This window comes from Semicossyphus pulcher, unplaced genomic scaffold (assembly GCF_022749685.1).
Source record: "Semicossyphus pulcher isolate SPU_LCO1_2020_fin unplaced genomic scaffold, fSemPul1.0.p SCAF_10, whole genome shotgun sequence".
Lineage (NCBI taxonomy): Eukaryota > Metazoa > Chordata > Actinopteri > Labriformes > Labridae > Semicossyphus > Semicossyphus pulcher.
In genome coordinates, this window is record NW_027211604.1 from 778,060 (window position 1) to 920,352 (window position 142,293).

The following is a 142,293-nucleotide window of genomic DNA, read 5'->3' on the forward strand; positions in this document are numbered from 1 at the left end:
CTAACTCATACACACACACACACACACACACACACCCTTCTCTCCCCCCTCCTGGTTCCTTTGGTTCGTCGCTCCATAACACCCGACATAAGCCTTAACTGAACATATTCTATTATTCTGTAAATCAAGACGTTAAAAAGATAAAAAAGGAAAAGACAAACTAACGGAGAAGAAAAGGAAATGTGTACTGTAGCTGTTAAATTTTTAGTCCCTCTGTTTATTATTTTCTGCTGTTTTTTCTTAATATTTCTAATCTGATGTCTGAGCGTGACGAGGTGTCGGCCATGAACACATTGTTTTAAAAAAATAAAAGAGGCTGGAGGACGGAGGAGGAGCTGTCGTGTACAAAGTTAGTGGAGAGACTCGGACATCTCTTGTCTTTTAGAAATGTTTTTTATTGTATGTGATTAAAAAAAGAACAATGACAACATGGCGATTTGAAAAGCAGTTTGTGAATAAATTAAGTTTATTGAGAATTATTTTACAAAGAAAGAGGAAAACTGGTGTCCTGTGTTTATTGTGGCCACTCCCATCCCCCACACTGAAATAACTGAATGAGTAATGATGCTGTTAAAGGTGTGTTTACAGTTACTTTAGCTGTTTTATTTAAAACAAGATGAACATGTAAAATAAATTGGCAATTCTACTAAAAGAACACATTTTGTAAGAGCTGCAAAATAATGAGAAATAAGTTATGTAAAAATGTACATACAGTTTTATAGGAACAAATAAAGTTTCATTTTTGAGTCCAGTTTACAAAAGTTTTTTTTAAAATAAACTAACAGTAAAAGAAGTAATTTTATGTAAGGATGTTAGAAAATGTGGATGAAGCTAAAATGAATCCTAAAAGTTGAGATTATATGAAGCAGGAGCTGCAAGTTCAAAGGTCAGAAAATTAGCATAAAATCACAATTGTGTGTGGTAATAAGTTTTCATATTACAATAAGTTTTATGAGAAAACAGTCTGGAAGAATAAAGTTGCTTCTAGGTTATAAAACGAGAATAAAGTGGTTGTTTTTTTGTTTTTTTAAATGTCATAATAACATGATATTTCAAGTTGTGATTATTTTAAAAAGAAAGAAGAATAATAACAAACAAGTTTGGATTGATGAGAAAAAGATAAATAGCATAAAAACCATAACTGCATGAGAATAATCATGATGTGAGAGAAAAGCTGCATGTCCGCATGATGTTACTCAGAACTCTATTCATCTCTCTTCAGGGACTTTTCATTCACATGAGAATAAAGCTGTAAAAGTCAAATCATAGGAACACGTTTAGGAGTAAAACGTTTGTGTAATTTCAGGAAACAAACAACAGTTAAAATTAATAAATGTTCATATTTATGATATTTTATATAAAAATTATTTCTTAATTATCTTGTTTCTTTATCTTATCACCCGTCATCACGTGATGGATGTAAAACAAGTTTGACAAACAAATAAATCATAAAGGGTTAGGGTAGAGAATAAGATCAGGAGACGGTTCACTCTGGTTTCATGTCAGTTTGCCCGATGATTGTGGCATGATAAAGTTATAAATAATTACGGAAGGTTTCTCATTATTTCAACCTATTGTGTCATATTTATGAGGAGAACATGCTACAATGCTAACAGTAAAAGTAAATGAAAGAAGCATGTTTATCTACAAACACAAAGAAATAAACCAAACCTGACGGTGACACTTCAAACATCACAGAGAGGTTTATTATAAAGAGTTAAAAATTAAAGTGCAATGAAGAAGCTTCGTGTTCCCTCCGTCCTTCAGATACACCACACTGAATCTACAAAGATGGGTGAATAGATGTGATGGTTCACTCTGTGTGGTTTCAGTTTTTGGCAGCAGGACAGCTTTCTGAGGAGGAGGAGCTGCTCCCCTCCGCCCCCCCTCCGGAGGAAGTGATGGCGGGGGCCGAGGTGACGTTGATGGGGACGACCCTCTCCTTCCCATCATGCACTGGTCTCTCTCGGGGCGCCTGGATCTGCAGTCGGCCCCCCACCAGTGAGCAGGTGACGGCCTCGGGGTCGACGCCGTCGGGCAGGTCGAACTCCTGCCTGAACTCCTGACACCTGTAGGAGTAGGAGCCCTTCTCGTCCTCCTTCTTCTTCTCCGTGCGGCCGCTCACCCTCAGTTTCCTGCCCACCTGTTTGACTGACAGCTCCTGCGGGGAGAACTCCTGAGTGTCAAGGCTGAGGGCAAAGCTGCTCCCGTCCCTTCCCATCTCCTGGAAGGCGATGGGCTTAAAAACCCCCAAAGAGGAGGAGGAGGAGGAGGAGGAGGAGTGGTCGATCTCCTCAAAGATCTTCTGGTGCAGCCGCTCCATGAACTCCATGTTCTGCCTCATCTCCTGCATGTGGCGGATCATCTCTTGCTCCAGCTGGAAGAAGAGCGGCCGAGTCTCGGGCCACAGGCTGCGGACCGGCCACTGCAGGTCCAGGAAGGGAGTCATGGCGACGGGAGACGGCTGGAAGACGCTGGGACACAACATCCTGATTGAGGAGGTGAAGCAGGAGGTGGAGGAGGAGGTTTCAGATCAGCAGCTTCAGTCTGGAGTCTGTTTGTCTGTCTGAGGAGCTGCTGCCTCTCAGCTGCTTATATACACACACACACTCCGCCGGAACCTTCCAGCAGCATTCCAGTGAGTGTGTGTGTGTGTGTGTGGTGTGTGTGTGTGTGTGTGTATGTACGCGCGTGCATGTGTGTGTGCTCACAGTCTAAATGCAGCCCGGTGGTATTCCTGCAGCCGGCTGCCACATGCCGACACATCTCAGCTTTGTTCTATTTCTGCTGCAGGACTCTGTCATGGTCTTTAATAAGCAGGTGAACACACACACACACACACACACACACACACACATATATATATTTCTCACTGAAGCAGCTCGTTATGAGGATCATGATGTCAGATTGTAATTATGACCTTTGACCTTTGTGTTCCAGCTGAAGGTCTGACGGAGCTGTAAGAACATGAGACACTTTCCTCTCCAGCAGTCGTGGTGAACACACGAACGTTTACCGGCTGTGTCTGATGACGAGTGAAAAGAGATCATGTGACTGTGGTTTAACTTCGCTCTCTATGAACACTTAAACGTCAAACATTAAACTAATATGTTCATGCTACGCGAGGCCACAGTGCACTGATGAGGAGTGCAAAGGATGCTGAATAATATGAAACATATATAATGATGTTACAGACGACACGAGGCAGAGCGTTTCAGTGTTTACAGTAACAACAGGGAGCACAGAGTCGTGTCAGATGAGGGATGATAGTTCCATGATTAAAGGTGTGTTCATACAATGAGGTGAGCAGTTTTATTCACAGGTGTGGATGTCGTTCGTTTGACGCTCTGTGACTGTCGTCATCAGAATGACGGACTGTGGGAACAGACTGTTCCTGTGTCTGGATGTTTTGGCGTACAGCGCTCTGTAACGCCTGCCGGAGGGGAGGAGTTCAAACAGTGTGTGTCCGGGGTGGGAGGGGTCTGCAGTGATGTTACCTGCCCGCTTCCTGACCCTGGACCGGTATAAGTCCTGGATGGAGGGCAGGTCTGCTCCAATACATATATATTTATTATATATTTATTTATTGTTTAAACATCATATTGATAAATGAAATTCAAAGTATGAAATCAGCTGGTTACGTAATTGTGAAGATTTAAACAAATATACAGCTAACAATCATTTTGCTCAGTTAGACAGTTGAGCTAGCTGTTAGCTTGTAAATGCCAAACTTAGGTTGCTCCAATGACGATGACGGTCTTTTTAATCTGATATCTGTGGCGGATGTGTTGCCAACAGGTCACATGATCTAAAAAAAATAACGACTGCAACCATTGACTTGTCCTTACTAAAGCAAGCAATACCAACAGGAAGTTAGAAGTCAAAACAGGAAATGGAACAAACTGAAAATGGGGGCTTTAGAGTTGTGAGTGTGAGGAGCTGCTGATTTAAACAACCTATTAAAATATCACACAGGTTTATGTTCTGACAAACACGCTTTACTCTTTACTTGAGCCATGAGCCTCAGCTGTTATTGCCATGGAGAAGTCATTAGTGAATTCAATCAAAAAAAAGATTCAGAATACAAAAAGGTGGAGACAGACCGCTCCTAAACACAGCTAGCATTCATATTTATATATAACTACTTTTTGTACATTATAGATGTTTTACTCGGTGCCCTCGTTGTGAGCTGTTGGTCTATTTCAATCTTTCTTTAAATAGTTCTGTGTGTAACGCTGACCGCAACTTCGCCCTGTGCGGGTCTCGAACCCCGATCTCACGCATGAGTAAGTGCACTACAGAGAATAAAAGCCTGACCATAGAGGACACAAACGACATGATTTTCTGTCTCGTATAGTCGTCAACAAGCCTCTCTGCTGCTATTTTCCTCTCTACTTCATTGAAACAACGTGACTGTAAAACTTTGACAGAATCAACTTTCTTTAGTAAAATCAGTTTTAGATTGATGACAAATGACGTCAGCAGCGAGTCACTGTGAACTGTCAGCCTCCAGGGTTAGCGTGTTAGCAGAGCTCAGTGAGACGTTTCTAGTTTTACATCTCGCTCCTCCCGCCTTTCACTTTTCTGCCAATTAGATCCGACCTTAATCCATTTCAGCCAATCAGACGTTAGCGGCTAGGCGAACAGGACAACAGGTGTGCTTACTTTTTCAAACGATGACTTCACTCATCGTGCTAACTGTAAACATTGACAGCGCTACAGCACAATACATACCGGGGGATTAGCTCGAGAGCGCTCCCTTAGCATGCGAGAGGCAGCGGCATCGATGCCCACATCCTTCAAATGAAGCCTTTTCTGATCCGCTGCTTTCCTACCGGAACAAAACGGCTAATGTCGATCATTTTGAGACATTCATTAACGGCGATGAAAATGTAGGAATCCCCACACAGGCTGTCTGTTTGGACAGAAATGTTCTGGTAATTTTAACTGCTCTGTGTTTGAAGGTGCTTATCGATCCTGTGTGAGTAACAATGTCTGATAGTTTAACAACAGTCTTTAATTTGGGACTCAAAATGCTCAGAAGGGTTTACAGCACTTAGAGTTTTAAATTTACGGTGTCCGCGAACGTATCAATTGTTGGGATTTGGTGTTCATATATGAAACACGTGTCCTCGTGCAATGATTCAAAATACCACTGTCGTTTCCAGCAGACACTCAAACGTTTAACGTAACAAATACAGACAGTCGTATCCTACATGGAGCCTGCTGACCTGTAGTAAAGTAGGTATTTCTCAGGTATCAGCCTACCTATCATCCTACTTATTTTAATACTTTACCTTCATTCTGCTGATAATTCCTACACACCTTCACTGCAGCAAGGTCTGAATGCTGGACTCTGACGTGAGTATTGTGCTTTTTTACTGCAGTGAAGGATTGGAATTCTTCTTCTGGGAAACATTAAGAAAAAAATCAGATTTACCGGAACTTCAAATGTAGTAGTTTCTTCACTCATCAAAGCAGAACACAGTTCAACTTCAGTTGCTTTTAATGTATCCCCCAGCAGGTGGCGCTGCTGGACATTCATATTACTGCACTAAGAGAGTTATTTGAGGGTGTCAGATTTTTAAAAGCGTGATATAAACACCAAAACATGTTCCAGAAGCTTCTGTGTTCTAAAAACTCTTCACAGGCTGAGAAAACCCCTCAACAAAGAGCTGATGAGCAGCTTTCACACACGAAGAAGAAACTTTATTAACGTTATAGTAATTATATATTAAGGAGCCTCCAGTCATTTCTCATTATTTTGGTTAAATATATCAGAAGGTTATAAACAAACATACAAATAGAAACTATGACCTACCTTACTCCCTCAATCATAGGTAATACACCTGGATTATAAACACTCTTTGATGTATTCCATCATCAGTATTATTACTAGTATATTGGTATTATTACTCTGTGATAAGTACGAATGTACTTTCACTAAGATGACGTATTTTAATGCAGCATATTCCTACTCTGTTACTTCAGAGGTAAAAGAAGCGACTACAAACACATCCACTACATTAATTGTTCATGTGCAGTAAGCTACATACAGACATGGACAGGTATGAGGTGCTTTTACTGTAGGCCTACCTGATATTTCAGAAAAAAGAAGAATACTTTCACTGAACTGCAAAGCTGCAGTTTGTTCAAATATCACTTTATTAAATCTACCACGTGCAGTTCAAAGGTCACAGGAGAACATTAAGTAGGCTACTTAAAGTACTTTTACTACTGATACACTGAGCGCTGTAAGTAAACCTGCAGCTGCAGGACGGGCCTGCACCCGCTCTCAGATCAGTCCGACAGGAAAACACCCAAATAAGGCCTGAGGAAGTGATGACGCGGCTGGAAGTTCTCCATGTGACGTAGAGGCCGTGACGTGTCACTGGGGTTTCCGGCCATGGCGGCTGGCTGAGCTGCCTGAGCGCCGTTAACGGCTCCGGTCCGGCCGCCGGGAGGACCCACCGACCCGGACTTAAGTCTGGACTCTACCGGACCCTTCATGCTCCAGAAATCGCGGCACACAGCGCGCGAGAAGCACCAGAGCGTCTGAGTCTGACCGGGCTGCATGCTCACCTCCCGGACCAAATATGGGCTTCCTCCCTGCCATATTTGGGAATCTACGTCACGCAGGAGTCTTTATAAAGCCGGGAATCCTCATTGAAGAAACCTGACAGAACTCAAGTTCAAGGTGTCACCGCGCGCGCTCATGAAAACACAGAGCGGAATCAGATCCTCATGTTTAACTCTGTGTGATGACTTCATCACAAACATCTTAAAGTAACCCTCCGCGGACCTGCGTACCCTCCAGCCTTGGCTTCCTCCGAGCACCACCGGCCCCAGCAGCAGCGTCAGCCCGGCCGGAGCGCCTCTCCGCCGGTTTCAGCAGCTGACACCTGCCCGGTCCCGGTGCAGGAACAGCCCGGTGCTCAGGAGCTGCAGGAGCGGCTGAGCTCTACACCGCCCCCCGCCTCCACCGCCTCCTCCGGACTGATGGCAGCGACCAAAGCGGAGGTGTTCCTGTCCGCCCTACAGATCTCGGATTCCCTGTCCGGCCTCCCGCAGCCTCTGTCCCCGCTGGAGGAGCTGCACATGCTGCTGCAGAACGCCGCGGCGGGAGGCTCGCTGCTGGCCGCCTCTGCTGCAGAGGGAGCCGGGCTGCTGAGCGGGGAGTCCGGGGAGTACGGAGGTGAGGAGCGTTGGTGATTGCGGGGGGGGGGGGGGGGGGGGGTCTGCAGGGTCTGCAGGAAGTTTAGAGGAGGAACAAAATAAATGTAATTATATGTAAAACGCCCTTTAAAGTTTCATCTGCAGAAAAAGTGAAATATGCAGGTTCATGAAACTTTAAATTCTAAAGTTTAATGTTGAAGAGAGAAAAGTGAAGTTTAAGGTGAAGAATTATTCATACAGATTAAAGCTGCTTTAAGGGTCTGTTGAGTTAAACAGGTGATAAAATTACTCTTTCATGGTTGCAGTGATTAAACCTGTGTGTGTGTGTGTGTGTGTGTGTGTGTGTGTGTGTGTGTGTGTGTGTGTGTGTGTGTGTGTGTGATGAGAGGACAAACAACACATCTGAAGAGTTCAGAATAAATGACATGAGAATGAAAAATGAAATTATTGTCAGTGAGTGACAGAATCAGTGCAGCAGTCAGCTGACTCCCTGAGGCCAATCAGATCACAGCAGACTTCCCACAGATGCCTCAGCTGTGACAGTGACAGGTCATGATTGAAGTGATTGATCAGGTGGATGAACAATCTGAGTTTTAAAACATCATGTGATGAGGTGTTTCCTGTCTCTCACCTGCTCTTCTTCTTCTCCTCTTCCTCTCTCAGACTCTCTGTCGGAGCTGCCGGACCTGCAGACCCTCCCCCCTCTCACCCCCCGCCTCACCCCTCTGGCCTACAGCGGACGCTTCTCCTTCGAGCCGTCAGTCTCCAGCAGCGGCGGGGGCAGCAGCCTGTGGGCGGAGCCTCTCCTCAGCCTGTTCACTGGGTTAGTCAGCATGGCAGCTACTCCCTCTCCAGCCTGCAGTCTCTCCTCCGCTTCATCTTCAGTGACATCATCAGCACTGTCCCAGCAGAGCTTCGGCTGCGGTGTGGGTGATGTCGCCTCTGTCTTCTCAACGCCGACATACACCACCGCTGCCGGCTCTGACCTCCTCCCCACCCCCACTGACTTCCAGCCACAGGGCCCCCCTCCCGCCTACCCCTCCTCCTGCTCCAGGCTCCGCCCCCCGCCGCCCCCCCTCGCGGTGCCAATGCTACCGGACTACCTGCTGCCTCAAGCCGGCGAGCTCGACCAGAAACCCGTCCTGACACAGACCCAGCCTCCCCTCACGCCGCTCTCCACCATCAGGGCCTTCTCTTCTCAGATTCAGCCTCAAAGCTCCGCCCACCAGGACCACATCACCAAGTCCAGCCGGAGCAGGAAGTCCCCTGCAGGCCGTCAGTGTAAGACGCCGCCACACGAGCGTCCGTATGCCTGCCCGGCCGACGGCTGTGACCGCCGCTTCTCCCGCTCTGACGAGCTGACGCGTCACGTGCGTGTGCACACGGGTCAGAAGCCGTTCCAGTGTCGTATCTGCATGAGGAGCTTCAGCCGCAGCGACCACCTGACCACGCACATCCGCACGCACACCGGGGAGAAGCCATTCGCCTGCGAACAGTGCGGACGCAAATTCGCCCGCAGCGACGAGCGCAAGAGACACGCCAAGATCCACCAGAGACAACGAGACCGCAAGACCGGCTCCCCCCCTGCCCCCCTCCCCTACTCCTCCCCCACAACCTCCTCCCCCTGCTCCTCCTACTCCTCCCCGGCTCACAGCTCCTCCTCCCCTGCTGCTCCGTTCCTCCCCTCCTCCTCCTCCTCCCCCTGCTTCACCTCCTCCTCTTCTTTGGTCTACTCCTCTTCACTGTCCCCCCACCTCTACTCCTCCTCCTGCTCCTCTCCCCTGGGGAGTCCTCAGTCAGAGACCCCCCATACCTCCAACATCTGCTGACAGACAGGTCCACCTGTAGCAGTGTGACCTTTGACCTCTGAATGAAACTCTCTGAGTCAGAACACAAACTGTAGCTTTTATTTCTGTTTGTCCTGAAGTGACGAGGTCAAAGGTCAATGGAATTAGGAGCAGCACTTCCTGTTCCAGCAAAAAGCTGGAAACTGTTGGGTTCATTTTGAGCCTCTTCAGCCTCCGTAGTCGATGCTCCTCTGACAGCAGGGACTAAAAACTCTCAGGACCAAACCTCATAGAGAAAAGTGCTGGATTAAGCAGACCCTGTTTCATGTGTGGTTGAGTGTAAATAAGAGCACTTTCGTAAGTGGAATGTGTGTACAGAGTGTGTACATGTAGTATAATGTACATAGATGATTGTGTACATGGTATTGTACCTACTGCGTAGGTTCTGGGACGTTTACATGCAGGTCAGTGTTTGTTTTGTACTCGACGTATTTCCTCTTTAAAGAGCTGAAAGAATAAAAAGTCGACTTCCTGTTGGAGCTTTTCTTTCAGTCACACAGCAGTTCATGTGCTGAGTGTGGAGCTCTGCTGCTTCACATGGGTTTCATCATTGTATGTTAACAGATGTTCACACTTAACCTCATTCTACACAAAACATTTTTTATGGTAGCACACAAAAACATGGGCCCTATTTTTATTTATTTATTGACATATTTGAGCTCTAATCGCTCTCTGCAAACACACCAGACTCCATTGATAAAAGCAGTTTTTTTGGCCTGCTTACCTCTGCCTTAGTTAGTTAGTTAGTTTGTGCACTTGTGTTTTAACTCCAAAGTTCAGATTCAACACAATAATTGTGTAGCAAAGAGTAATACAAACCAACTAACTGATGAAGGCAGCAGTGGAGCAGCAGCTCCTGTTCTGTGAGGTTAAATCACTGTTTTTATCAATGGAGTCTGGTGTGTTTGAACAGAGTGATGTAACGTCTGTTTGTGGTTCAAAACAAAACATTATTCTCTTTAACAAATACATCCAACAGCTTCTATTCATAAAAAAAGGTTATAGCAACAACCAATGACATCACAGCATCCAGACTGACACAGATAAACAAGAGTGTTCCAACCAGTTTAAAACAGAAGAAGAAGAATCTGAGATAAAAACAATTAAGTTGTAATAAAGATAAAAGTTAGGTTAAAATAAGAGTTTAAAGGTGCACACACACACACACACACACACACACACACACACACACACACACACACACACACACACACAGGATTTACTGCTGACATCAATGCTAGAGAGGGACTGTGTGTGTGTGTGTGTGAGAGAGAGAGAGAGAGAGAGAGAAACAGCCAATGGGATCAGATCAGACTGGCGGCTCCCTGCAGGAAAAAAACAACTCAGCTTCAGCCCATTTATGGAGTTTCCTGTCTCTGCAGCGGATGTCCTGACGCCCAAATAAGGAACTTCCTGCTCCTGCTGCCGGCCCCTCGACTGGCGGGACGCCCGGACGGTGTGTGTGTGTGTGTGTGTGATGTAACAGCTAGTAGGACAGGGACGGCAGGTTACACTAGAGTATGAATTCGTGTGTATTCGTGTGTGTTTGTTTGTGTGTGTTTGACCAGAGTAAAAGTTTCAGTTTCAGTTTGACTTTAATCTTCATGAATCAGAGCTAAAACACAAACTGATTCAGGTCAGTTTGAAGGAAGAAGAACAGTTTTTATCTGAATGCCGACTGCGGCCATATTGTTCTTCTCCTACATAGGCCTAGTGCATTATATTTAAACGAATCAAAAATATCAACACAATGTTTGCTTTTGCTCTTTTTTTACAAGATGGAAATAAAGGCTTTTTCCTCGTCACAACACTGATATAAAAGTGTAGATTTTTTAAATTCTACCCATGAAAGGTGTTTGTATTCGTTCAGACTTTGGGTAAACCGTGACCTGATGCAGAGAGACTGCGTGTGACATCTAGGGGGAACAAAGGTTAAGGTTTCCCTCTAGTGTTGAAACTCTGTCAATGTTTAATAAACTTTGATTTTAAAGCAGACATCAGACCTTTACATCAGGTTTAAATGATTTAATATGAAACCATTTCTCCAGCTGAAATGGTTTTATCTATTTTAATATTAAGTCAGCTGGTAAGTTTTATTTGGTTTTTATTTTTCTCTCATCTTTAAATGAAGAACAGATATTTGAAAAGTTACTGAACTTTAAACATGTGAAAAGTACTTCTCGTGATTTTCATATAAAGATAATTTGGTGTTTAAACAGCTCACGGTTTAACAAGCTTAGTGCGATAAAACGTAAAATATAAAGTTGCTTTTAAAGTGGAAACACTCAAGCTGAGTACATGTACATGTACCGGAGCACTTGTTAACATCTCCTCTGGTTAAAGAAACCTTAGTAAATCTAAAGACCAATAGGAGCCGCAGGTGACCCTCTTACCTGCACAGAACAACACATGCGCGGTGTCACGTGATAGGACTGCCTCATCAACAATAAACCCCAATTCTTCCTTTGGAAGCTAAAAAAGTTTAGTTCTGACCAATAAATCACATTTTCACTGTCATCACAGTGTGTACATTTACTCTCAGCACATTGCAAAAGGCTGCATGGAACACAAAAGACTGCTGTACAGTCACACTCAGCATGCTGACATTTGACCTATCAGATGGAGCCCCAGCTAGCCGTCAGCTACCTTCAAGCAACAGGTGACTTTGTGTTAGGAAGCAAAATGGCTTAAAGCGGAGCGAAGAACAAGGAACAGGTGGTTGACAAAAACCTTGCTGTGAAGAGAACAGCATTTCTGGTGTTTGGAATGATTCTGATTCGTCTGATTAGAAACATTAAACAAGAACAAGTTAAAAACACTTTTAACAGACACCAGATGTTATCATAGCATCAAGTTATTCAACACATGAGGACTACATATATAACAGTGAACATGTGTTTCTGATTTGTCAGAATGAACTGATATGTATGTGTGATACACAGTAAGTATAAGAGGACTATGAGAACATGCTATACGTTGTCTCAACACAGTGGGCTCTCTTTAACTTTTCCCGTTCATTCTCTATGGTAGTTCTTATCACTACGGATGTAATATATTTTTGGCCACAAGCTGGATTTTGGGGGCGCTGTTTCACCCGTTTGGTAACGGTAAGGAGACCCCGTATTTTCACGTTTGATTGACATAAAGGGCAGCATTGACAGCAGTGGTAAACATAATAGGGTTAGGGTTAGCGAAATATCTCGACTCTGTCAAGAATTCGATTTAATCAAAAGTAAGTCTGCCACTTTTTTTCCCCAATAAGTTAATTAAAAATCCTGTTTAATGACAGTTTGAATTAAGTTTATTGACAGGTTCGTACTGTGTGTTGTGTTAGCTAAGGTAGCAAGCTAGGACATTAAAGATAGGTAACGTTGTTTTTACAGTATGTCAGCCTTAACAGCACTATAAGCTATGTTTTTATCAAGCACATCTGAAAGAGCTGTCAATCAGGTTTTTTTTTAAATTTCTCTCCTGTTGATAGTGAACCGAAATCCTCCTTTCTTTGACTCTTTCACTGTTTTGTCTCTAAAATTCATGTCATGATTGAAGCTTTGTGCCTTTTTCAGTCAATAAATACTGCAGTATATTCCTATTTTATAGCCTGCATGTATGATGGAGTTAAATTGCTAAAATAAATAATAATAAATAATAAATAATAAAATACAGAACAATAGGTGTCACACTAAGACACACGTGTGGAAGTTTCCGATTTTCTCCACTCTAAGATACTTTGAACAATTTTGGTAGCTTTGCTCTTAAACGGTAAATATTACTCTCGCCGTCGGGGAGTCGAACCCCGATCTTCCGCGTGAGGGGTGGTTAATCATGTGATCACACGTCAGCACATCTGTCCAATCAGTGGCTTTGTAGCTTTTGATTGCCAAGTCAACATGTCTTTTCTGTCTAAATGACGAAATCGGTGAGTTATCGGTCTGTGTAAGACTATAAATAACAGTGATTATTTAATAACAAACATACAACAATCCTTTTTAATAATACATGTAGATTCTTAATGTGTTTCAAAAGAAGGAAACTTCCTAAATCCTAATCCTAAATGTATTTACATCATAGACTGTATAAAAAAGATTTATATGTTTAGCCAACAAGGTTCGTCTGGACGTTATTATCTTATCAAACGTATGTTTTTCTCTATAACATTCAGTGGTTAATTTGATTCCAACGATTAAATAAAAGCCAAATAACAAGCAAGAATTTGGCATGCTATGGATATGATCATTCCTAAAAGATACTTCTTAATTAAACCAGACATGTCTTTCCTCTACAGCCACAAGTTCAGGAAGTGTTTGTGTTTCCTAAGCCAGAGGAAGCCGGAGATACTGAATTTTCTTCATCAAATTGTCGTTAAATATTGTTTTAAAGTTCACAGCTCTTACCTGGAGTTCTGATAACGTATGAGGATATAATTGTCCCATTTGCCACTATTAGCCGTAACTTTTCAATTTCAATTTCATCAACATGGTTTACAATTTCGAAGTTTCCCACTAGGATTGATGTGTCGTGTGTAACATCGGCGCCCTCTACTGGGCCACTGCAGACGCACTGCAGGATCGCACTCTATGGCTCCTGTTTTACATTGAACAAAAAAACATCCATGCATTGTGTTGTTTTGGTCATACCATTTTCGTAATAAAAAACATGTTCCTTATATCGTTCCCTTTATTTTGTGGGCAGTGTGTGCGTTTAAAAGTTAGTGGATCAGCTGTTGGTATGTAAAAAGGTGTCTCTGAATTCAGTATCAGATGCTTATTTTTCGGTTTGTTGTTGAGCAGAGGTCCCCGAACTTTCCAAAACACACAATGTATTAAACTAAATTTGGACCTTATTGCTATTTTAAAAATTACACTTATTCTGTTCTAATTAACAACCAAAACTAACTGCGTTTCAATAATACAACATTACTAGTTCATGCCATGTTGGTTCCAAGATATTTGAATTGTTTGAGTGAGTCTCTTCCATACCAGCAGGTGTAGGTCGTCTCAGTTTGGGGTTTGTTGAGCTCAACATGACGAAGCGTGATTATAGCCTCACTGGAAACTAGTCGTGTTACTTAACCAACAGTTAGCGGAATTATTTCTGTTTTAGCAACTTTTCATGACATTTTTTTTCAAAGTGTGGATTTTAGTATTTTTCTCTGTGATATTTTATAACCCACTGATTTTCTGTGTCTGTTTAGCACTTTGGATTCGTTATAATTATTACAAAGCCGACTGTAAGGTGATGTGATGATTTGTGCTTAGTATTTGCAATGCCAGAGCCAGGTTCTTCAAAAGGTTTCATCTAGATAAACCCACTTTTTTCTGTCCAGGATCAGATCATCCATCTTGCTTCTGTCCTGGTTTTGTCAAAGTAAAACTGCCTTTTAAGGATGAACAAATGCAGATTAGATCTCTAAATGTGACAAAGTGCATACAAAAATAAAAAGATCCTGACAGCTGCTTCTATTTTGATATTTCATGTTTGATTTTGAGGCTACGTGGTGTAATATGTTATGGGGATGAAATCCTGCATCTTTTCCACAAGCGTAAAGTCTAAGTTTTCAAACATGTAATCCAGCCTGAATCCTCCCTCTGCTGAGATCAGGATCATCCTGATGTTTGGATCAAAGTTTTCCCGATCCTGCTCAAAAGTCTGAACACAAAACTGGAGGTTGGATCCAGATACAAACCAAGATACGATTACCTGACCTAATCCCACAACAACCTTTTTTCTTTTGAACCCATTTTCATGATTTGATCCAACCCGATAGCTTTAACTCAGATCACCTCTGACCAAATGTTACACTTTCAGATTACTAATATTACTGGTTTGATTTTCGGGCAAAATGAAGCATAACATTGATTTTTGTTGTTCCTGCACATTAAGGACAGGAGTGACTTTAAATAAAGCAAGAACCAAATATGTTAACACTTCCACAATAGACTAAGTCCAGAGTCTACGCATTAGTTAATTTTAAGCAAGCCTTCACACTCTCAGACTCTGATCACAGTTAACAGTAACATTAATCATTAGAAATACACAGATCATTACAAACGAGAATGTTTATTACTAATAAATTGCCAGAGACACTAGCCGAGGAGACTCCAGTGGCCTGAAGTCCGTCCAGAAAAAACTAAGCAGACATTTAAACTTCAGAGCAGTAATTTCTAAAACCAGCGGCACTTCAACACAAACTAAACGAGCATGGAAACTTAACAAAATTATGTATTTTTTTAAAAAAAGTATGGAGAATAAACAGGAAGTCCACAGTTGCGAGTCATCTGATCATTTTCCCTCTTACATCCCACACATGTGTTCGCTCTCAGATGTTAATCTCCCTGCTAACGCCCTGAAGAAAGAAGCTTGAAGACCTTTGCTTCAGTTTTCAGGATTATAACTGCTTAAAATTATCACTTGATTCAACAAAATACCAAACACAGCCATTTGGGGGCATGGAGGATTTAAACTCAACATTTTCATAATTACAGGTGGATTGTGGCTACAAAAAAGGAGAAATCAATGTTTAAATTAAGCTTGAAAACTGAAATTTAATCCTAAAGACATTTTTAATCTCCAACCCCAGAACCTGGACGCATCAGAACAAAAAAAAAAGTTACTGAAAACTGTTTTTATTTGTCAAAAAAAGCTCCTTTACAGCGCCAAGATTTTCAACCTGTAAAGCCAGCAAACATGTAAAATACAAGCCTTACAATACATTAGAATCAAAACAGGTACCAAAAAGTACAGTAAAAATTACACTTCCATCGATGGAAATGTGGAAGGGGAGAAATAATAAAGAGAACACCAAAGGGAAAAGTAAAACCTAAAAATGAATAGGATTAAAAAAAAAAAAAAGGAAAAGTTACATTTCAGATGTTTCTGTACAAATGGTCTTCTGTCATAAAAGAGGTCGAGTCATGCCCAGTGTGTCCGTCCAGCCGTCGGTCTCACTGGAGGTCTGAGGGAGGACACAAAACAGGGTCACCATGAATATAGAGATCATGTATTTGTAGATTATTTTAACAGCCTACTTTAAAGAAAAACCTCTTCTTTCTTATGTTTACAATAAAGGCTAAAAAGGTCTGCAAAGTAAAGCCTCTTTTTTGCAGTTATTAAAACAGGTTTATATAGTTTTTGTAGCACAGGGGGTACAGTGTGACCAAACTAGCATAAAAGGCAAGAAACATTTCCCCTGTTTGGACATAAAACACTTCAAGTTCAGAAAAAATAAAACCCTCACGTGAGACAGATCGTTGCCAAATTAGAGTCGGTAATAGAGATTCAAGCAAAAGAAAAGTCAGCAAGCTATCCCCCTGCCAAGCTTCACTCACAGCTTTCCAGCATGATAGACAAGAGCCTCAGCGACATGACGGCTCCCTAAAAGTGAAGCCAAACCCTCTGTCGCCCCCTGCTGACTGGCTGCAGTATAGCTCATAAAGCCCGCCTCCTCCATGTTAACAGATGGGACATGAGTCAAACTATAAAATCAAAATACACGTCAAATACATTTTTCTCAAACATGGTTTCTGTCATTATAGTTAGTTCTTATCATGCCGATTTATGTCCAAGTGTTCATTTTTCTGACACTTTTAATTAGTTATTGGATGCTATAAAAAGGGGGCGTGGCCTCTGGCCCAGCTCTGTTGACAAATGGGGCTCCTGCAGCGTTCGTTCCCAAGTATTAGAGTAGAGGAGGAACAGCGAGAGGAGACATAACTAACACTACAGTCATTGAACTTTCCATCAGCGTGAATATCAACACAAGAAACTGTTCTGCTGCAGACAGAGCCCACCTGAGGGCTCCAACACGGCAGAGGTAGAGGAAGGGGCGGGACATCAATACTGCGGCTCCACCAGCCGATCTCTACTGCACACAGTCTGGGTACAAAAGAGCCCAAAGGGGGGTTTGGCTCCACTTTATCAGCGTTATTCTTAGGAACGCATGTGTGGAGGAAATATGACCAGTGATGTAAACTTCAACGACAGATAATTAAGATCTGTAGGGACATGGGGCCATATTTCAAGGTAAAACAAGACAGTGGATTAAACGACTCTCGCCAACATTACCTTTCCAATCTGGCTTCAACGTTAGCTGAGGAGAGGGTGAATGCCATCGTCAAGTGTAGCCTAAGTTAATAAATGTTTTTATTCTAAAGTTGGCCTTCTAACTCCTTGTCCTTTTAAGATTCTGATCAGTCTGGACGCGGTGACGAGATAAGAATTTGTCACTCTTCACGTTAATACAATTTAGGAGGCTTCAAAACAATCACTGTCCCTGTCCATGTTTTATATACACAGTCTATGGTTTCTCTACGTGCTCTCTGCATGTTCAGACGGTCTGTGTTTACCATCTGTCAGTGCTTAAAGGTCAGCTATGGCTTCATGTAGTTGGGGTCTAAGTGCCTGTGCTTAAAGGAGGGTAGTTATATAGCCCAGCATACCTTGCACTACCATGTGATCATCAGTATGGCTTGTAGCTGGTCTGGTGTGCCCCCCGTCGTGGGGTTTTACCGTAGCTGGCATTGCCCTGGTCTGTGGGGCAGAGAGGACAGACGGGTCAGACACGCAGACAGGTTTCCACTCAGACAGTCTCTCGGCATGCAGCAAAGACAGCACTACTCAGCGTTAAAGAATTAAACATTCAAGGGGCTGTTATGTTTATTTCTAGGAGTGAGAAATATGTCTGTTAGGTACAGAGTTAGCAGGGCGATAAACCACATCAGGTACTGTGTAATGATCTATATCCACACCTTTCAGGTTATACAATAAGAATGTTAAATCAGGATGTAAAGAGGCAGTGATTTAGGGGTTACCAGCCGAGCCGCAGGTAACGTTTAGGAAATTGTTTCAGTGCCTCCAGGGTTTTTGCAGGTAAAGCCCAATTTCACTGTTGTATTTTAAAAAAGTTGCAATGATTTGAGGCTTATTCTTCTGTGCAACACATCACTCGTTTACTGTGAGCTACTGTGGGACAAATGCTCCAGCAGAGCCATCTATCGGCTGAGCGAGCTGTTTGTCTTCTGACATAATTTCCTGTTGATTTTGTGTCAAGCTGCTGAATAAAGTGTAAATGACAGGTGCTTGTAAAATTGCCATCTGTATGTGCAAAGGAGAATCTACATGTTATTTACTACATCTACACCGTTTACTTCTTATTCCGGCTGCTGCGGCGGCTGTATAAAAACTGTTGATTTGCGTGAATGCAACATCGCACGCCCTGGAGGGACGGATCTATAGTCAAGTGTGACGTTGCTGGATACTGAATGTAAAAGTAGTCAGTTTAAATGTTTTAACCTCAAGTTTGCAAGTGAAAAACTGTAGACCGGCTGTTGCATTTATTTCTGCCGTGTAATTTGGCTGTTGATGCTGAATATCATACATTTAACATCCCTAACAAATCTCATCAAGATCCTGACAGATGATTTATCGCCCAGCCATCAGAGTTAGCATCAAGATGTTAAGTTAGCATGAAGACTAGAAGCAGAAAGGAAATGCGCCTGAATTTAAAGCCGACTTATTGGCATGTTTGCACACAGGGGGAGTGATATACTGCCTAGTATTGATCGTGTCTTAACCCCCACAATTATTTATAATTAAAACCTTTCAAAAGGATGAAGAAGCAGTTCAAGTGTCAGAGGAGCAACAACAATCAAGCTCAATATACTGTACTTACTGTAGTCATATCCGGGACCATATCCATAATAACCAGAAGAGTAGTCGTATTTGCCGTAGCCGCCATATCCTCCGTAGCCGTAGCCTTCGTTGCCGTATCCCTGGTTCCAGTAGTTTCCGTAGCCCTGGTTCCAGCTCTGGCTCTGACCTGAGACACAAAGGGTTCACACGGAGGCTTCAGTCTCAGATGAAATGCAACTTTTATTTTAACATTTGACTTTCGTTTTGGCTTCTAGCCAAAATCCTGAAAAAAAGGTGCATTAAATACAAGATGATTTAAATGCCTTTTCGTTACCTCCCCGGCCCCTTCCTCCCCGGCCTCCATAACCACCGCCGCCACGTCCGCCTCCATACTGCTGCTGCTGGTACACCTCCTTTGGCTGGGCGATCTTCAGCTCACACTGGAGGAGGAGACACAATAACAAACTTAAACACACATCAGACACAGCAGAGATGAAAGAATTCTAATAAAGTAGTGAATATAAATGTTAAAACAGAAGCTAAAATATAAATCGAACAGTGCAGGTAGAAATAACTTAATGAAATAAAGTAATTTAAATGTAATAAAAGGCAGCGGGACAGTTGAGTCTTCAGCCTTTATTTCAAAGAACCGAGTGTTTCAGCAGATCTGCATGTTTCTGGGAGCATAAGAAGTTTGAAAGCAGACCCGTCCTGGACGACCCGAGTGGTCGGGATGGTTCGTACCGAGTCAGTAGATCAAATGTTAAGCGCTTTGTAAGCCAACAGCAGTGTTTTGAAGTCTGTTCTGACAGACAGGGCGCCCGTGTAGCGACCTCAGAGTGATCTACTTCGTCTTACGCCTTATAATAGCAGCAGCGTTCTGAATCTGCAGCAGTTGTCAGACTTAATATTTTCAGTTGTTTTTTTTAATCCTCAAAAGCAACTTAGGTATCGGATACATTCTTGGGAAAGCCAAGACTCAACACTTAGATAATCACTACATTTTCTCGCTGACAGAGCATCATGTTACCTGCAAATACTTAACACCTGGCTGCTTAAAACTCAACAGGTGTAACTCTGGTATTCGTTTTGATAATGTTCTTTCAAAGTACGGATGCAAAAGTGACATATCTGCAGAGAATGATAACATGCCGATAGCATCGTGCTTCCTTATTTCAAAGGGTTATTTGTCTGCCGGTATCACAACCAAACTCTGCTGAAGCTGAAGCCTGTGTGTGTTTTTACCCTGCCGCCCTGGATGCTGTGGAACTTCTTCTCCAGACACTTCTTTACGCTCGCCTCTTCTTTGTATGTGATGAAGATGAAACCCCTCCTCTTCTTTGACTTGGGGTCGATGGGGAGCTCGATGGTTTCGATCTAGTAGGACAAGGAGAGAGGTAAGATGCTTGTTTACAATGTTTGAGCCAACAAAGTATGTATTGAATTAATGGTGTGCCGGACAAAACACAAGATCAGTTACTAGGTTGTCTTTTTTTTAAGTCGGATGCTGATGTAGTAGCACCCTCTTGTTCCTCTTTATGAAGGTTTTTTTGTAATCACTCTTGTGCTGGTCAGGGGGTACTTTGTGTTGATTGATATCCTTACAGACATCTCTGCAGCTTCGCAACACGTCAAAAAAGGTAGGGTGGGTCTAGATTTACACTGACCTCTCCAAAGGCCCCGAAATATTCCCTAATGGTGTCCTCTGTCGCCTCAGGGTTCAAACCCCCGACAAAGATCTTCTTGACAGGCTCCTTCTTCATGGCCATCGCCCTCTTGGGGTCGATTGTACGCCCGTCGAGTCCGTGATCCTTCTGCGCCAGCACCTGGAGATGCACGAGATATATTATAGTTCAAACGGAGTGATAACACAGATCTATAGCCAAGAAATATCCACTTTTATTGTCTGAAATCTCAAATTGTTTAGAGTAACACACGATTACTTAGTATACATAGTACTCCAAACACTCACAAATTGGCAATTAATCACCCGTCAGGCTTTTATTTTTAAAGATGTCCGTGTTTCTGGTTCATGCCAAGGATTAAATTAACAAAATAAGAGTGACAAAGATTTCCGTGTTGATCCGGTTACATTTCTACTCTTGCAGCTTGACGACAGGTAGCTAGCAGAGCCCTCAAATTAAACTTCTTCAACAGACCTTTGGTTGCACATTTCCTCATCTAAATAGGCTGACTCTTCCTTTTCTTTAGGTCACAAATTAAAGAAACAATCGAGCCTTTAGAGTAACACACCTTGTCCACACTGGCGGAGTCTTTGAAGAGAACGAAGCCGAAGCCTCGGGATCGGCCGGTGTTGGAGTCCATCTTGATGGTGCAGTCCAACACCTCGCCGAACTTACTGAAGTAATCCTTCAGGTCCTTTTTACTCGTGTCCCAGCTGAGGCCGCCCACGAACATTTTTCTGCACACACAGGGAGACAATAAGAACTGTTCTTACCCGTCTTATACATTTATCTCAATGTTTAGAGGATGTTTGCATCACCGGCTTTTTGCAAGCCAATAAAAATGTTTCTGTTCCGCTCAAATAATTGTCCTCTTTCCTTATTTTCCTCTGTGCTCGGCATAAATCCCAGCAGTTGCTCAACTGGAATGTCTACTAGTCATACTTGGCCCTTCCTATAATCCTTCCCTAGTATCCTTTGATTTTATTCAGCCACATGTAAAATATTTTTACACCTACCCAGCATCCTCCTCTCCTTTGCTGGCATCGATCTTGCCTCCATCTGTGCCGTTGTCCGTGCCCTCCTGGCTCTCGTCTCCAGTCATCAGCTCCTGTTCCTGCTCCTGCTCCTGTTCTTGTTCTTGTTCTTGTTCCTGCTCCAGCTCTGCTCCGTTCTGGTCCTCCTCTCCCTCGTTGCCGTTCTGGTCCGATGTTTCCATGAGGAGTGTCTCAGCATCTGCCATTCTGACGGTGGGTTCTACAAGAGACTGGGATGGGACAGGAAGAAAACTTTAGATCCCCCACAACAATTTTGGTAGATACGTAAACTAGTGGATTCTGTAACTATATAGAAGAATAGCCATGGCACTTATTTGTTTACTATTTCAAAATTGATATGAACTTATTTTTAGGACTGTACCCAAAAAACCACAAAAGGATAATGACCGATATGAGTCTACCGCACAACATAGAACAATTGCAATATTGGAAAAGACTAACAGGCCGAATGTGACAGAAAGGAAAATATATAACGAAGGAAAACTGGGCGTTTGAAAATATGAGGATCGTTTACAGCCTTTGAGAAATGTCTTGATCAGATGAAGAGGAGCGAGTGTTATTGAATAAATTGAGAACAACTTTGTAGGAAGACAATAAAACACCCTTAATTTGTCAAACACTTTGGATTTATGTTTCACTAAGGTTGCTTTGTGTCAGTTTGTTTTAACGTTGATATTTGTTACTATCAGTAAGCGTTTTGCTTAAGCGGCATCCATCGATTTGTTGTTTGTTATTAAAATCTGTATGCAAATCTAACAATATATTGATTTATATAAAAACTAAAATAAATCTGTAATGTTAGGATAGGTCATGCGAAAGCTCCAGAGGGGGAAAGGTTTACATTAGAACACAAAATATGTGTTTGTATAAACAAAAGACCAAAGAGCCTGCAGATACAAGCTCAACATAGACCCTTACTTGTTTATTTTCTTGGCGGAATAAAATCTAAATTCATCCTCGGATCATCAGCATATGACAGTACATCATAAATATAATATCATGCAAAAGGTATTTCAAAGCACGGTAAAACCTTGATGTACATATTTGATGCATGTACATGTATTGGGTTGTTTTGTGGGACAATGTCATCTTTGTTTAAGCTCAAATCTTAAGCTCGTTTCTCGCTCTGAAAGCCGACAGTGATTTGCATCTTCGAGAAGGAAAAAGGAACATTTAACATATACAGTTAAGACTACCATATGACGTAGTAATAGGGTAAAATAGTTAAATTGCAAAACCCAAAAAAGCCATGGTTCTATAAATACAGGAGTTTGATTTTAACTAAAGTTTAGATTAGATATACTTATTACATCTACCTCCAAAAAGCAATTCAGGGTGAAAGCAGCACGCTTGATATTATAAAAAAGATTTAATAGAATAAAATCTTTATAGATCTTAATAGTCTTTGTTCATCTCTACATATTGGCGAGTTTTAACTAATAGCATTAAGGCTAATGGAAAGCTAAACAATAACGATGGCTAGTTCAAAGCTAGCATCGAGTCCCTCTTTAGTAATGTTACGGGCCGTTTAAGTCATTTTATCAAGAAAACATTCATCACGTTATACATCACAACACTCGCTTTACGTAAATATTGTAATAGCAATCGGTAATTTACGCTGCTGTGTGTTTACGTGACCTTGCTAGCTAACAAAGAAGCATTGAACCGGCGTGAATGTTCGGTGTTCAAGCGGACCGCGCTTTGATTCTCTACCGTTAGCGCTTGGGGTAGAGTACAGGCCTGCCTAGTAGATATTAAACCGAAACTGAATCAAGTTAGGAATGCAAGCTAAATAATAACAAATAAAGTTTCATTAAAGGCTTAGAAGGATAATGGTGTAATTTGCACGGAGCTTGATGAATGGACTGTTCACTCAGCTCAAAAACCGCGTTAACGTGTTTAGCAACACTGCGGCTAGCACGCAGCTAGGTACATTTCCTGCAAACAATTAGACATTTTACAGATAAAAGCAGGAGGATTTTAAAGGCCAAATTTATATTGAGAACAGCATAGAGTTAGTATTCTTAGCTTAAATTAAAGCCCATAAGCGAAACAAGAAAGTGTACTTACTTTAAGAGGGAAAACTGGAGACGCCGACTCGCTACTCAAAATGGACACTCTCCAAATTCGCCGCTAACTCGTGGCAAAATATATACGACCGGATGTGACCAAGCGCTAGGCGACGTCGTAGTTACAAGCTCTGTGATTGGACAAGAAGCTCACAGGAGTGAATAAAGACGTTCTGGTATTGGTGGATTGGTTAGCGCACTGATGACATCCAAAAACATTGGCTAAATGTTCTTCCTGCTTCCTGTCCCCTCTGTGTTTCTCGAGCTGCTGTTTTATAATTCGTGACATTTTAATCGTTGTGCCAGTGTGCGTTGATTTAATGCTGTGACTACGTATAGTCCGGCTGAAAATCCCTTTATTTTACTAAAACATCTCTAATCAATGATTTTTCATACTGAAACTTCTGGCTGCAGCGTTTCATGTGTCTGCGCAGCAGTCGGCTGCTATTTAAGTAAACAAATAGACCATTCACAAGAACACTGATTAGATTAATGACAAGAACTCGTTCAAGATGTTTCTATTGTTTCCAGTTTCAATTAGAGATAATACGTGTTGATAAAAATCAGTAGCTAATAATAATAACGGAAGAGAAGGCACTTTTACCAATGATGTTCAAACACTGCATATTCTGTGATTCCTTTATCACAACTTGCATGCTTTCTTTTAACTCTGAATGTTTTCTGTTTTTTTTTTCATATTTAAAAGACACATATAAAAAGCCTGCAAAATTTCAAATCAGAGTGTGCCTTTTACTTTTCTTCAGCCTGTTTTCATTCTGTATCTCTACGAACAGAAGTGTCGGCACATTCAGTAAGGCCAGGCAAGGCAGCTTTAGTTGTACAGCACATTTCATACACAGAGGCAAATTATGCAATGATACCAAGTTTTTAACTACATGTATTATAAAGTCAAATGTGAAGAGGCAAAGCAGGTTGTTTAACTGGTAAATGCAAAAAATATATACATTATATGTCATATTTGAAAATATCAGTGTTAGGGCAATTTAGTAGTGTTTCCAAAACCACCCAAGGATATACAAAGTCTCTCCTCTTCAAATGAAGTGATTTTTGATTGCAGTTTAAAAGTGTACTCTCCAGAAATCCCGAACTGGCCCATAATGACATCCCTGCAGTGATCCCTTGCATAATGTTCTTTACTGCATCTATGGTGTCGCAGCCAGTGTGATGGGGATGCAGGTTTAAAGTTTTATATGATGCTCATTCTTGAAATAGCACAGGATAAAATAATAGAGAAATTCAAATAAAACAAATCTTCCTAATACTGAAAATATCACTTTATTCATGAACATTGAAAACTTCATTCTCGAATTGCAAATTAAAAAAATATATTTTCTTCATTAGTATGAATTATTATTTTTTTAAATTTACTTCTCAGAGCCCAGAAGCAACCAAAACTAGTACAGACCATGAGTTAGCGGTTTGAGTTAGACGGCCAAGACTGCTCGGGCCCTTTCCTGCTGGAGCAGTTCAAGATTTGGATCATCTGCCTCTCGCTGGATGTTTGTGGAGCTGTAACGGTGCGTTGGTGAAGGATTGCAGTTTTCGGTGGCCATCACGCTCAGAGTGGGACGATTGAATGCTGCCATATTGAAACCTAGCTGCATTCCATGTTCTATAAATGAAGGGAATCTGAAAAGTAGTTATAATTCCAGCGCTTCTTGATTGTTCAGTTATGAAAAGACGATAGTAAAAATGCTAATGTTAGCTGTTGTCTAAATGTGGCTAAACATGTTTATAACTTGGAACATGGCCCGACGTTCCTCTGGATATTCGCTGTGCTTGTATTCTCAGTTGCTGATAAATCATTTACGTGGAAGAGCGTAGAAAATATGACATGTTGTATAATTTCATCATTGTTGGATAATAGCATTACAACATTATATCATTTAAACTACCCACCCTGCGAGTAATGAAAAAAAAAAATGGCCGCTGGATCATATAATATGTTATGGTCACGTGTAGTTGGGCCATGGTATTTGTTTAACCCTGAAGTGGCTACAACAAATAATGCAAATCTGGGCACTCAGGGCGAGTGTTTTCTGCTGCCACTGACTGCTTCACCCGGGCAACATCAAATATACCTGCCAGGCAGGGGCAAGTTGAGGCATGACCTGAGACGTGGGCATACACACACACACACACACACACACACACACAGAGAGCATGTGTGGTTGTGGAGACGGTTGTGTTTCCAGCAGTGGTCACTTGTAAACAGAGCGGTGAGAACAGCACAGGCAGCAGGTAGGATCACAGCACTCATCCTGCCACATATACACACTTTTAGTTCTCGTTGGACACGGTTGTACAATTTGTTGTATAATTTCTGATTTTATTATTTTAATTATGGCGCTTTGGCAACTATTAAGCTTATGTGCAACGCTGTAAGTGATATTAATATTCAGGACGCTTCAGACTGTGTCAGGATTAATTAAAGTCAAATCCTTTACCCTAAAACAAAGTCATGTCAAATCTTCATGTTTCCTCGGTGTCGGTCTTTCACTCAACTGCTCTCAGCATTTACTGACTGTGATTGGGGTTGCTGTGTAGGCAGTGTTGTTAGCTGATTGTTCTGACACACACCAATCACTAACTACACTACCAGTACAACCACCACCACACACACACACACACACACACACACACACACACCTTACTTAGCTGTAGCCTAACTTAAACTTGAAGTAGAGTTGTTTATTTAGTACACTTTGCAGTTATATTCACTTATGTGATTTATATGCCTTGAAAAAAATGCTTTACTGTTCCAAACCTGTAGCCTTCAAAGCAAGTTGAGCTGTGCTGCCATCATGGATTGAACATGGCCGACACCAGCATCTAGCAAAACAAGTTGTTTTCTGTATGACCATTTCTTTTATTTCTTTTATTTGACATGTTTGAAATCAATTTAATCCAATCCAATGTTAGCCTAGCGTGTTTCTAGGTGCTCTGCTTGTATCTAGTTTAAACTCCTTCTGTGTTCATTGGTAAAAAAAAAAGTTTTAAAGAGATCTCCTCTCCAAAATAAAATTACCTGATAATTACTACTCGTAATAAAGCAGTTTCATGTTGAAAATGTTTGCCGGGCTTTAAGCCAATCTACCGCTAATGTTAGCCTAGCTTGTTTCTAGCCGCTCCTACAGTGCTCATTGTCAACAAGAGATGTTTCCTTCTCTCCAAAACAAATTAAACTGTTATGACGTGCCAAAAAGACCTTATATATGGACATTTCTGATCACATTTATGTTCTTTTTTAATTAAGACTGTTGTCCTATAAAAGGAAAATTATGGTATTCGGTCTCTGCATGTATTCATTCATGTTTTACAATGGTTTAAAGGGGGTGAGTTGTCTACACCTTTAATATAAGACTATCACACTGATATCAGCTGATTCACAGACACAGGTGCTGTTGAAAAGGAGAAAATTATATTGGGACATTTTTAATTTATAGTACATTAAGATGCATGTTTGAACTAAATAAAATCAAGAAAAGCAAAACATGAACGCAACACCGCGTTTACAATCCAGAAAACAGTCGTTTCGAGTCTTTTTAAAATCAGTAGCAGCAGGGGCCGCGTTTCGATAGTCACTGCCGTCTCAGTAAAATGGGGTTGTTTAATGCCACTGAGGTTACTTTTATTCATTATATTTTCTCTTCCTTTCCCTGTAATAATTGTAAAGCTCTAATACCGAACCAATTTAGCAAAAGCCGACAGCTGATGTACCCACAGTGCCCTGGTGCGTTATACTGTAAAGATAAAGCCAGACATTAAAGGGGAAACGATTTAGAACAACCAGCAGAGCTGACACGGACGCTTTTATTTCTTTTCAAAGTCACTTCAATGTTACTTTATTTACACTCACTTTAATTTTAGTTTAAAAAACATTTATAAAGGGAGATTTATTTAAAATACTTATATATTTCAAAGTTTAAAAACATGCTTAAAAAGCATTACTTTAAATCATCAACACTTCAAACCATGTAGTAAACTCTTAAACATACATAAATTGTCCTTAAACTTTTTAAACCACAGCAAACAGGGTCTATGGTGCTTTGATCCAGCATCATGGCCGCCGTCCTGCTCTCGTCCCAAGCATGAACCGGATTCAGAGGTTAAAGGCTCGTCTCGCTCTAGGATCGGGACTTGCTGACCCAGTGGTACTTGTCAACACGAGGCCCAGTGAAGGTGAACGTAGCTCGATAGGACTTGAAGCCTTTCTGGTTGGGAAACTGGGAGGGTGGTCCTCCAGCTGGAGGAGTGTGAGGTGGGAATGCATCCCCAGCAAAGGCCTTCCTCTTCTCCCTGAGCCAGTTTTGAGGGGCACCTGGAGAAAACTCGCTGAACTGAGGACGAGAAGAGCAAAGGGTTAGGGAACAGCGATAAAGAGACCGAGATTCTTTTTATCACCACGTGTTCCCAGCTGTAAACTCAAAAAGGTTCATTGAGCAGAATGTAAATGTGCTGTCGTCAGATTGAACTGTGTCCCATATTTCATCTTTTATTAGACCTTCAGAGGAATCTATGTTCAAACTGACTTATTTTGTAGCTAACAAAAACCTTAAACATGGAGTTCCAGATACAAAATCCTCTCATTAATAGAGACAACAACATTTGGTCACGTTTTTAAATTAAGTTTGCTGACAAAGATTTTAAATTTAATGTTTTTGGACACAGTTGAGATCATAATTTGAGTTTATTTGATAATTATTAATTTTACTCAGAACTTCCTATGCTTGTGTGACCCCTCCATCTCCCCTGACCACCACCACCTAATGTGGACCAAACATCAAAAACAATAAAACAGCCTACAGCTTAACATTTGGAAGCATTAGACCCCAAACCAAGCTGCCATATTTGACGACTTGGGAGTGGAAACTTAGAGGTTTCATTTGTGGCCGAATTTAACCGTTCGTGTTGTACCACTCCAGTCCACCTGGTGGCAGTAATGCAGGTTTGCAGACTGTCAATACACACTAGAAAGAAAATAAATCCTCTTTTCTTTCTGGTTAATAGAGGACCAGCAAGTTCCAAGATGAAGTTGTGTTGGGGGGGGAGTAAGACTTTTTTTCAAAAACCCAGCAGAAAGCAGAAATTGGTCTTTGACAGGAACAAAGCCAGAAGGTCCTGCTCCCTTCAAAAGAATCCAGTCATTGGCACCAAGTTTCTTTTATGATATCTGTTAGTTACTTTCATATGGTTCATTTTAAGGTAAGAAAAAGTCAGGTATTCTTTTTTGGGTCGACCTACCCTGTAGACACTGTTGGGGTTGCTGACCGTTGGGATAGTTTTGGGCTCAGGGTTGGTGGGCAGCATTGGAGCAGCGCAGAGAGTTGACAGGCTGCTACCGCTGCTCATGCTGATGTCTCCTCCCCCATCCTCCTCATCTGAAGAGCTTCCTGATTGGACGTCGAGGCTAGCCCGCTCCACGGCGTCATGGATGCGCCGCGAAAACTCCCGGTCTCCACGCTTCCAACTGTCCACCGCAGAGACGCAGAATGGGTTGCTGTGTTCACCGTACCTGCAGGGAGGAAATCAGAAAGAAAGAAACAAAGCTGTATTTTACCAAACAGGCAAAACGTCTGGTTAGACACATGCTAACTTACTCATTGGATCTAATTAAAAACATTCAAACAGCTACAATAAACACTTTGTCTTATGTTGTGTTAATGTAACATAAGTACTAGCTGGACAATTAACATTCTTGGTACATATTTTTAACCAGCTAGCTGATCTTTAGATCTGTATTACTGCTTGTTGAGCTTACTTACTGCTGGTCAAATCATAATCTAGTCTTAAATGTGATCTTTCACCAAGTTAGGATGAAGCAACCAAAAGGTACATTTTGGGAAGTGTTTTTGTGAAGCCGCAGCCAACGTCTTATTGGAGATTTTCAACTTATGTCCAGCATGTTTGACATAATTGACCACGGCTTCACCGAATAAAGCAGCTTGACCTGCAGGACACCTCTCCAGGGTCGACCCACACCGTCATCTCCAGGGGGAGACCCAGATCGTCGTACCGCACCGCGCTCTGCCTGCAGGCCTGCTGAAGAACCAGGTCCTTCATCTGCACTCGGTTCATACGCAAACACCTGAAATACAGAACAGTGAGTCAACAAAGCTAAAAAGTAACTGCAGGAATTATTGTGTAAAAAAAAATTGGCAAGGTTTTTTTTCCAGATGTTTTGATACCTGTATGACCTTTCTGCCTCATCTTCACTTTGTTGAAGTTGAGCAAAATGTGTCACGTTCACATCAACAAAAACTAAAACCGTCAGCAACATTTATTTCCAGAAGAAGTTTCCTTGTGACAAACTCAACAGTTGAACTGGGACTACTTTGAATTGAAGAAATAGTCCCTGAAAGCTGTTTTAAAAGTTTGCACTGTGGAGAATCAGTTTACAGAGATAAAGTTGAGAAATGTTTAAAAATATTTCAAAGCAAAAAAATATATATATTTATCCTTCAACAATATTCCTTTTATTGGGAATAAGAACATGCAGTTCCAATGACGTTCACAGTGATGTTTGTGGATGTATTATTTATAATACCAAGGGGACCATTTTCAGATATTAATGGGCCACAAGGCACAAAATTAGATCAAGATTATGGACCCCATGAAGGGAATTCTCAATTATTCCATCGTCCCTTGCCAAAGGACAAAAAAACCCCCAAGGATCATTAATTTGAGTCGTCATGCAGGTTTGATTAATCCCCAAACCAATCAGGACCATCCCATAAGGTTTGTATTGAGCTCTACAGCAAGAGGTTAGCACAAGTCAACATAAGCTCATGATCATTTCTTACCAAGCCAAAATTGTCACAATATTCATACTATTTCATAGTAAAAATGTGCCACTGCCTTTAAGTCGTGTTGCTTTCTGTTTGTACACGGCATCTCTTTTGTCTTATTATCTTATTGCAAAGTTGTTTTGTACTTGGATTAGCTACTTGTGCCCAGAGTTGTGTTGCTTTCCTCTATTTGTGTAGCCGTCTGTTCCAGGGTCCACTGGAAAATTGAAGGAAAACTGACCTGTAGGCCTGGCCCTTGGTCGGTGCGTTCGGGAACCAGTGGTTCTTGTAGTTTTCAAACAGAACAGAGGTGAGTGCAGCGGCAAAGCGGTCCCTGCTGTCATTATCCAGACAGCCGTATCTCTTCACCAGCCGAGCAACAAAGAACACAGCAGCAGCGATCTCCTCCTTCATGGCTACACAATCTCTAAACCTCTAACGTTTGAGCTTAACCAACTCAGGACACAGCGAAAACTAAACTGCTAAAAACCTCTACAGAGAATAAAACACGTGTAGGGTGATCCTACTAACAGAGAAAAACAAAGAACATAAAAAGAGACAAAACTGGAGGCAAGCCAACTTAAGCAAACAGATTTGCTTCTAATGCTACTACACTAATAAATAACACAACATAGATACATTTAAATCCGTGTTTGAAGCAGCAGCTTGTTCAGTCGTGGAAAACTTACGCACATCAGATACTAAAACAGTCACTGCCGTCTTAGTTTCTCACATGGTTTAATAAACCACAGTTCAGCTGCGTGTCAAGCTGACACACCTGCAGCTCGTTGACTTAACGACTCTGTGAGTGTGCGTGTGTGTGTAACTTTGTAACCTGTAAATTAACTCTGATAGATGACTTCACTCTTCTCCTCTTTGAGATAAAACTATACTGATCTAAGTCTTTGTTCCCGCCCCTGAACACAGGATTAACACATTACTAAACTGTGTTGTTTTTATTGAGACAATTCTTCATCCATATAAAAGCTTACAGGCTCACAAAACTCCTCTCCTCTTGTTTTGACTCAGTTGAACTCGATGTATTTGTCTCTTGATATTATAAACAATGGAAAGTTTTCAGAGTATTACAGAAACATATTTGGTGAAATATCCTAATGTCAAATGAATTATTTTATGTCTGATCTTATGTATTATTAATGTCTTTGTTTATTAGTATTAGTATTATTATTATTATTACTATCATTTCAACTTATTTAAAATATGTATGTTCTTTTTATATATTCTATTGCATTGGATTGTTCTGTGTGTATCCCGTACTCTATACAGTGTATGATATTGATTATATACTATATTTTGTTCATACTATTCCCCAGAAAGAAGAGAAAAGGCTGACGTGTATTGTCATAGAGCACGGGTCATGTAGCGTAACGTATTCTACTTATGACAAGACATGTTCTGAAATACTGACAGAGATCACTGAACTTACTCGTTTAGTTGAGGGAGATCGGTTGAGGGAGATCGGTTGATCTCTTCAGATGATTTATTCCTCTTACTCAGAATCGAATGAGGTAAACTGAATATTCTTGTGATAACAGTTCTGAGAAACTAGAGAGTTCTGTCGAATCAGATACAGAGGATCAACATTTGAGCTTGATCTCTCTGGCACCAAATGAAAATATTGACGTTGGTTATTCAAAAAACGCCCCGTAAAGCCCGCTGTGCTTGGCCAGCCTTGCGAATTGATTCCCCCTGAAAGTTGTAGCTCTGAGTCAGGGACATTTTCAAAACCTGATGTTGAGAAGCACAAGTTGATCTTCTTGCTGCTTACTGGATTATTACTCCAAACCACAAAGAAGACCAAGAAGTCACTGCCAGGAGCAAAGTTCGATCGAGTCATTAAAAATCTGAGAGATAAAGCCCTGGGAAAGGTCAAGTGCTCCGAAGTTGTAATCAGCTCGGACAGTCGAACCGTTGAGAAGGTAACCAAGGCTCTGTATAGAGACCTCTGTCAGACGTTTGGCTCTGCAGAGGAGCTCCTTCAAGCCATGGAATCAGAGGATCCGACCACTGATGACCTCGTTATCGAGGCCTTGAAGACTCTCGTGACTGCGCTCGCACCAAAAAAGAACCCAGCTGTGAAGTTCTTCAAATCTGTGGGTAAAGCCATAGCGAGGCCCTTTAAGGCATGCTTCGGTCGTAGCTCCAACTCCTAACAAACTTCACCTGGACGGTCAAATACAAATCATCAAAACGAGAACATCTGGAGGGGAACAACTCTCCGGATGTTCCCGTAGTGATGACATGAACAGGCCGCACGCTCTCCGAGCTTGTGTGTTCTCCCCATGTTGAAGTGGGTTTTCTCCGGGTGCTCCGGTTTCCTCCCACATTGAGGCTGAAACTGACCCCATAATACAAAATATATTAGACTGTAGAGCCATTTGCACATTATTCAACTGGAGCATAAATAAATAGCACGCCCTTTCAACATTTAGCAGAATTAAATAGATTTCAACAACATTTTGGATTTACTAAAATTCCAACATATTCATACTGAAAGTTTGCCAGGTGTCAATCTAATTTAAGATATCTATAATTAGTTTCTGATGACAATTATTTGGTAACTAGTTGTAATGTTCATTGTAGATATCTGTAACGGATACAACTAATCGACTTTTACCATTTTTAAGGTTTAATTCAAGCCAACGTATCAGTGCTGTCGTTCTGATGAGTATCAGTTCTATGTTAAGATATCTACAATTCACACGAGTCAAAAAGTTGGTTGTTGATTTCATGATTTTTGTTCCTGCTATTTGAAATATACAAAGTAAATATCCGTAACTAAAATTAAATATGAATCAATGGATCAGTTGAGGGTAAAGAGTCAGAGTTTGAGTCTGCCACAAGGTGCAGACAAAGTAACTAACGAGACAGACCGTTACCATTACATTCACTAAAATACCAAACGCCCGTCATAGCGTCCTACAGATTTAAGATAAGCATAACAATGACTTCTTGTTTAAATATTACCACATTATGCCGATAGAAAAGGGAGACGAGGATCCTGAAACGTCAGGAGCTGGAACCAGAGAATGTTTGTGTTACTTTGAACAATTAATCCATCAAAGTTTACCTGGATTATTTCCCCCACTGATACACGACTGATCAATCAACTAATCGTTTCAGCTATACCAATAACTACTAATAAAATCTGTAGAATCCTAAATTGTGTAATACTAATCATTTTGCAGTTTCCTCACCGTAGTGGAAAACAATCCACAATATCAAGTCCTAGGTCGCTCATTTCAAGGATACGAAGGGGCGGATCAGCAATCGACATTATTTCACTTTAATATTGGGAAATGCACCGATCAAAAATGTGTTATTTTAACCAAAGTCTTGTGAAATAATGTCGCCTACTGTAACTTCAACTCAACAGTTCCACCAGAAGTTGCAGAAGTAAACACAGCATGTATTTATTGGAGTGAACACTGAATTTATACAAAGCCAAAAACAATTCTCTCAGGGGACTTCCACGGTATGAATAATCAAGAGAACAAGTGCAAGTGGCTGTAGACAACAAAGTGCAAAAATTAAGAGGAAGTGAAGAGAAAATGTACAAAAATATTTATAGATTTTCTTCTTCTCTTGTCCACATTCAAATCATTTTTAAATGTTAACGACAGAACATTTAGATCGAAGGCTCTGCAGCATTTGAACAGAAATAACCTTAATGTTTGTTACATAGAGGGAGCACTACTGTGGCTTTTAAATCATGAGTCCTTTTATAAGTGTCATTATAACATTTCAATATTGTCTTAATCTGACGCACGTAACAGCTCTTTTATTTTGTTCACCATGAGGCAGGAAGCGAGGCTCCAGCTTGGAAAAAACATGTCAGATACCAGCAAAAGGTTGTCTGAAGGATACTGGTGATAAAAAGTGCTTTGTTCAGACCAAAAGCAAAGCTGATTTCTGCCTTGTATTTCTCAGGTTAGTTTGAATTATTTCTTTTGAATTACTTTGCTCAAACACAACCTGCAGATTTTAACCCTTCAACACAGCGTCATGTCAGAGTTCAAAGAATCACCCAGAGCTCTGCTTATTTGATTCTTATTTTTCTCCAGAAACTAAACAGGTCGAAAGGATGCCATAATAACGACAATTGATGCACATTTGTAAAAAGTTTCATATCATGCTTTATGAGGTCTGTGAGCGAGATGAGACACGTTTCACTTTTAAAAGAGCTGCTGATTGGCTTTCGTGACAAAGCTTGTAAAATTTTAAGAGAAATTATTCGGGTCGCTCGGTGGGAATTCTTGTCTTTGCACTTACTTTGTATGTAATCGCATTGCATGGATTCAACGGTTCAACTGCAAAGCAGTCACATGATGAGAACACATGACACATTTTCAACATGAGGAGTCCAACCACGGACTAAAACTCCCTGGCCTGTCAAATCAAGTGCACAGTCTAATCTAAGAGCGTTTGTTTGACCTTGATAATTAAACCAACTGGAACGGCAGCTAGGGCCGAGAAAGAAGAAAATACGTTCAGCAACGACAGCTCCGGAGGACCAAACCAAATTTCAAACTGAAAATAGACTTCTGATTGGGACTCACCTTTGCTGTCAGGATCGATTGTAAAAAGGTAAAAAGGTAAGCACACGAAGATGGATTTCAGCAAGAAGAATTAACAGACAAACAGGTAGAGCCAAACTGGTTTATAGTCCCAAATATAACACTCAAAATACAGACCAAGGCAGTGCTGCTGAAGCCATACATTTGAAAATATTTCACTGTGTTCGTTATAGAGTTTGTTATAAAGGAAGATTGTGCAGAAGTTACAGCAGAAGAAGCGAGCAGACGTCTCAGCATTGAGAGAATTTCAGGACGACCAGCTGATGGAAAAGAAACTTTTGACTGACGATCTTCAAAGGGATCAGGTTCACCAAATGTTCACCACAAAACAACTTAAAGATACTTCAAAGATATTTTTGGATGGATGAGATAGGAAGCTTCACTCGTCTATTGTGCAAGTAAAACAAGGGACGATTGCACATAAATTAAAGCGTGTTTTAGGATTACTGTTAAAGTCATGGCTTCCCTTAAAGAATTAAAATGATCAGTGGTATGAAATAAAAAAACATTTGGTCTGTTTGACACGGGACGAGTTCAGAGAATGTGCGTCACACAGCTCAAACATGAAGGGCCACGTGATAAAACGATCTTAATACAGTTTGTAATCAAATTTATGTTGTAAAGAAATTATCAATTTTGGTCGTTTTTTTTCTCTCGATGTGGACTGAACTCACAGCCCGTCAGTGAGTTGGTCTGCAGTTTTTATCTTAGAGACATTAAAACATCTTCACTCTCTTACTGTGCAAAAAAACATAAATCAAGTCAGTCAGTTCTTATATACAGTGTGTGTGTGTATATATATATATATATATATATATATATATATATCTACATATACATATATACATATATATCTATATATATATATATGGTGCCAAATCATAACAAAACGTCTCAGGATACTTTGCATCAAGATCTGTTTTTCTATTTAATTTAACTGGGTCAGAGTTTCAGTCACTGGAAATCTGGAAGTTATCAGAGAAACGTCTACGTGCTCCTCGAGCGAGCTCAGAACTCAGAACAACCTATAACCACTCCATGAAGTCACTTCACCTTTTGCACATTTTAGAAATATGATTTTAAACCTCCTAACCTCAATTTGTGATTGCTCTACTTAAAGAGGGGGTATTATGTTGTTTCACATTTATATATATCTATAAATATATATATCTATATATATATAGATATATATATTTATATTATCTTAAAATGTGAAACGGTTCCAAAACTCAGATTCTGAAGGAATCATTAAGCAATTTTAATTTGGATTCTGCTTATTGATTCCTAAACAAATTTCCCTCAGGCAAAGCCATCATGGGGGCGGGGGGGGGGTGCGAGGCCCTGCTCATTGACCTGTATGTGCATAAATCACAGTCACACGCACGGAAACACAGACAGATCGTGAGGGAGAGACGGAGGCAACATTATAATCATGCAGCATGGTGTCTGTGTGGGCTTCTCATGACTCGTTAGGGTCGCGACCTGTCCGTATTTCTGTGAACAACCTTCATAAAACATAAAATACATCTCCACATGCAGCGGATGAGATGAGCCGGAGGTGATCCACACGTATTTATCAGTTATCATGCCGCGCAGGGAGACAGGTGTTAGGGTAAGAGCCGATATGACACAGATCTGTTTCTCGTGCTCAGTAACATCGCGATCTGTCCTTTCCACGCACAGTTACTATAAAGTATCGACTCCGTCTCCACGTGCTGTCATATGTCCATATGCTGTGTAGTTTATATATTTCACTGGTAAACACAGCGCTGTAGGAGCATCAGGCTTCATCATCCAACAACGTTTCATTTGACGTCATCATTTCAGTCCGTACTCACCCGCCCCCTGAAGCTTGAAATTAGCATAATACCCCCCTTTAAGTGTATTTATTCTATTTTTCTCCAATTGTAATTAGGAACTTTCTTCATTATTAAGAACATTTAGGCTTTGTCTTAAACTCCTGTATCTTATTCTTCCTTTCAATCGTCTCATCTTTGTGTCAAAATCAGTCGAGTGATTTAAATGGCCTTTCGTGCATCTGTCTTTGTTGTCTGTCTTTGAATGGCTTTGTAATGGACTCACTATCGTTGTAAATAAGGGCTGCCCCTCAATGAGTATAAATGAACAAGCTGAGCTAAAGTTAGCAGTAGCTCAGCTAGCAGGCCAAACAGCCCCGCCGAATAGCAACAAAACCGATGCTTTACTCTGTGTTGTTTAAGCTTAAATGAATGGGTGTGTTTGTTTTGGAGAGGAGGGGACCCCTGAGGGTTATCAGGCCCTATTAGAACAAGGAACACTAAAGGAATCCTACATTAAGCACTAAGCTAACGCCTTTTGTGAGACTTTGCCTTTTTGTAACACTTGTTTTTGTCTGTTTTTTCCACCGTTGTATTGAAAGATGTGTGATGGATGACTTTACGACCTGACCAAACTATGTTTCAACTTTCAACTAACTCTATGACAATGCTGCCAGTTTGAAGAGGATCCTAAAAATGGTGCAAATTATGTATAGAAAATATTAACACAGTCATATTTGCAATTACGCCCAATCCTACAACATGCTACTCCGTCTTTTTCAGGAGTAGAGTTTCTCCTGTACGCCAAACAAACCGTCTTTATATATTTGAACCTCTTTTTTTAACTTTCTATTCACAGCAGCTGCAACTTTCCTGTTTATGTTACGACTTTACCGTCATACGAGGGCCATGACAGCAGAATAACATAACGCATCGTATGTGCACCGGGACATGCATGTGATAAAATACAACCACTTCTGAGTGTCTGAACAGGATGTTTATTATGTACTGGATTGTTGTCTTAATAATGAACTATGGCAGCTCGCCTTGGACTGAGACTGGAGGAGCAAAATAGAAGAAAATAAACAATAGAAGCACCTTCAGTAGGAGTGACCGAGCTGGATATATACCACTTATATTTCACTTTAAAGAATAAATACAAACATGTTTGGTTGTATGAATCTTTTTTTTTGTATTTAAATTTTGGTTCAGATTTCAAGTCAAACTTAGTAGCTCGTTATGACCACAGATATTCAGAGTTTGTGTGGAACTGGAAACGTCCTCCTGAAATACAACAATGAATACTGCTTTCATCAGACTGAAGTTGAGACAGTTTTGAGGGATTTTCCGGCGAATGACCCGATTAAAGTAAAAAAAAACAGCATTGTGAAATTTTGAGAGTCTTCGCGGCCTATTTATGACACCTTAAAGGGAAAGTTCGGGTTTTTGAAGTGAGGTTGTATGAGGTACTTATCAACAGTAAGTGTACTACATAGAAGCTAGGGTCAGGAATACCACGTACTTCAGCCACTTAAAAGAGTCGTACATATAAACAAACATTGTCGAGACATAGTGCCGAGGGAAAGGGCTGTCTGACGTCAATGTGAAGCGGTGACAAAAACTGAAACACAGCGTTCACTTAAACTGACATGTTTGATTATATGTAGGACTCTTTTTAAGTGGCTAAAGTACGTCCCCACCTGCAGCTGTGCTCTGCTTATACCCCTTTCCCACCCAAATCAGCGCGTTGATGCAGGTTTTTCAGACTATTACCATCTGTTACTCATTCAGTCTGTGTATCAAACTCGGCGCCGACAAATTTGGAACGATGTTCGAGCATTGCTCGGACGGAGACGGGCGGAATTTGGAGCTGAGATGAATCGCAGAAGTTTCAGACGGAGCATAGCATCGCGCCGGAAAGGGGGCGGAGATTAACGTGTCACCACGGGTTTTGTGTTCCCATCAATGCCGATCGGAGCCGAGGCGATAATTACGATAATTACCCGGGTCTGCTGCAGAGTCATTTAACCCGGGTCTGAATGCAGGTTGTAGCCTTTCCCACTAACCTTTTGACTTTTGACCAGTGGGAAAGCGGCTATAGCTTCCGTGTAGAAACTCTGGCTGTCTTCTCCTAACATGGGGCTTGGCTGACTTATCTACTGTACGTACCTCATACAACCCAGAAAAACACCCAACCTATCCCTTTAATACACCAAACATCACAACATATCACTGAGTGATCTCTGTCTTTTCCTCACAGAGATGAACTTTGGAGTGTGGAGGATACCTCCCTCCTTTCTGTCAGTATTTTAACAACCTGTAACAGTTAGTCGTCTTCCATGCGATTCCTCAACATTCAACACATTTCATGCAGTGTGAGACTTAAAGAATGCAGGGTTCCTACATCATTCATTTTAAAATTCCTTTTCTGTCCCTCCTTTTAAAAAAACTCCACAAACTGTGAAGCCATGCACGTCTGGGATTCCTATGCTTTAAAAAAAATAAATTAATTCAGATTTTTCTGTGTAGGAATCCTGAGCAAACAATCCAAATCTGTCATTTAAGATTCAACTCACCCAATCCACAGAGATAAACTCTTCCTGTAAGCTGACGTAAAAATAAAAACCAGTCTTCAAAGTTTCAGTCGTCTGCTACAACCGAGCATTTAGCTGCCTGGGGAGGGAGACAGTGATCATCAAAGCAACAGTCTTTAAAACAGTCCAGTGACAATAAATAAAACACTAAGCAAAAAATAAAACAACATTTGGATGAGCATGAGCAATGGCTGATACTCTGCTGTATCATTGGTATGATTTGAAGGGAGTGTGAGTATACAGGCGCCATAACTCCTGCTGCTGCCGTGTTCACAGCCCGGTTTAAGCCCCGATACAGTCCGACAGTCTCACTTCCTGCTCGCTTTAAAACGGGAGATTCTTCAGCTGCTCGAAGGTGATGAAGAACTGAGGAGTGTGTTGAGGAAACTTCAGGATTGATATCATGACAGTAAACAGGCTGAAGCTGCTCTGTGGGCTCTGAAATACGAGAAACCTCGCTTAGTGGCAGACCTTTCCAGGGTCGACTTTGACCTTAAGGACTTGGCACAGGTGTGTCACTTTCGACACCATGAAGAGAAGGAGACCCTGGGAATAAATCGGCACCCTGTTAAAACCTCCTAAACTTAGGCTAGCATCAGATGAGCTCATTTTACCTTCATTATAACTGGCACCAAGTCTTGCACCAACTTCACATCACGTAACGGCCCCGTGTTTCCCACCTGTAAGGTTCTGTGTAGGTTCTAAAAGGATACGATGATGTTCCAAGGCCCCAGTCTGAGCCAGTTCGGCCAGAATCCCTTGTAGAGTGCGAAGAACCCCTCGTTCTTCCACGTCTGCATCACTCCGTCCAGTGTTCCTTTGTACATGGGGCTTCCCGACAGAACTCGCTGGTTCATCATTCGGGTCCGGACCACGTCTACGGGGTTGGAGGCCAGAGCTCCCGCCAAGCCACACGTGAAACTGGAACTGTACACGAATCAGGACGTAGAACAAGGTTAACACAGTGACCCAAAGCCACCACCGACCTGTAAACAGAGCTAAAGATTAAATAAACGTACATGAAATGTGTCAAAATGGTGTCTCCCATGACGCCTGATCGAAGGAGGTGCTTCTTCGTGATGTCATAGACAGGAAGTTCCACCCCAACGACAATGGCTGCCCGCTGAGCTGTGGGGATGACACCCTGAGGAAGAGGAGGAGGTGGGTGAAAGTCTGATTGTAACATTATCACTGTACAGCTCTGAAGGACAGACTGAGAACTATAACAAGCTTAGAGTACTGGTTATCAAGAGAAAAAAAGAAAGGAGAAAATGCCATAAAAGTGAACGAGCGTGAACGCAGTGTAATTCACATAAACATCCCGATAACTCAGGATCGATCACACTCACCCTCCACAGCCCCCTGGTGCCCTCTGTCTGGTAGATGTTGATGAAGTTGGACATCATGCTGCCTTGGAGCAGACTGCCCTGCGCCTGCATCCTGATCTGAGACAAAAACAGACGTATGAAGTTCAAGCATTAACTGAGCACAGGTTTGATGAGTTGGTGAGCAGATACTAAAGAGTCACCTTGAGGACGTCGGTGGGGTTGGCCAGAGACGAGGACAGGACTCCAGAGACGACACCACAGAAGACGTTGATGACCATGGTCTCATCTGTCGGGAAAGACAGAAGGAATGAAAGTAATTACACAACAAAAACACGCACAAACAATCAAAGGAACATTATTTATCAGCTCGCCGTTCCTCCTCTACTCTGCTTCTCGGGAACAGAACGCTACAGGAGCCCGATTTGTCCACAGAGCTGTCAATCAAAAGGCCACACCCCCTTTTTATAGCATCAAATATCTAATTAAAAGTGTCAGAACAATGAACACTGTGACATAAATCAGCATGATAAGAACTAACTATAATGACAGAAACCATGTTTGAGAAAAATGTATTTGACGTGTGTTTTGATTTTATAGTTTGACTCATGTCCCATCTGTTAACATGGAGGAGGCGGGCTTTATGAGCTATACTGCAGCCAGTCAGCAGGGGGCGACAGAGGTGAACGGATGTTTCGACTCGGCCACAAACACAGGGCAGAGCCTGCTTTAAAACAAGCATTCAAAACACACGGTGCACCACGGTGGCCGTGTTTTGTGCTCCCCTCTCTTTGGTTTTCACATTAGATTCAGAATCAACATATTCTGATGAGGACATAAAGGGCAGAAGACGATCGCCCTGGTTCATTACTGCAGAAGGAAAACTGAAGTCAGACGACAGATACACAAACTGCAACTTCACTCCTCGTCCCCTTCAATCACTCACTTCTCTCTTCCACCTTTATCTTCTCCATTATTCATAGCATCTATCCTCTGTACTCTAATTGGTCATTAAAAATTGAAGGAAGCAGAGAGTAGGACATGAAGCAGGAGAACAAAGAAAAGAAAAAAGGGTTTAGGAATAGAGACAGTGAAAGCCGGTGTTGGATTAAGAAGGAACCAGCCGACAGGAAACAGGAAGACAAACAGGGAAGCAGACAGAGGGAACAGAGACGGAGCCTGTGGGCACAAACTTCCTGTGAGTCTCAGAAACCTGCTGGCGCCTGAAAGATCATTGATAAATTAAGCAGAAACTCTGGACTGAAGTGCCACTCTGTGATTTTCTACAGGGATGAGGACGCTCATGTCAAAACAGAACCACTATTGCTGAGCCTACAGGTTAGGATATCAATTAGGGCTGCAGAATTAATAGAATATTAATCCTGATCAAATTAACGTGACTGACGGTGATACTGATGTTTAAAATGCTCCGCCTGTAGAAAACTCTGCTGCATATCAAATCAAGCGCTCCCTAAACTAACAGCCCCTCCCCCAGGGGGCGATGGAGAGGTTTGGGCTTCACTCTTGGGGGAGCTGGCATGTCATGAGCGCCTACCTTGCAGCGGCAATTTAAAGTGGAAAAGTAAACAACAGAGACGGTCGGAGAACCTGAAGTCAAACGTCTGGAACAGAAGACGAAGAGCTGCTCCCCTGAAACGGCTCGTCAGCGCTTGTTTGGAGGTGTTTCAGGTTTTGGGTGAAAAATAATAATCAGCAAAGAGGGCATGAAACCCGCGTCTGCGCCGCAAAGCAACACGACTAACTTGTTCAAGCAGCTGTAAAAACAACACAAAGTGCAGCGTGATGAGTGTGTGAAGGCCGAGAGGCAGAACAGGAGAAGATTAAACCACATCAGAGAAATAACAGCTGCAGTGTGAATTCATCCTGACTCACACTCCTTATCCCCCGCCCCTTTCATCCTCCCGCTCTTCCTACGATCTTCCCTCCCACCCTTCCTCGCTTTGTTTCTGCCTCTTATTTGGCTTTCAAATTAGTGCCGGCAGGTTAACACGCTCACTCTGCAGCCAGGCCGGTCAACACGGGTCATCACGACGCATCCAAGCCTGTTTTTGGCAGGTGCACAGCCACACGCTCGAAGGCTCACACAGTATCGTTGTTGTGCAGAGAAAACGTGTTGGTAAAGACGAGTGTCACTGAATCAAAACCACCAGGGTGAATTATTGTGCACTTTATAGGTTTCATAGATTAAACCTAAAGATTAACCTATACTATCTGAAAGTGCTATGCAAATTCAACTGTGTCCAACTCCCTAGTTTTCGGTGCCCTTTTACAACCAACGATGAGAGTATCATTACGTCGTCTGCATCCGTGTCTGCAGTATAAACAGAAGCAAACTACCACAAAACACCCAGCAAGCATGCAAAGTGTTCCAGCATAAACGTAAGGAGAGAAAGAACGCAAGAGCTTTGAGCTGTTTTGAGTCCAAAGAGAAGAAGATGAAAGAGACAAGAAGCAGAGTGCAAAATAAGAAGGGTTAAATAAAGATTCAAAAATATAATACTAACAGTAATTTAACTAAAAATGTTCGATTTCTTTTTCTTGCCTTGAATAGAAAAACTTCTAGAAGCAAAGTTAAAATAAGTTTTAGTCGGACACATTTAAAGACAAAGATTTTCATATAAACCTTCTTAAAATAGAAACACACAGTAGGCACAATTTGTATGTAAGAATGTATATTTCTTTCTTACAAGGACGCAGTACTTCCACGCCATGGTGTGTTTATACATTCTCAGTAGTACCATGAGTCCTTCAGGACAGCAGGCAGCGTTTCAACGGTTACATTTTACATTCTGTTTTTTTTTCAACAAAACACTGCAGACATCAGAGGCAGGCGTCCTCGATTGAGGAAGTGTAGTTTAGCGAGCTCCCAGGCCTCCGGCAGATGATGCCTTTTACTACCATAATGGCATTAGCTCCCCATAACAGCATGATGGGACTGAGGTTGAAAATGGGCAAACTGGCCCTTTAAAAACATCATTGACATAAGTGAGCACAGTGTGAGCGGCGAAAACATACGTTTATTAAACACTACATTAATTGTTGAAGTCCGTGGTGACGGGCTGGTTGTTCTGCGGCTAAACTAGCACATGGGGCTCGTCTGTGCTAATAACAGCGGTTTGTTGTTCACAGTGTATTGTATCCTACATCTTTATTATAGCAAAAGTGTTTGCCCAATGCATCTGATCACAGTAAGCAAGTGTTTGTTTGAGCCACTGAGAGGTTCAGGTTGTTGTTCTAAGTGTCTTAAAACAATAAGGACAAATGGGAGATACCTTTTTGTTTAAATGCAAAATCCTTTTAGTTGAACTTAGAACAGAAATTTGGCTCCGGGTTCACAAGGGGTGGAGACAGAAGTCAGACAGGAGCGAAATCAAACACTTTCAGTCGAGCCGATGAATTGATCTAGTAGATAAATTCCAAAGCTTAAATTACCTATCAGCCTTTAAGACACAAAATAGGTAAAAATAGTTCCATTAAAAAAAGTTTCCTGGAGCTTCCTATGCTAAATGATTGTCTGTCCGTCCTCTCAGCAGTTTGAGATTCTTGTTTTTCTACCTTCAGAAAGTCGGCTGTGACGAGTTTTGTGGTGCTGGAGGGCTCACCCTGTTTCTGAGAGGTTTGCAGGAGATTGCATCAGCCTTAAACCAGACAGAGCTGCTATGAAATATGGATTTAAATATAATATACGGCTCACTGAACTTATCATTCAAATCAACTCCCATATCTGTCTTTGAATGTTTTTCCATATTTGGTCGACAAAAAACACTTAAGGTGACTTCTGTGACACTGACTGAAATAACTTCAAGGCACGTCTTAGAGCCTTAAGATGAAAGACTTCATAAGAAGTGAGAAGACAGGAAGTTAGAGGCAGCGACATTTAACACTCACCTTCTGGACGGCTGACAAACAGCCTCTTCAGAGAGTTGTAGGTTCCTATCTTGATTGTCCCGTACGAAGCTTGTCTCAACAGAGCCGGAGAGATCCTGAGGGGAGAGGTCAGATAGGTTTAGTGACCTTTATCCTGGGGGTCATCGTGTATTTATTGTCCTCACCTTATAGTTTGGGTCGCACATTTCAGTCTTGTTGAGGAGTCCAGACTTACTGTCTGTTACTGAAAAGCAGAGATGAATCATAATAGCTGTAGCTGAATATGATTTCTGTCCCACTGGGCTTATGTTAGTGTATCTGTGTGGCTTCAGCAACATCACAGTTAAAACACCCACAAAGTGAAACAGCTCATTACTGCATATTGTATCGAGCACATGCTGTTTCCACCCTGCATGGAGCAAGACGAAAATATAGAGCAAGATCAATTGATCTGTGTGAGGACATTTTTATGACTTTCTCCAAAGAATGAAGACGAGTAGAAAGCATTTAAGTACGGAAGCCCGAAGCGGACATGCATCCAAACATTTTATTTACTCTGTGAAAACGAGTCATTTCTGGTTGTTTGCTCAAGATCTCGACTTATTTATTTGGAGATAACAAAGCTGGTTTTCTTGTGATAACGGGATAATTTCCTGTCGATCTAGAAAACAAAACAGGCTGGTCACCGTGATATCACAGAGCAGGACATGCTGCCATTGCCCACACTAGTGAGGGAAGTTAAGCCTGTTTCTATAGCCCCTTTTAAACTGCCAGTTGAAGGCGGGCTTACTACGCCTCTGTTACGTTCTGTCTTCAATGTAAAACGCACAGCGTCTGAATGGTGAGGCGAAGTCGTTCCACTTCTGAACCGGCATCAGAGGTAATGATAGAGGCGTAACAGTGGAGCCGGCAGGGCGTAACAGCGCCGCGCGTGTATTTGAAGCACGTTTGTTTACACCTCACGCACGTTGTGCTTCCGCAACACCAAAACGCTATGTAGAGACACACACTGGTGCGGCTTTACGCCGGTACGCCATGTAAAATGACAAAGGCTGCATGACAGCGGAGCTTTGTCACGGCGCTGAGGCGGAACCGCAGTGTAAAAAGGGCTCCTGTTTGTTTTGTGCTTTTGCAGCTCTGGGGATACGAGTTATGATCATGTGACGTTACGGTGGTGCAGCGGTGTTATGTCGAGATGAATAAGTGGAGATCTCGAGGAAACAGCCGGATATGACCTGTTATCACGGGAAAACAGAGTTAATAAAATGTACGGATGCATGTCCGCTTCGGGCTTTTGTATTTTAGCCCTTGAAAAGAATGCCAGAGGACGTCTCTTTCTCTCTGTTTCTCTGCAAAGGTTACGATTGTTAAAAACCTTCCTGTGAAAGCAGATGACAGATAAGTAAAGGGTAGAACAGAGGAGATTGTCCACTGTTTGATTACGGATGGCTTGTCTCTCACACTGATCAAGTGATACTAAAACAAACAAACAGGTGTATTAAAATTCCCTTCAGGTGTAGGGGAGATGCCGCGCTCAGGGATGGGACAGCGTCAGGTCACGGTGACCCTGATAATTGTGCTTCTGACCTTGATTTAAAGTTTCTCTGTCCTAAGAGTGTGGCGGCTAAAAAGCAGCAGCGACACAAATTTATTCCAGCATGTCAAACAGAGGCACGGAGCTGAGTGGGAGGAATTAATCTACCTGCTAAAATGCAGGTAACCTTGGCAGCATTAAAAAGATTCAAATCCTAAATTTGATGTGGTGTTAAAAAAGGGTTGATTTCCAACTAACTTAGTCCTACATTATGTCTGTCTCCTTTGAGAGCATGAACTAGCATGAACCAGGTCTGATCTTAAAATAAACAGTGTGTGGTTTTCGGTGTAGATAGAATGTGGTATTGATTGTGAAGAGTGAATAGACAAACATACACACAAGTAAATATATAAATAAATGCATACCCAGAGTAGAGCGCCCGGATGCCTTCCTCCTTCCCGATCCTGAAGAGGGCGTGGAACATGCCTCTGTAGCGCACCTCTGTGTACTGGGACTGACCCTGAACCTGTAGCCTGGTCTTAGTCAGGTCAATGGGAAATGTCCCTGAGGATTCAAATATATAATAGTTATAAGAAGACAACACAGACAATGAAAGATAAAAATTAAGGTAGTGGACTTGTAGAGGCGTAGAGGATATTTAAAAAGGTATACTGTCTCTTGTAGAAGTCAGTAATAACAGAAGTCTTCAAAGGATATTGCTAACCTGGCAGATTCATACATTGTAACATTTTCTAACATTCTTCCCACATTTCAATTCCCAAATCTGGGTATCTACAAATACCCCCCCACACAAAAATAAGCAAAAGTAACAGCAAAAATAACTGCTAAAGCTCGATATTATTTATTGGGAAAATCTGATGCCTCTGATCCGTTACTCAAATGTCATGATAATACCTGACAGGTACAAACTGGGGCTTAATGCTAGGCTGAATACATTCTGTAACGCTACATTTGAAGGACAGTGCATGCAATGTGCCCCGAAGAACTGTGATATTATTGAGATGGATACATCGTTCCCTGTTCTGAAGCCAGTGCTATCATCACTTAGCACACACTGCTGCGGAGTCTTCCTAAGACCGCACAATAATTTTATCTAACAGACAATTTGCATTGGAAATGTTCTGCTATGGCATAACTGGCTATAAACCCAATATTTACACGAGGGTCGGTGTCTGCATGTTGTGGTGCATCACGTAGCCTACCGAATTCTGCGACAATCGAGGCCATCCCCCCGTAGATGAACGGCTTCCAGTTCAAGTTGACCATCTCTGTGGCGGCGGCGGCTGCTTCCACCTGCTGCAGCCCCGCTAGAAACAACAGAAGGCCGCCCAGACAGAGGTCAATACAGTGCTGCAACCTTAGACAATACAACATGTCGATAAACATTGAGATCTAATGATGCTACAGTTCAAGGAGCCTCCTCAGCATCAGCATCCCAGCGTACTGCGCCGGAAAGAGACGCCCGCTGTGGTGAACACCGCGCAGAGAGCCATCATATTTGTTGTGGGATTGCTATTGGTTGGGAGTTCTATCAATCAAAATTCTAAGCGATTCAATTGGTTGGTAAGAAGGGGCGGGCACAGCATGAGTGACAGCTCGATGACAGCAACAGTGTCACGAGAATTACATTAAGTTATTTAACACTGTAAACGCTCTTTGAATGACACAAAATATGATACTTAATTAACCAAATAAAATAAACCCTTCGATTCATAATTTCGATCATTAAAAATTGTGAATTTTTATTGTCTTTATCACAGAGAGGGCCGTCCCATCTGTGTCGGACGGTTAGCAGGTGGCTCCTGTTAGGCTAACGGCTAGTCAGCTACCACTTCTGGAAATTACTAGCAAGCTTGTTAGCGAGGTTACCAGTTAGCAAGAAGTTACCGTTACCTTCCACCGAAATGTCACGTACCTGTGGTGTCAATAAAATCCGCGACTTGCTATTTCATTTGGTTTTCCATGATATTTACGTGGCTTGACTTTACAAAAGTGCAAGCAGAAAACTTCTCGCCTTCTGTTAGCTTCCCATTTCAGCTAATGGCAAGTAAAAGGTAAAACCAGAAATGAGCTTCTTCTTCTTCGTTCCCTGCAATTCACGGCAGCTTTCACCCTTTAGTACTGCATTGCTGCCACCTAATGGGCTTAGTAGACTCCTGCAGCATTGTCATTTGCTCATAGATGGATGGATGACATGGAGATAGATAGACAGACAGACAGACAGACAGACAGATAGATAGATAGATAGATAGATAGATAGATAACACATTGGCTTTTTAAGAAATTTGATCTTTTTTATTGGAGTGAATATTGACCCAAAATTAAAGTAATCAATCATATCACTTCAACAGACAATTTTCACAGCTTCACAATCACATCTTTTCAAGAGCCGAAGGATTTAAAACAAATGTATTTTTTCAATGATTCATCTTCATAAAGAACATTTAGTTTTACCATATCCTCCTGGTGGATCAGTTCATAAATAAGTGCAAAAAAGTAAAGTTTTCAGTCATCATCTTTGTTAGCAACATTGACACTCAGAGCCATGCTCAAGAGCCATTTCCACTCCTTTTTTTTCTCCAATTTTGACAACACAACTTCGTATTCAGACCTGCAGCTTTTTGCCCCACCATAGGTTACCAAAGGGGGCTACCAGAGACTGTATAAAGGATGGACAGTGCACCACCTCTCATTGAACTTAACTGAAGCCAAAATACCCCTGGGGCGAGCGCTGCCATCTTACACTGATGATATCATATGTACCCAGAGTGTGTGCAGTAGAGATCGGCTGTTGGAGCCGCAGCATTGACGTCCCGCCCCGTCCTCTACCCTAAACGCACCTTTACCTTGTGTCCTTGCCATGTTGGAGCCCTCAGGTGGGCTCAGGCTGCAGCAGAACAGCTTCTTGTGTCGGTCTGATGCAGATATTCATGCTTATGGAAAGTTCAGTGACTGTAGTGTTAGTGTTAGTTACGTCTCCTCCTCTGCTACTCAGGAACAGAACGCTGCAGGAGCCCCATTTGTCCCCAGAGCTGTCAATCATGAGACCTCACCCCCTTTTTATAGCATTAAATAACTATTTAAAAATAAACTTGTCAGAAAAATGAACACTTGGACATAAATCAGCAGGATAAGAACTAACTATAATGACAGAAACCATGTTTGAGAAAAATGTCGACGTATATTTTGATTTTATAGTTTTAGTCTGTTAACATGGAGGAGGCAGGCTTTATGACCAGTACTGCAGCCAGTCAGCAGGGGGCGATAGAGAGGGTTTGGCTTCACTTTTGGTGAGCTGTCATGTCAGTCATATTTTTATACAGTTTATGGGGGCTACTGCCTTGTTTGGGGACAGCTCTGTCTTTGCCCATTACAACAATACTGCTAGGAAAGCCAATGCATGCAAAAATGCATTTAAAAAGACACCTATTACCATCCACGTCCATCTCACACAGCAGACACTCACAATGTTAATCTATGTCAGTAAAAAAATAAACATTTTCAGATCTCCTTACCCCCTTATCTAAAATTTGAGAACAATTCAGAGAAAGCTAAGTTAAACTTTCACAGTCCAAGGGCAACACCATTCCTCCTCTTTTGTTTCTTCTTCTTCTTTTTAAATGGCGTAGCCCTTCTGCAGGGCATGCTTGAAAGCAGTCGCAGTGGAAGGACAGGTTCAGGAGTTATTGGTTTAAAGACAGGAAGTGCTGTGGATCAGAGAGTGGTGCGCAAGAGTCGAATGACACGCTGGTAAAGCTGCTGCACGACTGATGTCAGATTCCTACAGGAGGAGAATAAGAGGGTGTGGATTAATGCATGTTAGAGTGTGTGCATACTACAGCTGTTACAGTCTACATACCGAATACAGTTCTTCAACAGCTCTTCTTATTCAACACTCTCGGACACACACACAGACTCACCGAGCTCCGAGAGAGAAGCAGTTGTTGCGGTTCGGGTGGAGGCAGAAGAGCGAGGCCACGCAGTAAACACAGCACAACAACATGGACAGCAGCCGTCTCTTTAAAGACATCTTCAGTCTGACAGAAACACAAATTAAATCCCATGAACAGGAAATCTACATAAATGCAAACACGATCTTATTTTTCCAGTCTGGCATTTTGCTTCAAGATTAGTCCAAACACAAAGTTTTCAACCATTTTTCTTCTTTACAGACGATGAGTTTGTTATATTTGTTCACTTTAGTGCCTTTTTAAACGTTTATTTTTGAGTCTTAGGCCTGATTTGAAGCTGGAGACCTGACCAAAAGGACAGCTGGGAAAGAAATGATAACATTCACAATGTGTACAGCAGAAAAAAGTGCACACAGGACCAAACAGAACGGCTCGTATTCAGGCGTTATATTTAAATGACGTTTGTTCAGCTCACCCATCTTCATGTCTGGTCTATGTATTCTACAGTTTGTTATTTCTAATGGCGGCTTTGGTTAACAGACTTTTGCTTTAGATGCAGTTCTGATCACAGATTTTGAAGGATTAGATCCAGTCAGATCAATCTGCAGAAAGAATTCAGACACATGTAATGTCAGCAAAAAGAGAGAAACGAGACAGAAAACAACAGAATACCAAGAGGGGTTAGAAGACGGAAAGAGCACAGAAAAATCCAAGAACCCTAAACACATCATGACGCTGGCTGTGCAGACATTTAAAGATTGGTTAATGGAAAAGAATTAACAGTGACGAGGCAGGAGGCCTCAATCAGGTGCTGCAGACATTCATGCAGGACTCACCTTGTTTCACTTCACCATCAGTGGAAATCTAAAGTTCATTGTGAACTAAAACTTTTTTTTAATTTTATGTTTCACTTATATTTGAGTTGACATTTTTGTGCTGAAATTTTGGAGCATTTATGGAGCTAGAATTCCCTTCCTGATTCATTAAGTCGTATCTCATTTCATTTTAAAAAGGCTGAAAGTTTCCCTCCACTTATCCCTGATCTATACCGCTTCTGCTGTCCTGTTCAGGGTCATGGGCTGGCTGGAGCCAATCCAGTCATTGGGCAAGAGGTGGGGTTACACCTGGACAGGTCACCAGTCAATCACAGGGCTGACACACAAGACAGACAACCTTTCACGCTCACATTCACACCTACTGGCAATTTAGAGTCACCAGTGAACCTAACGAGCATGTCTTTGGACTGTGGGAGGAAGCCGGAGTACCCGGAGTACCCGGACGAGACCCACGCATGCACGGGGAGAACGTGCAAAGACACACAGAAAGACCCACTATGTCTGAACCGGGATTCAAACCAGGAACCTTCTAGCTGTGAGGCGACAGCACTAACCACTGCTCCAACAAATTAATTGTATTTTAACCGAAGAAATAAAATAATTCCAAATCCATAAAATCATACCCAAATCAATATAAGCATCCATTTATTAAACTCTTTAGTAAGTAGTGTAATAAGCAGGGTAATTACACTGTAAAGACACACATGTGACACACATGTTAAATCAGGTCATTAGCACATCGCTAGTTATCTGCAGGACAGAGCACTTTTCTTTAAATAAAAATCTACAAGTGTAAAAGTTTATTATTAACATTTGTCCCGTTGCTCTCGTCAATAAACAGGCACAAACCCAAACACCTGTGATACAGCTCATCTCTCCTGGAGGCCGCATTCATGTGACAACAAAGGGAAGCAGCTGCTGTTTAGAAAACATCACATCATCACCTTAACAATCCTGTCCAGAAGAACTCTGTCCCGATAAATTAAAAACTCCACGTGTTAAACAATAAAGCCCCGGCAGCTCCTTCAGATCAGATCCCAGGTAAAGGTGTGGTTACAAGAATCCGTTGCAGCAGGTGGAGGGCGGCGTTGGCAGAGGTGTAAACAGGAGACTGGGTGCTGCTGGGCACTGGGCACAATAACTGCTGACCCACACTTTGTTTTGAAAGGTCCTGAAAGGTCTAGCAGGGGTGAATAACATCCCTACATTGTGTGTCTGTGGGAGGTATTTTAGCTCGTCGAGGGGGAGGGACGGGGCAGAGAGGTATTAAAAGAGGATCTATCATCCCAGGTTAAAGTGGACTCGTGCTGAACCCTGTGACAATATGCTCTGCAAAAGTAAGCGGACCAATGATGTTATTTTTTACACAATTAATCTTCCAGATATATTTGCAGTGCACTTTTTCCTTGATCTACAATCCTGTCAGTGTATGGGATTGTGTGCTTCCTGGGTCCTTTGTTCCCCAGCTCAGTATACTCTTTATATTACACATTAAGCCCCAGACAAAGCTCACAGACATCAAAGAACCAGGAGGGACAAAGGCTGATTGTTGTGTCACTTTACATCAGCTCTGTTTGGGCCAAGAAGTTGCACTTGAACTCATCATGAGAAGAAATAACTCTCCATACCAGCAGGTGGCGGTAGTCTGTTTTCCTCATTCCAAAAGGGAAACAGGAAGGCTTAAAACTGAGCATATGAAAGGCGTTATTATGATAAAGCAGCATAAACCTCAACTTTCAAACCTCTCTTGCTCATGACTTGTAATATAGATCATTGAGAAAAAAAGATTCGTAAAAGATTGCGGATGGCACGAGCAAATGGTGAGTCACTGTGATCAAGTCGGTTAAATAAAAACCAAAAAGTCACAAAAGTGTAACAACCCATCGTAATTTACTTCTGCCCTTCAGAGGAGTGACCATGTTTGCTAGGACCAGCGCGTTGGTGTTGTCCTCACAATGTGGACAGGTCAGGAACATGGCTACCCTGAAGGGCATCCCCATTCAGTTAAAGTCCATCAAGCACATTAAAATAATCACCAGGTCCATAAAGATGGCGGCCGCTGCCAAGTATGCTCTTGCCGAAAGGCACCGGTGCTCTGGCCCTGAAAGAGAAAGCTGACATCAAAGTCCCGGAGGATGAGCCCGCAAAGCATTTGATCCTTGGTGTGACCTCTGATCGTGCACTCTGATGTCACCAAGGCCATCAAGAGCCAGATCGCCAACCTGACCGGCGCTGGCAAGAAGGTCATGGCGATGAACAGGCCGCCATCCCCAAGAGCTCATTGAGATCATCTCCAGAGCTGCAGCTCTATAAACGGGCAAATTCATCGTTTCCTTATTGTTCTTCTAACTTCAGAACCGTGTTGTCGAGAGTCTATACACATTAGTGTTTTTATTTTCTAACATATATTGAGAAAATAAACCTTTTACTGATTCCTAAAAACCAAAACAAACAAAAAATGTAATCTTGAGATAAAGAAATTCTCTGACCCAAGACACCAAAGCATCCATCAAAGCTAATCATTAACCAAATTAAATAAAGGCTGTTTTTCTCTTCTCTCTGCTGCTCACCTGTCTGAGAAGCTGGTGAGATGCCCGGTGATATATGAAGTGTGCTCAGTAAGAAAGCATCATTAGTCAGATCTATTTACAGGTGAATCTTAGTGGTCCCATCAGGCCGGATGTCTCTCTCAAAGACTGGGACCAGAGTAGGACAGCGGCCAGCAGGGTTAGAGCTCAACTAAGTCCATTCTTTGTGGAGGAACTTTGAGTTGAAAATTCACCTTCATTTGATCAATCTGTGTGAAAATATGCAGTGACATTTCATGGTTAACACCCATAGACCACAGAAGCGGACGTAATATCTGGATTCAGGCTTTAATGGCCAGCAGGGGGCGACTCTATGGTTTCAAAAAGAAGTCGGATTACATGGAACCGGATGAGAAACCGTCCTACAACTCATTTATTACATTATCTCACATTTTCTTATTAACTTTATCATCTCATAGCTTCAGTCCATCTTCAATCCAACACGATGTTAACTATTGTAACTATTAAGCGGAGTATTCTACAGAAGCCCGAAGTGGACATGCATCCATACATTTTATTTACTCCATTTTCCCATGATGAAGAAAAATATCTGGTTGTTTTCATTAGATCTGCACTTATTTATCTCGTTATCTCGAGATACAAACAAACTTGTTATCACAGGACAACAGAGTGCATAAAATGGACGGATGCACATCCACTAAAGGCTTCCGTAGTATGCTGCAGACATGGCTACCTATGATTGACCTGTCCACCAGGATAGAGTCGGAGCAAATCATATCTACTTTGTAGTCCGAATATGGTGGCTAAACATAACCGAGATGGCGACGCCAAAAACTCTATGGTTTGAATTTATACACGGCAAGTCCAACAGGCCGCTGTGCTTCTTCTATTGTGAAAAAGAAACATGATTTCAGCTGTGACTTGATTAGTTCATATCCTTTATATATCAACATTTTGTGAACTTTTGTCGTCCAAAAAAAAACAAGCCTTAGTTAAAACAAATCTTCTTGATAAAGGATGCTAAATGCCTGGCAGAGAGCCGGCAGGTAGGACAAGGGTCAAACCCAGAGAGGCAACAACAGCGAAGGATAAGCAGCAGAGAGGTATGTATGTGTTTGTTGAGAGTGTGTGTGTGTGTGTGTGTGTGTGTGTGTGCGCGTGTGTGTGTGTGTACACTTGCATGTGTGTGTGTAAGGGGAGGGGACAAGGAAGACCTGTGGATAATGTAGTGAGTTTTCTGTTCTTTTTCATGTTGTGGCGAGACATTTAGGACACTGATGACAACGATGACAATGAACGGATGTTTTAGCAACAGAGGAAGTTTCTCAAACTTCGATCAGCATTGACAACATTACACGACACTGGATTAATGATCTGGACAATATTGGCTGACAGAATTCTTTATCTCGTGGTGATTCGATTAATTTGAACTTGTTTTTTTGCCACTTCAGTGCAGCAAAATGTTAAGCTACAAGAACAAGTTCTTTGAAAGATGTTTAGTTTACGTTTGAGCATCAGTGCAAGTCTTTACTTTTCTGATGTCAGCAACGTCAGCCGATCTCAACAGCACTCGAGCTTTGTGAACTTCACCTTTAAATCTTTGGCTTTTTGTTATCAACATGTCGTACTTGTGTGGACCTGCGAGCACTGAGCTGTCTGTCAGCATGAATCCTGACTGCGTGGACTCCAACGATCAAGCAGCCAGAGTCGAGTTGAAGCATTGGGTGACGGGCCTGATCCTGAGCGTCTCTGCTTTCGTCATCATCTCCACCAACCTGTTGGTGGCCGCTGCTTTACTCAGGCTTCTTTTCAAGAAGAGCAGCCAGAGCTGGTGCTTTGTCCTCAACTTGGCCCTGGCTGACACTCTGGTGGGTATAGCCATCACCGGTCTGGCCACAGAAGATTTAAACATCCACAATATCAATCAGAACCAGCGGGGCTACATTGGTGCCGATCCTCCAGCTCAGGGAAAGACTCGGTGTTTGATTATGATGGCCTTTGTGGCATCGCCCTGCACGGCATCCATCATGTCCATATTCCTTATCTCAGTTGATCGCTACGCAGCCATCAAGACGCCCTTACGGTACAACAGACTGTCTGGGAAAGGGACAGCAGTCGGGTCCTTGCTGACTCTGTGGATCAGCGCTTTCACTGTGGGATTCATGCCAGGTGAGACTCAATAATATACAATTTATAAATTAATTAAAATTGTATCAATCTATGGTCGATCAGGTTAACAGAATCTGGTGTTCAGACAGAAAATAGTCCTGCACTTAAGGAATACAATGGGCTGTTGCAAAAGGTATTCTGCATGTTGGGACTGAAGGAACATCTTCTTACTCCCTAGACAGTTGGGGAATCCTGCCCCTTTTGTTATCTTAGCACCATAGACTGTATAAAAGAAGTGGACAAAGTAACTGGCATTACTGGTCCGTGGACTTCCTCTGGTTTGGCATTTTGGCCATCACCATCTCGGTTTCTTGGATCAAGAGGTTACCATATTTGGGAAAGAGGGAGGATAAGCATTGCTGTCATGTTTGACAAGTTGCCATTGTAGGGACGTGTCAATCACAGTTTTATTGTATTGAATAAGACTTTAAACTAGCGATTTAGATCATAAATCAAGTGGGAAGTAGAGACATTTTCAGGTAGACTTGCGTATAATTGGAATTCTTTTGCAACCAGTGGAGTTGCCATTGGCAAGAATGCAAATTTAATGCACATCAGCATTGGCTTCCCTTTTGAACCAAAGAGGTGACGTCCACCTCTTATATACAGTCTGTGGTTCACAATACGACTCCCTAACCCTAAGTCAGAATAGGAACTATACAAAAATGAACCTTAATTGACTTAATGTAAAGTAATTGGTCCGAACATGAGCCAGTGCAAAACTGGACAAATGAGCCAACAATTTCCATCCATTCCAACTCAGTTATTATCATGCTGTGGTATGTTACGTTGCTATACCAATCATCCGCCAGCTTATGTCGCTTTAGCATTCCCATTGGCGGTACCAAGGCAAACAGGAACAAAGGACAGGGGCTACGGTGGTATGGTTGGGCAGAGAGAGTCCCCAACATCATGTTGCAGCGAATTTAAAACTTTAAAAGCCAAAACTATTTATGAGACAGTATACTGAAATAATTTGAGGGCTGTTTTCTTGATATTCCAAGAGTACTAGCAGTGGTAATTTCCTATGACAAATAACCCATGTCCTCTGTTCCTCAGTTATGGTGCGGCAGCTGCAGACGGACGGCTACAGTGGCTTCTGTACTTTCTTCTCCGTCGTTCACCAAGTGGGCATTATTGTGTTATTCATCTGCTGCTTCTTCCCATTGTTCTCTGTGATCGTTTACATCTACCTGGACATCCTGAAGATAGCCTACAGCCACCAGAAACAGATATGCCAAATTAGGCAGGCTGGTTCTCGGACAGCTGAGCATGATCAACCTCAAGAGCATCACCATAAGCATCACCAGCTGAGGATCTGCCATGCAGGCCATTTCAAGGCCTTGAAGACGGTGGCGGTGCTTGTTGGCTGCCTTTTTATCCTCTGGTGCCCATTCTTTGTAGCGTGCCTAGTGCAACTTCTGTGCAAAAGCTGCAAGATTACTGAATTGTTGGAGAATTATCTATGGCTGTTGGGACTGTCCAACTCGCTGATCAACCCTCTAGTGTATGCCTGTTGGCAAAAGGAGGTGCGGTTACAGTTAGCTGCTATGTTTTCCTGCTTTAGAGACAGGTTATCAGCTGCTGGACCAAAACGTGTCACAGAAAGATGTGACCCGCAGCCACCGGTTCTGACTCCAGCTATGGTTTCTGCTGGGGATATCCACAACCCTTCTTAATTGCAGCCAATTTTAAGCAATGACAAGGCTAACACAGTTCCAATATCTGCCCTGCCTTGCTTCTGGGAAGAACTGGGAAACCAAAGAAGCAGTGAGTGGGTAACCTGGGACCTGAGTATCTAATTCCTACCACTTCATGTACTAAAATGTTCTGGAATCCTTGAATTGATTGTGAAAACTGATAGCACCATGGATTACGTATCTATTTTGCCACCACTATCTGCCCTGTCTTAAGTTCAAATTTACAAAGGATAGGACGCTTAAGATATTCCAGCGTAAACACACCAACAAAGATATGAAGCTAGCGGCAATTAGCTCTTTAGATCTGTCTAATTGGCTTTGACATTTCTTCGGTTGTAGTTTACTTCAGCTTTTTCTTTCAAAATGTGTCATCCCCAGCTGAAGCTTTTCATGGGACATTTACGTTGAAGTTCTTTTTCTGCAGTGACTTTGACTGACTCTTGTTTGGTCCAGTAGCTGTTCAGGGACTGAAAATGTCTTGTAATATGACTTCAATATGAACAGCCCAACAGGCAGTTTGGGGGCTAACGTCGTTAGCCCAGTTCTTAGTCCCATCTGTGCATCTGTGTTGTCAAAGTCATTGTGTAATAAACAAAGCACTGAGGTAACAGGACTCGTAGTTACTGTGAGTTTTGAAAGACTTGTCATTTGCCAAAACCATTCCAATAAAAATGGTGGAAAGACCACGAACAACCGCCTCCTCTTCACAGTGTGTGCAGGAGCGACTGATTACTCAGCAGGTCTTGAAACAGCATAAACAAGCAGAAATGTTGTTTTAATCGGTAATAACCTTAGCATGCTTGGTTAACTAGCTTTCACTTTCCGTTTTGAAGCTAGTTAGCATACTGTGTGAGCGAACTATAAACTGTAAAATGGATCCTCCAAATGCTTTAAATGGAAGGACTTGACAGGTAAAACGATGCACAAGAGCTTGTTGGACGATCTCATTGATATGGGTTGAACCCCCCCTTTCTAGCCACTCTTCTGAGGAGGCTTTCCAGAAGAACTTGACGTGTGTTTATGTGTAATTTGTGCTCGTTCAGCTGTTCATTTGTGAGTTCAGGTACTGATGTTGGCTGAGAAAGCCAATCTGCTATCTTGTTCCTCCCCAAAGTGCTTAATGGGGTTGACGTGAGATCCCTCCAGCTCTTTATGGTCTTGTTTGTGCACAGGGGCCGAATCATGTTGAAACAATGAATTTGTTGGGGCCCAAATAGCTTAAATATGTATTTTTGGGTGTATGTACCGATGTATATATATAAGGCCCAATCAAATCATCAGTTTACAACAAGAACAGAAAAGAACTAATATCATTATCCAGCGTTTTAATCCCAGCTTAGTATTTGTCTCTCTTGTCCCAAGGAAACTGAAGCACATAGATCACCGATAACGTCCAGCAAACGTCATTACACACGCTGGGAACCATGGCATTACACGTTATCTGTGTGCCTTGTCCCGAGCGCCGGCTTTGTTTTATACTGTTTTATTACATCTATGTGATTTAGAAGCTTTAAACTGATGGTTCTCAGATAGCAGACGAGCCGGCTGTTTATCTGACTGGCCGCTGTCGCGCGTTATATTTCATAGCTGGATAACTATTCATTCATGGAAACTTCCTCAGCTGCTTGAGCCTCGATAAATGTCGCCCACTTTACATGTCAGCAGTCTGTATCAACAAAGCAGTCACGCCAGGGGAAGTCTTTCCAGGTCTGGTTAGATAACTAACATTTACTTCAGACAGAGAACACAGTGTCTACATAAACTCTTATCAGCTGAGCTACCTGCCTCATTGCCTGTAAAAGTCCATACGGTTTTCCCAATCCAGCTGTAACAATAGTAGATTCTTACAGAGTTTTTTGCTTAAATTTAAGCTTTTAGCTCTTAACTTGGCAGTATGGTCTTCATCCTAATGCAACTGGCCCAGCTGAATGAGCCTGTTTCCTGACCTGCCAGACCACAGACTGTGTAAAAGCAGTGGAAGTAGCGACTGTGAAGTCAACCCCCCTTTTGAAGCCTTGAGTTTAACATTTTGCCCGTCGCCATATTGGTTTTTCAGAGCATGAACAGGATGGATACGCATTGCTACGTCTCTATCCTGGTTGACGGGACAATAGCAACTTTTCGACCAAAGGCAGCCTTGCCCTAAAGCAGAACCTGCTTTATCATATATTTGACACAAAACATGATTATTTAATGCAAATTTGACGTCAATTTGCTGTATTGAAGAAGACTTAAAACTGGAGCTTTAGACCTTAAACTCATTAGGAAAACTGAGATGTAGGGTGATTTTCCTATCTGGTTTTGTATCCAACTTCTTTATGCAACCAGTCCAGTCGCCCCCTTCTGGCCATTACAAAGAATGCAGGTTTAAGGTTGGAGATACTTTTAAATCTTGCATTCACGTACACAACCGTCTGCGTCATGAACTTAACTGTTCACATTGTCGCTGCACTACGCGTGTTACTGGAGGATACCTCTAGAGGGCGCACCAGAGAGCTCAGGCCGTATGCAGCTACCAGATGTGCGGTATGTAAACAACAAACATGGAGACACTCGAGGAGGTTACTGTGATTTCTGAGATCACAGCAGAAACAGCTCTTGCCTGCTTGTTGGACAGAACACATCTCCCCAACATGTTCCTCCGTGCTCGGACGTAACGCTCCCGGACTTGTTTCCATTTAGTTTTGCAGGTTTCCACGTCGACGTCTAAAACAGAACTTATCTGTCTGCAGCTGTTTGACAGCATGTTTGTCTCTGTGCAGCGGCAACGACACATCGTACAGATGTGGATCATTGTGGACTTGGTTGATCAGCTTGTCTTCAGAACTTACAGCCCTTGTTGTCCCTGCTGCTGTGCTGACCCTGTCACATCTCCTCGTGCACAGCCGACGCTCCAAACAGACGCAGGGCAGCCATCATGCGCACACAAATGCGTAGCTAAAAACAAGTTTATCTCCGGCTTAAGAGGATACGTCCTCTTCCTTTGTGTCAGACTGTTGGAACAGATCAAGGTAATGACTTTGGTGGCCTCTTTGCTTCTCACCCTCCTCTGATGGTGTGAGCAGAAGTAAAAAATAATAGGACATTCATTGTATAGAGAATTAAGACACATGAAAATGCAACGTATTTATTTACAACCTCCTGACAAAATAAAACACAAATGCTCAGCATTACACTTTTTACAATGGCATGCAGACTGTTGGCTCATGATGGGGTGTTATTTTAGATATACAGGAATGCTCTGTGGAACTATTGTGACTGTAAATGTAACTGAAACTTTAAAACGACACACCCAAACAGTTTAGTAAGGACAACACTTAGATCACTGTCCGAGGTAGATGCTTAATGTGTGTTTGTGTGCATGCATGCGTGTGTGTGTGTTTGACGTGTGTGTGCTAGCTTCGCTGCTTCGGCTGCGTCCTCATGGGGCTGAAGAACGGGTGCCACAGCGCCTCCTCCAGGGTGATCCGCCTGCACACGTCGTACTCCAGCATGCAGCCGAGCAGGTCGAACAGCTGCCTCTCGTCCTCGTTCCTCCTCCACATGCACTGCTGATAAAAGAGACAGACAGTTAACTGTGACTTCCTGTTTGTCACCGCCTCTACCTCACGGCTGCAGCTGATTGGTTGATCTGTGTTCCTTAATACCTTCAGAGGCTGACAGTGTCTCCGGATGTAATGGTCAGAGGAGCTCTGCTCATCCCAGTTCAGGCGCTCGTTGTTCACGTAATGCTGCTTTCTACACGCGATATGTATTTAACAAAGAATCAATATCACCCAGACATTTTTAACGTTATGATGAGGTGTTCAAGGTCTTTGAACACACACAGTGTGACTCCTACCTGGACTGTTTCAGCAGGTGGGGGGGAATCGGTCCCAGGACTTTCTCCATCATGGCCAGATGTTCGATACTGTCGTGGGTCTGAAACAACAGACAGACAGAGCTTACTGTTATTTTATGTTTATGTGTGTGAATGTGTGTGTGTGTGTGTGTGTGTGTGTGTTTGTGTGATTCCATGTGTGTACGTACCGGGAAGAGAGTTCGTCCCAGGTAAAACTCCATCAGGACGCAGCCGAGACTCCAAACGTCACACGACTGGTTCCAGCCCAGATCTGAGCACAAAGACAGTTAAGACTTACGACAGGAAGCTAAACTGGTCAGTAATTTAGTGTGTGTGTGTGTGTGTGTGTGTGTGTGTGTGTGTGTGCGTGCGTGTGTGTGTGTGTGTGCGTGTGTGTGTGCATGTGTGCGTGTGTGTGTGTGTGTGAGCAGTGTGTACCCAGTATGACCTCTGGAGCTCGGTAGTGACGTGTCGACACCAGAGATTCATGATGTTCGTGGTCAAATGTGGCCGTGCCGAAGTCGACCACCTTCACGTCCAGACTCCTCAGCTTCTTCTCCTCACACCTCTGACGCACACACACACACACACACACACACGCACACACACACACACAACATCCTTCGTTACTCGACAAACCTTCTAATGACTTTTGGCTAATAATTTTCAGAGCTTTTACCTTGTCATTGTTGAACTCCAGGTCGTAGTCGGAGCAGACAAACAGGATGTTCTCGGGCTTCAGGTCTGTGTGTGTGAGCTTGTTACGATGCAGGACTGTAAACACAGAAACACAGATTAATTGTGTGTTTTTGCCCGAAGAGAGGGGCCCACACACAAACACACACACACAGAAACATACAGTCGACTCACAGCAGACGGCTCTGAAGATCTGGAAGGCCATGTGTCTGATCTGCTCCACGTTGAACGGCAGGAACTCGTTCTGTCGCAGGAACTCGAAGGTGCTGAGGCCGAGCAGCTCGAACACGATGCAGATGTGACCGTGGTGATCGAACCAGTCCAGCATCCTCACACAGGCGCTGACAAGGGAGAGTCATATCAAAGTTATCCTTCACTTCGTAGCCCAAACTTAAAACAAGAAAATAAAACAGGTAAACTCACAATCTGTTGTCATCGTCCAGGCTGTTGATCTCCTCCAGCACTGCGATCTCTGACTTCGCTACTTCACGGAAACAATCGATGTTCCTCACAATCTTCACGGCTACACGCTCGTCTCTGTTGAACACAGAGTGACAATTCCCGTGCACTCAGTCTACGTGATGATTCAAATGTTGTAAGCCGTCTGGTTGTGAGCTTTAAGCTCAGGATGTTGTTGATGTTGAAAGGTTAACCGAGCGTGAACTCTTACTTTTCTCTATCGATACACTCCACCACTTTCCCAAAGGCTCCTGCTCCCAGCGTAAGCACCACCTCATCTGCGAAGAACGGACAGACATTCAGTTGGTCAGCAGAGTAAGCAGGAGCCTATTAAAAGCTAATTTCTGTCCAAAGGAACAAGATATAAGCTTTGTCCCAAGTCAGGGGCTGCGTCCTTTGAAGGAGGCTACAGAGGACGAGTCATTCGTAGCCAGCGTAGACGCTAAAGACGAACTGACATGAGACGGTCTGGTCTACGGAGGATTTCCTGTTTGTGTCACCAGCTGCTCCAGCAAAACCTTTTACATTTAAAGTGTTCTCATTGGCCGCTTGAGAGTCCGCCATCTCCTTGGATTTGGTGCCACAGAATCTTGGGAAATGTTGGGAAACGAAGGTTACATCCGATCGTTCATTCAGGGTCGGGAAAAGGAGGGCGCATTTGAAGGAGCCTTCGACGCACCACTGTGACGCAATCTGCCTTAGATACATAAAGGACGCAGCCCCTGAACTGGGACACAGCTATTATGTCAAAAAATAAACAGGAAGTATTCAAAGATACTCCAATTACTGACTACAGTTTTCCAGGGTCAGAAGAAAACTTAAATGCTCCTCCTTAAATGACTCGTATTGCATTTGTAATTTTGATTATTGGCAACCAAATGACAAAAATGAGTTTGTTAGATAATCACGTTAATGGTGGATGAACTTGTGGGTTAGGGTTAGGGTTACACTTGTACCCTACTCACCTAAATACCCTTTAAGAGTTCAAGCTGAATTTTTAACCAACATTTCTGCACAGAAGACACGAGGTGTGACTAATGACTCCCGGAGATGCAGCAGGTGGCATTCCTGCTCTGTTACCTTCATGTTGTCCGGTTAGAAATGTAACACATCAGAGCCATGACAAGGACAGAACGGACAGACGAGAGGTTACGTACATCTCTCTTTCATCACGAGGCCGACGTGATAGACCAGGTGTCCCTCCTCTTCGTCCTCCTCACAGCTCTTTGCCTTGTGACTCCTCTTTGCTCCATCTTCAGCGGCGCTGACAGCATTGTCGCCGAGAAAGGCAGATTCATGTTGGGACGAGGTGTCGTCAGGCTGAGTTGAATGTTGGATGTGAGTGACAAATGGAAGATGACGTGATGAAGGAGGTGTCGATGATGGCGTTGGTGAATTTGTTGGAGACGTAAAGACAAGACACATGGACGAGTCAGTGCAAGAGAAAGGGCAGGGGCACATTCTGACGCACATCCCATAAAAGGGGATATTCTCTGGTCCTAATTAAGTTATTTTAGTCCTCACAAATAACGTATATAACATGATTTACTGTATAGATGTTATGATATGATATAAATGTATTAGAATCAAAATGTCTGAGTCATACCAGGTTATCATTTTCTGGGGACGTGCAGAGCGTGCGCTGGTTTAAACTTCCAGTCTTTCTGTCAGCGTCTGATTGGCAGTCATCAACATCTACCAGTGGAGAGAAAGACAGAGGAAGAGCTTCACAGGTGGGCAATGAGATTCAGATACATGCTCAGGTAACAAAAGAAAAATCACTTCAGAACAGAGACGCCTGTTAAAGCGTCCTTCACTAAGATGCATACGTAGCCTGACTCAGCGTTAGCTGCCCTAAAGCGTATAGTTCAATGACCAAAACATAACAGGAGACTCACATTCATTGTCCATCCAGCCCATAATAACGCTGTTAACACTGGTGTGTGTGAGCTCTGTCTGCTCCAGCCTCTGGAGGTCCGCTAGGAAGATAAAACACACACATAGAAGAGTGTCAGTGATGTGCACACTAAAGCATCCACACTCACAACCCTGCACAACGCCTGTAACCCTGTGAGGTTTCAATCTATAGCTTAATAACCTGAACAAGGGGGATCCTCCATCCTAATCCTGATGAATGCTTTAAAAGTTGGACTTTGGAAGTCACTGGTGTGGCATCCCCCAGGGGTCACTGCTTGGTCCTGTGACCAAGAGTGATTTTGGAAGTATTTTAAGCCACACTCGAGCTGATAAGAAGCTATAAGCTCTTAAAATGTCAAGGCCGGCGTGTTAGTTTGTTGGTCCACCACAAAATAAAAACAAACTTTAATTTCTTAAAAAGTTTGTAATGTAACGATGCAATGCTAATTTAATCTTAATTTATAAAAGCTTTGCAGATCATTGGCCAGGCATCGCCCTGGGATCACTGCTGGTTCCAGTTCTACGTTTGATAAGTTGCATTAAAGTTAATTTACATCCCACAACAACAACAAAAAGTTTGATTTGAGGGTAGTGCCATCGTCACGGCCAGATTCAGATTTCTATCCTTTGCGTGGCCACGTTTGGACACCTAAGACGAGCTTTGCATCGTCAGTCTTTGCTGAACTCATGTCTGCTGGCTTTGTACTTTAGCATTAAGCTAACTCAAGTAGATAATGCAGATGATTCTGGTAATGCATGCAATGGTTAGCATACAAACAACATTAAGCATTGAATCAAATTGAACTGAACTGTGCAGGCAGTGTGCTGACTGAATTAAGATCCATCCATCATGGGGTGGTTCAGCAGCAGGCGAACTTTCTGATTCATACTGACCAACATCTTACAGGACAAACACCTCACATAAGCACCTGTAGATCTAAGACCTCTGACATATTCATGTCAACAGTCATGTTTGAATACGAGCAAATTTAAACCATCAAAATCAAAACATAAACAAAGTGAAGTCCACAATTATCGGCCTTATACAAAATGCTGTTGTGCAAACATAATGTATGGGAATCTCGGGTGTCTGAATTCCTCTCAGCATGCTGTTCTCATGTCTTAAAGCTAGCATGCCTGTACAGAAATCTGTGTTTTCTTGGTGTCTTTACATTAAAATGTACAGAATCATTGGAGCTCATTCTCTGGGGACTGAAACGTCTGTACCAAATGCAATGGAAAGTTATCCAACAGTTATATACAGAGCCATGTGTAAATATCTGATAAATAATCTATCTAAACAACACACAACCTGATTCACCTAATGCTGTTCCTGGTAAAAGTAAAGTGGTGCTGAAACAGTCTCGTAACTCACGAGATCTTTGCTGCTCTCGAATGAAGAACTCGTATCCAAAAAGTAAAGATTAACAACCAGCAGTTTCCTGCTCTCTGCTGCTCTCTGCTGCTCTCTGCTGCTCTGTCACACTTTGAAAAGACAGAAGCGCTTAACGTTGAAGAGAAATATTCCTCTGACTGACCCGTTTGGCTGTAAATAGAGGAGCGGGAACCTCAAAGCTCTTCTTCTCTGCTCTGCCTGGTATTCAAACCCTCCCTCCAACGCAGCCCTTGATCCATAGGGTCGAAGTCTTCCCTGTCTCCCCAGCCCCTCAAACCCTCCTCTCTGTTTTCAAAGCTATACATAGTGTTACATCCATTGGTGTTCCTATCTCCAGGGCTTCCCCTGGCCTTTTGGAAGCGGCTGAGTTACGACCCCCCAGCAAGCGGGACGGCTTTCAGAGGGCGAGAAGAAAACATGAAACTGTTATGGTCCCTGTGGGGAAATTAGGTTTTTAGAGCAGTCATTGGATATTGCAGAGGTCAACAAGAACATAAACAGGAATAGGTTTTATTAGATCAAAATTACAGCATTTGTTTTTTATTCAAGAAGTTGAAAGCGGGAACTTTGTTTCGTATTCAGCAAGCAATGGTGGAATATTCGCTTTCATAATTTTTTTCTTGAGTAAAATCCCGACTTGGGGAGGGTAATAACTGCAGCACCTAAAGTCTATTGATTCCTTCTGAGGAGGCCGGACTTTAAAACTTTGAGCTTTTAAACGGCTTTCAATGTTTGTACGTTAGCTTGGCAGTGCATTTTTAGCTAACAGGAATGAATAGTGCATATTATAGGGGACTATTTTTTGCATGCATGTGTTTCGGAGCTCTTTTGCAAAGAGGAATGAGCTATTTAAAGGTTGGATTATATGCAAACAATACTTCAAACAGATCGCTGCTGGTTTCGTCCTGACAATTAGACATTTAAATCACACAATCAGCCTCATCTTAGGAAGCCAAACCTAAATTTCCATGGGTGATTGATATGTCGACAACAGCGTGTCCACAAGCTTACAGTTTGCGGTAACAAATCCAGCGCAATTTAAACTCTCTCTGTCCCTCCCTGTCCCTCTTCCACAAATAGCGGACATGCCACTCACAGTGAGGGTTTCTATTTCCCTTTGCATTATTTCTTATTCATCTTTTCAACACCTCCTCCTCCACACCTGCGGTATGTACTGTATGCTACAGCTGTCTTTTTGTCCTTCCAACAGCTGTAGTGCCACCTTCAACCTGCACAGGTCCACGAGAATATTTCTGTTTGTCCGGACAAAGTTAAGAATTAACATGAAATTTCCTTGTCGACATCCAGACCAATGTTCCAGTGCCCCTAAAAATGTATTTCTCACTGTTTTCACACTTCCCCCCTCCCCTAATGTATATTGACATATGTATTAGTCGACAGGCCTAAGGTATGCCATGGGGCTTTTCTTTTTATAGCCAACAATGTGAAGAAGTGCGAGTCCTCCTCCTCTCTCGGGAACGGATCCGTCTCTCCGTGCCGCCCGGCTCAGCTGTCTCTGATCGACTGTAAATCATAGTCGAGGATGGATCACTCCTGCTGACAACATGCAGGACCGTTGTCACTCACTTAAGAAACTCCAACACTCACTAATCTCCAGTCAGTGCCAGGAGTGTGGAAGGTTTCAATCTACAGCTTAATAGGCTTAACAAGAGGGGCTCCCATCCTAACTACCGCCACCAACACTTAATATTTATAGATCAGGCTCGTTTACATAAATGCTTTAAACTGGATCATCGGTGTGGCATCCCCCAGGGATCAGTGCTTGGTCCTGTGACATTCTGGGGACACAGAGTAATTTTGGAAGTATTTTAAACCAGACTCGAGCCTAGAAGAAGCGATAAGCTCTTAAAATGTCACGGTTGGTGTGTCGGTTTGTTGCTCCACCACACAATTAGTCTTACCGACTTTGATGTGCTAAAAAAAAAAAGTTAATCCAAAAGGTCAAATCTTTTTGCTGTTCACAAAGATGATTAAAGTTACTCAGGGTTTACTAACGATGTATCCAATGATTTGATCAAGTCCTCGACCTTTAAGCTCGCAGCCCCATGAAGTCGACCTTTGTGGTTTTAGATGAAATCTGTCATCAAGTTTTGGTTGGATTTTCATATAATTCGGAGCAGACTTATATTATATGTACGAATACATCATGTCCAATTCTGATGAGATAGTGGTAATAAGTACGTGCAGCATGCCAGTGTTAATGAAAATTATAATAAATGACAATAAATGTTCGTCAACAACCTTTTTTACATGACGAAGACGAAACGTCGACGAGCTAAAAATAGATCTTTGATAATAAAAACTTTCACGACACGTATGTTTTGTTTTGGTTAACGAGACGGGACTAAAATGTTCGCAGTGGGCTGTCGGACATTTAAAATCCAGGATATTTTCCCCACTGTGCGTCTAATCTGTCCGTCAAAATACAAGCATGATTCCTGTCGCTGGTTGAATGTGTTGAGGGGCGTGCAGATCCGGTTATAGGACAATTTATGCTTCATCCCCAGATCTGTTGGCAAGACGTTGATATCTCCACCGTAGTAACTCCATTTGAAACATCGATCCTCTTTTGCTCTCTTTTGAAGCCACATAGCTCTGACTCTGGAGCATCGGACCCTGAGAACGTAGGGGTGACTACTCTGATCATGCTGAGTATATCCTCACAGAGCCGCTCTGTTGAGAAGACTTGTTTCCATCACTCCAACTTTAATCACTGGGAAGTCCATTTTTTCCTGCTTAATGTCTCTAAATTCTGCCCCAGCTATGGAAGAAGTTTCGTCCAGGACTAAGAGAGCAGATGTTCTGTTTTTGCTGTTATAGCTGCACAAGAGCCACAAATTCACCTAAATTGCTTCATCCAACCGGTTCTACAAACTCAGTGTCACATTGTACCTCTCCAGAGAGCGCTTTCTTTTACTCTTTGATGTTGATTGACATCTCTCCATGTGTACACTTTACAGTGTTAAATATAACTTTCCTTTTAGCTCCATTTCCTTCAGACCTTTCCTGTATCCATTGCATCAACATGTTATGCTGCCAAAGTTCAGGGCGAGCTCACGGTCTGAAACCAATCATCTCCATCCCTGATGAATCTTGAGGCTTTGTCGTGTTTGGATGGAAGATGAGATACTGTGACTGTTTTAATTGAAGGGGATTATTCTGTGCTATCAGTTTATCTGATATGACTGAGAAAACACTCGGATGAAATCTATCAACAGTCTGAGCTCTGAAAACCGACCAGCTCACATACTGCAGCTCTAACAATGAGCACTATGCCTCCTGACCGCACTGCATACTGTTGAGCCACATAGCACGCTAATGACACTGAGACACGGAAACAGAGTTTGCTTTACTGCTGCTACAACAGACCACAACATGTTTTATACCATCAACCACTTGTTATATAACCTGCACTACATGATGCAATGGCATACACGTCCATTGATCCGTCACACAACACTTACAGAGAGAATAAAGAGACCAGATTTTCAAGCAACTGAAAAGATTAGATCTGATATTAACACAAGAGGAAACCATGTTTAGTCATCTGTCAGATGTTCTCACATTTCAGTTTGTTGCAGCTGAATTTATTGGAAATGCAAGAATGCAGGGTTATGTAAAGGCTCCTTTTCTATATAACAGACCTTCCAAACATCGCCACTGATGCAGAAAAGATGCTCTTAATACACATGAAAAATAGTGGATTAAATATGTAAGTTAAAATGCACCTGTCACTGCATCCAGATTTGGGATTTTTCAGGCTCCAATCTTGTCGTTTCTGAAACAAGAATCCCTCAAAGATCTTTCGTGTCCTCTCGCAGATATTGTCCTTGTCTCTAACAAATCACCACCTTGCATTGCACCATTTTTTTGTACATTTATTCCAGTGATCGTTTCAAAATACACGTATGCTCTTACTGCCGGGTCTTGCATTAACCTATTGTCCTGAACCGTGTGCCCGTTCTGAACCACGTGCCCGTCCTGTATGCACAGATGTCCCAGCAAGACAATGCTTTTAATAGACATGTTCTGTGTTGCTGCTAATAAAAGCAGCGCCACATGAAAAGATGAGACTTACCTTTGAGAAATGTCAAACAGTTCTGATACGTGTGAACATGTTTCTGTCTTTTGATTGGTTGATTGAAACGTCCCAGTCAAACCCTTTCAGAAAGACTTGTGCGACCTCTTAACCTGAGTTGCATTGCTGTGTTTGCTGCTTACCTGTTTGTTGTTGAAGCTGTGATGTCTTCTGCTTCTCCTCTTCTCTGGCTCGCTGCTCTGGTCTGTTTAAGTAACTTACCCGCCTCCTCTTAACCTTCCTCCAACACCAGTGTCCCCCGGGGGGAAAGCAAACACTTGTTGCCACGCCACATAGCTGCCAAACAAGGAGAGACAGAAATGGCGTCCGCGGTGCAATAAAACATTATGTCCTTCAGAAAACCAAGACGTGAACATTCCTGCGCACTTCTAGGCAGTAAAATCCTCAGCCAGCTGCAGTGAAAAGAGACACGGGGGGCTGCTCCTGCCCCGACCCCTGGCCTGACCCATGAGGGCTCCTCTTTCATCCCGCAGGAGAAAACATAGTGTACTGTGTCTGATCTGGAAACGTTGATGCAGGATGATGCAGGAAATCAGGTGATGATTAAGGAGACACTTATTGCAGGTTCATTTCACATTTGATACAAGATAAATTGACATGTTTAACCAGAAGGTCATAACAGTTCATACAACGCCCTACACCTGCTGAAGGTCCACACGTGGTTATATGTTTGTTATAGTTTCATTACAACTGGTTCTTGGCTTATTTGATTAGCTGAGAGACGTAAACTAAATCATTTATGTTCATTTCTGCAACCGTAAAACTGTTCAGTGCAGGCTAAGGAGAAAATGGTAATGGTGGGCTAATAGTCATGTTTGAGTAACAACAAAACGAAAGAGAACCCAGTTGCAGAGTTTAGGGAAAAAGTCTGCAAAAGGCAAAACAAATGCTGAATTTCGGAGAGTCCATGGAGAGCTGGAAGAAAAAGACATCCAGAAGACACAATACAACACTGATACAGCCACAGCAATCATCTTCACAAGGAGCAGGGTTAGACACTTCCACGAAAAACAAACAGGTAAAGAAACAAGGGAAGACAAAGACGATATCAGTGTCCCAATCCAGGAGCTGCATCCTTCGAAGGACGTATTTCAAGGCCGATAGCGTCACAGCGGTGCGTCGAAGGCTCCTTCAGATGTGTCCTCCTTTTCCCGGGCCGCGAAGGCTCCATCCGGTGCATCCTTCGCGGCCCAACATATCCCAAGATGCATTGCGCGCCAATTCAAACAAGATGGCGGACTCTCAAGTGGCCAGGAATACACTTTAAATGTAAAAGGTTTTGGTTTCAACTCAATCGTACAGCTGCAATCCAAATGTTAAAAATGACCAAAGGGGCCTTAAAACTTTAAATGACCTTTATGATAATTGGTTAAGTTACATTACGAGCTTCCTGTTGCTAGGCAGAGAGCTTTGTGAAGCAAACAGGAAATCCCCTGTAGACCAGACTGTCTCATTTCAGTTCGGCCTTAGCGTCTACACACGCTACAAATCAGTCATCCTTCAAAGGATGCAGCCCCTGAATCGGGACACAGCTTTTACTGTATACACTGGGCATAACCAGGGACAGGTGAGCTGATCAAACACAGGTGAAAACATAAGGGTGGGGCACACAATCACAAAGGCAGGAAAAGAAACAAAGGAAGGAAGTAAAGCTGTACACGAGGGAAACAGGAAATGATGACTGAGCAACGAAACATAAACAAAATACAGAACTAAACAAGAACAATTCACGACACCAAGATAACATGTTAATGTCTTTGGGAAACATAAAGAAGCATTTAGTGAATCAATTCATTCATCAATGTTTTTATATAGTGCCAGATTACAACAAAAGTTCTTCTAGACTTTAAACTTTGTGATCTAACAGCTCCTGAAGACTGTGCCGTCGGTTGTGTTTGAATGGCCTGGGTGTAGAGCGCTTGTAGAGGTGAGAAGACGAGAACGTCACCTATGAACTCTGTGTTAAATGCTGTTAACTGTTTCAATCCCACCGTGCAAACTGCATCCACTCATGAGAGAAAACCCCAGCAGACATTGCATTTGGAGTCCCTCAGGGCTCAATTTTCGGCCCGTTGTTTTTCTGTTTATGTTCTTTGAAAGCAAAAATAAACACTTATATCTAGTTTCACTCTGCTGAAGTAAAGTCAGTTAGCAACTACAGGAAGCTGCTAAAGAGCACTTCAAAGGTCATATTTTCACAATAAAACATTCCAACAAACTATTTTTAGTTTTACAACTAGCAACAACAGCGCTAAAATTAACATCACAACAGCACGGCTAAATCAAACACACAGTGGATGCTCCTGGCAGACAGACGCCTCACAGATCCTCACACCAAACATCTTCAGCTGGGAGACTTCAAAGATCCTTCCTGGGTCTCTTTTGTATTTTCTCACTCTGGGATATTTCACAATATTTAAGCGAACAGCTGTATTCATAGTTCTGATGTGTTTTGAATGTGTGTATCAGGTTGTTGATGTGTTGTAGGCAGTGATAGGTGTAGACAGAAACACAGCGGTTTGGTGGTCATGTGATTTAAGTGTTGATCAATTCTTTAAATGGAGTGATATTGACCTGGCAATAGCTGCAGGTGGTCTGTGACTGACCGTAACAGTATGTACTGTACATCTGATATCATGACACTATAACGGCTTTACATTAAACCAGAGACAGAGGCAGACGTTGTAAATATTTGGGGCTTAGCCTAAACCTTGGGGGGTCCAGGCCAAGTTCCCTACCTATTTGTGGCAGCTATATGCACTATTTCTCCAGCCGCTTGAGGTAAATGAAAGCGTGAAAATCTGTACGTCATATTGGAAAAACACGAGGGCTGCACAGGAGAAAAACACCCTTTAAAGGCTACGTCCCATCTCTTTGTCCTCCTCTGCCTCCTGCCATACTTAATTTCTCCACCGGGTGCCCTCGGACTTTCCCTCCTTTCCCAGTCTACACAACCTTTTATCAGTCCAGCAGTTGTCCGACCTTTCAGCCTCTAAGCCTCACTCCATATAACTGTCCTGTTTAAATGGTGTGTTCATATCTGCCATATGCCTTGGACTTGTTTTGCCTCATGGTTATGTAACCCGGCCGTCCTGCATGTCACCTGCTACTGGTGTGCCTACTTGACCGTACAATCCTGAGAGCTATTTTTGCACAATGCATCATTGATCTGCACGTCTGCATGTTTGGGTTCCCCTCTGCTCCCTGCACTTCTAACCTGTCTTTAGTGTTCTGAAACCATAACACAAGATGGGTAAGGTCACTCATTGTCACTCCTGGCACAATCCTGGCAGACGTCTATAACATATCAGAGTACACGTGGTGTAAACAGCTTTATTAAACCTTAAAAGATGAAAGACAGAATGCAGGTTGTCTGGACTGATTCTCCCCGTCACTGAAACAACTTAAACCAACTCATTTATAAATCTTTTCCAATATTCATATTTGAAAAGGGCGGAAAATTGCAAATACACAAACTAACAGGAAGCCAAACGCCTACAACATATTACAGCTTTACTTGTTTGCTACTCTCCATGAAGACATGAAGGTTGACAGCCATGAGAAACGAGGTTTAAGTCGTTGTCTTCCTTTAAACAGCCAGATGTTTGACTCAGCTCGGTGTGAGCACGTGAAAGGCAACAGAGAATGTTTATTGAGGCTCTGACACACAACTACCTCCATCACTGTCAGGGTCCTGGTCTGTCTTCCCCGTGTTTCCCTGTGTTTCCCTGTGTTTCCCCTCCCTTGTGTGCCTGTATGTTCTCTCTTTGTGTGCCAGTAGGAGCTGGGCGTGGCCTTGCTGACTTCATTCTCAGAACAAGCCTGCACACCTGCCGCTCATCAGCTAATCAAGCCACCTACACTCTGCTCTGTATAAAGAGCGGTTGAGACAGTCATTCCTCGCTAGTTCGTCCGTTCACCACATGTGGTATTCGACTAGGCTGCTCTTTGAAAGATTTTTGACCGTTTATTTGTCGTGCTGTGTTTTTGTGCTTAGATCCACCTTCTCCTGCCGTCTCCACCGTCTCCGAGCCCAGCTCCTGTCCTCAAGCCACTCCGGTCTGCCTCGCCCTGCTCAACTTCAGCCTCTCAGTGTGGAATAAATTACCTTTTGTCAACCTGCATTTTCCAGTGTGTTTGCTGTTTGTAGGTGGGTCCAACTTTTAGGTTACATTATAACAAGCACAAGAGCTTTACTCCCTAATAAAGGTGATTATTTTCTTGTGTTGAGCTTGGGAGATTTCTAAGCAGTCTATGAGCTTCCTACTCTTACTCACAATCTATAGTCCTGTCTGATCTATAAGCGAACAGGTCTGAATTAGAGTATGAGGGCCACATTAAAGAAAAAGAAATAGAGATTACGAGAATAAAGTCGTAATTTTGTTATAATAAAGTTGTAATTTTAGACTGTTGTTAGCCTATATATTATAAATATCAGGAGAGCGGCCCGCCTTCGCTAAAATGAGGAACGTGTGAAGAATAATTTCACAGTAAACATCTTGTGAAGTTATGCTTGTAAACGATGCACAGGAGGCTTCACACAGCGTGAGCCTGAGCTGTATTTATCGAACACACCCGGCAGCATAGCATACATGTACCTCGCGAGAACATGTGAAAGCACGCTACGCAGCTAGATATCCATACATTAGTGTTTAGTAACACGAAATAATCTTAGGGAACATCAGCACCACTTTGTCACAACGATCAGGACTCTGAAAGTGATTTTATTTGAAAATAACTAATTCCGACTTTATTCTCGAAATCTTGGAGAATTGTTTTTTTCCTCAGTGTGACCCTGATACTCTTCGTACTGACCAGGCAAACCCACTGCACAGCTGAAGTCATTCTAACTGCAGTTATCATATGTGATCACTTGGGGGCGCTGCTGTTGGACCGTTCCCTCCAGAAGATGCAGACAGTGAGGTCAGTTTCTCTGCTCCTGGTGACGAATACTTCATGTATGTGATTCATTACAGACATGAAGAGAAGAGGAGAGCAGGTGACTGCTTTCATTTAGTGGAGAGCCTCACACACACACACACACACACACACGCACACACACACACACACACACACACACACACACACACACACTTTGTAATGAAGCGTATGCCGTCCATGCCAGTTGTATTGACAGGCAGATGTGAAAGCTCTCAGCTGAGATTACAGTTCATTGAATACTCAAACAGGCAGACATACAGTATCACACTCATGTCTACGGTTGTGCTTCTGTCACACTGAAAATCTAAACCGAACAAAGACTGGCTGTCGAGCAAAAAAGTGTTTCAACATCGTTATTCTCCTTCCTCTAAGGAAAGAGGTGAGGCTGGATTGTTGGGGCATTTTCCTCGTGTCACCCACCAGCATGATATTTTCTTACCCTAAATGATGCTAACCTGAGTTAAACGATCGATCACAGGTCTTTTGTTTGGTTTTTGTTTCTTTTGCCAGTGGAGTCCAACCCGTCGAACCTGTTGGCTGCCAAAAACCACCTCACACTAAACTACAGGCAAAATGTAAGACTCTGAATCACAAATGTAAATGAATTTGACTACTAGCGAGCTGCTGCTAAATGGGGTTAAACTACAAGTTCAAGTCAGACTGTAAAGATGATGGACATAGCCACCAAGAGGTCACCCAGTGGTTTGTGGACTGTGGCATATTGACCGCCGCCGTTTGTTTTCTGAAGCCAGAACAGAGAATATTTGGGGAGCGAGGGGTTAGCAAACAGTAAGTTATTAATAATACAGGGTTTATGCCAATTAATTAGCTTCTGCATGAGCTAATTATGTTTGTGTTTTCCACAGAATGAGATTCTATTTGGACCAAAGTTGTTTATTTTTCAGGTAAAGAAGCTAAGAGAGCCTGTGGTTCATAACAGTTCTGTTCTAACATATCAATAAATAAATTAGTGTAAAAACTGCGCGTCAGACTTGTTGGACGGTCTGTTAGTCCAATACAGCGCACAGAAAGACAAGATAAGATTTATTGATCCCCAAAAGGGACATGTACTCGTTACAGCAGCTCACAAAACAGGCAAATTAAATAAAGTACTCAAGTAATAAAGAAGACAAAAAGTAGGTGGCAATTAACAGATTAAATGACAATATAAGTAATAATTAAAAAACTATTCACAATATATGCACACATTGTCCTTGTCGAAAGATATTCAGGGGTTATTTTTCTGCACAGAAAAAAGTACAGTTATTTTTTACATTTTAAACACACATGGTGATAAGCATCATTAAAAACCAGGCGGCACGAATGATCGCGACGCAAATTCCTCGTTGAATTTGCGTCACATGGTGGAGCAAAAGCTTATCAACATGGACAGTCGCTGTTGGTAACCATGGAGATAAGCCTCGCTTCCTCTCCTCCATTCCAGAAGTGAAGGGCGATTATTCGCCAGTTATTTAAACGCAAATTTTGATCTGGCGGTCAAACTCGCGCGACTAACGTGAGGCGAATATTCACTTCGTGTTCGGTGTGAACGAACAGTAATGATGCACTTTGAGACTTAATATAATGTAAACAGGTGAGCTGTATAAAGATTCTCCCCGTACAGTTGTCATGAAGAGAGAAATGAGCTATAGAGACCCAAACTGTTTTTTGTACCAGGCTGTAAACATGTTTATTTCTGCTGTAAAGTTTAACATGGGGCTCTATGGGGACTGACTCACTGCTGGAGACAGCCTCAAGTGGACACCAGAGGAACTGCAGCTTGTGTCTTCTTGGTTTAATACAAAGTTCACTGAATACATTCTGCTGTAAGGTTTTCATGTCTGGTGATACACTTATGTCTGATTTATATGTTAGCCAATAATTCTAATATTGATTACGTAGCTTGAACAATATACTGTATTCTGTATTGTACTTGAAGCCAATGAGGCTTATTGAATTTAACTGTACTGAGAGAGAGATAGAGAGAGAGAGAGAGAGAGAGAGGGAGAGAGAGAGAGAGAGAGAGAGAGAGAGAGAGAGAGAGAGAGAGAGAGAGAGAGAGAGGGAGAGAGAGGTTCCTCATTCTTTAATTGAGTTCAAAAGTTGACCAGGCCGACCAGCTCTCTCTCGCTTTTATGTCCACTTGAATCATGGTGCCAGTGTGTGAGTGAGTGTGCGTGTGTGTGTGTGTGTGTGTGTGTGTGTGTGTGTGTGTGTGTGTGTGTGTGCGCTGCAGCAGACCATACTTCAGCGGCAGCAGAATTTGAGCCAGATCATCTCTCTCTCTCTTTCTTTCTCTCTCTGTCTCTGTCTCTCTCTCTCTCACCATCAGCTGTGATTACTTTGGTAAAACAGCGCTGCGTCGCAGAGAACCAATTTTGCTAATGCACAGCCTTCACGCACACACACAGCATGGTTATTGATGAGGTAAATGGGGAGGGGGGCAACAAGGGGGCACACACACTGCTGGGAAATGGAGAGAAAGAGAGAGAGAGAGACAGAGAGAGGGTGAGGAAGATAGTGGGAACGAGACAGAAGGACGAGCTGGACGGGGAGGGACAAAGAGAGGGACAACCGGAGAGACATAGGAGGGAACAAGGGGATGGAGTGAAGAGGAAGAGGGACAGGGATGGCGGAGACATGGACGTTCAGATGTGTAGACTGGAGATGGAGAAGGGCGTCCAGTTAAAGAGCTATTAAAGCAAAGGACAGAGAAGGAGACAAGGAAGGAGGATGCAGAAGGGAATACTAAGATCGTCTCTTGGAGTAGCTTGACTCCAAGAAAGAAACGAGGCGCGGAAAAGGGTAAAATGTTTCTTTAGGATACTTTTGTCTCCTGCAAAGAAAAACAACAAAAAGAGGAAAATATAGAGAAAGAGTCGTGTGGAATAATGCTGACGCTATGTCTCATAGAGTGAGACAGTCATCATGAAGTACTACAAAGATAGGAGGCAAAGTCAGACGTCTTACTCCTGGTGTTTTTGTAGACTGGAGACAGATTTGAGTTCTTGTTTGTTCGTCCCGTTGGAGGCATCAAAAGGACAAATGACGGCCGGGTGCCTGGGGCTCTACATGTGGGCGAATGCACCTAAATGAAAGGCTGATGTTGCAAAAAGGAAATGGCACTTCATCCCTGAAAAAGTTTCTACAACAAGCAACCTGGACCATTTTGAAGATTACTTTGCAGACCAAGCAACGCGACACATGGGTGTTGGATTATCACAATCATTGAGACACCAGTAAGAAACCAGGACACAGGTGGGGAGTGATGGCTCTTTTGAGGAAGAGGCTGGAAATACGACCTGCAGGAAAATGTTGACTTTGTAGTGAACTGATCCGCTGATTGAGCAGAATAATATTTTAAGAAGTGTCAAGGAGGAGGAGTCCATTTGATGAGTTTGGAAAGGTTCTCACATCCTGGGAGTTTTCTCTCTTTGTTAACTTCTTATTCAACAGGAACGTTTCTTGAAGGTTGGTCCACCAAGAAACTCTTGTCCATGTCCTATTAAATGAACCAGGAACTTCCCTCTACAGAGTATTACCTCTTATTTACCTCAATTACTAATCCACCAGGAACCATTCCTGAAGGTGCAACCTTGTAAAGAACTCCCTTAAACCTTTGGCACCCATAATACTACCCCATGACAACTCTATTTAAGACAGATATCAGAGTGGAGCCACCAAGAAGACCTTCCAATTACATTGTCTTTTTAAGGTATCTAAAATCATCCCATCTTCCAGAATTAGATTAACTTGAGGTTAGCGTAAACATCCAACTGGAACTCTTCTTTTGGGTCTTTTATCTCAAGGAAAGACCTTGAATCCCCATAAATGTTTGGAATTTCTTTATAAGGATGAATTTCCTGAACTTCTGAGATGGAAAATCCCAACAAGAACTCCCTTAGAGGTTTAAATATTCACTCCCTTCTGCCTGTATGAAAAGGTTTTCAACCACTTCTCCGTGAGGGCAATTATTCAAGTGGATTTCACATTAAAGTTCTATATCTATTGAGAATCTCTACTTCCACTCTAAGAGGATAATACCCACCCAATTTCCAAGGAACTCTTTTAAAATCTATCCAACAACAGGGCCATGAATTCACGAATCCATGCCATATGGTGAAACACCTTAGAATGGTATTTACAGATCCAAATCTGCCAAGAAGAACTCGTTTTGAAGGCTTTTAGTGTCCAGGAGCAACTCTATTTGCAGCCTTACGTCTCCCAGGATGCTTGAAACCAAAAGCTCTCCACACTTTAAGTCCATCTAGTCTAAAGTTAGACTCCAGGTGGTGATAAGGACCTGACACCGAAGTGTGTCGAGAAAAAGAAGTACGACTTCCTGTCTGCAAAAGTAATTTGCACTGAGCATCTAAAATCGTAATCGTAGCTACCGGAGCAGGAGCGCTGCAGCATGGGACTCAGCTGCTTCAAGTCCTGGAAACATGACAGTACAGGGCACAAAGGTGAGAAACACACACACAAAGACACACACCATCAACATATTACCTGTTAATCCCTCCAGAACTCTAGCAGTGCATGTTTGTGTGTGTTGCCCTTAAGTGACATCTGTTAAACGCTGAGTCAGGATGCACCGGCTTCAATCTGAGGTGACATTGTGGGTATACCAGTATGTGTGTGCTTCATACATGCATGTGTGTGTCTCTGCGTGTTTGATCATGACATTGAGGAGGACAGAGTGGAGCATGATGGGACATGGAGGGAGATGAGAGAGAAGCGTGTCTGTCTGAGAGAGTCTGTGCACCATCTTGAGATGAAGATAGAGAGATGGGAGGGGGAAGATGCGTAGTATGTGGTTGTGAGTGGAAGGTGGAATACTGTTTTACATTTGATTTGATTGATTGATTGATTGATTGATTTGATTGACTGTTTAAAGCTTAATGGGGATGTCAGATAATCATGAGTCCTCTCTGTAATGTCATGCACTTGAAGAATACTTCAGCAGCAATGTGACATTGGAAAGGCCAGTGGTGACTCGTATCTTGGCTTGCATTTTGGCTTGGTTCTATAAACCTTATTTAGACAAGGCTGTTAAAAACACTGTTTGTGTGTATCTAGGGAACAGAGACGTGTTGGCCAGCCCAGGCTCGTACTTCTTCCTGTCTAACAGCGCCGGTCAGGGAGACGAGTGGCTGAAGAGCCTCAACAAGGGAGTCTGGATCCCTTTCACAGGTAAAAACCCTGCCACACTGTCTTTAGATTTCTCTGAAGAGTCCCCCCATCTATTGTTCAGAAAATGTCCAAAGCCAGAAGTCTCGTCAAAGTAAAACGTTTGCAAAGACCTTCGCTGACCAGCCATCTTGTTTCCAGGGGTCTTTGGTCAGCGTCTGGAGGAGACAGTGCTGTATGAACGGCGTTATGGGGTGCGTTTGGTTCCGCTAGTTGTGGAGCAGTGTGTGACCTTCATCCGGGAGCGAGGCCTGTGTGAAGTGGGCTTGTTTCGCCAGCCGGGACAGGCCAGTCTGGTCAAAGAGCTGCAGCAGGCTTTTGATGCAGGGGAGAGACCATCCTTTGACAGGTAAATCCATCTACTTTTCTCCCATACTGTTCTCTGATCATGTGCTTACAAGGAAAACTGTTGAGTAAAGTTACCTTGTTATGTTTTTTGATTGCAGCAGCACAGACGTCCACACGGTGGCGTCACTGCTTAAACTCTACCTCAGACAGCTGCCGGAGCCTTTGGTTCCTTACAGGCGCTACCAGGACTTCCTGCTCTGTGGTCAGAAGCTGTCGAGCGACCGAACACTGGTAACTGCAACTCTGTTCACCATTCTGTTAAATAAATAACCAGTTAAAGAGCAACTGAACACCCCCTGAAAAGCTAACTGACCTCTAGCGGTTCAACTTCTCACCTTGCTGCAGTGATGGAAAGGTGTGCTTTAGGACCTCACAGTGTTACTGTTTGAGGTTAAAGGTGCAGAAGAGAACTTTTCTGACTAAATCCAATGTGTGCATGATACACATCCCTCTGATTCTTCTTCCTTCTTCCTCTCTCAGGGTTTGGGAGAGTTGAGAAATCTTCTTCATGAGTTGCCAGTTGCAAACTTCAACCTTCTCAACTTTATCTGCCAGTAAGACCTCTCCTACTTTGTTTTCTTTATACTGGCATTCTGCTGCCAAGTTCAATCCCCCTCTTTTCCCAGCCAATTTACTCATCTGTCTCCATTTCTCTTAGTGATATATAAGCATCCAATTTTCCCAGGCTTTGCTCTTCCTGTCTTCCTGTTGAGTTATGATTCTAACCCTAATGGATAAGTTTGTTCTGATGCCTTTTGGTTTTGATACTTTAACTGTTAGTTGATCCAAGTAAATGTTTCTAAATGTATTTCTTTGAGACTTTCCAACTTTTACATTAAGAATGTTTGTAAAAAATTCTAAATTCTTAAAAACAGATTGTGTTGACAGGTTTCTGAATGACGTCCAGAGTTACTCCAGCAGTAACAAGATGAGCAGCCAGAACCTGGCCACTGTGTTCGGGCCAAACATTCTCCGAGCCAAAGCTGAGGACCCACAAAGCATCATGGGAGGTAGACAGACAAACTGACCCACAGCACCCTAAGAATCCTTTTCAAAGTTATGATCAGAAAACACTGACATAGAATCTTAACGTAGGATCACGATACTACATATTGGCAAGGGGTTGTTTAGGAACATGGATCTAATTTGTCTGCCCTAAGTATTCCATTAGTATAATTTAGGACGTGCGCACATAAAAATTACCCTATAATTTGACCGATCCAATCCAACCTTACCAAGAATCCAATAATTGAAGCAAAATGTTTCTTTGAAGAGTATCTTAATCTCTCTTTCTGTGTTCCAGGTGCAGCACTTGTCCAGGTGCTGATGTTGGAGCTGATCAGAGAGCATGAGTCTCTGTTTGCAAGAGTCCCACCATCCATCTCTGGCCGTCCACATGGAGGTTCCCGTGCATCACCAAGTGCTCTGAGACAGCCACATCTACATCCATCACCCTGCCTCCGTCAGATGTCTCTGCCTCTTATCGCAGAAGGCTCCAGAGAGGCTGGACAGCCCTGCATAGATACTCAGAACCCCAGGTACAACTGACCCAACAACGCTTCAGCTTCAACTAACACAACATCTCACCGGCTCACAATCTATCTGGCTGCTCTAGCAACTACCAACTTCCAGGATAGGCTATACTAAAAGCAAAAATCAAGGGCATTGATTTCACCATATTTGATATCACTGCCATGCCTCAATCGGATACCCAATCAACTGTGAACCCTACTCATCCCCCCTTCTCCAGGTCTGTCTGAGGCTCAAAGTATGCTTGGATGACACTACACCAGAGAGACTCATACCCAGTACTAAGTCTGCTCCAGTCTGACCTTCTATTCATCACGTGCTTAACCAGTCGCCCTTTTCTTCCTATGTCCATCCCATTTCTCACATCCATCCTTTCTCCATGTCCACTACTACCTTACATCATTAAACCTTTTATCCCATACTCTAGTCAAGAGGTCCTTTTAAGCTTATTTAAAATCTGAAATGTCCTACCTTTCCTTGATTTCTGTAGCTGTGCCTACTCAGCTGCAGCAAAATCAGACTTGCCCTTTAGCCAGAAGAAACTCCTCGGCCATCGCCACACTTCCTCCCACCCGGAGAACTGCTTTTATCCTCTGCCTTCCTCAAGTCAGCTCCTTCAGCACCCCTCTGATAAACAAAACATAGAATACCACCAGCAACACGCTGGCCAAGGAACATCCACTGCAAATACTCAAGACTCTACAACCCTTCTCCAGTTGCAAGACTCAGAAAACTCCAAACCAAAGCTGATGCTCATGGGCTGGGCAACGGCTTGGCCAGGCCCAGGAGAGTCAGATGTTGGTTTTTGGACCTCCAGTGCTGCAGGGGAAGAGGCTGCATTGCCAGAAACAACAAGCGGAGGCAGCAGTGACGCTCAGGATGACAGCACTCTTTCTGCCTATGACAACCTGGACAGAGAGTGTCAACGTGAAGGGTTGGCAGATTTGGAAACTGTCAATCTGGAAGGCCTTATTGAAAATTGTGAAGAAGAGAGGGAGCTACAGAAGGTGTGGCAGAGAAGGGACTCTTCATCTTCATGGTCTTCCTCCGAGGTTCTACCATTGGACAAGAGTAAGGATGCTGCTGGCACGGTTTGTCCTGACATGCCACCAAAGAGACCGAAAAAGACACCTTCAAGTCAGGTATCGGAAAAGAAAAATGGTCACAATAAGGAACATGAGGACAAAAACAGCGACTATGATGATTATGAAGAAGACGACGATGATGAGGATGATGATGTTCACCACCCTAACTCCCCAGCTTCTGGTTTGTTACTCAGCCCTCTGAGTACAGGAAGCTCAGAGGTTTTCCTCCCCTCTGGTCCTCCAGATGTCGAGGGGCCTGAGCCTCAGTCACAGCCCAGGAACGCAGATTCACTCCTGACTGAGCTGCAGCAGCAGATGGCCCGACAGAAGGCTGAGTACCAGGCCAGGATACAGAGGTGAGACTCACTAGCATAAGGAGGCAAATAGCAACCTCTCGTGGTCATTATTCATGCACATAAAGTACTAAGTTCTGGGTATTCAAATCCTTTTTCCATTTTTATTATGTCCTATTACACATGGAATTGAGTCAGTTTGAGACAAATGATGTTTTATCTGTACTTTGGTAAAGGTCCCCTATTTCAAATTTTGGTAATCTTAAGGCTACATCATTGGCTGATATTTTAAGTCTTTATATGTACAATGTTGTGCATCCAATTGTCCTTCAGAACAGTTTGGGAATACCCTTTTTGGATGGAGGCATTATCATGCACAAAGCCAAAGCACAGAGTGCATATGGAATTAGTTTTACCAGTTTGGCATGGAAAATATTGACCGCCTGCATAGAATCCATCCCATCGAACTACAAACTTAAGGAACATCATCAAGTTCTTTGGTTAGCCTTCATTCAAACTGATTTTTCACAAGTGCAACATAAAGTCTGTCTTTGTTGTGAAAGCCTTGAATAAACTAGAGTATAAGTATATTTGCATGTGTACTGCAGGTTGGAGCGCTGCAATGACGTCCTCGAACGGCAGGTTGCAATACTGCGGGTCAGTCTGGAGCAGCAGAAGCGCAGCCAAAGTGTCGCTGAGATCAAGATCCGCAACATGGAGCGAGCCAAAGCTGATGCTGACCTCAGAAACACAACCCTGCAGAAGGAGATGGAGCTGTTCTTCCAGATGTATGGAGAGTTCAGAAGAGGTGCAGACGGAGGAAGAGGAGGACGTAGTCTCTGAAGATAGAATGAGAAAAAATTGAAGAATTCTTTAAATTGTTTGGATCGACCAGAGGACAATCGGAGGGGAATGGGTTGTTGCACAGATGAAAAGGATGAATGGTTAAACAATGAGATAGAGGATATGACGATGAGACAGACCATGAAGGTGACAACCCTGAAGGAAAACAGTCAGTGCAAGATAAAAAGTGAGTTAGTGCAAGAAATATAGTGAGTTGTTGCCGAATCAAGAAGACAGTTATGTGCCATTTCAACCAGTTGGCTCAACTTTGTTTAAACTCTGTGGTTTCCTGAAGGAGGCAAGAAAGATTAAATTTGAGAAACAGTTTTGGCGCCAAGTCAGCATCTTCACTGGTGCAGTGAATGTCTTGGCTTACCCAGTGGCCCAATGGATGTTGAACTGGTAAGCTGGATCAACTGATGGACACTTTTTCTGCTGTGCCAGTGTCCAATCAGTGTCTTATTATCCAACATAAACTCAGGTCTCATTTAAGAAACCAATTCCCATCTTAACTGTCCCTATTCAACCAAGATCTAGAAGAGTATTCAAAACTAAAAGCTTGTCCAGGCTGATAGACGTTTAAGATGCCAGGAATGCTGTACTCCTCAAGGACAATTATTCCGGTTCAAGTGAACTGTAACTGGAGTGCATGATGCCAGAATTCGAGCTCAGAGTCGATCCATCAGTCCATCAATGTGTCTACGTAAGAGAGGGAACACTAGTGCTGAGTTTGGGCTGCTTTAAAACCATCTGATACTGTTCTGGGGTGTTTGCTGCCTCCCTCCTACCAAGCCCCTGTTTTCTTGACAATCTTCAGAATATAGCTCCGACTGTCTCCTCAGACAACAAGATACCCTAAGAACAAGTGCATCCTACTTTTCACACAATTGATGGCCACTGTCTTTGCATCTGTGGCTGCTCATAGTAAGGCCAAGATGAGTCTTAGAATGGCTTGAACAAGACAAACCTTTGGCGGTATAAGCGCCCTGTGACACAAAGGTTTCAGTCCCGCATTTCAAAAATGTATCTGGAACAGGAATACCCGTGCCAAAGTGGCGTCCTTTGCATTTGGGTTTTTGTATCTTCCAGAGGTGAATGAAGAGAATTTTTTTATCATCTAGCTGGAAAGGAAAACCCTGTGAGCTTGAACTCCATGTGGGAAATTCGAGCAAGATTTCCCAAAATTCGTCCGACTCAAGTAATCAAAGCAGCAGACTCTGTAAACAGTCGTCTTTTTACGTATTGATTTGATCCGACTTACCTTTTCTGCCAGTGATCTAACAGTTCCTGCTTCTACTAAGCCGTCTGCTAATATACGCTGGAGCACATGTAAAGGTATGTCCCTGGTTCTTTGTTTGTTTTTTTACAGCTAAGGACCAAAGTCAATTGATATTTCTTACTCCTGGCTCAGAAATGAACGCTTTGCATTGATAAATGGAAGGACATTTCGAACTCCAAAAGCTAATCAAAGCAAATGGAATGATTGGACAAACCAGCTTCAGATAAAGGTATCTGTATCAACTGGATGTTTTCCAACTGGCTACCGTTTTTTTTTCTACACATAAAATGGATGCTAAACTAAGGGATGCTCCACTTAATGACATTAGTTTCTAAGAATTAGATTGACTTGCTGTGCAGGTCGTGTAAACTGTGACTATACTCCAACAAATTACATTTTGAATGCCAGGCATCACAAAGATTGAAAGCGTACAGCGGCCCTCACCAACAAAAATATACCATAACTCCTGCATGAAGATGCTTTCAATTAAAACACTTACAGTTTACTTGAAAATAAACTCCTCGTTCTGGATTTGGAGGATCAGACTGCAAGATGCTCCTTTTATCAGCCAATTAGATGGCCACAAATATCATATTATACCTTTCATTGTGGAAACTGATTGTGTCTGTCTTTAAAAATCAACATAAAGGGAATAAAGGGGATGGTGAACTGAACTGATGGATTGCTACAGATTATATGGCAGTTGACTGTTAAAACTGTTGATCAATTGGTTATGCAAATACAAAATCTGTTCAAATAAACACTTTTTTCTAACAAATATAAAGAAAAACGGAGTCCTATTTGTGACGAGAATGTAACGTTTATTCTCAAACTATTTTGGCAAAGAAAAAGAAACAGTACAAACAAAATATCTCTTAACATCATTTGGAAAAAACATTGAATAGATAAAACAGAAACATTGTAATTCAGTCAGTCTCTACTACAGAGTCACACTATTACACAGAGGAGATTCAGGTGTGATACTTCAGTCAGGGACAGATTTAAAGGGAACAGTGTCACTTTAAACACAGAGCACTTGTGAACACAAACTGTGAAACAAAACATTACTTTAAACGGAGCAGAAACAGTCATATTCATTTAATATTTACGGTTGCAGATTGTTTTTTTTCTTCTGTGTCGAGTTTTAGGATCGTCCACGAGTTTTACAGAGAACTGACGACATCTGAAAACACCACAGCAGAGTTACAGGTGGTAGATGATTTGGATTTGAAATGTGCTGCATCTTCAAAGTAAAAGTGCATTAATAATAACAACAACAACAACAAGCAAGGTGCTACAGTTCATCAAGCTCTACGATGTTTCACACAAACTTCATCTTGCAGAAACCTAGTAAGCTAGCACCGCAGAGGCACTGGCTGAGGAAAAGCAGTTTCTTTAAAATAAAATCTTTCAGTCATTTCCTGTTATTGTAAGGTAAAAGCATGTCCTCTAACGAATGCACAATGATTCTTAGAAGTGTTACAACTGCATTCAGCTTTAAATTGCCATAACAAAAGTGTGCCAATTAACTCTTGGGTGGTAGAAGGTTTCAGCAGGATGCGGCTAGTGTGCAAACCAACTGTCTTCAGTCAGCAAACAGCACCAAAGCTCATCAGAAACATAAAGTGGAATCCTTCATATCAGATCGTTGGTTAAAAAACACAGGCAGGTACGTTAACCAAGCTCACACTGAAAACTGAGAGAGGCTGTGGGAGTCGTGTCCACATGTAGCTCTGCTTTTTTACCAAAACCAGGTGGGACTTCTTCTGATCCCAAATCAACCAAAACTCTTTTGCTACCATAGCAAAAAAAAAATCGACACATTTAAACATCTAAAAAAAACAAATCTGAGTTTCACAAAACAACAAAAAAGAGGAACGTTTCAGTGAGCAGGAGACATTTCCACAATTTCCTGAGACAAAATGTTTCAGATCTTTTTGTTCTGTCAGCTCGATGGAATTGGTTGGACTTATTCTTCTCAGCCTGCTTGGTGAAATGTCCCTTAAAGAAGAAAGAGGGAGACACACTGAAGCAATGGGAGTCTCTTGCATCATGGAGAGTGGATGAGCTAGTGTCTGTGGTGGGGAGAAGGGGCATAAAGTGCATTTACAAGGGATTCTTTAAAACCAGAAACACCTTCAACCCCCGATTCAGCAAGACGGAGGAGTCAACATCACTCAGTGCCCCCCCATACCTCAGGTTGTCAGGGCCAATTCATGTTGTAGTTGTTGACTTGAGTCCATGGTTATGTCAGTGTGCTGCAGCTAGAGTTTGTTTACACAGTGAAGAAACTCTCTAAAAGCAGCGCAGGTGAGAAATATTAGGTTTTTCTAATGCTGGAACGCTTGATGGCAAAGATGGTGGACAGTAGAGTGTGGAGTGTTAAAGGTCGTCAAAAGAGACACACACCTTAAATTTGAGGTTAAGGTAACAACAAAGTCCTCGTATGTGTAATTTGAGATCTGGAAACACGCTACAAAAATGTCAAAGAACAAATGGTCTGTCGATCATACAGACTGTAAACAAGCTAACAGTTTAGCCATTTATGCTAATCCTCTTTGCTTGTTGGAATAACTGGAATGCTAACATGACAATAGATCGTGTAACAGTTTGTAGGGGAAGTTTTAATCTCATGGGACCTCAGGAGTCTGCATGACGGATGTAATGTGTCCTCCTAGAAGCCAGAGGGCGTCAGGATGTTCATGTCTCTGGGTTTGAGCTTGTGCGGTCGTGATCCCTGTCTCCGACTCTCCACTGTGGGAATCTCCATCTTGGGAGGGGCCACCGCCTGAGCTGCCGGTGTGTCGCCGAGCCGCGCGGTCTGTGCCTTCATTACTTCCATGGGGGTCGGCTTCTGGCCACCGCGGTATGCCTGCACTGCAAAGCCTGCTGGGAAAAAAGAAAATAGGAAAATTATACCTCAGATTTAGGCAGAAAAATGACACAAGGCTCAAAGTATGTAAACAACAAATCTTAATCTCAATTGAACACATCAAAGAGGATTAGAGGTTTATTTCTGTTTGACGCACTGTGACCACAGCGCTCCCGTGTTGTAAACTTTATTAACCCAGGATGTCGTTCAGGCTCATGCTTGTTGTGTAATATCGGATGGTTCAACACTCAGAGGTTTAATGTTTGACAGTAACATGAAGACACAGTGTCCACTGAGAACATCTGAGGTTAGTCAATCACCATGTTTATCACTATGAGGCAGGAACAGATTGTTTGTTTGTTTTGTGTCTTTTGATTATGAAAAAAGACCAAAGACCAATTTCTACCTTATAAGATAGTTCAGTAGAGTTATCTTATAAAGTAGAACTTAAAGTAGAACTGTTGATAGAAAACAGGAGAGAACATTCTGTGGATTTAAGTGTCAGTTCTTCCTGTTGTTCAACATCTCTTCTTTCTTATTCTCATTACCTTCAGAGGCGCTGCACTGATGCTGCCTTTCCCTACTTTGTTTTTACCCGACTAGGATTACACTTTTAATGTCAAAAGGTATTTCATCGTTTTGTTGTGACTGTTAAGCACATAAAGGGGCAGTATGGTCTACTTTTTATCTCAAACTAGTATACTTCTAACTATTGTGCACTAAAGAATCATTTAAAAAGTGCAAACTCCCGCACTCTGTCTAAAGCAGAAGTTATATTTATATCTAGACCACCATCAGGCATGGTAGCAGCCAAACATTGCAAATAAATATGGGGAGTGTCACAGTGTTTTTGTTGTGTGACCTGTTCCTCCACCTGTTTTGAAACAGATGTGCGAAGTGTTTTTTCAACTTTAATTATTGTGCACTGAATTGTTTTTACTGTTTTAGGAGGCCAATAACCTCCGGCAGCAGGGACGATGAAAACGATGTTACGTTTTGTTCAAATGTTGATTAATGTACATTGTCCTTTTTCTTCAAATAAACTATACAAAAAAATATATATAAATACATAAATATATATACTGTATATATATATATTATATATATATATATACTGTATATATATATATTATATATGTACACAGTATATATATATATATACATACATACATATATATACATACATATACATGTATATATATATATATATACACACATATATATATATATATATATATTAGCTTGCTTATTTCGGCTAATAAAACATTTATACACAAACACACCTTTCTGTTAAGTTTGAGCGCAGCTGCAGTGAATCAAATATTCATAATTTCAATAAAAATGTTTTTACATTAATTCCCAAATGAATAATCTACTTTTTAGATCTCTGTGATGCTGATGACAACAAAACAAACAAACTTCACTGACTTACAAACTGAACATATTCTGCTAAACTGGAAACCTGTTTCCAGTCAGGGCACGTTTGTCGTTTCCCTGCAGCAGCCTCGATTATAAATGTCAATACATTTCTATTCGTTATTATTAACTAGGACTGAAAACAAAAACAGTAATTATTTCAATCGTTAAACAGAAACATTTCTTTTGAGACCTACCTAACGTCATCCTGGACAAAAGGTTGTGGTTGTTTTCAAAACAGATTGAAGCGTCCAACATGCTGAAGTCTAAATGTTGTTCCTCAGCAGCAGTCCGATCAGATAGGTTCAGTTTGGAGCGCTGACTTTTATATGCAGAGAAAACTCTGCTTCACTATTAGCGAAAGCCAATAAGTAACCAGACTCAGAGGAGGGCCTGTGCCACACTGTGGTCCGTGTTTACCACCAGTCTAAAGGGCAATTGTTCGCCTATTAACCCAAATCCTGGACATAACAGCTTATATAACCAGTGGAAGAAACTTTAACTGACTTTCAGTTTGTGCCTGACCAGAGTCCTGAAATCACCTGGATTTATTTATGTTTCCTTTTTTAGTTTCTTTGTTGTTAATGAAGTAAAGAAGAGGCCATGAAAGTTCAGCTGCGACCAAAACCCCAAAACCTCCTGCCTCCTTTAGGCGTGACACAGACCATGCTGTTTACCTGCAGCTGTAGAGTCTGATCCCAGGTCAGACGTCGACTTGTGCACGAGCGGCCGCGGACCAAACACGCTCCACCGTTCAACCGCACCTGCTGCCGAGTCTCCTCCTCCCATGTCTATGCTGCTGTTGGAGGAGCTCATGCTGATCTCTGAACCTGTGCTGCTGAACCAGCTCCTGCAAATACAACAGAGTGTAAACTGACCTTGTTTTACTTTTTTTCTGACTATTATTTGGGTCAGTACTTGGACAAACTGTTCACCAGGGTTTAGAACTCAGGACAGGGAATACTCCATGTGTGAGTGTGTGTTTACCTGCGTAGCTGTTTTGGGGAGGTGTGTGGTGTGTTGGAGGGAGTGGACTGGGTGGAGGAGCTCTGACGCTCGTCTTTGGCCTCCAGGCTCTGGATCTGCAGTTTCTAAACAACAAAAGCAAAACAAGCTTTAGTCCTCAGTAAAAATCTCAGGTGTACATGAAGCTGCAAATTATATTCACAGACAGAGAACAACGACTAAATCAAAAAGGTAACTGCACAGATTTCCCACACCAAAGTCTCAAAGTGAGGGTGTAAAATTGTGGGGAAAGATTGCAGACGTTGTGCATTTTGTTGATAAAATTGTGTCTCTAAAGCCGCTTTCCCACTGGTCAAAAAACCCGCTTACACCCGGCTTCTTTGCTTAGTGGGAAAGTTACAATCAGCATTCAGACCCGGGTCAAATGACTCTGCAGTAGACCCGGGTAATTATCGCTTCGGCTCCGATCGGCATTGATGGGAACACAAAACTGGTGTCGAAGCGCTAATCTCCGCCCCCTTTCTGGAGCGATGCTATGCTCCGTCGGTAACTTCTGCGACTCCTCGTCATCTCAGCTACAAACTCCGCCCGTCTCCGTCCGAGCAGCGCTCGAACATCGTTCCAAATTTGTCGGCGCCGAGTTTGATAAACAGACTGACTGAGTAATAGATACAATAAAGACCTAACCACCGTAACACACCGTCTCCGGCGCGTTTGTGACGTCAGACGGTGACGCAGCAGAAAAGAGACTGACAGGAGTATACTTCACTGGCAATGGGAAAAAAGACAATCGGCATCTATAAGCGGACCTTCCCAGGTCTGAAAAACCTGTGTGAACGTGCTAACTTTGGTGGAAAAGAGGCAGAAAACCCTTCATATATGTTGTACTGCAAAAAAACATGACTACAAATCCCTGTTTTTCTTGTACACAATACCTGGTTGACGGTTCAATGTAAATATTTAAAAAGCACTAAAGAAATCTCCTCCTTCTGCCTCATTAAAAATATCCTGCATAGTCCCCGCCCACTACGTCACTCCTTTAAATAACAGCCGAAATCAAAACACGTCTCGTTTAGTGGCAACTTGTTGAAACTTAGCAGCTTGAAATGTAGTAATCAGTAGTAGTAACGTTAATGTTAGTCGTCAGTAGTCAGTTTGCAAACATCACGATGACGGTTGAAGCTGGCTCGCGCATCGCCTAAGTGGTTGCCAAAGGTTACACATAATGATATGCATAGCGTCACCCCGTCCATTAACGGGATTGGCTCCTTAGGTTTGTGACGTCTCAAACCTGCCAATCTGAACACGTGTTGTTCAGCCTGTCCTTGGTGCACTGCAGGTTAAAAGCAGACAGGCCCAGCCATGAAGATGATGCTGATGTTGTCTCTGATATGTCTTGTAGCACATGAAGAACACCACATGGAGATGTTTACAAGGTAAACACTGGATTTTACCTGGAGGGGGTCTTTAAGAGAAAAATGCCCAGAGACTAGAGCTGGCAGTCAGCTTGGATTGTGGGAAATGGAGGCATCATAAGAACCTATGCTGAATCTTCTGCCACTGAGTCACAAAGCTGTTTCTTGTAATACAGAATAAACTTGATCTTGGTTTTACTCTCGTGGCGAGATCTCTGAGACAGTGAATTTCTAACCTGGAGTGATTCAGGAATGCGGTGGTGGTGTCTCGTCTCCTCGGCGGTGAGGCCTTTGTGGGGCGTGTAGCTGGCGTCAGTAAGCCCCGCCCTCTGCTCAAACTTGTACATGCTATCGTGAGTCTGCTCTGAGAGACAGAGAGAAAGAGAGTATTTTATTATCTATGTTTACAGAGAATTTTTACCTTTTAAACATTCAAACACCTCAGCCTTTGAAAAGGTCATTTTAGTATTGAAAAAGTTGTAGCATCCACAATCTGACAGTGACACGTTTTCATGCTGAATAAAAAGATACAAAAAGCCCAAAGAGCCTTTTTAAAGTCGGTAATTTAACTGTTTTTTAACCCAGAACCACATTCTGCTGGCTCACAGGACATCTGTGGATGTTTTCTTCCTCTAGAAAAACATTCAACATTCATTTTGTTTGAACACAAGATCAACTTTAACTTCACCACGTCACGTAACAGCTAAAATATGAACTCATAGCATCACTGTTACTAATTTATCTTTTACTTAACTTAAAGTGTTTTTGGAGCATTGCACACACTTTTCCTCTCATTGTTATTTTGTTCATGAACTTTATTTGCTAAATTTTAAGATTCATAATATTTATATTATAAATATAATATATAACAGATCTGTAACATACTGGTGATGAGAGAGTTCATGATGATGGAGGAGGCCTTGGCTTTCACTACAGTTGGTGACCTGGAGAGGGCGCTCTCCTGCACTGTCGGCTGGCTGGCTACACCGCTCTCATCCTCCTGGTGGAAAAAACATCATCATCATCATCTACACACGACGTCACACTCTTCCTACTTCTGATAATTTAACTGACAACGCCGCGCCTCACCTCGGCCAGGTTGCTGAACCTCCTGTCGGGTATGACGGGTCGTCTCCACAGGTTGTTGATGCTGATGTCATGAGGGGGCGTGGACATGGGGGCCTCCAGGTTATCGTCGTAGCTGAGGGCACGGCGGGTCATCCCGATGGGAAGCTTCATCCCGCCCATCCCTGAACCCTCGATGGCTGCAGACAAACAAACAACAGCAACTAAAAGTCAGCTTCTCTCTTCACTGACGACTTTTTATGGCAGTTTTAAATACATTTTTAAACTATCGCTTGAATAAAAATAGAGGACAAAATATCTTTCATGGCTGTCCCACTACTTTATTTATGAGGCATGTAGTGAGACTTTCTTCTTTGTGATCTTTTTTTCGAGTTTTTCGAGGGTCAATCAGTTCCTGGAGGATACTGAAATCTTTGCAGGTTGTGTTTAACATACTTGAGTAAAAGCTAAATGATCCCCGGATCAAACTCTTGTGAATGTTGCAAGGTAAAAATAAGTTCCCCCTTTTGGTCTGAACACAGAATAAAACATGGGACCGGCTTCCTTAAAAGGTTTTCAATTTTGCAGATTGCTGTTACAAAAAGTTTGCTGTTGCTGGAAGCTCTGATTTCATGCAGCATTTCTTCAGCCATGAGACTTTTATTGCGATTAGTTCCAGTTATTAATAGATACTAATAATAAATTAGGGATTCAGTGAGACTCACAGGACCAGTGTGTGATTGTTTGGGGCACTGATCCACTCAGATCTGTCTGGTGTGAGAGACAACAATCTGTGTAATCCCTGGTTTTACAGTATGTGTGATGCAACCTTTTAGTCAGTGTTATGCTTCTAATCTGTTGTTGAAACCAGATTGATGATGGATTTTAGGGCTTACGTAGCAGTCAGTGTTTCTAATTCATCCCAAAGTTGCTGAATGAGGTTGGATGGGAGCGTTTCTTCTTGTCTTTATGGAGCTGGCTTTGTGCAAAGAGGCGTGGGCATGTTGAAACAGGAAAGGCTTTCCCTTTACTGTTGCCGAAGCTAAAATATCACTGTATTCTGCAGCCTTTAAGTGGCCCAGCCTGAAGACTTCTACTGCAGTTAACCCTCACCTGGTAAATCCCTTGAGCCGGACATGATTTCAGTTATTGAATGAACAAGATGAACCAGGACAGGAGCTGAAAAAAGACAATGAGAGGTTTCCGCATCATTATATTTACACACAAACTCAATTAACAGAAAATGACTGATTAATATATTCAGCAATATAGAGACACAAACAGACAAATAAATAATGCAGGTGTTTAGTTACCTTACTGCAGTGCTGTGATGTTTACCGGCTGTGAAGAGGCAGCGGCAAACGTTACATCGCTCTGTCTGAGACACACAAGATCTTCTGGCAATGCATTGTGGGTAAGCAGCCAGGCTGGGGAAGCAACTAAAGGAAGACAGAAGAATTCAAAGGTGAACTGTGAGACTTTTTTTCTTCGAAAAATAAATGTAAAGATTAAAAATTAAAAAAGTATTTATAAATTTTATTTGAAGATATTTGTTGATTTTATGCAAATATTTTTTGTACACATTTTCTTTCTCCTTCTTGATTTTAATGTATTTTTATATGATGTAATCTATTTGTCTTTATTCCTTTATTTCCTTATTTTTGCTTCTTTCTTTTGGTATTCTTTGATACAACAGGGGAAATGCTTGGTCTAATTTGCATGTGTGATGTTGAAAGGATTAAAGACATTACAATATATATTTTGTTTTAAAACAGTCGAAATAAGAACGTTATATTTATAAGAATAAAGAGAGAAAACGACATAGCAAATAATCATGACTAAGGGATCTTATTCTCTACCAGCGGATGCCTGCAGGATTATTCCAGAGGATGACGGCAGACAGGCTGGATTACATAACACCTGCTGCAGCAACAGAGACGCTGCATCACTGACAAACAACAGATTTACTTCAAAATAAAACCTCTCACTCTGTTTTACAGGATCGATCAAGCAAGCCTTGACGTTTTCGCGTATGCACATACACAATAGATCTATTAACAATCAAATAATTAGAAGAAACACGGCTTTTTCTAAACACGATTGTGTCATACGGCTCTTTGAAAAAAAGTTTGCAAATTTATGTAATTGCACAAAACTACATCACAGAACAGGGAATGTCTGGGAAATACACATACAATAGTCTACGTTGCACAAAAACATCATTATCCTTGCGAGGATGATGTACTATTCAGACAATCGGCATGTGAAGGGATTTTACTATGAGGCAAACAGCTTTATTACCGTGTTATATATTGATATTGACATTTTAAATTGAGCAATTATATGAATCATCTGAATACATCTCATTACAGACATTCATGTCAGGTTGTTCTGGTCGGTTCTGTGTGCTTCAATGAAGGAAACAGAGGAGGCCGTTATAAAACGTCCACCTTCTTAGTGGATCTTGCTCCACCCGAATTTACGGCATGCTGCTTCGCATTTACAAAATATATAAAGATAATTTGTAATATTTAATTTAGTCAAACGAGAAGCGTTACGTTGTTTAATTAACAAGTTTTAGAATGTAGTTTGGTGGCAGCTAGTCCCCATCAGAGATAGCGGAACCAGTCTAGGGATGAAGGACAACAGGATGACAAACGGCTGATGACTAAGATGCTTGACAATGCTGTTATGTCAACGTGGTCTCTCTTATTTTCTCTCACCGGGTGTAATGGCAGCTTCACGACGACGACTGAGACATCGGTGACCCTCCAATGTCGACTAGATGGCGGAGAAAACAACACCGGTGTTGGATGGCAGCCATTATTGTATCCGATGAAGAATAGCCGCTTCCTCAATGGATGTCATGGTAAATTACGTTGCCTGTTCTCGCAGAATATCGCGAGAGTTAAATATTCTCAGGCACGGGTAACGTCTGGTGAGCCCAAAAACAATGGCCCCAAGCACAAACATTACTATTTCTATACATTATGATAGCAAATAACATTAATAACAGCTGTTATTCTTTGGCTTTTAAGATAAATACATAAGAAAAAGAAAAATATATAGTATATTGCACCATATTTATTTCATCCTGCATCTTGGAAGAGCTCATTAGAGGGCTATAACCCCCCCACACCCACACCCGTTTTCCCCCTTTGTTTCTGTTAGTGCATTTGATGTATTTATTTTTGTCAATATAAAAAGAGCACTTTAAGAAACAGATATGGGAAAAAAAGCCTTTCAAAAATGTCCAATCCCAGTTTTAATATTGAACACAATTGGTCTAAATAATTTTTGCAAGATTTTTTAAACAGACCTATTTTTTGTGGCTTATTTTTATGGCAACGAATTCATAAACAAATAAATAGTAAGATTCATAAATAACTTAAATATAATAATTAGCAATATAATTAATAAAATCTAGATCTAAAAAAATTCAAATCTAAGCAAGAATGGACAAGTAACCCTAACCCAAGTGCCATTAGTCGCTGTTTGTCTCCACCTAGCGGCGGCCTCAGATTTAACAGCTTTTTAAAAAACTTTTATTTAATTTTGTTTTCCACAAATATTAGGCTATTATAGTGTTAAAGTAAAATTCGACCCCTGAAAAGTATTGATGAAAAGGAAATCCACATGCCAGCACTTTATAGTTGGAAATGTGGCACCTGACGTAATCACACTGACAGGGAAACGAAACTTGCCGCTACACCTGTGTGCCCACTTTGTCAAGGCAACCAGGTAGTCTCCTCTGATCCCTCCCACCTCCTGATGCAGCACACGTTATTATTTGCATACTAGGAGCAGAGCACCTCCCTCGCTTGTTCGGTCCTCCTCTCCGGGGAGAGACTCCTGTAACCGGACTTTCCTCTCCAGTGTGCCCAGCAGAGGAGGAAGTTAAACTGGAGTGGTTTACGTCTCCGCTCCACCACCGCTGAAAACCCTCTACTCTAAGGAAATCTACCTGAGGAACCTGCGAGGTTTTATCCCGCAGCGATTTGGCCGCTTTGATCAACTTTTTCCAGTTGTTCTCGTTTTTTCTAGGTTTTCTTGTAGGGGGTCTGATCTGATCCGCTCCGCAGATTCGTTACGATGTCTGCCCAAACGAGCCAGCAGACAACAACTACTACCTACCGAACCGTGAAGGTGGCCTCCCCGGAGCCGGTGACCAGCACGATGATCTCGGCCGGGTCAGTGTCCCCGATGCAGTACGCCATGAACGGCTCCTTTGAGACGGTGCGGTACCTGGTCCCGGTGCAACAGGCCATGCAGCAGCAGCAGCAGCAGTCCTACGTGCTCATGCAACAGCCCATGATGCAACAGCACATGATCCAGCAGCCCATGATCCAGCAGCCCATGATGCATCAGATGGTGTCCCCGGTTTACCTGCAGAGCATGCCCCACCTGAGCGTCGGCAGCCAGGAGACCGACCTGATTTATCGGAACACCGTAGAGGTGAGCCCCAAGTTCTACGTCTTTTGATGTAGGCTAAAACCACAACACACGCTGGGGAAAACGTTTTTGAATGTGATACTCCTTTAACATAAGAATACACATTATTTTGCCACGATGTTAACAGCCCAAACTACATTTACAAAATGTTGAAAGGCATTTTTTAAAATTAGGCAAACATAGTAAAAACCTGCATTCAAGCTGCGTAATCAACATGCAATCAACAATCCAAAATCTTTAAACCAACTTTACAAACATAAATAAATATTTGTTTAATGCATAGATATAATTTTTGCAAACTTAGAAAAAAAAGTTTTAAAAAACATGAGAAAATTATGTTTTAAAAACAAGTGTAATTTCAAGGCAAGCCGCCATTTAATGAGTTGATTTATCTTGTGCTATGATTTGAAGTAATTTGGTGCGTGTGGGGCGAGGAGCTGTACAGAATTTCTCAGCATTTATTTCAAGTGTTACCTGCTCTTTTATTGCAAATAGCTGCAAAATTACCATTCGAAAAGCAGAAATGTGTTGCAAAATATAAGTGCAAAAGATTTAATGTATGAGAATACATTTGAGTGACCGGTGTTTTGTCTGACTGGGATATTCAGCTTTTGTTTTGGGAGCTCACATACTATTATCGAAAGGCTAGCTTCCTCCTGTTGTATTCCAGGTTGCAAACTAGGAAATATGGGCATCTGACAAATTTAGGTACTGAAAACACAATAGTTGAACATCAGCCATATTTCAAAGTCAGACAACATATTTGATAAGCCATAAGTTTTCATTTCTTAGGCTAAAGTAAGCACTTATAGCCCCTTTCTTGCTAACATTACTCTTTGCTAACAATCTGAGGATTTTCTACCGTAATTTGTAACACTGTCAAATCGCAATGTTAGCTGGAAAGCGGCTGAATGCTAACTTAAGCAATTGTCGAATGGTAGCTAATGGGCCTTGGTTTCACCCGCTAACAGAGAGAGAGAGATACAGAGCGGGGACATTTTGTCTGATGTCATGGCTTTTGAAATATCAAAACTGTTGTGCAGAGTGGTCCAACCAGATTCCACATGAGCCGACATTCCCAGAAGATTAAGTTACTGTTATCAAAAGCATAGTGTTGTACTGCTGTGTTCCAGCTTTTAAATCTTGGGGTTCTGACAAACTGTTATAATGTCACTGCTTCTTGATTGATAAGCAACTGAAAAGAAATGAATAGTGAAAATCTGGAGGGACATCTTGCCACATTTGACAACATAGTTGATAACCCATAAGGTACAATTACATAGCATTAGCATTTAACCACTTCACAGTAACATTGCTTAAGCTAGGAACTTAAGTCTTTCCTATCATCAATCGGCACTTTTAGCTGGTAAATGGCTAACATCATGGGTACCTATTAGCTACCGTTAGCATTCAACTACTTTCTATATTATTTATTTGATTGTGTTGCACGATACGACAGAAAAAGTCTAACATTTCTTGTAATAAATTAACTAGTCATTTTGGCAAGGTGATGGCTAACATAATTGGTACCTATTAGCTTATGTTAGCCCACAGCTAACATTAGCATTCAACTACTTCTGTCTATAATAACTGATCTATTTCAAGAAATTTTACACTTTATACTATTGCGTCGTGTGACACTATCAATTGGTAATGTGTTATGTGTATGTTAGCTAGGAATTGGCTAACATAATGGGTACCTTTTAGCTACTGTTTGGCAACATTAGCATTGCACAATTTTACACTTTTCCTATCATATCATGTTACACTTACAAGCGGTCATGTTAGCTAGTTTGTTGTTGAATGCTAACTTTAGCTGTTGTATAGTAGTAGCTAACAGGTTGTTGTTTTCCCTTGACAAAATGTCCCAATTGCCCTCTGGATTTTTAATTTCGAATGTTTTTTAAGTTGCTGATCACATTGCTGATCATTACCTTGACTTTCTTGGTGTTCGCAGGTATCTTAACTGCATCATCATGGATTCATTAACAGCTCATTTATTAAACACAGTCTCACAAGAGATTGAGAAAGTACAGGACTATATTCCCAGAAACATCATTAGAGATAACGCATAAATAGCTTAAAACGAGCATCAGTCCAATCTTCAAGGACATGGTCAGACTTCTTGTTGGGTTTGTGTTCAATGTCATCATCAATCTCCAATTGCATCTTTTGTTTTGCCAAAGAGTTCACACATAAATCAGTCAGTGATCACAGCTGGATGTTAGAACGTCTTAGACAGTTAATTGTTTTGTCAGTCAGGTTCAGGTGTTGGAGGTCGACTGTATGTTAAAAACAGCATTAGCTTTAGCAGTGTAAGCATGTTTCCCACATAGCGACATTGACCTATTAATTCTAACACTGTGCTTTAAGTTTTCACAGCTACTGATCAGAGATAAATTGGTGGATGTGATGGACAGATTGGTGTTGTTGGGGGACTGATTGTCTACGTGCCACCAGAGCTCAAGAGAACTATATCTTCTACCAAGTACACTCAACAATCACACATTATGTTAAAGGATATATACCAAAAAAGTCCCTTGTGCTTTGCATAGTTTTCCAAAATAAAATCAGTACAAAAGAACTCGATCCTTAACAGCTTTAGGTGAGGAACACCTGTTCTTTATAGTGTAGTATTGACCTACTGATAGGTTCGGGAGCCAAGAAGCTTGAACATTGTTGGATGGTTCAGAGGAATAGTCGACTTATCTTGCTCTTTTCATTGAATATGATAAATGACAAAGAAAAGCAGCAGATCCTCATTTTTGAGAAGCTGGAACCAGTAAATGTTGTCTTATTCATTTAATTAATAAGCATACTCAAACAGTTGCTGATACATTTCTTTGGATCGATCGACTGATTGTTGCAGGTCTTGTTTTAGAGTTTGTCTCTCCTGCATTGCTCCTTTCTTTAAACACAAATAGATGCAGCACATGCTAATGCATTTGACGAGTTCAGCTTCTTTTCTTAAGTAAGAAAACAGGTTTTGTAGAAAACATAGTGCAAGTTTTTTGAATCCCTTTTTGCTCTTGGCATTTAAACTAAACTTTACTTACCTCTTAAACATAAACAGACCTCGGGCAGAGAAGCCTGAGGAGATAGCCTAGTTGTTTTCCTTATCCTGTTTGAATTGATTTCAAATACAAAAACACGAGTTAGAGCAGAACTTACTAACCTAAAGGTATATTAGACTGTTGAGATATGTAGCATTTCAGGATACTCAAAGAAATAACGTCAAATGAGGTGTTGCGTTGTACACCATCAATACGCCTTTGCATGTATGATAAACTAAAAGTGTTCATTGTTCAAACAACTTCTGGATTGTAAAGAAATACTTTGCTTATGTTTCTTTATTCAGGAACGTTTACAATCAATATGCTTGTGTGTTTTTTTTTTAGCAAAATCTTCTGAAAAATTATATTTTTTTGGAATCTTATCCCAAACTTTTACTTTGATCAATTTCATTTTGTTAATTGAGTCAAATAATCTCTGAGCTGTGGTTAATTAGATCCCCCAAAAGATCCTCCATGAAATGACATCACAATAAGCAAACGTACCTGTACAGGAAGTTGGGAGTTGTTGGGGTTAGTTGCTTTTGACGTGTTGCCTTGCCACGTTTCCTGTCCGTGCATAAAGAGCAGAAGTTAAGTTCACATTCATGGGTAAAGAAACTCTCGTCAGTCCTGCCATTTGCCAGTTGACTAACGTAAATAAAGACACTGTGGCACTGCCAAGGTGTAATGAGCATCATTAATTGTACATTCCTATTGATCAATACAACTTTGGAGCTGCAGGCCTCAGAGCTTGTCACCTGTTGCATTGCTCAACTGGCACCTGTGTTGTCTACACCTGTTGATGGTTCAGCAGAAAACTCTTTCTTGTTCTGATAAATAATCACTTCCTGAATGCCGTGACCTTTGCCCTTGGGATGGTTCACACAAGAGCTCTTCTGTTATATCTGCTCATTTATATCGTGCTCAGCTGTTCTCTCAGCCCCTGGTTTCACTTGATTTCTTTCTAGCATTGAGTGAAGCCAAATATATCCTGATCCCCGCTGGACCTTCCTTCTTGTGCTCCTAATCATTTACCAATTGAAGTAGTTCTGCAGTTTGAGTCACCGCGCTCCGAGCTTAATGTTCATGGCGTGTTTGGTAGAAACGCGGTGCCACACCCGGTTTTACTCTGCTGATGCGGCACACCCTTACTATTGAAGACAAACACATTCTTCCACCTGGTTAGATCACTTCTGTTGAATCATGTAATGTTGATCCTTCCACTTTACATGTCTGTTTTACCAATTAGATGTACAAAAATCACATGAATGGAAGTCACAAAAAGTCCCAACATTTAATTTTCAGCCTTCTCAATAAGATTCGCTGATGTGCTTTTTCTGGATCATTGTTAATCAGATATCTTTGGGTTTTAATTTTTTAACAGGTTTTGTTTCCATTGAACGCGGTAGAGAATGATGCCTGTGGCTGCGTTTTCAGATCCCACTTTTAAATAGTTTGATCTCGACATGTAAATTCAATTTCCCTTCATTTAAAATGGCCAAATCATTGTCGTATCAAAGAGCGGCGCTGCCAGAACTTGCTTTGTTGAACACTTAACAGCTTAGCACTAGTACTACTTGGCACTAAGTACAGACCCATTGTACACTGAAGCACGCGTTTGCACAGGACAACCTGGAGAAAAACTATGAACCGAGATTTGAGAGTTGAAGGCGGCGACGGGAAGCTTTCTTTGTGCTCTGCTGCCAGGTGGTGCTTAAAGGTCGACTCAGAAACATCCAGAGCCAAGTCACACTTCAAGTAATCCAACATCAGTCAGCAGTTTAAGAAAAGTAAAAGTCAACTTGTTTCTCTGTCAGAAAAAGTCTTAAGTGAAGTATTGAGTATTAAAAGTAAAAATAAATTCTGAAGTGATTTAAGAAAAGTGAAAGGCGAGTCTCCTTCAGGACAGGACAGGTCGTTCAGTAAGAGAAACAAGTCATTCAAGATACGCTTTAAGTTCTTTAAAACAAGTTTAAGTCCATTTCAAGGGCCTTCAAGACGTGTCCAAGTCTCAAGCCATTAAAGGGAACTGACAGTCAGGCCTCAATTTACCCTAAACTCTGAACAGATGTGTAAAATGTGAGGGAGCCACACATGACGACAGATACTGATCGATTGATCAGTTTAGTTCCTGTAGTGTGGAGAGTTACGATACGACCCAAACAGCACACCACACACTAACATATTCATTCACCAACAACCAGAGAGTCCGACTGTCACAGCTGGAAGTCTCACTAAATCTCTGGCGGTCAAACGAGTTAACAAACATGGCGGACGACGGGCAGGAAGAATTGGCGCTGATAGTTTTTGGACTTTTTACTGAAAATGTGGATGAAGTGGTGGAGGCGGCGTGAACACGGGCTGTACATGTTACTTCATGCTGCACGTTTGCTTTTGTCGCCATGGCTGCGGATGTTGTGCTTCCTGCTTCAGTCAGCTCACTTCCTGATTGGCTAAAGTTTGGTTCCACGTGACGATCGACAGAGCGTGTGCTCGGCTGTCCTCGGGGTTCCCCCCCCACACAGCAGGATATCAGATCGGAAATACTGAACATGCTAATATTTGAAATCTGTGCGGCCACGACGTTCGTCCGAGCAGATCGGGGGAAGTAAAATCACTCCTAACATCGGTCACACCACAGGAACATCTGGAGAGATCATCTTTACAACCATCAAACAATCAGGACTTTAGTCTGAAGGAGGAAATCAGGCCATAAATATGCTTGATTATCTTGTCGTGTCTACCACACATTAAGTCAAGTCCAATGTTGAAGTTTGAAGTCATTCAAGACAAGTTCATGTTAAAGGGAAACTCAAGTTTAATTTAAGACATGTCTCAAGTCTTTCAAGAGAAGTTTAAGTCAGTCCGAGAAGCATTCAAGTCCAAGCCAAGTCTCAGGTTGTTAACGACATGTCAAATTCAAGCCTTAGGTTATCCTTGTCCCAGCCAAGACTCAATTCAGTCAAGTGAACTCAGAGTCAACTCTGATCCAACAGCCACAGTTCAAGAAACGATTACTTTCTGTTCTGCACAGAGGAATAGATGAGAGCACTTTAAAGTTGTGGTGCTGGATATATTTGGACAGCTATTGACTGTCCACTGCCGTCAATCCTCCTGCATTTCAGCCCTTTTTAACATATTTCTTCTAACGGATTAAGATTTAATGAACGCTATATTTGTAGTGAATAACCAGCGAAATCACGTTTTAACACATCTTCTCAAACTAAATGATAAAGATGATGCAATATTTTGCTTGTCAGTGGTCCAAGGACTAACATTTATGTTCTGTTCAAATCTGACATCTCTTCTTTTTCTCTTCCTCCTTTTTATTTCAGAGCGTCAGCGGGCAGTCTTCAGTGTTCAGCCAGTTGTCCAGTCCCGTTAAGAGCCCTGAGCCTGAGGAGGTAACGACACGCACGCACGCACACACACACACACACACACCCACACACACACACACACCCACACACACACACACACACACACACACACACACACACACACACACACACTAAACAAAGAACTAAATCCACCTCACTCTGATGTCCGAACTTAAACCTTCAGTGTGTTTTGGGCTGTTGGTTTGAAGGTAGAGCGTGCAGCTGTTTCTTCAGCATGAGAAAAATGGAGGGAAAAATGCAGAGGAGGTGTGGAGTCTGTGTGTCGACTCTGAGCAGACACACCCATCAGCATGAAGCCTCGACATGGGAACATGTCCGTGTGTGAAAGTACAGTAGCACTTTAAAAACAAAGCTCCCCAGTCCAGCCGGAGTTTCGGCGCGGACTCTCCCCAGGTGCAGCTACGCCCTGCTGCCTCCACACTCACTCTGTTACAACAGCACTGTGTTCACAGCCACACCACCTGCAACTGTCGCAACCCCGATGAACCATCCAGTGTGGCTGTTAGATCGGGGTGTGTCTGGACGCCTTCCAGAGGCGGCTGCAGTGGGCGGGTGCATTCCTGTGATCTGGACGTGCAGCGTCATGTATTTGTGACTGTTGTCAAAACAGGTTCGTTCTCTGATTTATGGCATGACAGCCCTTTGATGTCATGGTTTTGGCATGACCTGAGAAAGTGCTCCACATATTTACATTTAATTATGGTTATTATTTCTTAATAAGTGTCTGGAGTGGAGGTCTTATCTGCATCCATCTCTGGTGGGAAAAAGTGATGATGTACCTACAAGCGCAGGTGTTCTTCATAAGTAAGCGCTACATAACTGGCTGCAGAGGTGTCTCTTTAAAAGTATAATAAGTAGGATTTTTTCTTGCACTTTGTCAACAACGCATTCAAACTGGGCCCCTCCTCCTGGGCTCGTCGTCAACCAGAAGCTCACTCTCTCTCTCTTGTGCGAGAACACGCCCACCCCGCCGAGCTAACACCGACAGCATCACGGTTACCTTTGCGCTAGCATGCTAACCGCTCGTTAGCTTGTCCTACGGTTTGAGGCACCTACCTGTCCGACAGAAAAAAGGCCAACTCTGCATCGCTCTGTCGCCATGTTCGCCGGTCAGAATGGGGCCCAGCTGCTAATTTGAACCACACTCACCTGTACGCTGTGATTGGCTCAGGGAACCACTACAGCGCCCCTCCTGAAAACGTCCTGTGCAAAGCAAAACAACAGAACAGATGCAGAGGGAAGGGTCTCACAGGGGTCTGCACACTCACTCACTCACCAACACACATGTAGAGAGGCCCAGAAGTGATGATTTATATTATATTTGTAAAAGTCTGTATTTTATTTTTCTAGGAAAATCCTTCTTATTAAACCTTTCAAAGCTGATTATTATTTTATTATGGATTCAACAGTTTTCACTTTATAGGAATTGTTACAAAGAAACCTCAAAAATATTCAATTTTTACGGCTTTAAAAGAGAAAAAAGCACCAGATTGTCACATTTCAGAAGCTAGAAACAGCGACTTTTGGACATGTTTCCTTTCTGGATGATGTTATTATTGATTCCAAATTATTCTGCGGTGTTTCATGTATTCGCTGCTCAGCGTATCTTTTCTTCAGCCTGTCCTTCGTCACCAGGTTTGGAGAGAAAATGTGTTTTTTTTGTAACCCCGCCTTTGATTATCTAACCTTTTATCTGGTTGTATTTATTGTCCAACAAAAGGCAGTTTCAAAGGTCAAGATGAGCTTTAGCACAAGTCCATAATAAAAGTGCATCAAATAAGACGGCAGTGTTTGTGTCATTTTGTCTAAGTTATTTTCTCTGACCAGAAAAGCTCAAAGAGATACTTTTTGAGGATTGGCTGAGAAAACATTTGTGCAGAATTTTAAGGCATTTCTGCACATGTGATTGTTAGTTAGTCATCAATGCCAGTGGAGCCTGTCTGGTTATAAAGCTGCAGCTACACCCTCTTCTCTGTCTTGGTCCACTAAGAATCACCTTTTATATAATTCTGAAAGTGCGCGCGCTGGAGTCTCTGCTCTCTGATCTGTTGTTCAAACTCGTCTGTAGAAGATCATTTTGGCTGTCAGGCTTCAAACAGTTCTCTGTCCGTCCTCTCTGTTTAAACAAGGCTCCGTTTGATGATTTCTTTGTGAGGACAGAGTCAGATGAAGCCCCTTTATGTTTCCCTTCACGAGTGCAGGAGGGATGTTTCTCAGCCTGCTCTCACTGGATTTATTTGTGTTTGAATTTCTCATTGAATCATCACCAGACACCAGAAGACATTTTAAAGGTCCGTGTTTCTGCAGTTCAGCGTCACATATTTTCTATCCTTGGAAACTCTCTTAGAATTTACTAGAAGTTTCTCGTCTCAGCCTGCATCTACAGTAAGACAGACCCACTGGTGCAGCCGAAGGGGTTGAAATGCATAAACTGTGTGTGCGGTTGATTTTCAGGGAGCCTCTGCTGATTGATGACAGACAGACACTCACTTCGTCTGTGGGAGAAAGACACTTTTATTGTTGCTCTGCAGAGCGAAGAAGAGGACACAACACTGACTTGCATTCATTCCCTGCAGACTCACTCTGAACCAAAGACGCTCTTTGGTTGAGATTAAAATAAAAATGTTATGAGAACAATAGAAGCATGATGAGAGCACCTGCTCTAAGGTTTTTGTGGTATCACAACAACAAGAAAATTCAGTTGTTTGACAAGAATGTTTCCATGTTTTGCCAAAACCAACAACATGATTGATTAACGGTTAATGAGAAGAGAGGTGTGTTTAACGAACACCACCAAGCTTTGGTTTACTCAAACTCAAACTCAAACTCAGTCAGTTCTGTGGTTCAGATTTGAAGTCAAACCAGTTATTAATGTTGTATCCAGCTAATTCTCTGCTGTAGGTCCATTCTGCACAAACTACATCTGTTGCATGCAGGGATCAATCACAGTGTTTGGCTAGCTCCTTGTAAAGTGTAGTGAGTTCAGCATTGGCGTGAAGCTAATCTCTATTGGCAGGGACGTGGATTTCCGGGAAGGCAAGTGCTCTGTTTTGACTACACCGAGTAGTATTGACCAATCACGTATCAGCAGGCTGCAGTGTATGCAGGAAAAACAGTCTGTGAGGAGAGCAAAAGCAGGTGGAACGTAATCCGCTGTAACAACATCATGCTAACAGCTAACAATTCATTCCACATCTAAAATATAACTTGAGATGAATTCCCTTAACGCTGTCACGAAAGCTGTTCAGTGTTTAGATTTCCCGACTTCCTCGAAAGCATCAGATTGATCCGACCTCCGTTCATCAAACGGACATTTTTAAACGTTTTCTTCTCCTCGTGAGGACAGACCTGACGAAGCTTGAATTTTTACAAATCTGCATCATGATGTAGAAATGTCGGCAAAGGTAAGACCCGTCGATCACAAGAAAACGGTTTCTCTTTCTGGAACAATGCAGCACGCGGAAAAGGAAGTCTTGCCGGGAAGTCGATTATCGCATACCGCCCGGCATGTTCACCGGTGATCCCAGAGGCTATATCGTCTCAGACTGTTGCAGACTGTTACCGATGGGATCTGAGATTGGCGTGAAGCTAACTCCGCGAAGAAATGTAGCAATTTAAGCTACAGCAACACGACAAAAGTAGCTTTATACATGGAAGCGATTTTTTATAGGTATATATAATATACTGTATGTATGATAAGACGGTGAATCCATGATAATAAATCCAACACTCGGCGTCTTCTTCATTTATCATGTTGTGCAGAAAACTGTTGGCCGTCCACTTCCTGATGTCGAGTCTGTTGACCAATCAGAGCCTCTGGTTGGTGGAAAGTAAGAAACACAGGCTCTGTTACTGATGTTTGTGTCAGTGCAGATCTTTAATCCCCCTGTCTCCTTTGAATGGTTTTATACTAAAATAAAGAGCACAACGGCGTAAATATAATAAATAATGTGCAGATGAAAATTAGCTTTAAGCTACCTCTGGTACAATGCATCCAATGGTGACGTTCATGTTTAAAATTGTACATGGTGAATGCATAAATAAACTGGAGCGCATGTCCCAGTCGCTCTCAGCTGACGTGTTTCACAGAAGAAAAAGCCTCAAATCATCACAACTTCCAACTGTTTTACAAAGCTGCCGTGAAATCAGACGTTTGAGGCAGAAAACGAGTGATCCTGGAGGAACTGGCGTCTTTTGCCCTAACCACCACTGCATGCTTTGTTCTCTTCATTCTCTGTGCGCAGACAGTGTTAAAAAGGGAGCTAGCGTGTGGATAGCTGCTGACAAGCTGCTAGCTGGTGTTTACAGACAGAGCTGGATTGTGGTGGTTAGCTGAGTTAGCATTAGTCGTGTTTATTGCGAAATAATCTGACATGTTTGTGTTAGACGTAGAGGAAGCTGAGAGGAGCTATTTTGGGGGTTGCAAAGTAAGCACCTGAACGCATCGTTGCTCTTTGTTGTTTAACCGTAGCTCCTGTGTTTGATCATTCCTTCAGGAGGGCTGAAATCTGGACCCCTGACTGTGTGTAAACAGTTTCCCGCAGGTCAGAGGTCAAAGCTGTTAATAGTACTCTGAGGAGGGAAAAGTGAGGAGCAGAGTGAACGCTGTGTAAATTTACTTAAGGGGGGTCGGGGTTCAAGTGCGATTAAGCAGCGAGGCTGTTGACGGACATGTGTGCTACTGTGGAGAAGGAATCTGTCACCTGTTAGCTGTGAGACTTTCCCTTCACCTGTGAGGTCACAGCGTTTGAACAAAGATGAAACAGACGGAGGATTTAGAGAGTGTGACAAGCTGTAAATAGTTTTCTGTCTCAGCTCCGCTGCTTCCAAAGAGGCTCCTCTCACCACTGTGGGGCATGTGAAGCATCCAGCGTAATTACAGGACAGTGAAGGAGGGAGTCACAGGAATGCTGAACAGCACGTCGTGTTTTTAGTGTTTACGATGATTTGAGGAAATCTCAAGACGTGCTTTAACTAAAAGGACATCAGCACGCTTTCTCGCTAGCTGAAAAAGTTGCTCAGGGTGATTTTTAGCTTCAAGACTTCTGTCGCCGGTGTGGAAGAAAAAACTTGAATAAAATGATCTAAAAACGGGGTAAAAATGTTGAATCAAACAGCAGAAGTAGTAACAACCAGATGGTCTGCAGCGTTCTGCTTGCACATAAAGAACATGCTGTAGTACACGCCCTCCTCCTCCTGCAAAATATCGTTTAAGCTGCCTGTAAAGGAAGCTGACGAAAAGAAACAGGAGTGCATCAAAGCGGCACTGAGAGATAACTTTCATGTTCCTCCACGAATAAAGAAACTGTTAACATGCTAACATGACGTCTTTCATTTGGACGTTAGCATCAGCCCCCTGACAGGACGTCCTCCGTCTGAAGCTGCTTCATTCAGAGATCTACTGGTTTGAATGAGCAGGTGTGTTTGTTTTAAAGAGGAGGAGACCTCCAAAGATAACTCTTGTTATGAAGACAGAAGGAATCTTAATGTAAACAAGCTGAGCTAATGTTAGCGGCAGCTCCTCCTCTTTACCGTGTGAGTAGTGTGATGACACTTAAGTTAAACTTTAACCAGGTTAAATGATGTGTGAAAGACTAAAGAGCATGTAAATAAACGTAATTCTCTGCCATGCTGTCCAGCCCTTCCCGTGCACACGTTCCTGTTGAAAGACTCAAAACTGATTCACAGTGGAAGTTTATTCACCGGCTATTTGAAGACGTTGATAAAACGTTGATGTTCAGACCAGTCTCAGGTCACAGCCCGAATTTCAACGTTTAAATTTGGTTGAAATAAAGTGAAAATGGACTTTAATGATTATTACATATTCACAAAGATTTCAACACATATTATTTTTCATACAAAAATCATAAACACGGCACTTTCTGGGCTGTGTGATGTTAACAAGAAGGTTCAGAGACGTCGTAAAGGGAGCAGTTTGAAACACAGGAACTTCAGCTGTGCAGCTCCGACTGTGAAGGCAGAACGAGCCCTGGATGCTGACGGAGGTGATCCATACCTGACGAGTCTGAAGAGACCTCGGAGGATGACGGTGACGAGCGCTGGACTTGAACGCAGCTCTCGTGAGATCGTGCCATGGATCGTGGTCATGTCATGTTTTCACGGGTGACAGTGATGCACGGCTCAGTTATACAATCACTGCAGACTCTCAGTGATGACATGAATGTGGGATTTTCTGCTGAAATCTGGTGTAAACATAAACGTTAAATCAACATCTTCAAATAGTCGAAGCGTTCACACACTGGGTTCTGTGACAGTAATGTAAAGCCCCACAACAATCCTCCTTCTTACAGTGTCAACACACTTTACAGTTCAGCACCTGATGTTCAGGTTTGCCGCCATGTTTTTCTCCCAGTCAGCTTACCTGTCGTCAGTTTATCTGTGTTCTCCTCTTACAGTAGATCGTATCCGTAAGATAAGTCTCCCGTGTGCTCCTCGGGCAGAGAGACGGTGTTTGAATCAGCATGCAGAGCTCACACCGTTTCCTCAGCTGATGTTTTCATTCCGATTCAAGCTCCTCAGTCATCTGTGTGCTTTTATCTCATCACATCGGTGCACCATCAGCTGCTCGCTCTGCTGCTGATTCACACTTAAACCTGTCAGAGACTCACCACCAGCAGCCTGTCTGCACATGGCTTCAGTTCGTCGCTCTCTTTAGTTGCGTTCCTCCTCCAGCTTGTGGATTTTTCGGTTGGTTGATTGTTGCGAAAGTTTTGGCTGATAACCAAACTCAGTGTGTAGATGTGTTAGACAGAAGAATTAAGATGCTCTCTTTGCCAACAGGAGAGAAAAACTGGAGAAAAAAAAGCTTTACTTTCTGTACAGAAGTGTGATGCGACTCTCATGTCTGAATGGTGGATACAAAGCTGCAGCCCCAATGTTAGTTAGCTTAGCTTAGCATAGAATCTAGACATGTGCAAAGCTCTTTTTAAACACATTATTTAATCTGCACAAACAGCAGAAGTGAAAAGTGATTTGGTTGAAGACATTGGGTCCGTTTGTTGTTGCTGTTTTATGTTGATATTTCTTTAATGGCCGTCTTTTATAAAACCATCCATATGTGCTCTGTGTCAAACACATAACTTGTTACCCAGTAAGCTTTATTATCTCCAGACATGTTGAGTTAAACGTTGGCTGCCTCGGAGCATTTAGAGCGAGGAAGAGAAAAGGAGGAGGAGAAAGAGGCTGACACAGAGCGCCTCGGCTGCTAAGCTGCAACCAAACCTCAGGAGAAAATCTGCATATTTTACACTCTGCTTCTGGTGCAGAAGCCGCTGGTGCTGGACGGGGAACATAAACTCATGTCAAACAATCCCGTGAACATAATCTCTTGGGAACGCCGGGAGGGAACGTTGTCATGTTTGGCACAAACGTCCGTTCTGACTTCAGGATGAACTTGTTAGAATGTGTTAGTGAAACGCCTCTGGGATCTCTCCAACAAATATACTATTTATAACACGGAAGGAGGGATGATGAAGTGCTGGCTTTTCTTTCCAAAAGGGTCAAAGGTCGACTTCACTGTGGCAGCATTGGCTTTTCTGTCCATTGTTCCCAAGATGTTTCACCAGGTGCAAATACAGCCTCTCTTCTTTAGTGTCGGCCCACCTGTGCTGCTGTTTTGGTTTGAAAGCATTGTCTCCGTGGTGACTGTCAGTCTGTTGGAAACACTGATGGATGTAAACTGCAACTGAAGTATTTGTTGGAGCCAAACAACCCCGAGGTTCCGTCCTGAGCGTGTTGGTGACTCCTGGATCGCGTCCAGCTGCTGATGACTGTCGACACGCCTTCGCTCGGCATCTCTTGTCTCCTGCGTCTTCTCTGTTAAATGATGAAATAATAATTTACTGCATGTTGACACTTAAATGATGTCACAGCCCTGTCATCACCGTGTGTTCGCTTTAATCGTTTCTGTGGAAGTCTGGAGGCTGATATGATCTCTGCCCGGAGCATCAGACCCTCCCATCACACAGATCTAATCTTGACTGTTTACACTAAAGGTCGACTCCAGTGTCACCGCAGGAGTCAAAGTAAACAGACAAGACAAACACTCACCTGCAGAGTCTCTGGCCTAAAAAACCTCTTCTGAAACAGAGCCTTTAATGCTGTCGAAACAAAAGTGAGACAGTCCAGAACATGAAGTCAACCTTGGTCGGGGTGATGATCTCTTGTGTTGCACTGGATCAACTTGGTAGCAGATCTGATCAAGTCCTTAAATTGTTTGTTTTGCTTCTGCACCAGCGACAGTCGTGGTCGGAGGCGTTACGTTTCCAGTAAGGCTGCAACAGTAATTGCATGACCGCAATACAGCAACTGCGGGGTGGACCCAGTGACATCAACGCTTATTTATTTTAAATATCATAGACTTTTAGCTTGCCTTCTTAATCTTAATGATGTTTCGTTCTCTTTGGAAGCACCTATCGTGATAAACGGCAACTGCAGGAGCACACTTCCCAGATATCCAGACAGTGCTGCGTGTGTGACGTCCACGGTCGGCTCCGGTTGTAACTCCTGATTTTCCTGGCTGACGGTCGCTTTCCTTTTCAGACTGTTTGCTTCATCTGAGCGTCGAGTTTGTTTCTTCTTCTTTGGATTTTCACTTCTTGTTGAAGTTGTATCTGTAGACCTCGTTGTTCCTGTCTCCCTCTTGCATACCTGTGATAGCATGCACACGGAGCGAGAGAACGACAGTCTTGTGTCTGTCCTTTAAATTATGCAGCGCGACCTCTTGAAGAGACAACAACAACCTCTAGTGTTACACACACACACACAGTCCAGGCTCACACACTGACCTACATCTCTCTCTCTCACATACACACACACACACACACACACACACACACACACACACACACACACACACACACCTGAGGGCCTGACCAGTGAAGAGGTGATGATGTATTCAGTGTGAATATCGGGTTTCTTGTCTTTGGGGACGCTTCTTTCACAGCGTGTAGCAGTGAAACTGGATCAGATCGGAGCAGGTGACTTTTGTTTGCACTTAAAGCAGGAAGTTGCTGCTGTTTGTCCTCATTAACAGCAACAGGAAATGTTGCTTTAACACGTCATGTTTCATCACATTAGCAGGGAGTTCACCTCCAGGCAGGCAGAAGAAAATGAGCGATATCTCAACCTCTCGTTCTTCAGATTTTTCACGTCAGATGGAAGCTAAAACTAAAATATAAACAACCCGGAGAAACCAGAGTTCAAGTGACGACACTTTGGTTTCTGTGTTTCGACATTAATGACTCCAAAAGATGGAAATATTTGGATAGTTGTTCCTCCCACGACTGCTCTGTTCTTCCTGTGCTCCCACGTCAGTTTGCAGTACACACACGCACAAGCACACGCACACGCACACGCACACGCACACGCACACGCACACGCACACGCACACGCACCCACACACACACACACACACACTCCCCTGGTGTGACCCGCTAACCTGTCATCATGAGGTTGCTTTCTGAGTCTGCAGAGGCTCTCTGGTATTTAGCGTCTGTCAGCTGCATATTAAAGTGTGTCAGAGTCGAGCCGAGGCATCTTTATCATCCCTGACAATTAACTCCACCTGCTCCACCTTAACCTCCACCATAACCTCCTCCTCCTACAACCAGAAAGCGACAGACACGTGTTCAGTCTGACAGTTCTGCAGTATTTGTGTCATGGACGTCAGTGATTCTCAAACCAGCGGGGGCGATGTGGTGGCTAATGAGCGGAGGTTAGAAAGGCTGTAGTGCTCTGAGATGTTACTTCAGTTCCTTTAAACACTGACCTGCTGATGGTACGACAACAACCGACGGAAATCCCTCCGTCGTCGCGGGGGAGCTGGAGCCTATCCCAGCTGTCATTGGGCGAAAGGCGGGGTTACACCTGGACTGATCACCAGTCACTCACAGGGCTGACACACAGAGACAGACAACTAGGTAGACAGTGCACTGTAAAGTTACATCAACTATAACTCAAAGTTTTAGGCACTTTCAGAATAGTTTGACAGAATTGTTAAACGTTTTACCAAATATGTTAAGAAGAATACACGCCATGAGAAATATGATTCTTGATCCCACTCAACATGAAGATTGTGTTACTGATCTAATATAGAATGGGAGGTGCTGGTATGTGTGCTGATAACGAGCTTCTTTATCTCCAGACGGGCTCAGGTGCGTCTGTCGGCTCTCCCTCTCTCTGCAGGAATGACAGGCATGCTAACGTAGCAGCTACAGCCCTGCAGCGCTGACACACCCTCCTCCATGTGACCACACACACTCCTGATCCTCGCTGCTGCACACTGCACTCCTCTGTTTCTCATCTGTTACCAAAGACCAGAAATAAAAGCTCTGCATGATCCAACCTTTGCTCCAGCTGTGACCTCTGACCTCTGCAGGGTTATAAACAGACCTCCTGGTTTGTCTTCAAAGCTTCAAACGAGTTTCAACTTTACAACCTGCGCTGTCAGATACCTGAGCTCTGTCATTTTACTGCGCTGACAAAGTGCCCAGGCCTCATTCAAACACTGTGACATCTGCAGGTGTGTGATTTATAGTAGAGCCCGACAGGTACGGGAGTTTAAAACGACACCGCGGAACGCGGAAAATTTCACCTGTTACCCATATGGCGGCTTATACAGTGAAGATTTTAGCTTGAATGGCAACAGACCTTCGTTCTGTGGATTTAACACAGATATGATTTTACAAAGCTGCTCAGACGGCTGCTGTAGAAACGAAGAACTCCGGGGAGCAGCTCGTTCTTCCTCTCGGCCTTCGTACTCTCATCATGCTGCACTTTGTGCTGTTTTTTCAGCCGCTTCACCAAGTTAGTCGTGTTGCTTTGCAACACGGACGCAGGTTTCATGCATCACTCGCCTTAAACCTGAAACGCCTCCAAACAAGCGCTGACGAGCCGTTTCAGGGGAGCAGCTCGTCTGTTACAGACATTTGACTTTAGTTTCTCCGACCGTCTCTGTTGTTTACTTTTCCTCTCTAAACTGCCTCTGCAAGGTCGGCGCTCATCACATGACATGCCAGCTCCCCCAAGAGTGAAGCCCAAACCTCTCCATCGCCCCCTGGGGGAGCGGCTGTTAGTTTAGGGAGCACTTGATTTGATCTGCAGCAGAGTTTTCTACAGGCGGAGCGTTTTAAACATCAACATCACCGCCAGTCACGTTTATTTAATCGTGGGAAGACAAAACCATGATCAGGATTTACACTCCATTAACTGTGCAGCCCTTCTTGAAGCGCACTCACCTGGACAAACTATGTGACTCTTTGGTGGGACACAGGTGAGCTCAATCACCTGACGCTGAGACTTTTCTGAAACTTGCATAAAAATGAAAGTCAGCATCGGTGTCATTGCTTCTTTAGGTATCGAGTAAGTGGCCTGCAGTCTGGGCTGCAGGTGACTGTGCTGAGTTATGTTTGACTAGATGAATAAACTCAGGACGTAAAAGAGGAAGGACCAGTTTTCCCTCATATGTTACTGAACAGAGTTTTCCTGGTGTTTGTCCTGAAGAACCGAGCCGGTTCCCTGCAGGAATCGAACTCCTAACAGCCTCTGTTGGAGCGCGTTGGGCTCCTCTCTTTGAGCCTCCTCACTGCCTCTGTTGATCTTCCCGTCTGGAGTTTCCTTCATTTATTTGCTTTAAATGAAAACAATAGTTAAACTGAACTCTGTGGCAGCTGTTCCTGCTCCTTATGATGATATCTTTTTAAGCTTTCTCCCATTGGCTCCTCTGCATGGGTGGCGGCTGCAGGAAGTGCAGAAATATGCAGAAACACTTTTTCCTGATACTCTGAAACACACGTTTATATGTGACACCGGTGCAGGTTCGTGCACACAGATACAACAATCAGTTAAATCCAGTGTAGGAAGCTTATAATGCTCAGGTTTGCCGTCAGAGCGAAGTTGACTCGACTCCACGGTCACCTTGAAGGTCGGAGTTTGTGGTGGTTGAACACTTAAAGGAAGTGCCGCAGCTAACGATTACTATCCAGGACGGTTAATTAAATAACGACTAAATTACACCAAAGATATTCAGTTAATAAAACTTAGAAACATTTGAGAAGCTGGAACCACAAAGTCTTTTGCATGTTCATGTTGTTTCTGATGAATTAATGGGACTTATTTCTGATATTCTTCCCCCCTGTTGTCGTGGATAACCAGACGATTATAAACCCTCTGAATGTTACGCCCATCTAACACATGACCACCGCAGCCTACAGCCTCAGGTGTGACCACACAGTGTAGTAAACACAGGTGTGATTTGGTGTCAACAGAAGCTGATATCACAGATATCATGCGTGCGGGTCGTGGTGGCACAGTAGTGTGAATTTAACCTGCTGGGAATGTTGGCTCCCGATCGTCCCTCGAGCTCATGAGGAATCTGAGCGGACCGCTCGGATCAGCCACAGTCTGGATATTTAAGAGGACATGAGACAAACGGTTTCCTCGTGTCGGGTGAAACACGTGTTGTAACTGAAACATCTCATGGACGACTTCTTCCTGCTTCTCATAGTTTCTTCATTCCAAAAGAATCCTCCTCTATTTTAGTACGAAGCTACTTTTCATGTCTCGGGCAAAGCCTGTCGATGGTTCGGATATTGTTTAAACTGTAGAGACTCGCATTTCAGTTAGAAAGAAAGAAAGCTTCCAAAGAGAGCAGGTCAGTTTCTTTTATATGTTTATACAAGTTAAAACAACTTTCCTGCAGGATTGTGACTTTAAAAGGTTTCTACCCGTGTGGTTTGAGCTCTCTCTCGCTCCTCATCGTCTGTAATGCCGAACCCGAGAGGCTGAATCAGTGAAGAGCCACTGCTGGCATCAGTGAAGGAGCGTCAGGATTCAGATAGGACAAATGGAGCGACGCCTGCGAGCTAGTCCAGGCAACTCGAGCTGCAAGATTCCCGCTCTCTCCCTCTGCTCTGTCATTGCCACCGCTGCCCCGCGCCAGTACTGCGCTCAGCCCCCCACCCCACCCCAGCATCCACCTGGGAGGGTTTAAGATGTGATCTCATCTCTCCTCATCACTCATGTCTGCATGTGAAATAAATCTGCCAGGAGTGATGAGACGCCAAACTGCTTGTGTTTGGCGTCTCGGCTGCTGCAGTAAATATTTCACATTATTACACACGTGTTATCTGACCGAATCACCTGGGCTCATGTTACCCTTCGTTTGGGGCAAAGGGGTAACTTTTTTTTGCACTGGTCATTGTTCCAAAACCTGAATGATTAACAACTTGTTTTATTTTCCTTTGATGCTCAACAACAAGATACAAATAAAAAATACGAGCCAACTTTTTTTGCATTCACATCAAATGTGCAAAGTTGCTGATGTTACCTGTTTACACACACACCTGCTTTTTCCTGATGAGGAGCTTTGACTGATTTCCTTTTTTTTTTTTGATTTAATCACAGTCCCTCCGCTCGGCGATGAGAGATGAGGTTTTTGTTGCTGAAGCTCTGGTGGGCGTAACCGAGCAGCAGCTATTTGAAGAGTGCTCTTTAGCAACCGGTTAAGTCACCTCCCGCCTCACAGGAGCTTAACATAGAAGAACAGAGGTTTGAACATGAGGAATAACGTGGATGTGGACCAGCAGTCTGTCCTGTGTGTGTCAGGAGACGCACGGAGAGACAGACGGGTGTTTGCACACAGTGAAAGTGCTCTCTGTGTGTGAAGAGCACGCACACACAGCCTGCATCAGATAACAGGTTATGCAACCAGCGACTGACTCCGCTCTGCTGCTACATGTAGATAAGAGGAGGTGGTGGGTGTGTTCGGCTTACCTCACGTGTAGGTGCGGTGTGTGTGTCACAGAGTGGACTGCTATTTGCCTGTTTCTCCTGGTTTGGGCTTTTTAATTCCAAAGAAACTTTACTGACCTGCACAGAGCTCTGACCGCACATCCACCCAACGTATTTCAAACCAGCTCGATCCCCATGTTTCTCTTAATCATATGTATTACCTGATCATATCACCCTCATTGCTATCAGAACACTTAACGCCTCCCTCTTTTCATATAAATGCAAGACAGCGCACATCCTGGCTCCGACATCAGCAGCAGTCGCTTGCTCTGATTGGCTGATCGGTTTCAGACCAATCGTCAGCGCAGAATGGACGAAAGCTTTGACGAAAACTGTAATATTCAACTTAGACAGGCGTCTCCTCGCCTGACCGATGCTGAACAACCATTGCAAAAAATAGTTTCAGAAGCTTTGAAAACATCCTGCATCCTCCTTCACGTTCACGGAAGAGGTGTGGTGGTGCATGCAGTGTGTGTGCACACTCGTGCCGAGTTCATGTCGTAGCATTACAAGCTTTTTTAGGGAATCAACGAGCACTGAGGCGAAATGAAAGCGTTGTTTTATCGGCGGAAAATATTGTCAGAAATACGACACATCTGCCGATATGTCATTTTCAAGCCATAATCTGCAGATGCCGATAACGTGCTGATAATATGGTGCATCCCTGGTTGTTAGTATTTTGCAAACATCAGTAAAGAACCCATCGACACCTCCTGATTGTTCAGCAGCTCATTATAACAGTTTAGTCAGATCAGAGAGTGAACGCGGAGCAGGCGCCGCTCAGTCTGTTCCGCAGCTCATCGGCTCGTTACGGCGGATCCATGTTGGCAGCTGTTTGGCACCGTCCTGTACTCTGTGCATGTTGTAGGTGGTCCTATGGTTGTCTGTGTTCATGGTACACGAGGTGAGGCACTTTGAAGATGGGAACTCCTGAAGAAACAGATTTAAATGGACAGATTTTTGTCTTTGTCCCTTTTGACTCTGATGAAGATCCAGAGTCTGTGAATCAAATCACTGAGCTGAAGTCCCTTTTACTCGTTAAACGTATATGTGTTTAATTATAGGAGAAACAAACTAATGATAAAACACCAAACCATCTTACTGGTGCGTGAATTACATCTTAATTTCTACCTTCTGTCTCCTGTAAATCATCCACTTCCTGTAAACCGGTACGCAAAAGGAAGGTGGCTTTTTTAATACAGGATTTAGAGCAAGAATAATGTGGAAATAAAGTCAATAAATCTTTTATTTTGCATCAATAACTGTTTCTTTTTTTACAAGAACCCTTTAATAGAAAGCTACAGCTCCACAGGAAAAGGCTTTGAGCCTGTTTCATGTTTTATTTAGCGTCTTTCTTTTTACTCTTTCCTGTCTTAAACTGCTCAGCAGACACTCTACAACTTAAACTCATAACACGTTCTCTACATACGTTTTACAAAGATCTATAAACACTGTGTGGTTTAAAATCTGTCTCTGCCCTGTTCCTCCAGGTGGAAGAGGTGGAGGAGGAGGTGGAGGAGGTGGTGGAGGAGGAGGAAGAGGAGGAAGAGGAGACGGTGGAGGTGGAGGAGGTGGAGGTAATCAACGTCATACAGACGAGGGCTCCGCCTCCCGTAGAGAAGATAATCAGCAGGCAGGTGACGACCAACCTGAGGGAAGTGCCCCAGCCCACCAAGATGGACACGCGATACTTCGGCGAGCTGCTGGCCGACGTCTACAGGAAGAACTGCGACATCCACTCCTGCATCTCCGAGCACGTGTCCAAGATACGAGGACAGTGAGTGCATTTTATTTAACTTCCTGTCCACAGCAGCGTACGCAGGATGAAATGTGTCCGTTTATTCAGTCTGATTTGATTAAATAAACTCACACGTTCATACTTTTACAGACTTCCTGCACGACAAACCCTCGTATCACTGCAACAAAATAACACTGCATGTACAACTGTTCCCACGCTACACGCCTGCACATGAATGCATCCTTAGATTTACACTGAAGTCACGTTTACAGAAGGGCTCAAACAGGAAGTAGAATTACATATTTAAGTGTTCGCTTTCCCTCCTGACGACGATGAGAGTTTTTAAATTAATTAATTTTCTTTGTGGAAAAAAAATGGCTGAAATGTTATTCTAGAGTTTTAAAGATTCCATCGATCATCTGATGATTCGACACGTCAGGGAAACACTTTAATGCACAGCTTTGTTTAGTACGGAAGCCCTAAGAGGACATGCATCCATACATTTACTCACTCGGTCTTCACGTGATAACGAGTCATTTCAGTTGTTTTCTCGAGATCTCGACTTATTAATCTCGAGATAACAGAGCTGCACCAAACAGGCTTAACTTCCCTCACCAGTGTGGGCGATGGCAGCATGTCCTGCTCTGTGACATCACAGTGATCATCATATTCACGGACGCACACACGATAAAAAGAGTCCGTCGGCGATCACTGATGTCTCCGTTGTAGCTGCAGTAAACGATTCCGGGGATGTCTCCCTCACTGCCGTGTTTCCAGGAGATGTGCTGCATTCAGGAGCGCTCAGAAACGTGAGTGATCAGACACATTTTTCATATTTTTAAAGATCGATCTCAGGATTTAAGAATCGATACTGGGTCATTCAAATGAGAATCGTTTCGAAAAAATCCATTTTTTAAACCCAGCCCTAGTAAAGTCTTGCTTGACCGCGAGAGATTTCATGAGATTTCCAGCTGTGAGAGTCGGACTCTGGTTGTTAGTGCGCGGTGTCAGATCGTTGCTCTCCACACTACGGGAACTAAACTGTTCCATCGATCAGTATCTGTCAGGCTTAACTACAGTTGAATGTACACCTCTCTACAACACGACTCTTGTGTTAGTTAGTTTTATATACAGACGGAGTAACCAATCAGCTGGTGACGGGTTGTTTATGTAATGACTTGGACTAATGACATTAGGTTTTATGTGATGATGTCATTTACAGTCTGGCTTATGATCCTGGCACACAGATCAGTAGATACTCAACAGCCGAGGGATGTTGTCATGACGATAAACCTGCAGGTTTGGCAGGTGTATTAGTGAACAGCGTGCCGGGACAGGTCGGAGGACAGTTTCTTTTCCTCCTTTAATTTATCGTCTCCTGCAGACACGACCGCTTACATTACAGAGGTTCACTGGGGAAATAAAAGTCTGTATGTGGTTAAAAGTGCTTCATAGGGCAGGTAGAAACAGGACACCTGGGTGGGAAAAAGAGGAGCATGATATAATGTGCAGGTCAGGTGATCTGCTGCAGCCAATGAGAGCGTGATACGCCTCTGAGCTGCAGGTTTCTGTCCATCAAGTTAGCACCGCGCTCATTCACGAGGTGTCACTTTAAATGATGTGTCAGTCACAGAGAGATTAACCCGAGTCTCTCCTGAACTCTTCACCCCTCCGTCAGCCACACGAGGCTCTAATTCACACGCTCATGTACCAGCATACCTGTGCTGCTGTTGTGTTGAGTTACAGTCAGTGCTGTGTGATCGTGCTGCCTCAGGGGAAGTCTGGTGATATCCTAATGTTTGATTTTGCCAACAGACCTGCAGGAATATAAGAGGACAGCACTGACGTCATTCTGTTACATGTATTGTGTATCAGCAGCAGGTGTATTTTACTCCTCTGTGTCTTGCTGCCAAAACACATCGATGACTGCATCAAACATGCTGCTTTATCACCATGAACACAGGCACTGTCTTTGACACCACCCAGGTCCTGTAAATCGACTCCTCTCGTACAAAAGTGAAGCCTACACCCCCCGGAGTCGGTGCTGCCATCATCTGTATCCAGAGTGTATGCAGTAGAGATCGGCTGGTGGAGATGTCCCGCCCCTTCCTCTACCCTAAACGCACCTTTACCTTGTGTCCTTGTGTTGGAGCCCTCAGGTGGGCTCAGGCTGCAGCAGAACAGCTTCTTGTGTCGGTCTGAAGCAGATATTCACGCTGATGGAAAGTTCAATGACTGTAGTGTTAGTGTTAGTTACGTCTCCTCTCGCCGTTCCTCCTCTACTCTGCTACTCGGGAACAGAATGCTGCAGGAGCCCCGTTTGTCAACAGAGCTGTCAATCATGAGGCCACACCCCCTTTTTATAGCATCAAATAACTTATTAAAAATGAACACTTGGACATAAATCAGCATGATAAGAAGTGTATGGATGTAATTGCTCAAAGTTCAGTGACACACGCACACGCACACACACACACACACACACACACACACACGCACACACACTCCTTGTCTCAGTGTCTGTTGACCTGAAGTAACACTCAGGACTTACTGTAAGAAACAGAGTCGTGCTCCCTCTTCAACAGACACTGTGTCACTTTCTTTCCTCCCTCTTTCACACACTCCTCGGTTTTCTTCTCATTGTCGGTCTTCCTCTCTGTGTGTTTCAGGAAACACCAGCTGGACCCCAGCAACGACTACAAGGTGAGGAACACCTCCATTCAACACATCTGCCAAATGAATCAGATCTGAGCTCAGCAGAGAGAACGTCATCCGAGGTCCAAGTCAACTTAGAGTGTGAATATTAAGTCTGTGTGTGTGTGTGTGTGTGTGTGTGTGTGTGTGTGTGCAGGTGGAGAAAGAGGAGGTGGAGGCTCTGCTTCCTAAAGGAGCCACTGAACTGACCAAACAACAGATCCGCTACCTGCTGCAGGTGAGAGACAGAGACTCTGATCAGCAGTCCTATATCTTATATTAAAGTGTGTGTGACTGTAACATGGAGCACATTATTATATCATAATGATCAAAGTGGTTTTTATATATAAAACATTTTAAAGTGTTTTTAAAAACAAAACGAAAGCAGGAAGTTCTGAAGGAAAAATAATGACAGATACCTGAACAAGGAGGCCTACGGAAGCCCTAAGCGGTCATGCATCCATCCATTTTATTTAATCCATTTTCCTCTGCTGACAAGTCATTTCTCGACTTATTTATCTCGAGATAACGGCGCTGCAGCGCAGTCACGTCAGAGCTGCAGAAGCACAAACAAACACAGAGACAGGCTTAACTGACCTCACCAGTGTGGGCGACGGCAGCACGTCCCGCTCCGTCACATCACCGTGAGCAGCCGGGTGTTCTGTCCAGCTTTGTTATCTCGAGATAAATAAGTCGAGATCTCGAGGAAACAGTAGTAGAGTGAATAACATGTATGAAGGTTCAGATGAAGGCAAAGCAAGAAGACAAGAGATGCAGAAACAAAGTAAAGACAGATGAAAGATGAGGGCGGCAAAGAGTCAAAGACACAAACTGATTTTAAATGTAAATATATAATAAACTGTTCTAAGGCCTTTTAACCAACATATGATGTTCTTAAATTTGCTTCACCTACAATATACATTATAGTTTTAAACCACTGGGGGCTGCGCTGATGTGCAGTGGTTAGCGCTGTCGCCTCACAGCTAGAAGGTTCCTGGTTTGAATCCCGGTTCAGACGTAGTGGGCCTTTCTGTGTGGAGTCTGCATGTTCTCCCCGTGCATGCGTGGGTTCCCTCCGGGTACTCCGGCTTCCTCCCACAGTCCAAACACATGCTCGTTAGGTCATAGGTGACTCTAAATTGCACGTAGTTGTGAATGTGAGTGTGAAAGGTTTTCTGCCCTGTGATTGACTGGTGACCTGTCCAGGTGTAACCCCACCTCTCGCTTAATGACAGCTGGGATTGGCTCCAGCAGGATAAGCGGTATAGATAATGGATGGATGGAGGAACCATTGGACACTTTCTCTTTCTTCTTATAAATGGGGTTAAAACAAAAAGCTTCATTTACTCCTGTTATCTCTCAGAGCAGGAAACGGTCCCCTCTGTAGTTAATTCATCTGTGTGTGTTTCTCCGTCAGACTCGTCTCACTGCAGATAAGAGCATGCGTCTGCTGCTCTCCACCTTCAGCAGCCTGAGAGAGGAGCTGCTGCACATGTCCGAGGACCTGCGGGTAAGACACAAACACTTCTTACCTCGGGTCATGATTTAGGGTCTATGAATGTTCTTAATAACTCCCCACGGTATGCTCAGCTTCTAAACTTAATGTTGGTGTATGTTTGACTTTAACGGACCTGTTTTAAAAAATACAATGAAAACAGATCAAAGTGAAAACAAGTGAGGCGAAGAGGTTTTACATCATCATCTTTAATCGTGTAGAAGAAATGAGCGTCGATCTAAAGATGTAAACACTTCTACATGTGATGTGCACAAAAACATGCATGCAGGTGGTTGCATAGATTTCATAAGTCCATACAGATCCAGGTGTTTGCAGCAGTTACTTTCAGGTGAGAGCAGTTTGTCTCTGCAGCCGGAACAACAACTTCTATAAGAGCCTCACAGGCGTGCGAGCGAATGCAAGCTTTAAATTACAGCAGACGTTTACAGGCGTCGGGCCAAATAATAACAACCTGTTATTGTTGGTGTTAAAGCGGTGCGGTGGAGACGGCTGTAATTGTGTGCATGCATTCCTGAACGGAAACATTAGCAGCCTCAAAAGACTGAACGTTGAAATATGTTGTTTCACTGTTTCACAAGGATTTAAAACCACAAGTAAAAATTACTACAACAAAACAAGAAAGCATTTCAGACATGTGATTGATGACTGTAAACATGTCTGTGTGTGTGTGTGTGTGTGTGTGTGTGTGTGTGTGTGTGTGTGTGTGTGTGTGGCTGCAGCGTCTGGAGAGCGAGAAGGAGGCTCTGGAGAGAGATCTGAGCTTCAAAGCAGACCAGGCCCGTCAGTACGACTGCCTCCTGGAGGCCGTGAGAGAGAACAACAGACAGCTGCAGGTACAGTACCTGGAACACTTTGAACACTTCCTGTGATGGAATCAGCAACAGTCTAAGATTGACATTTGTCTGGTCGTAATCGAAGGCAGAAGTTTGTCTGTAAACTGTAACGGTGTTCTTTCCACATCTGACTTCTTTTTATTCCTCTGTGCCTGTGACCTGATGTGTTCCTGACTTCCTGTGTGTGTGTGTGTGTGTGTGTGTGTGTGTGTGTGTGTGTGTGTGTGTGTGTGTGTCGTCCCTCTCCAGCTGTCTCTAAAGGAAACTAGCGCCTCCCAGCGATCTCTGGAGAGCCAGCTCATGAGCAGCAAAAGCACCGACTCGGGCCGAGAGTTCAAAGTGAAAGAGCTGGAGGGGAGGATGAGAGCGCTGGAGAAGGAGAACGAGATGCTCCGACAGAAGGTAACAAACCACCTGTCTCGCCCTCACCTGTCTCACCCACGTCAGGTTCCTAAAGTTAACCAGTGGGGGGAAATAAAAATACTGATCAAAGCAAGTCGATGATGATTTGGCAACAAGCTGCCGATCGCCTGCAGTCAAAACCGTCTTTTGATCAGTGACTGTGGTTACATCTTAACTTACAAGCCAGTTTATCATCATGATATGAATCAATCCAAACAAGGATTGAACAAAAGCTTGTAGGTAAGAGCTTCATTAACGGATTAAGATTTCTTCACTCTTAAGTCAACAATGAGAAAAAAACAGTTCTGCAATGTGCAGCCTTCAAACAAAGACAGAGAGGTGCCAATATTTGGATCTATAGCGACTAATTGATTAGTTGTCAGATAATAAGTGTTTAAATTTAATGCCAAAATATTCAGCAATTAATTTAATTGCTGACATAAAATTCCCTGAAGGATTGTGTGGTTTTCACGCCCGCGTAACGTGTGCAAAGACACAAGAAGACCTAATTCTTCATGCACAAGCAAAGGGTTAAATGCACCACCACGCAGATGTTTTCCTGACCAGGAAATAAGTTGAACATTAATGTTGTAAGGAGAGAAAGGAAACGTTAGGAGGCAGACGGTGCGCGCTCTGCAACAGAAATCATGATGTTCTGCCTTCTTTCCTTCCTTCTTTGTCCGTCTGTCCTCCAGCTGGCAGGACAAGCCAGCAGCTCCACCCTGCACATCAAGACAGAGGAGCTGTCCCGTCAGTACAACGATCAGCTCGACTCCATGAGGAAAGAGAAGGACCAAGAGATCCAGAGGCTGCGGGTGAGAACATAGTAACACAGACATCGTGGATTGTTTTTACAGTCAGACATTTGTTTCCCCTCAGGTCGAGCTGTAATGACTTTTCTAATCTGGCTCTTTCATCAGCTCATAAATGAATGCAAAGCTTTGATTTGTTGCCAAATGCAACAGTGAAACATTCCCATCAGGCTCAGCTGCACGCCGACACACCGAACACATGGCTGATGAGATGAACAACACATACACAGATACATACACAGTTCTGACCTTCACCAGGACCTGATGAAAACGTACTGGAGCTCTGCTTTTTACTGATTTGTCCCTCGTCTCTCTCCGCCCCCCCCGCAGACGCAGATTACGAGGATCCAGACGGAGGTCACCACCGAGAGGTCGTCCTCAGACCAGAGTCTGCAGCTGAGAATCTCAGAGCTGATCTCCATGCTGGAGGAGCGGCAGACCACCATAACCCGACAGGAGGAGGTCTGACACACAACACACCAACACACTGTTTGTCGGGACACTTAAAGATTAGATCAGTGAGGTGATGAGACGGGTTTGAAGCCAAAAGGTACCTTAAAAATAAGCCCGAACTATCCTTACAGTCGTCACCTTACAGGCACCAGAAGGAATGTTCGTGTGATCAGACGTGCAGAAACTAAGTGCGTGACTTACCAGGAACCAAGCGTATAGATCATGGAAACCAAGCCAGCTGCATGTCAGTACAGAAATACTGAACTGTTTACATGAACACACACACACACACACACACACACACGACCTCCCAACCTGTGAGCTGATCTCATACTTTGATTAGTTTTCACCTTTCAGGTCCGACTGCATTCTGCTGCTTCTGTGTCTGTCTGTGCAGCACCACCTGCAGCCAGCGCTCACTTAACACCAGCTCAGGAATGTTTGTCACCTCAGGGTGCTGGCACGACAAACCGCTGAACCTTCTCTCACACGCACACACGCACACACACACACACACACGCACACACACAAGTCTGCTCCATCCCTCTCTCTGTCTTTCTCCATATCCCTCTCTCTATCATCTCTCTCTGTCTCTCTCTCTCTCTCTCTCTCTCTCTCTCTCTCTCTCTCTATATATATATATATCTCTTTTTCTCTCTCTATATATTTCTCTACATCTTTATGTCTCTCTATCTATCCATCTATCTCTCTCTATATATCTCTATCTGTATTTATCTATAGTCTTTATCTCTAAATCTGCTTACTCCACTGACCTTTGACCTCTTGTGTCCCTCAGGAGCTCAAGAGGCTGAGGATGGAGAGGAGCGACAGCTCCAAGAACGTCACCAAGACCATCATCACCAAGAGGTGCAACATCAGGCCAGCCTACCTGAGAGCACACACCTGACCAGATTACATCATGTTACAAGAAACCTTTAAATAGAATATCTTTTGGTTTGGACTTAAAGACCAATCAATCATTAAATAATAAATCCCTTTGTGACGTGTGTGTGTGTGTGTGTGTGTGTGTGCGTGTGTGCGTGCAGGTACAGGAACCAGTACCCGATCCTCGGTCTGCTGAGCGACGACTACAGAGTCACCTCACCGGTCAAAGAAGACAAGACCATCGTCATCGAGAGAACCGGAGAGATAATCAAGCAGGTAAACACGAGACAGAGAGAAGAGACAAAAACAAAGAGATGACCAACGTTAGCCAAAGTGTTAGCAACAAGCACCAGAGGTAACAGCTCACAGGGGCTCATGGGAAGCTTCCTTATTTATCCTGTCTGGCCTGATAGACCTGAGCCATCACCGCAGCTGTATGAGAGCAGCTCTGCGAGGGCAGATTAATCCCTGCTGCTGCTAAATACTTCTCCTGCCAGCTGGTACCACAACCTACCTTCTACGAGTATCCGCCACATTCAACAGTGACATAAAGACAGGTGGGACCCAGAGGTCAGAGTGAGAGCGACGGTTTTAGACACCACCTACAGTGTCATCAGATCAGAGAGGACATTTGAATTGCAAAATACATACAAGATGAAAACAGTGAGGGTTAGACAGCCAGATTAAAGCTGTGGTGCAAACAGGCTTTTTCCAGTTAAGGCAGCTGGCAAAAATAAAACCGTTTCTCCAGAGACAGCGCTTTGAAACAGTAATTCACGCCTTTGTGACGACTCGGCTAGACTACTGTAATGCACTTTACATGGGGATCAGTGGATCCTCCATCGCACGTCTTCAACTGGTACAGAACGCAGCTGCACGTCTTTTAACTGGCACGAGGAAGTTTGAGCACATTTCACCGATTTTAGCTTCACTCCACTGGCTACCCGTCCATTTCAGAATTCATTTTAAAATTCTTTTATTTGCTTTTAAATTTCTAAATGGTCTTTCCCCATTGTACCTCTCTGAGCTTCTCCACCCCCACACACCCATCCGATCTCTCAGGTCAGCTGACCAGCTGCTCCTGAGGGTTCCCAAAACTAGGCTGAAGCTCAGAGGGGACCGAGCGTTTTCGGTTGCAGCTCCAAAATTATGGAATGAATTGCCGCTGCACATGAGACAGGCCTCCTCACTGTCTCATTTTAAAACTCTTCTTTAAACGCACCTCTTCTCTCTGGCCTTTAACACCACATAGGTTGTTGATTTTATGTGCACAGATATTTTATCTGAGGTGAACGGTCTAGTGATTTATTATGTTTTTATGTTCTTTTATTTTTAGTATTCTGACTTTTTATTATGTTTTATTGTATTTATTTTACTGTGCAGCACTTTGGAAACCTTTGCGTTTATTTAAAATTGTGCTTTATAAATAAAATGGATTGGATTGGATTGGAAGGGTCTAAGACGGGAGAACTGGCATGTAGAGAGTTTTCTGACGTGTTATTTTAAATGCTTTTTGGTCCCAATTCATATCAAGTAGTAGCTCCATAAACTGCACACACATCGCTGCTGCACAGTTGGAAAATTCCTTCACGTCTTTGCACAGAAATGTGAATTATTCCACCGGGGGAGAATTAGATTCAACTAAATGTTTTCACAGATGAAACCTAAAAATACCGTAAAGACCTGTTTACATTTGTTTATGCAAATGTAAAGATTAAGAAGAAAAAAGTGGGAAAGTAAATATTTGATTCGTAATTTTTAAATTTGGATGCAAAAAACAACAGATACTGTCTCTATAACTCTATTTCTATATGTTTCTCTCTATCTCTCTAGATTTTTCTCTCTCTATATCTCTCTTTCCATCTCTCTATCTCTGTAAAACATTGAAATGACTGACGTCCTGTATGACAAATGTGTTGTTTAACTTGTTCTTGTTTTAACAAAATTACAGAGCAAAGCATTTGATTTGTAATCAGATGAACTGGCGCCACCTTGTGGAGAGATTCTGAGCTCAATCCAAAAGGCAGCTGGACTCGAGTTCTTGAAGACGTTTCACCTCTCGGGTCATTATGACCCACCGAGGCTGATGTTTCACGCTCCATCCATCAGTCAGGTTAGAACTGAAGAAGCCTTTCTGACCTTCTGAGAGGTCAAACGTCTTCAACCAGCTGCCTTTTGGATTAAGCTTCGAGTTACCATCACCTGATGACCGAGAACCTTCACAGACTTGCTGCTGCAGGCTTACAGTGAAATGATTCTAAATGTATTTTGTACATCTGTACGGAAGCCTGAAGCGGACATGCATCCGTTCATTTTATTCACTCCCGTTTACTCGTGATAACGAGTAATTTCTGGTTGTTTTCTCGAGAGCTCGACTTATTTCTCTCGTTATCTCGATAATAAAGCTGGTTTTCTCGTGATGACGGGATGATTTTCTGGTGATGTAATAAAAAACAACCGGTGCAGCGTTATCTCGAGATAAACGACATCAATAAGTCGACATCTCGAGAAAACAACAGGAAATTACTCGTCATCACGGCAAATAGAATGGATGCATGTCCGCTCAGGGCTTCCGTCCGAATGCTGGAAACTGGTCGGCCATATTGTTTTGTCATCCAGACCTCCGTGCTGTACAAAATGTAACGAGTGTACCTGTGTTTTTTCGAAACAGGAAATCATAACAAGCCCTTAAAGACACACTGCTTTCTCCGACAGGAATGATTGAACGACGAGAAGACCAAGACCTCACCTGCCCTCCCCCCCTTGCATGCTCCTCCCCCTCCCCTCCCTCATCCTCAGGGCTCCCAGGGTTGGTGGTGGTTGTTGAACTCCCCCTGTCCTCCACGAAATTTGGGATTAATCAAACCAAATCTTTGGTTTGACCAAATTTTGACTTTTTTATTTGGGCTTTTTTTATGAAAAGGGAAAAAATAATCCAATAATCAAAATCCTTAGAGTACGCGCCCCCCCGTTGGTTATGTGATGGATTAAGGTGGCAGTAATTAAGCAATGGTGACAACATGGAACTGGGCGAGATCTGAGCAGAGTTTCTGCACCTTTTTGGCACCAACAGATTCTCCCTCTCTTTTCACACCTTCAGAACTCTTCTAGTTTAGATTTCGTTTTAAGGTTGAAAACATCTAAATGTCAATGTCTTAAACTAGCCACTTACAGGTTGATCTCTCTATAACCTGCAGAAGTTTGAATGTACTTTAACATACTCACATCTAAATCTAACATTTAATCAATCTGACTGTAAATTAACCCTGAAGCGCTGCGTACAATATTTAATTAAGGACACATACCGACTGTTCTCACCAGGTAACGATTTGAGAGCATCTAGAAAGCGGGGAATGACAGTGACGATGTATGGAAGCTGCATCCCAATTCAGGGGCTGCATCCTTGGAAGGACGCATTTCAAGGCGGTGTGTTGAAGGCTGTCCCATTTCAAAGGCTCCTTTAAATGCGTCCTCCTTTTCCCGGGCCACGAAGGATGCACCCAGTGGATGCTCAACGTATCCCAAGATCCATTGCACGCCAATAAAAACAAGATGGCAGATACTCTTTAAAGTTTTTTGTTTTCAAACTCAATCGGATAGCTCGAGACACAAATGTTAAAAAAGTGAAAGTTAAAACTTTAAAAAATGAGTTATGTAAGCTAGTTAGCCTGCTAGCTACCTGTTGCTAGGTGGGGTATGGGCAGGAACAGCTGGTGCTAACAGCCTTAGCATCTACACAGGCTACGAACGACTCATCCTTCATCCGTAATGGTCGTTTTCCCACGCTGTAGTTGTCAGGGCTGGTCAGCTGTTCACTTGCTAATGGCTCACATGTTTACATCATGAGTGTCCTCACTAGGGGGCGTCCCTGAGGGGAAGATAACATGCAAGAGTAACCAAAGGATCACCGCCTCAGCTTCCAGTTGTCAGCAGTGCACGTTCGTACACGCCTGGTGCCACCTAGCATGTAGCATGTCCTCAAAGCCACCACAGCCGTGCTAGCCCGGGGGACGAGGAAGTGGACTTGATGCTATGATTGCTACTCTGCATGTAAATATTTATATAGATATCTATATGATTGTAGGAGGGGCCTGCTCAGTGACTGTAGAGCAGCTCCCTCCTGCAATATATGTGAGGAACATTAAAGATGTTCTGATGGGTCGTGTTGCTTTGCTTTGTTTTATTTAGTTATCTGTGTTTTTATGATCTGAATGTTTTGGTGCATGGGGACGTGCTGATCAAGTTCATGTGTTTGTATACGACGGAGGGATCTGGGTCAGGGCTGTGCGATGCATCACATCCATGAGACTCCCGTGGGTGTGATGCATCGCAGCGGGTGGGCGGGGGCGGGGTTAAGGGGTGGATGGATGGATGGAACTGGAGCATGATTTTAAGGGGTTTTAAGATGGTGGAAGAAAATGTTAAAGCACAAAAACATGTTGTTTTTCTGGCTGTCTCTGTTCAGGTGTTTTAGAAGCATGTTGACGGCTTCGTGTCCTCTGGGTGCTCGTCTTTACGGTGCCGCAGCCTGTTTCACTGACCCACAGTCGTCTCCACGTCTGGATCAGTATTTGTGGACGCTGGATGAGTTTTAAATCATCACTTAATCTAACAAAGATGCTATTTAAATTTTTGCACGTGAACTGTAACTAGTTTAACAGGCTGCAGCGCCACGTCCTAGCATGCTGGAGCATTTTGAAAACACTTATTTAACGAGCACTTGTAGCCACACTGCACTGACATTCCCTCTAACACCTGACGAACACTACTGACAGAACAGAGCGACCCCGAGGACACGGAGCCGAGTTTCTGCAGGAACCCTGTAAAAACATGTCGACTGTCACGGGACCTCATGTGCCTTATTGTGTAAGCTTGTAAGCGAGCTAATGAAAGGCCTGCATCACTGTTTGGTTCAAAATGTATCATTACGATCTGAAGATAATCAGAGTTTCCAGGTTTTGACCGACTGACCAAACAGCTGTGGCATCTTCAGAACCGCTCGTGGCTCTGTGGTGCCGTAGGATCGGCTTTCATCAGCTCGCTATCCGGGTGATGTGCAGACCAAATCCTGCCTTTCTTTGCCAGCAGAGAATAAATTGTACGCTGAGCTAAATTAACTGGTTGTAGCTAATCTTAAATAGATGTCTAAATATATTTTCTTATGCAAACCTTCCTTATATTTACAGTTGAATAGGGTTCAGGCTGCTGGCCTGCATACACTGCCTCCGTCACTCCAATGATGTTTCAGCTGTGATAGATTGTGATTAAATCAGTAATGTGTCTTTGCAGAAGTGCTTGTTTTGTGTTTTTCTTAACGTACCAAAAGATGATTTAAAAACTGCATGAGCGTCACCACCACATCATCAGTGTGGTCGTGTTAAAGGGGAAGTCCACAGGAAACTCCTGAGAAAGACAGAGAGTCTTCCTCAGGACAGGAAGTGTTTCCAAAGGATGCCAAAGCTAAAACTCCATGCACATGCACCGCCTGGCAACTGATGACGGATACTACATACTCCGTGCTGCGTTCAGGTGTAGTCTGTAGTACGGAGCTGTTTAATTTATTTTGCAGTATGCCATGCCAGGCGCCAGTTTCTGGTTTTGGAAAGCGGAATTAAACAGCCCACCAAAAGCAAAAAGCTGCTTCTTTAGCTTTAGCGCCCCCTTCTGCTCTTCTGCTGCCGTCTGCCATTTCAACTGCCGTTATCTCTTTTTACAGATTCTACATAGAAACAGAATCTGTAGGCAGGGACGTGGATTTCAGGCGTGGCAAGTGTTCTGGTTTCCGTTTGAACTAAGCTTGTAGTCCGAGTAATATTGACCAATCACGTATCAGCAGGCTGCGGCGTACGCAGGAAACACAGTCCGTGAGGAGAGCAAAAGCAGGCAGAACATTATCCTCTGTAACGACCTCCCCTGCTCCTGTCAGCATCACCTGACGATGATTCAGCTCCTTATTAATCTCTATAAGCAGACGTCTGCATGCTAACAGCTAACAATCTGCTCTAGATCTAAAATTCAACTTGAGATGAATTCCCTGACGCTGTCGTGAAAGCCGTTCAGCATTTAGAATTCCCGACTTCCTCGAATGCATCAGATCGATCCGACCTCCGTTCAACAAACTCCTCATGTTAAAGTAGTTTCCTTCTCCTCTTCAGGACAGCAAGACAAAGCTTCATGTTGACTTGTTACTAATCTGCATCATTATGATCGTCACCAGCAAACTTAAGAGGCGTTAATTAAAATCCATCACAAGAAAATCTCTTTCTTTTTCTGTAACAATGCAGCGCGCAGAAAAGGAAGTCTTAACGGGAAGTCGATTATCGCTTAAAGGTTGCTGACGTGCTATAAATGAACTTGCCTTGCCTTACTGCCCAGCACGTTCACCGGTGTCCCCAGAGGCTTTATCGTCTCAGACTATAGCCAATGGGATCTGAGATTGCTGCCGCTGTGACGTTCCAGCGCCTTGCATTGTGGGATACAGTAGGCGAGGTAGACTGGACCGATGCATACTGGAGATTCTTTCTGAATCAGTACGACATCCGGGTGTTTCTTGGCAAACTGCTTTTGTTTTATTTAATTTGTATGTATTTTATTTACTGACTTAGGTTGATTAAGGTGCACTGTCCTATCAGCAATGAGCTTCAAAGTAAATGTGCCGGAAGCAGCACGAGAGGCAGGTACTTGAAAAAACACATACAACAAATTGTACAATAACAGGACACCTCAGGAGGCGGCCCGCTGCACACAGACACGTTCACAAACAAGTTTACATACAGAATGGACACGTTTGCTACATGGCAAATAACACCCACGTACACTGAGTTGGTTAAGAGTTGGCTGATGCTTCGTCTTACTGCCTGTGTTCACTTTTGTCTTCTCAAGGACGTTTTCTGTTCGCATTCTGACAAACGTTTATTTCTGGGTTCTTTACACGGTTGGTATCGCCTCCCAAAGCAACACGTCCGGGTTTGCTAGCAGGCACCTTTGTCAGGGCATTTTAATGAAGCGTTTGTTGTCGGGATGTGAAGAGAATTTAAACCAAATAAATGTGTTGATACGTTCACATCTCCTTCCTTCTGCCCTGAAGCAGCCAAAAACATAAAGGGCAACAAACCGCTCAGACTGCAGCTTTAATGGATTCAGTTAGCTCTTTCACTTGTCCCATATTATTTCCAAATAATAATATTATCTCGTTACTCCCCAGTTTGTCCTCTTTAATCTCATATTTCACATGTAACGCCTGGGCTGCAGGACTCTGTCTCAGCATGCGAGCCTCCTGCAGCCCTGCAACCTGGGACCCGGCATGAAGTGCAATTCTAAAAGCCTCCAGCAGAGGGAGCCAGCCCCCCTCTGCAGCTCGGCCCTCGCTCGGGGTCAACGAGTGGAGCTGATGGAGCAGAGAGACACAGAATGAGGTCATCGCAGCTCTGTAGGGCTTGGCTCAGTTGGCTGCTCGACAACCATTTTGACTTCAGTCGCTGCTCTCAGAGCGCACGGACACACGGAGGGAGCGGCACAGAGACTGTCCTGAGGAGTGACACATGCACAGTGATCAGTAACTAGTAGCTATGATTGATTACAGATACTGAACACGTTAAATAGACTCATTTGAGAGTTTGAAAAAGGCGACAAACATCTGCCAAACGAAGCCCCGAAGAAATCCTTAAAGTAAATATCTTTTTATCCTGTGTAAAAGTTCATGTTTAAGGATTTGGTATTTTATGTTCCTCCTTTATTTAAAGTTTATTTATATTAAATTATGGTTGTAAAACATTAAAAAGTATCCAAAAGTGAGTTCACGGGAATCACAGGTCGTCTGATGGTCTCCAGGAAATTAAAGGACATTTCTGTTGGCGATCATTAGTATTAGAACTTATGATGTTTAATTCAATTCTCTCTCTGCCTGTTTTACTCTTCCTGCATTGTTTGAGATGATATCTCTCCTTTCTGTCAGCCTTAAGGCCGCTGCACCCTGTCTTAAACACATCAGACGTGTTCTCTGAAGTGTGCTAACAGAACATTTCATCATGATCACGGTTGAACGAAAACAACAGCCGGCTGAAAACAGGAAACAAACAGAACTCTGAGTCCAGTGTTCGTTGACGTCCTCTGACCTCGTCTCTCTCCAAAGACTTTATTGCTTTTTAATAACGTCACTCGATTTCCTCCTTCACTCCCAGCGGACACGTATCTGAATTCCTGTGGCAGCTTGATGTTTGTTTTCTTTCTCTCCCACATGTGAAGCTAAGGTTGCACGAATATTAACCCTGATCACGATTTTTGTCTTCCCACGATGAAATAAACGTGACTGACGGTTATATTGACGTTTAAAACGCTCCGCCCGTAGAAAACTCTGCTGCATATCAAATCAAGCGCTCCCTAGACGAACAGCCGCTCCCCCAGGGGGCGATGGAGAGGTTTGGGCTTCACTTTTGGGGGAGCTGGCATGTCATGTGATGAGCGCCTACCTCACAGCGGCAGTTTAGAGAGGAAGAGGAAACAACAGAGACGGTCGGAGAAACTAAAGTCAAATGTCTGGAACAGAAGACGAAGAGCTGGTCCCCTGAAACGGCTCGTCAGCGTGTTTGGAGGTGTTTCAGGTTTAGGGCGAGTGATGTTAAAGGAAAATGTTCATGTAAATAAATGTCTGTTAAGTCTCGATCTATCTCTGAATGAGGTAACACAATGGTGACTGAGCCTATGGCCTTTGCATTTGCAGCATATAGTATTATTACAGACTGGGTGTCTGTGGAGACATTCGTGGAAAAAATCACAAGCGGCGCCCAGTTAGTGACGCGTTTCCCATCAGCCAGCAGTGGTTGGTCTGCCAGAGAGGGTAGGCGGAGCTAAGCGGCTGCTTCTCCGCTCTCTGCAAGTGTTGCGAGTAAACAGTAATCTACTATGGCTGAACAAACAAAGAAAAGATGGATGACTACAGATACAACTTCAACAAGAAGTGAAAATCCAAAGAAGAAGAAACAAACTCGACGCTCAGATGAAGCAAACAGTCTGAAAAGGAAAGCGACCGCCAGCCAGGAAAATCAACAGTTACAACCGGAGCCGACCGTGGACGTCACACATGCAGCACTGTCAGATATCTGGGAAGTGTGCTCCTGCAGTTGCCGTTTATCGCCGTTAGAGTCGCCAAAGAGAATGAAACTGAAATCTTCAACATTTAATCTTCAAGAAGAAACAATAATCAGTAAAGAAGTCATGAAACCTGAAACACGACTAACTTGTTGAAGCAGCTGAAAGAACAGCACAAAGTGCAGCATGATGAGCGTGTGAAGGCCGAGAGGAAGAACGAGCTGCTGCAAGTCAGACATCCAGAACAGAGACGCTGCACAGAGACACACTGAGATTACCCATGATGCACCACATTCAGGTAAAGAACCTGATTGTCAGTCTGAGTTTGATGCTAAATTTGTACTTGACGTTTTTCCTGCACATTTTTTATATTTTTGTACACATGTAGCGCCGTCTATCTCTCTGTCCTCTGTATACATCTTCTTCCTGTCACACTCAGACTCATGCACTGTCTGATGTATACGCTCTCTCTCTCTGTCTCTCTCTCTCTCTCTCTCTCTCTCTGTCTCTCTCTCTCTCTCTCTGTAAACCCAATATCCTCCGAGGCCCGGGGGTTTTAGAGTGTAAAGGCAGCACAGAGGCAGGAAGAGAGAGACTGCATTATCCACATCAAAGAGCCAGAGTTAACAGCCATAATCAATGCTTCCCCATTACGCTCTCCAGTCAGCCCCTCTCTCTCTCTCTCTCTCTCTCCCTCTCTCTCTCTAATCAGATCAATACGCTCTATTGGCATGAATGGAAGTATGATATTAATATTAGCAGAAAAGGGGGGATTCATCAACAAAAGGTGGCAGAGCACAAATACTCCTTTAAACATTCTTCTCCTGTCATCCCTCCTCATCTTCTTTAATACTTCCTTATCTCCTCCTATGGATCCTTGTCTCCTTAAAATTCATTCTTTACTTCTATACATTTTGTTTCCTTCCTTCTGTCCTTCCTGACATCAGAGACCCCCGGACCTAAGAGCCTGGACCTGCACAGGTCTCCTGACACCTAATGAGCGCTGTGTGACTAACATTCGCAATGATAAGGATGATTAGGAGTCAAAGGGAAAGATGGGAAGTCAGGTAGAAAATATGTTGAGAAGCAGCGTCAGTCAGTTTGAAGCGAAGGAGAGGAGGAAAGACTCCACCGCAACTGCAACATCCTTCAGTCCTTCCAGGGTCTTTGCTGATTGTTGCCTTTAATGATTTCTCTGCAGTTTTTAAAATGTTGGAAGTTGAGATGTTTTAAGGCTTTTTTTTTGGTGGGTGGAAAATTAGGAACACAGTCTCTGATTGGTCAGCAGTGCCAGGAAGTGGCTAAGTTGATGCCTAACAGTTTTCAGCACAGAAACACGAAGACAAGCAGACGTCAAGTGTTGGATTAATTATCATGGATTCGCTGTAAAGAGTCTCCTTAAGCGGGGCCCTCAATCTGTTGTTATCTACCGTCGTGTGTGGGCTCGCTCACATCTTCAACACCTGGTAAGATTTGATGTTTCAGTGTGGGCCGATCACACCGGAGCCTCGTTAGAGCAGATCAGTTGTAAGCTTCACAGCAAAGAGTAAAGTTCTAAAGATAGCGTTCCAAAGATATTAAACAGACAGTAAAAGTGACGTAGATGCCTGAACGCGCGCGGGGAAATAGGATGATAGGTCAAATTTGCCGAAAAAGTCGCAACGTAACTTCCTGAAGGGACTGATCAGACGCTCAGAGAAGTTTTGGGTGAATGCTCCAGGGTGATGGATGGATGAAACAACATCAGATCCCCCCCCCAGGAGAAGTCCCAGCTAACAGACTGTCTTATTATTTAGACGTGCCATGCAAAAGCAGCATGTGAAACATTTGACCGATGAAAGTGTGGACACGCCATGCTGCCATGTCCACACTCATGAGGTCAGTTCAGCCTGTTTCTGTTTGTTTGGTGCTTTTGCAGCTCTGGGGATACGAGTCACGCTCACCTGAAGTTACGGTGGTGCAGCGAGACATAACCAGATAAATAAGTATGGGTGCATTTCCACTTATTCCCACTTTAATAACTTTATATTTATTGCCTGTCATATTGTAATCTCTTCTCTAAACTATCACATACGAGCTTTTTCTTATGTCGTGCAGGCACAGTCAACATTAAGATCTCTTCATTAACGCTCGACTCTGTTCAGTTTTAATTTAACCATCATTTGCATGAATGGCATGTAGCTAAGTTGCTAAAAGCGGCCAAACAAACAAAATACCAACAAAACATAATAAACAATAAAAAAAAAGCTCACACACAAAGTTTGGGATGATTAAACTCGTCTTATTGACCTCCTCTCCCCACAGCCGGGCCTATCGACCTCTCTTTCCCAGCAACCAGGCCCCATGCCAGGGGTCAGCCATCCTGTGAAGCCCCCCGCATGGCTGTGTGGCATGGATGTGTGTGTGTGTGTGTGTGTGTGTGTGTGTGTGTGTGTGTGTGTGTGTATACATGGAGTCATCACCAACCCCCCTACCTCCACCGAGGGGCACAGCCAGGCATGCATGAGGCTGAACAGCCCTTATGCTACTACAGAACAAACGAGGTTTACACCAGACGGTAGAAAAAGATGGCCGACATGACCGCTCCCTAAGAGGCCAAACCCTCTCTGTCGCCCCCTGCTGGCTGGCTGCAGTATAGCTCATAAAGCCCGCCTCCTCCATGTAAACAGATGTGACATGAGTCAAACTTTAAATGTTGACATCAGCAGCAGCTCCCCTCGTCCAGGTTTCGTGTCATCAGCTGGATGTTTTCAGTTCTCCACCACCCTCTCTTCCTCCGTCTCTCCATCCTGCCATGTTGACAGCTCTCCTCTTTCATCCATGTGATGTAATTATTCTCCTCGGTACAAATTTGGAGCTCCGCGTTCACATTCTAGTCTGTGATGAAAGGCCACGTAGGATCGCTCAAACTTCAAACCTCACGAAACACACTCAGCACCTTCACACACGCTTCCACACAACCTTCCCTTATGTACACTACAGCACAGAGATACTCTATTCTAGCCTAACAAGACATCAGGGTGGTTTCTATTTAACTTGCGTGTTTCCTTCACACCTCAGCTCCTCCCAGTGAGGATGCAAGAGATGTTCAGTCAGAGGAAGAGAGGTGAACAGTGCACCTTCACTCCCTCCACAGGCAGTTAGTCCTGATGCACGAGATCTACGCCTTCAGGTGTGCAGAAATAAGTCAGTAACAGAAGAGAGAAAGAAGCTGATCATGTTTTTATGACTCATTCATGCTCATTTAGCACTGCACGTGCACATTCAAATGTACAAGTTACATGTGCAAAGGAGAAGCTACATGTTATTTATTACATATACGCTGTTCTGCTCGGCTGCTGCAGCATTATACAACTACTGATTAAACCTCTTTCCCAGCGAAATGAGCACGTTGACGAAGGTTTTTCAGACCTGGGAAGACCCGCTTATAGATGCCGATCGTCTCCTTTCCCATTGTCAGCGAAGTATCTGTCATGTTCGTGTTCCAAGGATTCCATAGGATTTACTTACAAGTGTTTCAATGTCTTTGTTAATTCCAGGCCAGAAAACCGACTCTCTCGCCCTCCTTTTGCACTTTTCGATGCCGAGATGGCCTTCATGTATCCTGTGCAACATGTCCATTCTCAAAGCCTGTGGAATGACAATCCTGTCCTTTTTTAACAGCAGACCATCCACAGTACTAAGCTCACCTCTGACATGGTAAAATTGTGGACATGAACCAGCTGGCCATCCCTCATCCATGTTCCTCATGACATGCTGTAACTCTGCATCCTTTGCTGTAGCCTCAGCTATTTGTCTTGACTTTGTGTCAGACACAGGCAGTGTAGCCGACACCATGTTCACGTGACACTGTATGTCCTCGTCAGTTGCACTCACACTGTCGCCTGTAGTTGCTCTGGATAGGGCATCAGCAAGGACTAGGTGTTTACCTGGAGTATATATCAGTTCAAAATCATACCTTTGCATCTTCATCATTAACCGCTGAATCCGTGGAGACATTTCATTCAGATTCCTTTTGATGATGGCGACCAGTAGTCGATGATCAGTCTCGACTGTGAAAGACGGCAGGCCGTACACATAGCTATGAAACCGCTCCAAACCATACGCCAGTCCCAAACATTCTTTTTCGATCTGAGCATATCGGCTTTCAGATTTTGTCATAGCCCTAGATGCTAGGCTACTGGTTTCCAGTGCTCACCCTCAGCCTTGAGTAGAACGGCACCAATACCATCTTTGGAGGCATCTGTAGACAGTTTTATCCTCTTTGTGTGGTCATAAAATGACCACACAGGTGCACTGGTCAGCGTGTTCTTGAGTTTTTGCCACTCATGCTCATGTTTCACTGTCCATTTAAACTCACAGTCCCTGTGCAGAAGCTCCCGTATGCATGATGTCTTTGCTGTCAGATTGGGAATGAATTTACCTATGAAATTGACCATCCCCATGATGCGTAGCACACCTGTTTTGTCTGTGGGCCTTGGCATGTTCTGTATTGCATGTATTTTGTCTTGATCTGGTTGGACACCACGCACAGACAGCTTGTCTCCAAGGAAGAGGACCTCTTGAAAACCAAACTCACATTTACTCTTGTTGAGTTTTAGTCCACACTTCTGTATGCGCTCCATAACTCTGTTCAGCCTCTCATTGTGCTCTTGGGCTGTGGACCCCCATATGATGATGTCATCAATGTAGACTCGAACTCCCTCCAAGCCCTCGATGATCTGCTCCATCGCTCTGTGGAATATTTCAGGTGCTGACTTTATTCCAAAAGGCAGTCTGAGAAAGCAGTGTCTGCCGAAGGGAGTATTAAAGGTACAGTACCTTGTGCTGCTTTCATCCAGTTTCAGCTGCCAGAAGCCTTGTGAGGCGTCGAGCTTCGTGAAGTAGCTGGCACCTGACATTTCACTGATGATCTCTTCACATGTGGGTATTTGATAATGTTCACGCTTTATGCTCTCATTTAGGTCTTTAGGGTCCATACATATTCTCAACTCTCCATTCTTTTTCTTTGTGACGACCATTGAGTTGACCCAGTCTGTAGGCTCAGTAACCTTTTTGATCACCCCTAGCATGATCATTCTGTCGAGTTCTTTTTTTAGACAGTCTTTCAGTGGAGCAGGAACTCTGCGTGCTGCATGCACAACTGGTTGGGCACCTTCTTTCAACTGTATTTTATATGTGAAGGGCAAAACACCAAAACCCTGGAAAACATCTGAAAAGTTCTGAACTATTGTGTCCATAGAGTCATTTACTGGGTTTATGGTTGGGATGATGCGATACACTCTTTTCACAAGCCCCAGTTCTTCACAGGCTCTGTCACCCAGAAGTGATTCATGTCCCTCATTCACAACAAAGAAGAATAGGTGGTGCACTTTCCCTTTTACTGTGACACTCAACCTGCATGTGCCCAAACATTTAATTGGCCGTCCGTTGTAGTCTTTCAGTCCAGATTCTTTCCTTTTTATTTGTGGCTTATTTTTCATTGCCTTTACATCACACATGCTTATGAGATTTGCTTTCGCACCAGTGTCCAATCTCATGGTGACTACAGTCCCATTTATCTAAGAGGAGCTATCCATTTATCTTCTCTAGTGACATCATTTACATTGTCTGGATTATTTACTTGTTCACTTTCACAATTCACCATACCAACAAAGAACGTGTCACTGAGATCAGGCTCCTCCACTAAGTTCACAGTTTTTCCTTTCTTCCCCTCTTTCCGTTTGGAGAAGCATTGTTTAGCAAAATGATTCTTGCCTTGGCAACTGGATTGCTTACCAAACGCTGGACACTGTCTAGGCTTGTGCTGTGAGCCGCAGCGCTTGCAGTTTATCATCACGTCCTCCGCCTGCTGTGCAGGCCGGGTCTGTATGCGCCGTCTCCGCTGATACGACACTGCTCCAACCGCTGCCGCGCTGTCGCTCCCCTGCGCCGAGGCGACTGCAGACATCTCGCTGAACGTCTTCACGTGTTTTTGGGACAGCTCACTAGCCTGGCAGATCTTAATGGCTCCAGCCAGCGTCAGCTCCATTTCTCGTAGTAGCCTCTCTCTGACCTTTTTATCCTCCACGCCGAAAACAATCTGGTCCCGGATCATGGAGTCCTTCAGCGTTGCGAAGTTGCAGGACTGCGCCTTTAGCCGCAAGTCTGTCAGGAAGCTATTGACGGGCTCGTGCTGCCGCTGTGTACGAGACCGAAATACGTACCTCTCGTACGTCTCGTTCTTCTTCGGAGAACAGTGAGCATCAAATTTACTAAGCACTACACCAACTTGTCACTATCATCAGGACT

At 43.0% G+C, this 142,293-nt stretch overlaps 11 protein-coding genes across 12 annotated transcripts in view; 5 read left to right on the plus strand and 6 right to left on the minus strand.

Moving 5' to 3' along the window:
- Window positions 1-424, plus strand: part of fam53c (family with sequence similarity 53 member C) — an 8,129-nt gene extending 7,705 nt beyond the window's left edge. The window contains exon 4 of the mRNA XM_069669221.1: window positions 1-424. This exon is cut by the window's left edge and continues 4,637 nt beyond it. The gene's annotated coding sequence lies outside the window, so the exon portion shown is untranslated.
- A 24-nt stretch (window positions 425-448) lies between these two features.
- On the minus strand, window positions 449-2,553 carry LOC138597747 (heat shock protein beta-11-like). The gene has a single exon (XM_069669230.1). The coding sequence runs from the start codon at window positions 2,486-2,488 to the stop codon at window positions 1,829-1,831; it is 660 nt and encodes a 219-aa protein (XP_069525331.1). The 5' UTR covers window positions 2,489-2,553; the 3' UTR covers window positions 449-1,828.
- Window positions 2,554-6,661: 4,108 nt separating this feature from the next.
- LOC138601841 (early growth response protein 1-like) lies at window positions 6,662-9,495 on the plus strand. Its single transcript, XM_069673100.1, has 2 exons — window positions 6,662-7,195; window positions 7,840-9,495. Exons 1-2 carry the CDS (start codon window positions 7,000-7,002, stop codon window positions 9,003-9,005), a joined length of 1,362 nt encoding a protein of 453 aa, XP_069529201.1. The 5' UTR covers window positions 6,662-6,999; the 3' UTR covers window positions 9,006-9,495.
- A 7,948-nt stretch (window positions 9,496-17,443) lies between these two features.
- LOC138597046 (heterogeneous nuclear ribonucleoprotein A/B-like) lies at window positions 17,444-23,547 on the minus strand. Its single transcript, XM_069668567.1, has 8 exons — window positions 23,464-23,547; window positions 21,355-21,602; window positions 20,907-21,075; window positions 20,321-20,479; window positions 19,899-20,030; window positions 18,988-19,093; window positions 18,694-18,840; window positions 17,444-17,552 (listed from the first exon to the last, which is right to left on the minus strand). The coding sequence occupies exons 2-8, from the start codon at window positions 21,576-21,578 to the stop codon at window positions 17,482-17,484; spliced, it is 1,008 nt and encodes a 335-aa protein (XP_069524668.1). The 5' UTR covers window positions 21,579-21,602; window positions 23,464-23,547; the 3' UTR covers window positions 17,444-17,481.
- Window positions 23,548-27,610: 4,063 nt separating this feature from the next.
- On the minus strand, window positions 27,611-30,685 carry btg4 (B-cell translocation gene 4). Its single transcript, XM_069676909.1, has 4 exons — window positions 30,513-30,685; window positions 29,434-29,571; window positions 28,728-28,998; window positions 27,611-27,823 (listed from the first exon to the last, which is right to left on the minus strand). The coding sequence occupies exons 1-4, from the start codon at window positions 30,683-30,685 to the stop codon at window positions 27,611-27,613; spliced, it is 795 nt and encodes a 264-aa protein (XP_069533010.1).
- Window positions 30,686-34,937: 4,252 nt separating this feature from the next.
- slc25a14 (solute carrier family 25 member 14) lies at window positions 34,938-48,056 on the minus strand. Of its 2 annotated transcripts, XM_069670596.1 has the most exons (9): window positions 47,943-48,056; window positions 47,230-47,334; window positions 46,432-46,570; window positions 44,494-44,588; window positions 40,788-40,873; window positions 40,609-40,704; window positions 40,279-40,403; window positions 39,973-40,186; window positions 34,938-39,625 (listed from the first exon to the last, which is right to left on the minus strand). In XM_069670596.1, the coding sequence occupies exons 2-9, from the start codon at window positions 47,291-47,293 to the stop codon at window positions 39,584-39,586; spliced, it is 861 nt and encodes a 286-aa protein (XP_069526697.1). In that variant the 5' UTR covers window positions 47,294-47,334; window positions 47,943-48,056; the 3' UTR covers window positions 34,938-39,583. The 2 variants fall into 2 exon arrangements, with proteins under 2 accessions (XP_069526697.1, XP_069526688.1); XM_069670587.1 differs by lacking the exon at window positions 47,943-48,056 and having other exon boundaries at window positions 47,230-47,385.
- A 6,886-nt stretch (window positions 48,057-54,942) lies between these two features.
- On the plus strand, window positions 54,943-57,171 carry LOC138605773 (glucose-dependent insulinotropic receptor). Its single transcript, XM_069678208.1, has 2 exons — window positions 54,943-55,492; window positions 56,552-57,171. Exons 1-2 carry the CDS (start codon window positions 54,943-54,945, stop codon window positions 57,169-57,171), a joined length of 1,170 nt encoding a protein of 389 aa, XP_069534309.1.
- Window positions 57,172-60,587: 3,416 nt separating this feature from the next.
- LOC138599539 (dual specificity protein kinase CLK4-like) lies at window positions 60,588-64,108 on the minus strand. Its single transcript, XM_069671260.1, has 12 exons — window positions 64,087-64,108; window positions 63,795-63,883; window positions 63,346-63,508; window positions 62,400-62,466; window positions 62,153-62,266; window positions 61,904-62,070; window positions 61,713-61,807; window positions 61,472-61,601; window positions 61,222-61,304; window positions 61,034-61,113; window positions 60,840-60,930; window positions 60,588-60,743 (listed from the first exon to the last, which is right to left on the minus strand). The coding sequence occupies exons 1-12, from the start codon at window positions 64,106-64,108 to the stop codon at window positions 60,588-60,590; spliced, it is 1,257 nt and encodes a 418-aa protein (XP_069527361.1).
- Window positions 64,109-72,870: 8,762 nt separating this feature from the next.
- LOC138599549 (rho GTPase-activating protein 22-like) lies at window positions 72,871-83,851 on the plus strand. Its single transcript, XM_069671272.1, has 11 exons — window positions 72,871-72,874; window positions 73,619-73,771; window positions 79,606-79,755; window positions 79,894-80,101; window positions 80,199-80,331; window positions 80,581-80,654; window positions 80,989-81,110; window positions 81,404-81,638; window positions 82,121-82,791; window positions 82,843-83,071; window positions 83,617-83,851. The coding sequence occupies exons 1-11, from the start codon at window positions 72,871-72,873 to the stop codon at window positions 83,849-83,851; spliced, it is 2,214 nt and encodes a 737-aa protein (XP_069527373.1).
- A 2,079-nt stretch (window positions 83,852-85,930) lies between these two features.
- Window positions 85,931-95,699, minus strand: LOC138598303 (putative monooxygenase p33MONOX). The gene is made up of 9 exons (XM_069670064.1): window positions 95,588-95,699; window positions 94,178-94,303; window positions 93,978-94,043; window positions 92,889-93,064; window positions 92,685-92,799; window positions 92,036-92,163; window positions 90,406-90,509; window positions 90,096-90,268; window positions 85,931-88,019 (listed from the first exon to the last, which is right to left on the minus strand). Exons 3-9 carry the CDS (start codon window positions 94,000-94,002, stop codon window positions 87,805-87,807), a joined length of 936 nt encoding a protein of 311 aa, XP_069526165.1. The 5' UTR covers window positions 94,003-94,043; window positions 94,178-94,303; window positions 95,588-95,699; the 3' UTR covers window positions 85,931-87,804.
- A 20,936-nt stretch (window positions 95,700-116,635) lies between these two features.
- Window positions 116,636-132,197, plus strand: pof1b (POF1B actin binding protein). Its single transcript, XM_069671296.1, has 12 exons — window positions 116,636-116,776; window positions 119,073-119,359; window positions 121,990-122,023; window positions 122,172-122,252; window positions 123,432-123,524; window positions 124,250-124,363; window positions 124,613-124,765; window positions 125,461-125,580; window positions 125,908-126,039; window positions 126,827-126,897; window positions 127,077-127,191; window positions 129,631-132,197. Exons 1-12 carry the CDS (start codon window positions 116,636-116,638, stop codon window positions 129,634-129,636), a joined length of 1,347 nt encoding a protein of 448 aa, XP_069527397.1. The 3' UTR covers window positions 129,637-132,197.
- Window positions 132,198-142,293: the final 10,096 nt, after the last annotated feature.

Bases quoted from the DNA above. Each gene is read 5' to 3' on its own strand.
- LOC138597747 (XM_069669230.1), bottom strand. From the start codon at position 2,488: ATGTTGTGTCCCAGCGTCTTCCAGCCGTCTCCCGTCGCCATGACTCCC.
- LOC138601841 (XM_069673100.1), top strand. From the start codon at position 7,000: ATGGCAGCGACCAAAGCGGAGGTGTTCCTGTCCGCCCTACAGATCTCG. The intron at 7,196-7,839 runs GTGAGGAGCGTT...TTCCTCTCTCAG, and splicing joins GGAGTCCGGGGAGTACGGAG to ACTCTCTGTCGGAGCTGCCG.
- LOC138597046 (XM_069668567.1), bottom strand. From the start codon at position 21,578: ATGGCAGATGCTGAGACACTCCTCATGGAAACATCGGACCAGAACGGC. The intron at 19,094-19,898 runs GTAAAAACACAC...CTCCTCCTCCAG, and splicing joins ACAGCATCCAGGGCGGCAGG to TGTGAGCTGAAGATCGCCCA. The intron at 17,553-18,693 runs GTAAGTACAGTA...TCTGCCCCACAG, and splicing joins TGGTCCCGGATATGACTACA to ACCAGGGCAATGCCAGCTAC.
- btg4 (XM_069676909.1), bottom strand. From the start codon at position 30,685: ATGAAGGAGGAGATCGCTGCTGCTGTGTTCTTTGTTGCTCGGCTGGTG. The intron at 28,999-29,433 runs GTCAAGCTGCTT...TCCTCCCTGCAG, and splicing joins CCTGGAGAGGTGTCCTGCAG to GTACGGTGAACACAGCAACC. The intron at 27,824-28,727 runs GTAGGTCGACCC...TCTCGTCCTCAG, and splicing joins ACCCCAACAGTGTCTACAGG to TTCAGCGAGTTTTCTCCAGG.
- slc25a14 (XM_069670596.1), bottom strand. From the start codon at position 47,293: ATGGTCAACTTGAACTGGAAGCCGTTCATCTACGGGGGGATGGCCTCG. The intron at 46,571-47,229 runs GTAGGCTACGTG...TTGAATCCTCAG, and splicing joins CTCGATTGTCGCAGAATTCG to GGACATTTCCCATTGACCTG. The intron at 40,404-40,608 runs GTGAGTGTGATC...CCTCTTCCTCAG, and splicing joins GCACCAGGGGGCTGTGGAGG to GGTGTCATCCCCACAGCTCA.
- LOC138605773 (XM_069678208.1), top strand. From the start codon at position 54,943: ATGTCGTACTTGTGTGGACCTGCGAGCACTGAGCTGTCTGTCAGCATG. The intron at 55,493-56,551 runs GTGAGACTCAAT...TCTGTTCCTCAG, and splicing joins CACTGTGGGATTCATGCCAG to TTATGGTGCGGCAGCTGCAG.
- LOC138599539 (XM_069671260.1), bottom strand. From the start codon at position 64,108: ATGGGCTGGATGGACAATGAAT. The intron at 62,071-62,152 runs GTGAGTTTACCT...CTCCCTTGTCAG, and splicing joins CTGGACGATGACAACAGATT to CGCCTGTGTGAGGATGCTGG. The intron at 60,931-61,033 runs GTAGGAGTCACA...TATCGCGTGTAG, and splicing joins CACCTGCTGAAACAGTCCAG to AAAGCAGCATTACGTGAACA.
- LOC138599549 (XM_069671272.1), top strand. The intron at 80,332-80,580 runs GTAACTGCAACT...TTCCTCTCTCAG, and splicing joins TGTCGAGCGACCGAACACTG to GGTTTGGGAGAGTTGAGAAA. The intron at 81,111-81,403 runs GTAGACAGACAA...TCTGTGTTCCAG, and splicing joins CCCACAAAGCATCATGGGAG to GTGCAGCACTTGTCCAGGTG.
- LOC138598303 (XM_069670064.1), bottom strand. From the start codon at position 94,002: ATGTCCGGCTCAAGGGATTTACCAG. The intron at 90,269-90,405 runs GTAAACACACAC...TTGTATTTGCAG, and splicing joins TCCCCAAAACAGCTACGCAG to GAGCTGGTTCAGCAGCACAG. The intron at 88,020-90,095 runs GTAAACAGCATG...CTTTTTTCCCAG, and splicing joins ATCAGACTCTACAGCTGCAG to CAGGCTTTGCAGTGCAGGCA.
- pof1b (XM_069671296.1), top strand. From the start codon at position 116,636: ATGGAGCGACGCCTGCGAGCTAGTCCAGGCAACTCGAGCTGCAAGATT. The intron at 122,253-123,431 runs GTGAGAGACAGA...TTTCTCCGTCAG, and splicing joins AGATCCGCTACCTGCTGCAG to ACTCGTCTCACTGCAGATAA. The intron at 126,898-127,076 runs GTGCAACATCAG...GTGTGCGTGCAG, and splicing joins AAGACCATCATCACCAAGAG to GTACAGGAACCAGTACCCGA.